This window comes from Strix aluco, chromosome 12, assembly GCF_031877795.1.
Source record: "Strix aluco isolate bStrAlu1 chromosome 12, bStrAlu1.hap1, whole genome shotgun sequence".
In the NCBI taxonomy this organism is placed as follows: Eukaryota; Metazoa; Chordata; class Aves; order Strigiformes; family Strigidae; genus Strix; species Strix aluco.
Genome location: NC_133942.1, coordinates 5,215,814 through 5,328,818, shown reverse-complemented (window position 1 = coordinate 5,328,818; position 113,005 = coordinate 5,215,814). Strand labels below are relative to the sequence as shown.

Below are 113,005 nucleotides of genomic sequence, written 5' to 3'. Positions count from 1 at the left end.
GTCAGGGATTGGGGTGCGTGGAGTTGGGGAGCACAGAGTCAGGGATTGGGGTGTGTGGAGCAGGGAGTTGGGGAGCACAGAGTCAGGGATTGGGGTGCGTGGAGCAGGGAGTTGGGGAGCACAGTCAGGGATTGGGGTGTGTGGAGCAGGGAGTTGGGGAGCACAGAGTCAGGGATTGGGGTGGACCGAGGTGGGGAGATTGGGGTACACACTGAGCCTCAGGACTAGTGTCCACAGAGCCAGGGGACCGGGGAGCACAGTGCTGGGGGACTGGGGTGCACTGAGCCAGGGGAGTGGGGTGCATGGAGTCTGGGGGCTTGGGGGTACAGAGCCAGGGTGTGAAGCCCTCAAAGCTTGGAGCTGGAGACTTGCAGAGCCAAGGGAATGGGGTGCATGGAGTCAGGGATTTTGGAGACCTCAAAGCAGGGGGACTGGGTGCCCAGAGCCAGGGGATTGGAGCACTTGTACCTGGGGTGCTTGGGGTGCACAGAGCTGGGGCTTTGGAGCCCTCAACTTCAGGGGACTGGGGTGCACAGAGCCAGGCTGTGGCGAGGCAGGGGGACTGAGCTATCTCCTCCTGGAGAACAAAAGGCAGCTGGAATTTCCCATGTGGAGACAGACTGCTTCCTGGGGAAAAACCTGGCTGATGATTTACCCACACGAGCTGCCCAGCGGCATCAGCAACCCCACATCACACTCAGTGGAAAATGCTGCTGGGGGCTAGAGGGGGACCCCCAAATTGTTGGGAGCTGCAGTGCTGGAAGGGTACAGCCAGGATGGTGCCCCATCTAGAAGACGACGACTTCAGACACATGAGGCATCGGGGCAAGCTCCCTCCTGCATCCACCACCCACAGGGACGGCAGTTTCCTTGGAAAAATCCATCTCACTGCCTTTTGGAGTTCGCTTTTCTGGGGGTGCAGCCCAGCTGGGCTCTGGGGGGATGCTGCCATCACTCCCACAACCCATTGGGTCACTTTTGGTCGGGGCAGGGCCGCAGCACTGATCTTCCTCCCACGCTCCCACACACAATGTCTCCTTTTATATGGCCTGGGGCAGGCGGGCACCCAGCACCACTCCCCAGCACGCACAGGGGTGTATCGGGATAGAGACTGGGGAAGGGAGCACAGCAGGAAAAGAAGAGGAGGAGGAGGAGGAAGAGCTGGGGTCTGCAAGGGTGATTTTTCAGCAGCACACACACACCGGATGTTTCCCCAAAGGAAGCAGCTTTTTATCTTTAACCTGTTTTTCAGAGAGGGCCCCTCGGCAGGGCCAGCTCTCGCTGTGTCTCCGAGGCTCTGGTGACTGCAGACTGTGCCCCAGAGCCAGGTGCTGGCGTGGGAAGTCTGGGTCTTTCATCACCCCAGAGCAAAGGAAGCTCCTCACCCTTTTGATTACAGAGGGAAAGCTGGAACAACCAAACCTGGAGAGCTTAAAATTAAAAGGCAAATAAAAATAACCTGAAACACTATATTTAAAACCATTTGATTTTTTTTTCCCCTTGCAGGCAAAGTATGATTTTGCAGTGATGGAGCTGGTAATAAGGCTGCACGCCTTGACCCAGGCACCATGGGTGACAGCAGCAAGAACAAGAAAGGATGAAGTCAATACGCTTCAAAAAGCCTGTGACTAAATCAGGAGCCCTGTGCTCGATTTGCAGATGTGCCCTGCAAGTCAAGAGGATTTCTCTTTCCATGCCCAGCCTAGCATGGGTACTGGATGTGCATAGCAGCTGCATGATCCCAGCCTGTGCCGGCTCTGGCTGAGGAGCTCCTGCAGACCAGACATGAGCCATGTCAACCCTGTTGGCACATCATCCCCATCCTAATTTTGGGGGCTGATGGAGAAGATCCAGCCATAAGCCCCCTGATGCTGCAGCAGGGAGACAGGAGTGGGTTGGAGGGACCCTTCTGCATGAGATGATTCCCTCTCCCAGGAGCAGTAGGTCCATGGGCATCTCCAGCGTCAAAGCTCAGCAATGCAAAAAAGCAGGTGGAACCCAAGGGTTTCACAAAGACTCCCCCCCCCCCCCAAAAAAAGAGACACAAACTCCCAGCACTGCCCAGGGCAGGGCTTCACACCAACACAGCTTCATCACTTTGTCCCTTCTCCTAACAGTTCACATGATAAAAGCAGCATCACAGCTTTGATATCTTAACTGCAAGTGCAACTCCACTCCTGTTAGTCTTTGAAGATACAAAGTGAGCATCTGAGCACCAGGAGCCTTCTTAGTGTTAAATAGAAACACACAAAAAAAAAGTAAAAACTAAGGAGCTTGGAAACAAAGGCAGATTTTTCAACATCAAAACTAGCTAAAAATGAAAATACCTGCTGCTTGCAAGTCTGCTCATAATTAACAATGAAAGGGCTTCCAGGAAGGAATTTAAATAGGAGACGTTCTCCATCCCAAATGATTATTTTTGGCTAATTTTCCTTCCTCACACCCTGCAGTACCCAAGGTATGTATATAAGAAATGTGCATAATAATGACCAAAAAAATACAAAAAGGCAACGAAAAGGGCTGCAATTTGCAAGTTCAATTTCATGCTCAGCCAGAATTTGATCAAGGGGAGGAGGGATAGGCGGAGAGGCTGGGTGGAGGTGCTGGGGCCAATCCAGAGCCTTCTGACAAGGTGTCTGGAGCACACGGGTCAACTCTGCACATCCCCAGGAGGTTTGCATGGCTGCTTCTTCCCATCAACAGCAAGGAAATACTGCACAGCACCAGCAGTTACCAGCTGCTAACAGTGTAGAAATCAAATATGCAATGCCCAGGAGGATCTCCTGGTAATTCCTTCCAGCACTGGGCACCTGGCACACATCATCTTCATGATCAATTCAGTACAAGGCAGGGGGTGGAGGGTAAATCCCACCTTGGCTACATGCAGATTTTCATCCCCCAAAAGCTGTCAGGATCATCCGTTTTGGAGCACTTCGGAACGGAACATCAGCTGGATCCATGTGGTGGCAACTGTGTCATCTCTATGGGTGAGTGGCTGTAGCTACTCCACTGCAGGATCCTTGGACACAGGGAAAACAGCTCTGGCTCCTCTCGCTGCAGGCTCAAACGAGTGCAAGGAACAACACAGTGGCAAAAAGCAAAGGATCTGGAGGAGCAGGAAGGGGGTTTTGAGGCTGCTTTGAACCAAGAAGCATAGCAGCGAGCCAGTCCCAAGAGAAAACAATCACCACAACGCTAACCTGGGACTGCCGAGCCTTTTTTTGATGAGGCTGCATCTGGATAACTTCAATCCTGCTCATTCAGGAGGAATAGAACTGAAACACTTTGGATGTGGCCATCCCAAGATGCAGGGTCAGGGCTGGGGACTGTGAGTCACTCGCCACCGCCCAAGCGCATATGTTTTAGGTCTGTGCGTGTGGTAGGAGGCTGCTTTGGAGAGAGCTCAGCATTTTTGCAGCACACAAGGGTCATTCAAAAGCAAAGAGCCCAGCAATGGACTCCAGATGCAGAACCACCCCAGTGGGATGCCAGCAAAAATGGGATGAGTTCCCAGACACGGGTGTATGCCTGGCCAAGCCCTGATCCTTGCACATGGGTGGCACCCAGGTATGCACCAGCCCTTTCCCCTCCTCCTTCCCATGCACAGACCTAGCAAGTCCCCACCACCAGGAGATGCTCAAAATCCAGAGCCTTCATCTGTCCTTCAGTTCAGCTACCACAAATGGTTCCCCTCTAAATTCAGGGGGGCTTTATCTGTCTTAAAATCTGGATGGAACATAGCTAAAAGTGCTAGAGGGCTGGGTTGCCAGTGTGGTGCTCCCACAACTGCAGATGAACCAATCTTGCTGACTTTTATGTGAAAAGTTAACAATTTATTAGGATCAGCACTCCAAATTCTCACTGGGGAACCCCGGTGCAAGGGAAGGGGTGGGAGCATGCACTGGGGAGTAGGTTTGCCAACACTGCAAAAACTTTTACTTGGTTTTGCCCAAACGGTTATGAAATTGCCCTGAGGGGTCTTCAAGGGGTCACGAGGGAGGGTGAGCACAGGGTTTCCCCATGACATGGGGGTCTGCAACCCCCCTGGAAAATCTTACAAAAGCCTGTGTCAGGAGAGCTCTTCCAGCATGCCAAGGGCAGGTATCTGCCTGCTGTGCCCGGCAGTCAGCCAAGCTCATATAGCCTTCCCAGTCACAGACCCAAGGGTATTTATTTTTTAAAACGGTATTAAATTTGCAACGGTGTCAGAAGCAATCTTTGCACTGGATCCCTTCACTAGACCCTATCTCTGCTCTGCTGGGCACAGCTCAGGCAAGATCCTCGGTGGGGCTGGCCACTCCCCAGTGCAGAGCTGGAGCACATTGAGGGGTTTTTGCCCAGATCTGGGCTCCGGGGGTGTCTGTCTTCCATTGATACCCCAAAACCATGTCACTCCCTGCCTCCTCACTTAACACAGGGGCTCTCAGGAGCAGGAAGATGGAGCTGCCCTGTTTGCAGAGGTTTTTCTGCAGCCTCTTTGGAGCAGACACGGCAGGATGAAAAGGGTCCTCTTTGTTTCAGCTGCATTGTCTTTGAGGCACATAGGGACAAGGAGCAAGCTCTTAGGCTGAGCTGTGTACCAGGCCCTTGGAGAGGACTTCCCCTCCCCCAGACACAGAAAATTAGGCTTTTCTCCTCCTCCTTTCCTCCCCCTTTGTTTCCACATCCCTTTCAGGCATCCCCCAGTCCTTCCACCCAGCCTTGCAGCCATCAGCATCTACAGCATGAAGCATCTCTCCTGCAGCCACCACCTCTGCTCTCCAGCAACCCCACTGGACTAAGGGAGGCTGGGACTCACCAAACCACCAGCAAGGACAGTATGAAGAAGGAAAAAAAGTTTTTTCTCCCAAATCTAAGAAATGTGAGAACTACTCCCCTAAAAGGCATCCCCCCTCTGTGCTCCGCTCCAGAGCCCTCATCTGTCCCCGCAGCATCATCTGCTGTCCCAGAGCCACCCTCATAGTCTGAGAAATACCCTGAGTCTGGCACTGACAGCTTTGCAAAAAGCATCTCCCTGTCCTGCAAGTGTCTGGGACCACTGAACACCACAGCTCTGGTCCTGCCATGTGTCCTCTTTAATTTAAGCTGGAGGCGGGGGAAGCCGCAGAGTCCACCCTAGCATGGGGTGCAGGTCCCATAGCGCTGGCAGCTCCCTCTCAAATTTCACAGTGCAGAGGTAGGAGGAATTTCACAGAGTGGTGTCCCAAAGGTCACATTCATGCATTTCTCCCCTTACCTGATGGATACTCCCACTATCCCCCACAGCTTTCATTGCTTTCCAACGACTAAAACCAGATGCAGCTTTCCAAACACTTCCCCGTGGCCACCTGCTTGCCATCAGCCCTAGCAGGCACATTGACCTGGTGTCCCTGTACCCCTCATCACTGTCTCGTGGGCTCCGTCTCCCGACCACACCAGACAGATCGCCTGTTCACAGAAAAGCAGACAGGAACGCAGGGTTTCCTGGTTCAGTTACAAAGCATGTACTGCATTTTGATCTCCCAGGAAATTAATTCAGTTCAGAGCAGGCTAGCTATCTGTAAATATTAGTAAGGTATTTTCTTATCAGAGAAAAGTCACAAGGCTTTTCTTTTCCCCAGTAACACCTCTGCAAGATTACTTTCACTATGGCTTTCATCAATTCATGATTTGGGGAAAAAAAGTTTTATCTCTAAAGCCTTTCCTTAAGGTGTTTTCTTCAATAAACTCAAAAAACCACATTGCAACAATAAGCAAACTCCACGTCGGCAGCACAGCAGCAACAGCACAGCCAACCTCAAGTGCCCACACAAGAGAAATCAGGCAGAATAAATACCTGGGCAGTGCCAAAGTGGAGCCGCAGCACGGGATCACCACGTCCCAGGGAAAGTGGTGACACCACAGTCCAGCCATGCAGAACTCCAAAAGATCTCGCACTGGTAAAGAACAAACCATGCCCAGGCCATTAGCTACTGAACCTGCTTACAGGCAAGATAAGCTGCAAAGGATACGTGGTGCTCCCAATTTGTGCACGCACAAACACCAGGTTTGCCTGAAAGCTGCACAGACTCTTAAAGCAAACTCTTAGCAGTTGACTCAACACTTCTGTTTACAATTACGAGGTATGTGAAGTTGGCTAAACCTTGCAGCAGGGCATGACTGAGCTAATGCAAAGCTTTATGCTATTCCCCCACAAAATATAACCTTAATCATTCATGGGGCTGACTTGTGTAAGCAGTGGGGAGTCTGTGGCTGCATTACATTCTAATACTCTTTGGACCTCAGCTCCTGCCCTGGGAGATGTCCACCAGAGACCATGCAGGACCTGGCAGAGCCATGGTCTCGCTCAACAGCCTCCACCACCCACTTGTTGCTCACCATCCACTGTGCGAGCTCCTAAGCAGAGCCTGCTGTCAGCCTGCAGATGGACACACAGCCCAGACCTCTCCTGCGCAGCATCCCCACTGCTCCAGCAAAAGCCTCCACAGCACAGCAGCATCCCTAAAGTCGAGGGACCACGATGCCATTAGTGTCCCTGCTGTTAGACACACCAAATATCCCTTTTAAGCCCAGTTTCCTAGTTTAAGCTAAGTGCTGATCACATTACTGGCTGTCCCTCTTCTCCCCAAGAATGCACTAGCAAACTTTACCTAAGTCTGAAACGAGGCCAAAGCCTAAGGGTGGTTTGGTTTCTACCAGCTTGGGTAGAATTTCAGCAGAAGGAGCCAGAGGAGCACACACAGCCTGGGGTGGCAGCCAGCTGGCGTTGCAGCACATGTCCTGGCTGCCCATCAGCTGCTCCATCCTAGCCATAATCCGTGCCATAGCTGTCCTGAGAGGTCACAGTGGGGGAAGGAGTTATTACAGCAATGGGAAAGGGATGATCTGAAAGAAATTGAAGCCTTAAGAAGGAATAACCCTCACACTGCTGCTCCTGGAGCAGCTGATTTCAGGAAGCCGAACACTAGTGCACCACATTTCCAGACGCACCCACAGATTTTTGGAGCCCACCCTGTGCTGCACAGAACAGAGCCTTTTCCAAGAAAAGCCCTTCCCAAAGCAGCTCCATCTCAGCACCATCCTCCTCCTCCTCCTCATTCTCCTCTTCCTCCAAGACAGCTGCCAGCAAGGAAGGGAGTACAGCAACTGCAGAAGTCACCACGAAGCTTGTCTGCAGCTGATGCTTTAGGCTTATAAATTGCAGCTGTCCCATGGCAACGTGTCAAATGCATCACACACAAGATGCTGCGTTCGCACCATTATCCCCATCGCCATCTGTTTGGAGCTGGGCCCCCTCGACAGGTGGCTGGTGGGACGGCAAGAGGGACCATCAGCTTTTTAGGGGATCTTGCAGCACGGGATACACCGACTTTCTCCCAAATATCCTGCCGCCTGCTTAGGAGCAGTCCCACAAGGAGATTCCCACTCGCAAAGCCAGGCAAAGACGTTGTCACGACAAACTGAAAATCAGCTGCTCGTTCCCCCACGCTTTTGCAGCAGCTTGATGGGCCTCAGCGGAGGTTTGCAGCACAGACTCCCTTGACCCACAGCAGGACCCACCTGGGGATGTGGCTACAGGTCCTACCTGCCCTGCCTGACCAGAGCAAACTGCCCAGGCAAAGCCCCATCAGGAATACAGGTAGCTTCAGGGCAGTTATTTGAGCTCATGCAAACACACTCCTCTAGCAGTGTTATTTTTTCTTTTTTAACCTTTAGCCTGTGGTTTGTTTGCACTGTGCTCCAATCTAGCCCAAAGAAGACCAGATGTCAGCAGAAACCTGAAATAACTGCATACCTCTGTACCCTCCTCATCTGCTTTTTCTGGAGACCACGTGGCCTCAGGACTGAGGTTTAACCGAAGTTCAGGAAACATTCCCAAAGCCTACCAGCATCATGGTGTACAATTCCACGTGCTGGAGCCTGGAGACCCTGGGGAGGGGATAGAGGATGAAGAGAGATGCTCCTGGTCGCAGCTGCACAAGCACCCACCTCTGTCCTAGCACCCCAGCTTTGCCGGAGCACAGCTGTCCTCCACCACCCACCCAACCACAGGCTTTGAGCGGCAAACCAGCCAGGACTGCTGGCAAGGACCTCTGAAGATGAGATTTCCAGCCTTCCTGCCACTCTTCAGCCTTTCCCAGACTTGCCTCTTGCTCCCCACAAGCTCCGAGCTGGTTCCCTTTCCACACATACATCCCCCAGGCTCAGCATCTCTAAGGTCCCTTCTAACACATCCTTTGTTCTTCTTATGGGTTGCCCTGCCCAGTTTATAATCTTTTTTTCCAAAACTAGCTCTGCTTTCTAAAAGCGCATGGGAAGGAGGTTTCAGACTTTCCACTGAAACAGGCTTTTTCTTCCACCCGTGCTTCCCTAAAACTGCAATTCAAACAACTTTAATTGTACGTTATTTTCTATCTGAATTGCCCCTATGGACAATTTATCTTCTTTTAGTGTAGCTGTAGGGAGTACAATCTTATCTTTCAGCTCCAGCAATGACGACAATTTCCTATCTTCTGATGCCTTCTGGTCTTCACTATGTTGGGGCTTTGTTATATAGTTGATTAAAGCAAAATTGCTTTTTGCTGCAATTTTACTGCAGTCTAACCCAGAAATGCCCAAAGAATCATAGTCATCTTTCACAATGCTCATCTGTTCACTGCTATAAAAGTCCTCCCTGCTCAGTCTGGAGCATCTCTACTTCTGTACCAGACATAATGTTTGCCATCAATTAAACCTCCCCTATTGACACTCCTCAGAGCTTTTGTAGGTGAGATACTGAAGATATTTAACTGAGCCCATGGTCACTGCTATCCCCCATTGTTAATTTTCTCCTATTGATAAAAAATTCTTCTGCTCAGAAATTACTTTCCTTTTTGCATTTGCATCCAGAAACCTTTCGCAAGCCCTCTCCACCACAGCTTCCTCAGTAGCTTTTGTTTCTCAAAAGCGCAAAAAGCTCTGAAGTCCAAACATTGTCCCCAACACACACAGAGCCCAAACCCTCCATGAGAAACCCCTAATTCTCCCAATCTAGCTCATTTCCAGGCCTTAGCGGGGCATGGCACTGCCCAACACAGCCCCAGCCCTGAATCCAGTTCTTGAGGGTTATACTTTTTGGTTACTCTAGGTGACTCAAGGACTTTGGCTATCCCCAGCCTCCTGGGAGAAGGGTTCTCAGCTGGATACTTGGTACACTTGAGTTTCTGGAAGGTTTTCAGCTGCCCCATGCTCCATCCCTGCTCTTCCAGCTCCCAAGGTGGGGCAGCCAAACACATCATGAAAATGGCCTTTTTCATTACCCTGACAATGCCTTGGAATCTCACTGAGTGAACCTATGCTTGCTATGATGGGGAGCCCAAGCTCCCACCTCCAGGGAAGGGGTACAATGAGCCCCTTGCAGCTATACTGGGGGGCACAGCTTGCAGACCAAGAAACAGAGTTGACAGTGCCCCAGGGCAGGATCCTAGCAAGGCCCTACCTGCTAGGAGGAGACATCCAAAGCCCTATTTCAGTCACCAGCATGTTCCTCCTCATTGACCAGGCAAAGAGTCAGGTTCAAGGAATAGCTCCTGTCTCAGACATGAGGGTTGAGACTACTGACAGCCTCCCAGGCCCCACACTAAGGGGTGCCCATGCAGAAGGAAAGTTGGCCTTTGAATGACAACAGACTCACTGCCTTCCCCAAACACCAGTGAGGAACCAAGAGACAAAGGTAACCTCACCAACAGGGAACATCCTGCAGGATCCAAGCAGCCCCAATATACCTGCATTGGGTGTCCAGGCAGCAGCAGCAAGACAGAAAAGAGAGCTATGTACAACAGACATCTAGATCTCACCCCAGAAAGGCCAGCCCAGGAGCCTGAGCTAGGACAGACTCACCTACACTGCATCTCAAACCAAGAACAAGTACCTGGCTCTGAGGTTATATGGAGCAATGGGCAGAAGGTGTGTGGGTGGGGGTCCCAGGTGAAGCTGTGCAAGGTCATTAAAGCCAATTAGTGCCTGCATGGCTGGACCCAATGCTTTCTCATGACTGTTATTTATTTTAGGTGTTGTACTCTCAAGGGAGAAGGGAGCCTCAGGTTTCCTCAAATCACTTATTAAACCCTTGCAACATTGGCTAAAATAAATGTGCCCCAGGCCAGCACAGAGAGCCCCATCTCAGAGAGCCTGACCAGAGACAGCCAAGAGAGCCACTGAGGCTAGAAAAACCCACGTCTAATCTGACCTGCCTCACACAGGATTAGGAAAATTGTATCTAGTTGTATCATTTACAAAGGCCAGCTAACACCTTTAATTTTGATTTAGCTAGTAAAAGATGACCCGCAGGGGATGCTGAAAATAAGCATCATGTACAATAGATACAATAACCAGCACACGTGACACGTGTGGTTCCCCACTGCCCCCCATCACCAGCAACCTGTGCTGCCACAGGCTGTTGTTCATCAGCTCAGTAATGAACTCCTGGCTGGGCTGCTCCCTCTGTTGTCCCCTAAAGATCCAAGCCTGATTGTCTTCATTTCGTTTTAATCAGCAGCATTTAATCAAATGTATTGGTGTTTCTGCCTGGTTGGCTGTGCATGGCTGGGACCCAGGGGGAGGCAGCGAGAGGGCTGTGGTCGATGCAAAGCCATGATAGCACAGCTGTCATCGACGTGTGTGTCACATGGCTGCCTCCAGCCCCCTGAAACCAGGCTTGAGCACCCCCACAGTGACACCCGTATGTGGGTGCTCCTTTAGGAAGAGAGACACATCATAGGGGAGCTGGGACCGGGAACCACAAGTCCAGGAAGGAAGAGCAGAGAAGCAGGGTGGCACAGTCAAATACAGCCCTGAGGAGGAGACGAGGGACCACGTGGCTCACTGAGGTGTCCCTTGATGCAGAAACTACTGTGCAGTGATTTGGGGATGGCACAAGCTCTTCTACCTCTTGAGCAACCTATGCCTGCAGGCTGGGTGACAAGTCTTAGGGGCACTAACAGTCCTGAGCAGCCCCACCTGGGACTCCCACCAACCTCTGCCCATGGGCTTGGGAGCCCATTTAAGCTCAGCCCAGGGTCCTCAGTCCTTGTTTGAGCTGTGCCCCTGGGGTGCTGGTCTCTAGTTCAGCCTTAGCTATACTTGTACCTGTTGATCTGAATCCTGATCCAGACTGATTTGTCACCTTAGATCTCTGTGGGGATCACGTGGCTGTGTCTGACCCTGGTTTGATCCTGATAACAGGATTGATCTTGACCTGCGGGTTGATTTCCCAGCTTGATCTCAAGCCTACGTTATTGCTGTGAACATACCTGATGATTGGGAACCTTGGCTGACCCTGGCTGCCTCCTGCTCTCCTTACTCAGGTACTTTGGGGCTGGTCCTTCCTGGCCAGCCATGGTGTCCCCCTTGCTTCCCCATCCCTTAGGGAGCACAACACCCCTGCTTGCTGTGGGCACCCCTTGAACAAAGCCAAGCCTGATCCCTAGACTAACAAAATGCGATGGGAATAGCTTGGGTGATAAAATGTTTTAGGCCACCCCACAGAGGACGCAGAGATGTCCCTGCATGCAATAAAAGAGCCCATTTCCCTGCTCTTCTACCTCTTCAGTGAGATGAAGCTAAACCCTAGCCGCAGGTGTTGCCCAGCGTGGCTTGAGCTCACCCCGAGCAAGCCCTGCACTAATCCATGGGTGCCACCTGCCGTCTACTTCTGATGGCATCATCCACAACTCCACCTCTGCATCATGCAAATTGCTCCAGATGTTCAAATTTTCCCCTGTGCCTTCTCAGAGGCCTCTTGCTGGGACCCACAGCGTGTGAGAGCGAGCTGGGGTGCAGCGTGGCTGTCCCTGTGCATCCTGCCCGCAGCAGGATGGAGCTGCTCCCAAAGACAGCAGGAGGATAACGTTATCCCTTTCCTCGGGATAACGAGGTCAGGGAATAGCTCTTGTGTATCTGCAACTAAGATATTGGACCCGGTTCCCTAAAAACACTGGGTGGAGAAAAACATTACCGCATGGCTGAGCTGGATGAAAATTTTGCAATTGAGAGAAATAACTTCAGGGTTGGGTCACAGAGAGAGGAACAAAAGCGTGTCCCTTTCTTTTTGTCTTTCTCGCTCCTTTTCTGCAGAAAATAAGGTTAGACAAACTTCAGATTTTTGTCATAACAAAGATGAAATCAAATATGCCGATATTTCTCATGGGACTATTTGTTTACATTGCAAATATTTCTGACCACAATTACCCTTTCTGTCACAATGTTTGTTTTGCGTGAAAAGGCATTTCTTCTCAGAAAAAAAAAAAAAATCAGTTAAAACATTTTGACCACTTCTGACAAGAACACTTGAATGTGTAGGAGGATGGGAGATTGCTCAAAATAACCAAACTACCATTACCCAGCAGGGTTGAGATGTGTAAAGCCAGCTTTCTGCAAAATAAGAGAGAATATCTATATTCTCTTCTCATCACTACCCTAGGGTCTTTCCTCTTTTTTCAGAAAGCCTGTTTCTCTATTTTATGAGCTTTTCCTCTGCCTCTCATTCCTCAGAGTGCTACTTCTTTTTCAGTACAATCTTTCTCTGGCTATTTAGGATGAAAGCTTGTAAGGAGTCCCATGTGCAGCACACCCCTGTCTGCAAGAAGAGCCAGAGAGCCTTTCTGGTGACTCACTGGGATGGGTGTCACCTCTGTCAGGTGGTTTCATTCTGTTATCTGATTAGGTTAATGGTGTTTCCCACCTGCCCTTGTGCCTTTGGGGAGATTTATAGACATTAATCGTATGTATAACCCAAAGGCCAGAGCTACCTCTTGGGGTGCTGTACCTCTCACTGCAGAGCTGCACACCTCTGGCACACTGCAGGGCCGGCAAGGACTACCAAGGGCCGGCAGCTGGAGTTTAAGTCTGGCCTTATATAACGTATATACATGCACACACGTATTGCATTGTGTTTGCTCATTCATCTCTTCCCCCGAACGCACGAAACAAACACAGCGCGTTATCTTGATCGTGCACTTAACAATGCAGCCTTACAGTGCCGAGGCATTCTAGTTTGCAAAGACATCGCGTGCGTGTCTGTCTACAAGCTGATTTGAGCCTGTTGGATATGGATCTGTGTTTTCCCTAGCATGTCACCCTCAAAGTATTAACCGCTGTTATTCAGCATTTCTCAGCCCCGAGAACAGCTGCAATAGCTGAGTTTCACTGCTAGACGTCAGCAAGCGTTTCATGCTCCACCCTACGTTTTCAACTTGCCAATAATAGATTCAAAAGAAGGTGCCTGCAAGTGAGACTTCTAGAGGCAAAGCCTTCTTCAAGTGCCAAAGCATATCAATACATACATTGAAATAACAGGGATCTCTTAAAACACTTCCAGTCACAAGAAGAGAGGCTCAAAGATCATGCAGAAAAAAAGGATGATGCCTCTTTGCTACTCTGCAATGTGAGAACTGAAACACTTTCCTAAATTTGCTGATTATGTTTGGGGTTTTTTCTTCCTCTTTGCTTGTTTTGAATCCAAGCTCTTCTGTCCTGCTTTTGTTGAAGTCCTAAAGAATAATCAGAGAATAATCAAAATTAAGACATCCCAGGTTGAAGGTGGGTCTTGATTGAAGGGAAAATGCAGGGATTTTGAGCTACTGTATTTGGAAACTTTGACATGTCTGAGTTCCCCCTGCCACTCATGAGGTGAGGAATCACCATACCCACACAAGCAAAACACATCACCCATAAGCCTGTGAAGACTCAGTCTGGTGGAATACCAGCCTTTGTCAGAAACCTCTCTCCTCACTACCAAGCCACTACATTGAATCCACTGCTGGCAAATTCTCTTTTTCTCCACAACTCCTCCAGTGTTAGTGCAACCTGTTGCAAGAGGATGCACTTGTGCATGGTTGAGCAGGTTGATACCTGAATACAGCAGGAATGGATCTCACTATATATATTAGGGATCTGTAGGAACCCTGTTTATGTCTGCCAAAAGACTCTTGAAGGCAACAGCAAGCCTCAGATCTGGTCTATCAGCGCACTCCTCTTCTGGCCACAGCGATCTTCTGCTTTGGTTTCTTGTGTTGTATGTTCACAGCACCTCTGCGCCAACCACAAACCCACAGGTTAGCTCAGTCTGTGCAGTGTGTTCGTTAACCACTCTGGGTAACCATCTCTGATGAGAGTCTTCGAGGGAAACCCTGGCAGCCGCAGATCCGCCCTCCTGCAGAGCAAAGCTCCCAGCGAGGGCATGCACCAGGGTGAAACCAGCGGTGGTAACAGGGCAACGTGTCCCAGGGTTGTCCCCAGGACGGAGCCAGAGGAATGCGAACGTGACGGGTGAGTTATGCAATTGTGGGGAGAAGATCTAGCAAAACAACAGTGTGCTGAGCTGGTTACAGAGGGAAAAAAATAAGCCTTCTGCTAACTTCGGCCCAGGCCTCTGGCAGCGTGAGTCACTGTGAGCTGCCATGGTTACGAAACAAGTATTACTGTGCAGATACCAACCATGCTCAGAGGCAAGTACATCACTAACTAGTTCCAAACTTGGAAAACAGTTGAGTGTAGGTAAGGCCTAATACCGAGTGGGTGTTTGCAAAAAGGAGAGTTACAGCAAAATCCTCTGGAGCTAATATTCAGCAGGCAAAACAGCATGCAAAGAGCAGAAAGCACACCACCATGTGAAATCTTGATTTCTGGATCTTTTTGCCTATTCCCTCTGGTTTGCAAGGGCTACTGTCAGAACTGTTCCACAGAGAGCGGAAAAAGGATGTTTCTGCACCATGGCAAGAAAACAAATAGTAGTGTCAGAGATGATTCAGCTGGCATGAATAGTGAGTCATGGAAATGCACCATGGAAATTCTCCAGCGCAGGATCCACGGCACAGTGGAATATCTGAAGCGCATCAAATCTAGCACCACGGCATCCTTGGAGAGTTAGGGGCAGCCAGGATTAGTACAGCACTAGCACATGCCCAGAGGTTTCTCATGTGTGACCTCAGCCCTGCTGTTAAGCCCACGATCATCATCAAAGTCCTGAAGTGCTCAAGCAGTGATTTCACTGGCTTCGAGCCAGTAGGAGGGTTTTCATGGAAAAGGTGTGTCCGATGCTCCTTTTCGGTCTTTGAGTCACACCAACAATAAAAGGATTTTTATAGTTTGCTAGCGATCAGCTGAGAATAACCAGGCCAGGGTAAAGGTTAAGGGATGCAAAGTCAAGTGGTTGCTTCAAGGGATGAGGGGGAGTGAGGGCATGATCTGTGCAGTCGCTGCAGGCCGTGCCCTTGTCAAACAAGCTTCTGCTGCCACCGTCGAGCGGCGTGAGGGCTTAGTTTTGGATGTTACCACCATGAGGCAAGCAGGTGCTGCGCCCACTCCCCGGTCCATCACATTGTGGGTTCACTGATGCCTGCAGATTGGCAACAGAAGACTTGGCAGAAAGCAGAAAATCTGGTTTTGAAGTGATTTTCTGCCTTTTTTTCCCCAGCACCCTCCTCTGATGATCTGTCCCACTGTCTCCTGCAACTCTTGTATCTCCCCACTTTGAGTGAACAAGGAGTTCAGGCTGCAGCCGCTTGTGCCATCCCACGAGGGAGAGCAGTCAGAAATCCGGCCTCAGTAGCCACACTGGGCTTACCAGCAGCTGGGGTCACCAGCGCCAAAGCAACCACAGCGCAAGGAGTAACTCTGTGTTTTACAGACAGGAAAATAAAGAGAAAACCTGCCCAAAGCTCATCAGCGGTCATTTTTCAGCACACTTGGCAAATCGGGTGAAGCGGGAGTGAGCTTCTGTGCTTTTGGCCCCCAACTCCCCCACCAACCTGGGCAAACACCTTCGCTTTTTGTGGCCTTGGTTTCCTACCCGTGCAAAAAACGGCAGTGCCCTCAGAAAAGCACATTATTTGCTTTTTATATATAAAACAGTAGCGCGGATTGATAGAAAGTTTTTAAATAATTTCGGTCCTTCATGAGCTGAGCACTTCGGGGTGGATTTTGCATTCCTGACACCCTCTGACCCCCGCGGAATGGCACATAAAACTCCCGAATTACCCTTGTGACTACGACCGGAGCCAAAGCATCAGCTCTCGGCCTGCTTATCTCCACCTGCCGGTATTTGAAGGGCCTGAAGAGCAGACGCGAGGTGCAGCGCGGCGCTCCTCAGACCACAGCCTTCCCGCCAGGAGGGGCTCTCCCTTCCCGCCCGCAGCGCCCCTGAGGGGTCCGCAGCCTCAAGGCGGGCCGTGAGGGGCCCTGAGGGCCGGTGCGACGCCCTGAGGGCCGGTGCGGGGCCCTGAGGGCCGGTGAGGGGCCCGGGAGCTCGGCGCCTCAGGAGCGGAGACCGCGGGCTGGCGGCCGGGCCCACCCGCCGTGGGCCCGGGGGTAACGGCGGCAACATGGCGGCTGAGGGGGGCGGGCAGCGTGACGCGTGACACAGCCCCCCCCCATACACACACACACCGCGTCGCCCCCCTCCCCGCACGGTGCCGCCTCCCCCCTTCCGCCCCCGTCAAATCTCGCGAGAGGCAGCGGCGGCGTCGCGAGAGCGGGCGCTGCGCTGCGGTAGGAGGTCGGCGGAGAAGGACGGAGCCGGAGCCGCTTCGCTCCCGCCGCCGCCGCCCGCCTCACCCCGCCACCCCCTTCCTCCTCCTGCTCCCCCTCCCCGGCCGCGGACAGGAGGATGCCGCGCTCCGGGCCGCTCCCCGCCGCCCTCTCGCTGCTGCTGGTGACGGCCGCGCTCCTACCGGGACCCGCCGCGGCGCAGAACGGTGAGGGCGGCGGGGCGGGGCGGGGGGGGGGGGGGGGCGGCGTGTTGCTACGGGGGCGGCTGGTTGCTGCGGGGGACGGGGGTCAAATGGGGGGTGGACTCTGGGCTCCGCGGCCGTGCCCGGAGCCTGGGGGTGGGGGGGGGCAGGCGCTGGTTTTGGGGGGGACACCCCCCGTGTTTTGGATCTCTCAGGGAAGGGGGGGGGCTGACAGGGCCGCGCCGCGGCGGTTTCTCCCCCGCCGCTTCTCCTGAGGCGTCTCGTGCTGCCGGTAAAATGGAACATCTCCTCCCGCCTACTAAACCCGCATCTGCCGGGCTCCCTTAAATCATTTATAATGCAATAAAACCGTAGTTCCTTAGCAACTAAAGAGGTCCTCTGATAGGAGCGTAAAAGAAGGGAAAAAAAAAAAAGCCACCCTTCTCTCTTCCTTGTAGGATAGCATGAGCTAAATCTAGCGCGGCATGCCTCCTCCCTGATGAGTTTGCAGCCAAGTGCATGACAATTAGTGGCAGAACGAAGCGGGGCCAAGAGGCTGGCCTAACAGACTGCGAGCCTCCTGCTCGAAGGAAGGTCCTGCAGCGCGTATGAAAACGCGTGTCTTGTCGTGCCATCCGAAGGCGAGTGCGAGCTCTGAAGGCAGGTTTTGTCTGCTCCAGGAGTCCCCGAGCGCAGCCCTTCTGGGGCGGCTTCTTATGCAGCATCATGGTGAAACTAATGTCAGGGATGCTTTGGCCCGTAAATGCTGCAAAGGGCAGGGATCTTGGCTCACAAGAGCCTCCGATCTATGTGTGTTGGGAATATTTACCTAGAAAGGGAGGGATGTCTTACTAATATACCAATCCCACACAAGTTTTCATCGTCTCATCCTTCTTTCTCTCTCCTTCCTTTCTGCTCTGCAGATATTAGCATCTACCTTCTAGTGAGGTGAATTTTGCCTTGCGGCATGAGGTCAGCTTTGTTGGCTGTTTACTCTAGAAGAAACATTGAGGTTTTTCAGCATATTTGACAATGATAGGGAAGTTGTAGATGAAAGAAATAATGTCCCAAAGATCCCAGATCAGAATTATTGCCTTAGTATATGCAGATTTTGCAGTCTGAAACCAGAACTGAGCCTCATGTCTGACTCTGTTAACCAAACAGAGGCAGCTTTTGGCATCCACACTCTATGAAGGAAAACTCTAGGCTTTCTGCAATGTGACGGACTTTTTGTGGTGCCTGAAAGAGTCTGGGAAAATTCCACTGGAGTTCAGTGGGAATTAGGGACCTGACTTCCTTGAGCTCACAAGAACGTGCTGGATTGTGGATAAAGTCTGGTTTTCTGTTGCAGAGGTGCTGTCTGCTTCCTGTGATAGCTGTGCCACCTGAGCATCACCATGGCAGGGCTAATCTGCCTGTGCTGAGTTTTCCCCTTGTATTTGGGTGGAGCGAGGTGAGCAGTCTTCTGACAAGCAAGTTAAATGGGTCATGTGCCTGAAGCTGTTCCTGGGCAGAGTTAGCAGGCAGGGTGTCAAATGCCTGCGGCTGGTATAACAATTCCAAATAGCTGGTAGGCAGTGCAAACATTTGGTGTTTGACAGTAGTTATATGTCTGGAGGTCAACAATGAAATAAATCTTTGCGATAGATGGAAGGCTTTAGCCTCGTGACTTCCATTCCAGACATGAAGCTAACCAAGCAGTAGCAGATATTGGTATGAGGACTGTGGACCCCAGGTGTATCCTGAAAGCTCATTAATCTTTATGTGGTTAACTAGGGTCACCCAAGCAGTTAAACGGTAGGGGAGACTCTGAGTATTTGTACTGCTGTAGAAGTTTACATAGGTGAGTGAAAATCTTCTTGGAAAGGAGTAGAGCACTTTCAAGCCAAGTGAAAGGTGGAGATCCTTCTGAAGAAGGTTTGTTGCTGCTGTTGAATTTTTACCCCAATTTGAATGCTGTTGTAACAGAGGGAAATAAATTTAAAGATTGTAGGCCCCGCTGCAGAGCAACTGCTTTCTTTCAGCAAATAATGGCCTATGAGACGCTTCATGAAACAGAACAATTCCTCTCTTGCTTTGCCATGAAGAATACAGCCATTTCCTGAATTGTCTATACTCCTTGTAAGTCTTAAGAAAAATGGTGTTGTGGTTTGAACAGGCATGTGCAAGTATGTCAGTGACAACTCCTTTAAAAAGAAAACATATCTAACACACAGGTGTGTGCTTTGAAAGGTATATGGAAGAATGCCAAAGTGTATATGCAAGAATCACATTATCTATTATTGATACGGAGCTGCCAGTGTAGCGAAAGGTGATAGTCCAAGTAACACCACGTGAGTTTAGGGTGATAAAGGAATGGTAATTGTTGAAACTGCAGGACTCACCTGGCACAGAAAATGCTCAGTGGCATCCTGAGTGTCTGTGGGAAGCAGCCTTTTTTTCTGCTTCTGACAGGAGATCACTGTTGAATTACCAGTGATTTCTCCAGAGTTAATGTAATGCAGAATATTTTGAATCAGACTCACCTATAGATTTAAGCTTACTAAAACTGGAAGTAGGTTTTTGACACTTGTATGGATTATTTTTAAAGCTCTTGCATAAATACCTAAGATCACAGAAAAATTTGCATGTCAGAAATTTAACTTTTCCTGAACATTCTTCTGAGAAACTTGTCAGGTACTGCGAGGCTGCATTTCTGAGGCACGCTAGCTTGTCGCTTGTATCCAGAGCATAGTTTAGACGAAGTGACAGAAAGGAGGGTTAGAAGAGAGATGAGGAAGCATGAGGAGGAACAGCTGGAAAAAGTCAGTCTGTCAGGAAGATCTGTGTTAAACCTGTAATTTCCAACTGGTATTTGTTGGGAAATCACTGTAGCGCTTCAAAACTGACAGCATCCTCCTTATGGAATGGTGCTTGACTTGCTGTTTGGTGATGAATAACATGCCTTTTCCAGTTGCTGTTTTTTAACCTTTGCAATATCTTTGTTTCTCCACCTACTTGTTTAAGAATAAAGGCTTCAGTGTACTAATACTTTCACCTTAAAGTGTTTGGATTTAAAGAAACATGGCTGTATTTTTACTGTTGTCTAAAACAGACGCTTGGACTGCCCCGGTGAAAGCCACAGTGTTTCTTCAGCACACCAACATGTGAGTTGAATTGCTAGCAGTTCTTCAAGTTCTTCCCTTTTCAGAGCTTTGGTCTGGCAAAGTGTGCTTAAACCCAGACTTTATCATGTATTGTGTAGAGGAGGGAGTTTTTAAACATCATTGCTTTTTTAAAACTGAAAGCTGACTTAATAAAATTGCTTGGGTTATTCAAAGCTAGACATAAGTGGAAATAAAACCAAATTAAGTTAGGTGGCACTTGTTTAGCTCTGCTCTCTTCGTTTTCTGTTTGGATGAATGAGAAGGAAATAACTAGCTGGCTAAAAATAGAACGTGGCTTTTCTGTTGGCAGAAACCAGTATAGAAATGACCGTAAAATCAGGGAAGAGTAGCTTCTTAAAATGAGTTGTTTCTTAAAAGAGTAAGTGAAAAACCATCCTTTTATCCTTGTAATGCTGTTTCTGACTAGTGATTCTCATCTATTTGCACTGATTGTATTCTGACAGGATTTTAATGTTCCCCAGATAAAACTAAGAAACAGTTTCATACAGCATTTATGGAGCTGAGTGAGTGTGGGCTGAGGATCAAGGAAAATATTCAAAGTTCTGTTCTGTTTCCCGCCGTTGCTATTTTCCCTCCCACAACTGCATAGGAAACTTAAATACAAGCAATATGACTAACCTGTATACACTCGAAAATTGCACCGAATTCTGAGAGATCTCAGCTAACAGGTAAAGAGGCGATAACTGCTAGTACTGACATTTCAAACAATAGTTTTAATTACGTGAAGAGACAGTTCAAAGCAAGGGCCTCAGTGGAACTGCTTTTCAGTGATGAAATACACTGGGAGTGTTAACTGTCCTTACAACGTCCTACTGTATGAAGACGACTTCTTGTTAAATTCATGAATGAGGTGCATTCTCTCCTTCACAATGAGCTGTTTCTTTTGCTGTAAGTACTACTTTAGAGGAGGCAATTGTAAAAACTTGCATTGTAAAGGACAATGCTAGCCTGTGATTCATCCTTGGGTTGTAAAGCTGGAGTGTTCAAACTCTTCTTAACTTCAAGTGCTGGAGGTGCTGCAGCTCCCTGTTAAGACTGAAAGTCTGATAAACAGTTTCTGCTTATCTATTAGCTGGAAGGTTTTTCTGTAAATCTAACCTAAACCTGCTTTCCTATCGTTTTAGGCTTTTTGTACCTTTTATCCATGCAATTTAGAGTGGGGTGGAAGGTGTTACATTCCCATCAGCAATTCCTTTCTGTGCTTCTCCAGGTTAATTGTCATGGTGGTTCTTGGTAAGTTGTAGTTTCCTGGCTGTTCCTGGTGCTTTTTGGTGGATTTTCTTAAGTCACGTTTTCTGGAGTGTGATGTGTAAAACTGGACACGCTTCCAGTGGGGACCAGACCAAGATTAAGTGGAGTGGAAGGATCACTCAGTGTGTCTTGCGTACGGCATTCCCATTTGCATCACAAGACAGATGGTTTCTTACAGCAGAAGATTTTTAACTCATGTCCAGTGGGATCCTTTATGGTGGTCAGGACTGCTACTTTGTATTCCTTTATGGCCTAAATCAAGTAGGTCTTCAATGTTCTTATTTAGTGGCATCTCACCTAATCCTGATGTCTTCTCCCAGTTGTCAGAAGTCCTGTCTTCTCAAGCATGCCAGCCCTGCTTTAGCTTGCTTTGGGTTTATCAGCTTAAGAGACCCTCTAGCCCATCATCAGTCTTACTTCATTCTGTTTTCCATCTACTTGCTCATCTACTGTATCTCATAAAAACACGCACGTGGTACACCAAGCTACATTAATGAGATTTTATTTTTGGTTATGAGGCTCTTGTATAGGGCAGTATTAAAAGCTTTACTAAAATTAGGAAAACTGCGTCTGCTCTTTCTCCTCTAGAGTCACCTTTGGTTTTTATTAACTTTAGTAGGAGGTCAGATTGTCACAGGCATACTGGATCAAACCACACATAGGCAATACAGCTTGGTTCTTCCCTCCCCCAAGCTTTTCTCTGTTTTTGAGCACTTACAAGCAGATTTCTTCTGTTCCTTCTGGAGACTGAAATTGGATTGTCTGGTCTGCGATTCCCCAGTCTCTCCATTTTAATGTTTTAAACATGGGCACTGTCTGCCCCTTTCCATTCACCTATATTCCACAAGTACTGCAGAAGGAGTTGAATTAAACTCGGCAGCGTGATGCCTCCAGACTTTCCAAAGCAACCTGTAATCTGGTTTTAGAGCTCTTCCCTGAGACTGTTTCTCACTATGATCATACTTTGTGTTGAATGATGGTGGGATCTTCTTCCAGTCTTTTCTGTGCCACCTGAGCTTTCTGCCCACGCCAAAGTTGTGCTGAGGTTGTTCGCAGAAACCCACCAGTGCTTAAGGTGCTGCTCCTGCCAGAGCCGGGGGCTGAATATGCAGATTTAGTATCTGATCCTGCATGCAGTTCACTAGATGCTTGAGGACAGCCTGTATATGTTCAGTCAAACTTCTTAAAACAAGCTGTTTATGAGTATTTCATAACGATTTTAGTGGCTTGTCATTTTTCCCAGTTAATTCTAGAATATGAAACCTGACTTCCATAAAGTTGGAGGAGTGAGAGTGGCTGTTGAAACATAACTTGGGAGTTACCAAAGCTCCATATCAAATATAATACCTAGTTGTTGAAATAAGGATAATTATCTGAAATGTTATTTGCATGCCTTTAAAAATCTTACTTGATATGTTAAATCTATTTTCACTCTAAGTTAAACACTTTTCTGATGTCTTATACTGCATCGTCTTTTTTTGGTGTTGAAGGAGACTGAGTCTAAACTAAAATATAATTTCAACCTGGATTGAATGTCTGTAACTTTGTCAAAATTTGCAAGTATTTATCCCCTAGTGAGATAACTACTGTAGACTTTTAAAAACTCGTGCCCTGTTGGTAAGGTTGAAGCTTATTTGGGTCATCCGTGTGGTTGAAGTCACCACTTTGGCACTGACGCAAGCTCATTCAAGGAGAAAGACAATAACTTTTGAAGCTGTGAAGGGTTCTTCATCATATGGTGTCAGAAGCTGTAGATCTCTGCTATAATTAAGAATGAGAAGTTTTTTGAGAGCAAGATCGGATTTTTTTTTTTTTTCTTCACCATCCCTGTTCAGAATGCACCATCATGACAGAGTAGTATTTCAGCTGCTGGAAGGTGTGTATGCGTGGGGGAAAGCGTGAACAGTGGGCTCTGATCCTGGGAAGCAGATGTTGAGTAAATGTGACCCCAAATGGTACACTGTTGAAGAGCTGTAGGATAGGAGAGCCTTTATCCTTTTCTTAATGGCTTTGATGTTGAAACAGGGTAGGATAGTAGAGATTTTTGCTTTGTAGCTGCTTTTGAAGGAGGGAAGAAGAGGCATCGTGTCTGTCTTCTGCTCTTCGGAGGTGTAGTTGTAACTTCGGTATGTAAGATGGAGTCTCAGGGACACTTTTTATCAGCTGCGTTAGCTTTTGATATCAGGTTGGAAGTCTTTTGATACATCAAAAGGAAAGCAGGGGCAGGGATGTTCTGAAAGAACAAATTTTCCAAGTGAGGAGGAAAGTGCCCAAGACAGTAGGTGACTAGCTAAATGGATTTGCATTGTGAGACCTTTTTGTAGAGGAAAATTAGATCATAATGTCCTGTTCTGGTTTGAATAAAGCATAAAAGAAGGTCTTAGATTGCTCTAATTTGTACAGGCTTGTTTTACATTACATGTTTTAAAATGCCGCATTAACGAATCTATTGAGCCAAAGTGCTACTTAGTGTAGCTAAGTAGTGTAGCTACTTCCCACATTTTGTGAATTATTGTTAGCTTTGAGTACACATAGGGATCATGGTAGCTTTCCCTATAGCTTGTGTGTTTGTTTGGAAACCTAAACTAAATGTATTCTCTAACAGGCATATTGAAGACATGAGAAAATAAGAGGAAGGGGAATATAATGGACTAGAAAAGGGAAGGCGTGAATAGATGCAGTCAGTCCAAAATGTCAGCAGTAGAAGTGGGTGGAAAAAGAATTTCATTCTGGGAGGTTGGTAAAACTGACAAAGAATATATTTTAAATTTAAAAAGAGAAAATTGAACTTAAATGCCTAGAAAAGAGCTTGACAAGGATTTTGGCAATGCAGTAGGCTCCCAACAGACATCATGGCAGACCAAAGGCAGACTGAAATAATTCAGTGAAGGCATACAGCAGGAGTTTGAAAAAACAGATGCTTCAGTGCATTTTTAAAAACTGAGTAGATACCATATTGACTGATCACTCTTGAATTTTTTTTTTTTTTCTGGCCTAGTTAGAAAAGCTTTGTGGTGGTTAACTAGGATAATCTACCTTAGCAGGTTCAAGTTGTAAATGTAGACGTATTTTAATTCCTCTCATATTAATTCAAAACTCCTAATTAATGCTAAACTGGTTTAAATGCAGTTATAAATTGGAGTTCAGCTGCACTGTTTCTGTTTGTTTTGTTAAACTCATGCAAGTGTTGTAATGTTAAGAAGCTCTTGTCTTTCCTTGATGCTAAAAATATGTTGGAATGACTGACATAAGCGTTCAAAATATTACGTGATACCTTCTTGCTTGAGGAAAATCTGAAATTAATATTACAGTCCAGATCTTAAAAGAACAATGAAGGTTGCTCCAGAGTTGGTTTGGTAAATTAGGGTTGCTTGAGTTGGAAAGGAAAGGAAGGTAGGTGCCTTGATACAGGATCTGAGATTGTGAAAGACATCATGAGACTTGGAAATGGATGGGTTTGGTTTTGGTTTGTTTGGGCTTTTTTTTAAATTGTCATTACAGTAAAGGATAATCAATAGAACTGTAGTCGAGAAGGGCAAAATAAATGCTATGTAGGGATTACTTTGATCTGTGATACATAGCTTTTCGTGACACCGTGAAAGCTGGTCTCTTCTCTTGGGCACAGGACTGACAAGATTAGCTGGTCTGCTGTGTGTGCGAGGATTATCTTTTTCCCCTGAATTATTGGTGGGATGAGGGTAGCCTGGTGCTAAAAGTCCATAGTGTTACAGAAGATGGACAGATTTTAATTCCCTGTTTGAGCAGGTTAGAATCATTGTTACTGGGAGGCAATGCAGGCTGACGGAGCAAAGAATTAGAATATCCATAACATACGGTTTTGCAGTATGTTGTTAATCTTGTCTTCTGTGTTTCTTCAAGCAAGGGTGACAGATTTCTGTTTGTTGTACTTGGATTGTTGATTTCTGCTTGAGGTTTTTTAACTTGTCTATACAGATAGTTTACCTAAAGCAGCCTTTTGCAGGGAACTTGGTATTATTTTGTCCTCTCTCCTTTGCTTTCAGCATCCAAGGTTGCAAGCAGCTGACTCCCACTCTCACATTTTATAGTATTACATATGCGTATGATTTTTATAGAAGCGTGATGGCATTAATTGACATTTTGGGGGTCTAGTTTGAAATGCGAAGAACTTATATTACAGTACATAACTTGAAATGTTTCTTAGTTCTGGACTGATTCTTACGCTGTGCAGTCCGATGTAATCTTTATTTAGAAAGGGGAGGGTATAGCAGAAAAGGATTGAAAACTATTCCAGGGAGGTTTGAGGAGAGTTAAGAGGTTGAGATCAAACAAAGCCAGGAATAAATGACACTGAGAAAAAAAAATACGTATATAAAGCAAGTCTGCTGGATTTAGCATAGTAAGAAATGTGGTAACAGGATGTACAAATTGCAGTTTTAAGCCAGATAGTCACCAAATAAGCAAACTTTTATTCTGAGTGTGGGGCATTATCCTGTTTCTCAAGTTTGTAGCTCAAGACTCGCAGTGTAGGTTCTATCAGGCAGCTTAGTTTATGCTTGTGATTCCCTTAATGACTCTAGGAAATAAATAGGAAGCTCATTATTTGGAGATGTCTTGCCATATGCAAACACTGAATAAAATGACAAGTTCCGCAGCTAACTTCTTCCTCTTGGTATGACTGCCAGCCTACATAAACAGTGAGTTCAGCAGTTAGTTGCTGTTGAGGCTTACCACTTCACTAGAAGAGAGTTGCCTTGGGGGAGTGTTTTCAAACTCCTGAAGCAGCTGAACATCTTGGTTTTGTGACTCAGCCAGTTTGCACCTGGTGTTTGGAAGTCTCCTCTGGATGGACTCTTCCCTATTTCTGTATGTTTGGAAAGCTAAGGCTTGCCTGGTCAGGCTTCCCCCCACCTCTCTGCATTATCCTGCTGAGGGGAAGGAAAAAAAAACCCAACAAAGTGACAAAGTGAGCAGAGCGGTTACTGTTTGCTACACTGTATATGACCCATCCCATTAGAAACAAGTGATTTTTATTTAACCTAATGGTAAAATCTGAGTGTATCTCAGACATACTGGATGACTTGGTGCAAATATAGCCAAATGGCAGGTAAAAGGATTGTCTTTGGCAGTTACTTGAACAAATAGACATTTTGGTTATACTTGAAGAGCTTTTCTTTTGTACAATTGCTCTAAATCTGCTCTAAAACACCTTCAGGTTGCCATTCTCTTTGTGCTTCATTTTACTTTTAAGAACTGTTTGGTGCCTGTTTGGTCTCCATAATCTAGAAACTAACACTGCCAGTTATCTCTATCTGGTTCCATTTGGGGTGCTTGCCCTTCTGCACTTACAAGCTCCACCGCTTTGCACAGGCCTGGGGATGACCACTGGTCTCTGCTCTGACACCAGTGTTTTCAGAACTGCCCCAAAAAAGTTGCATTTCACAAAATTGTCTTCTCTCCCTTCTACTACATTTGGGTTTGTGTTTCTGTTGATGACTAGCACCCACCATACAATGCTTTAGATTTCATTCACCTTCTGGATTTCTTCTTCTAGTGTAAGTGCTATCACTTCTGATTCTTGTATTTTTGGAAGTATTTGAGTTTTATCCTATTTGTGTCAATTCTTTCTTTGTGGAAAATGGTTGGGAATGATGCTTGAGTACCTGGCTATAACCATTTGGTACTGGGGAACCTTTTCTGCTTGTTGTCAAACGTGACGGTAGTATGAATGTTTTAATTTCCTTCTGTTTTGTTTTGTGTGTTCAGATTTGCTATGGTGCAACTCTCCGCGTTTTTTTTTTGACCCTGTAACTTTGGAAGAGGGGGCAGCATGTGGTAATGCAGCATTCCCTTCCTGGCTCTTTGCTTCCAGAAAAAAAACTGCTTGATATAGACAGGACAGTTTGCATCTCTCCCCAGTTTTGAGGGTTTACTTTCAGACTGACTTGTTTAATTCTTAACTGACAGGTTTTTCAACACTTTACTGCAAGTTCTGTGGTGCTCAGTAGCAACTTACAGTCTCACTTAAGGATATAAGATAGTTTTAAGCAAAGCTGCGTGTTTTGGGTCTCAGACTCCCAAAGCTTCTATTTTTATCAATACGAGGATCAATTTAGTGACCCAAATCTTGAGCTATATGGAGTAAGAAAAAAAAAAAGTAGTTTTTGTTTCTAGGAGGGAAATTAGTTGGGAGAATGGAGCAAAAATGACAGGACAGAGCAAAATAGCTTTTAAGGAGCTATAAATAATGGCCAAGGCAGGACTGGTAAAAGGGCGTGGGTGAATACAGTACTGTTCAGAGTATTCTCTTTCCCTGAACCTTCATCTTCTCAAATCTTGCTTTAAGTAGCTACAATAAGGTATGTGGCTTCTTAGTACACTGTTAAGCGTCTGGAAGTTATAGTTGTTTGTCAGTAGCCTATGTTCCTGGCTTTCAGCAAAGCATTATCACATTCTCTTTTTTTTTGTCCCATTATTTATGCCTCTTCTAGGCAGCAAATTAACTGTAGAGATGATTTATCCTTTTGACAGCACCTACCAAATGTTAGCCTGACATCAGCTGCCCAGTCAGTACCAGTATGAGCGTGCCTTGCTCTGCATTGCTGTTCTCCTGTTTTGGGGCCTCAGTGTGACAAAATGAGGTGGATTTATAATTCCCAAAGGGTTTACTAAATATTATGTTGTCGTCCTCTTTTTGCAAACTGAAACAGAGCTCTTGCCTCTCAGAGATAGATGGAAAACTACTAAATAAAACTTTTTTATTTCTTTGTGGAAATGTAAACTTGCTTTAAGATGGCAATGAAAACATCACTTTTGGTTTAGGAAAACCCTCAGCAGCAAGCTCTTGAAGGCTGGCAGATCACTACGTGTTTGCCCTGTTCTTACGTTCTTGCCATGACCACCACTGTTAAAGGCCTGCTGCAGGATAAATTCTTCCAGGGCTATTGTCTGGTCTCTAGTAAGGTGTTTTAAAAATATCTTTCAATGCTGTTGAAAAATGACTGCACAATTGAGTGTGGTCTTTGGTTCATGAGCATGTGAAAGACTTCTTAGTGTTGTCATCATGTTAAGTGTGACAGCTCTTTAACAATGCTGATATAAAATAGAAGGTAGTACCTTTTCACTGAGTTCAGGTAGATAATTCAGATCAGATTTTAACCAAATTGTTTAGGTCACCATTTATACTCTTCTCAAACACACACAAAAAAATCCCTAAAATGTAATTAAACACTTTTAAATAAATCTCGTGTGTGGGTCTGGATTGCCTGGTATCTTGAGTAGGCTGGACTGAGTTCTAATGATTCAGGCATGCCTGATCTTGCCACTGACTTCTGTGTAGTACTTCTTTTCTTTTACATCTCGTCAGTTTTATAGCGAAGTCATCTCAAACCTTTGCCTTTCAAGCTTCTAGCTTTCACTCCCATCAAGCTATCTGCGTAAATGTATTGTATCAGTGATGTGGTGGTACTGCTGCTGAGTTCAAAAAATCAGAAGAAATTCTGAATTAATGTTTAAAGTCTGCTTAGTGACCTGTTAGGGGGCTTCACTTGTTTCATTCTTGCAGGAGCCTTATAGCAGATACAGTTTTTGTTGTTTGTTTTTTTTTTTTTTTTTCCCCCCTATAATTAGTATTGGTAGCATGGTGGTGGTGTTTTGTAAATTTTCTTTATACTGAACAAAGGAACGGGTTTCTCGCAGTATTTTATGTCAGCTCCTTTTTATGCTGCCTGCTTGAAGAGTCCAAATATGCTTGGCCCTTAATTGGATTGCTTCTTTTGCTGCAAAAGAACTAGGAGTAGGGCAGCCTACTCAAGAGGTCTCTAGGCTGTGATTAGAGCTGTAAGGCTGACTCCCTTAGCTCTAAAACCCAGAAGCTCAGAAATGGACCCTTTAACCACAACTGGCATTTCTGGAGGTTTTGTTGCCCTTCAGCACGTAATTTGTGAGGCGTGAGGGCAAAGTCAGGAGATCTGAGTGGCTCAGTTCCCTGTGATGAGCAGCCTTTGGCTGCAGGAAGGTGATTTCTGTGTGGGGGTTAGGATGCACAGTGTGGGTTGCGTTAATCTTAGCTGATACTGAACTTGAATTTCATGTTATAAATAGCTATATTTGATGCTGTAGAGGAGCTGCCCTCAGAAGTGTGTTTTTGTACTAATAATCTAAGCAGTGTCAGTAGGCCATCAAAGAAATCAAACCCCGAGTCCAGGGAAGGATCTGATTTATGATGTAACCCTGATGCAGCTGCGTGTACTGGCACAAAGCGGTGGGAAGGGCAAGGCTATTTCTGTTGGCATGTCCTATATACAAGTGGTAAGTGCTAGTAGACAGCTTGATGTGGATGTCCGAGCTAGCAAAGCTTTCCTGTGGTCAAAGGCATGCTTTAGAGTAACAGACGTGTCAAAACAGGGAGAAGCTGACCTGTGTTGTAGAAATGGCTTGGGAAAAAGTGTTATTCAAAAATGCAACGTGGAACAAGCATCTCTCAATTTGCAAAGGGGTGTAAAACTGGCAAACAAATTGTGGCATCTCTGCTGCTTGTTAATATATTTCCTTCCTGCCTTCCTCTTCCCTGGAACTGGAATGCTATAACGGTGCTCTCCTGGAGAAGAACAGGCTGTCTTTGGGCTGTCTGTGGCTGCGTGTGTGCACTGCATAGCTTGTCTGACCAGGCAGATCAAGACCTGACCTGCTAGAGATGTGTTACTCTGAAGTTAGCCATTAGTAGGCAGTAATTCTCTCCAGTCACAGAGAGCGTAACCTTTTGAAATAAAGCATCTCTCCTCTAACCCCATCTCCTGCAGCGAGGCCAGTATTTTACATATTGTTATTAGGCAGATCTTGCGCTGTTAAAAGTTGAACTCTGATTTATATTTAAAATTGTATTGTACCTAAAACATATTACACCTTCTGCAAATAGCATTTCTTGTGCACATGGAGGAATTTTTTTTTTTTTCCCCTGAATGACTTGTTCTCAGCCCTGCCTGAGATTGCGTGACCTGTTACATAATCCAACAATTCTGCAAAGGGCATTTCTTTTAAAAGGTCATTGTATTAAAATGCTGCTTCATCACGAATGAGATGGAGCAGCTCGTACCTGCAGAATGCATAAAAGGGAAAAAAGAGGCTTGCCATTCAGTATGTGCTTCCTTCATGCTAGAGAGAAATCTAATCAGTCTCCTTTCAAACACACGTTTGTTGGATCAGGAAAGGTCAAAGCAAAATTGAGGAATACTTTAAACCTTTAGCGCTCTCTCTAATGGCAGAGGCTGAGGATTTTAAATAACTAATCTGAACACCAGATATTTTTTGTTATCCTCACCAACATTTTATAGTGCTTTCAGTATTTTTAAGATGCAAATGTAGTGGTCTTAAATTTTTTGACATCTCTAGCATGTAGGCTTCAGTTGCTGTGTTGTATGTGAACACTGGACACATTTAAATTCCTGTCTATTGTAACTCTGCATTTCTGTGTTGGGAAGCTGAATTACTTCCCGCTTATTTCCAGGGAGTGGGTTCCTAGTTATTAACAATTTATTTTTTGGCAATATATGAGAGCCTCTTCTGCTCCTGTGTCTTTCTCCTTTAGAGAGATTCTTATATATTCCTTAGCTGCAACAATAATATTTCTGTAGTGACTTTAAAAAAGTAATTAAAACTAATAAATGCTGTCTTATTTAGTTTTTTTTTCTCCCTGCATGGATGACTGTAAGTCTTTTTGTCCCTCAGTTGTGCCAGGGAGAAGCAAAAATGGAAAGAACAGGATAATAATGCTTGCCTTTTCTGAGGATGATGCCAATTTAATTTTTGGAAAAACGCTTGAGAAAGTAGTCTACAAATTCTCCATGGAAGGAAATCTCTTGCCATAAATGCTTCTTGATGTGCTCAAACTGGCTTCCTGACAGCATGTGCTCTTCAGAACAACCAGGCATGCAAAAGCAGCATTTGCCACACAATTACATAGATTTGAAAAGGCTTGGTGTAGCATCCTGCGCTACACCAGTGTCAGGCAAGCAGCAGTCCCAGCTCCTTCGGGTGATTAGGTTGGGTGCCTGATACCAACAGCCAGTTTGAGTGTTTGTTCTGTAAGTGTCTGTAGATAAGGGGATTTTTGCCTTTGGATTAGAATAGTTTATAGCTCAAGGTCTTACTAGAGGGAGAGCATGGATGCTTAATGAACCTGATTACCACTTGCATGTCTGCTCTGAATCCCTAATCGGTTGACTAGGGAATGAAAACTGCCTTAAGTCACTTGACTCTTGCAGCAGTCCTCCAACGCCCAGCCCTTCAGTTCATAGTCAGCCCAGGGCAACGTTTTCTAGTCATGCATGTAGCACTCAGGAACCTGATGATGACAAGCCTCTTTGGGTTTTAAGATATTTTAATATTAAGACTGGTGTGTCTTCTGCTGGAATTGCCCTCAATTGAGATGCGTGTCCTCTGTGAGGAACAACTTGCTGTTTTCCTGGAATCACTCAAATGGCTTTGTCATCCACATTTAATTGCTGTTATGTAAGTTGTTGGTCTACATGAACTGCCAAGTGACGTTACCCAGACTTGCCTTTTTTAAAGCACGTGATTGAAATGGTACCTAGCTAAACATAATTCTGTTTAGGATGTTGTCTTCTGTGCTACTTGCAGTGCATGTGAGCTACTTCAAAGGTGGCTAGGAGTAGTTCTTGACTGATGTCCTTTAATATTTTCTTTGAAACATGAAGAAATGTGCTTTTTTTAAGGCACTGAACAACTGCACAGACTTGCTGTTGATCCAGATACCATTAGCTGTTTCACAGGCAAGTTAACACATGCTTCAGATTGATCAGAGCTGGCTTCATAATGACTGTGCCAATCTATTGTTTGTTTGGAGAGTGTTAGTCCAGGCGTTATAAGTGAATGAGGGACTTTTCTATACCTCCTATAGAAGTGAATGCTTTGATACCATGTCTGCAATGATATGTAAAAATGTCTCTCCAACCAGGATGTCTGAAGCAGAGAGAATCACTTTAATACATAAACTCACAGGGCAGAGAGGCTTGGAGCATCCTAGTTTATGCTCCTTCAACTCCTCTAAGTGGATGGGCTTAAAACAAAAAGCAGACTTTGATAAGGAAGAAGCTATAAGTTGAAGATAAATCTTGCACTCAGTAGAAAATGAGCTATGATAGAGACTGCAGAACATGCTTTAGGGACAAGCTCGTGCAAAAATAGCATCTTTTTACCCCATGTCTGCTCCTCACATGTCATCTGAATAGTTTATACATGCAAACCACTGCTTTAGTTACCAGCATGTTTATGTCCTTTGCAGGAAGATACAGGAATTGGCAAGTTAGAGATCTTTAACAAAGAGAGCGATTTGATATCAAGCTTTGCTTACTGTTTTAAAGTGGAATGTATTTCAGTTTTGTTTCGTTTTTCCAGTAACTAAGTGAAATACCAAGTTTCCCAGCTGTTTGTAAAAGACCTAAGTCAGTGTTCCAGTTACTTCTTCAGACTGCGCTCTTTTATAGCACCAGAGAACTAGAAGAACTTTGTTCTTTCCAGCTAAAAAATTAGGAAGAAAGATCTGCGAATTCCTACAATTCAAAATGTGGCTATAGCCAGCAGGCTGACATCAATATGGAGCTAAAATGAGGGAATAGATATTAATTTCTTGTTCTGACTATTCTTCTCTTGCTGATATTCCAGACTCAAATCTATTTGCATGTCTTCTGCCATATGGTATCAAACATACAGGTATGGGTTTGTTGCAAGAGTAGAAGAATTGTAAACACTGTCCACAGCTCATGAAATTGTGTGTGAATAGGAGAGAGATGTCTGGAGAAGGTTTCTGAACCAAAACAGTTTATATAATGAGAATGTATTTGGGGTGAAAGTAATTTCCTGAAATTGGAAGTACGTAGCTGTAATTGCTATGACACGCCAATGTCTTTTCTATCCAGTAATATTTCTATGAACCATGGATTGATGCATTTTTTCAGTGAATTATGGTTACTGAGGTCAGTTTTTGCACAATAAAAGCGACCATAAAATGATAGTTACACTTGAAAGTCATTGCGGTGTGAAGTTGAGCATTGCTTTTTTTATTCCAAGGAAACTCTTGAATAAAAGCATCCATGGTGTGAATGTACGTGGGAGAAGATGAATGGATAGCTTTAGGGCCTTAACCTGATCTAAGGGTTTACGTTTTGGGGAGGCAGTTGTACCAGAGGACCTTCAGAAATCCTTTCCAGTCTGAATTCTCTGATTTATAACCCAGAAGCTGATCCTGTGTCCTTTGTCCATCCGTCTGTGCCGGTAAGTCACATGGGGCATATTTCCCCAGTGAAAGCTATGAAACTATTTATTTAAGGACTCTCTGAATTTTACTTCAAACGAATGAAATTAGTTTGTCCATAAATCTTTTTGCATGTCAAACTAAGCAAGGTTTTCTAAATGCGCAGAGAAATGAGGAATGTTGGCCTGAATCCAGAAAACGTTAATCCTCATGTCTTCGGACCTGGAGAAAGTAATCCTCAGGTTTCCCTCTCTGTGAAATGAATTGAATGCTACATCATGGGCTCATGCATTTTATATGATGCTCTCTGGGTAATGTTTTCTGCTGTAGCAAGTCATAACCTACCTTCAGCTATATATAAAGCTGCAAGATGAGATTGCAGGAATTATTCATGTATTCGTCCAGTTTTCAGTATGCTTATAGACTCATCTGGATATCTGAATCACATGTCAAAGTGCTCTTTTTAAAGCTGCTTCTGTAGTTGGCTAAAGAATAGGGCAAAACAGACCAAGAAAATTAATGTCAGTTTTTAGTTTATGGAACTGGTGCGGTGCATTTTGGGGACTATAGCCAAAGGTTGTGTGATGTGGCATGTGATGGTTCTGGGCACTGTGGCAGTGGGTGAATCATAACCCAGCAAAGAGGACAGGGAGGTGCTGCAAAATTTAAACCCAGCTCTTATCAGTGAAGTGATTTCTTATCAGTGGTATTAAAAATCATGCTCTCTAGTGAGAAAAGAATGGGAAACCATCAAACCTACTAGCTCATAGGTGAAAACAGGCAGGATGCTTTAGTGCTTTCCATGGAATTGAGGTATCTTCACCCTTCTCCAGCTGTGTGCCAGCTGTCACCTTTTTTGTAGATTTGACTAATTTCAGATACTTTGGTTTAGAAAAGGTGAGCATTGGAAAAAAACTAAACATTAATTAGGTTGCCTTTTTTCCCCTCTTAAATGAAGTAAAAATGCAATACTTTGACAACGTGATGGTGGGTTTTTTTCTGCCCTCAAAAAATTTATCACTTAATTAACACCCTTCGGTGAAGAAGATAAAGGTGTTAATTAGAGTACCAGTTTAAGTAGCAGACACCTGGTACTCAGGTTTTCAAAGCCCCGATGATGGGTGCAGTAGGAAAATGGAGAGGGGAGAGGAGGGCAGCTTCTTACTGTAGTTTTCTTTGATATTCTGATGAAAGTTATAAGTGAGACTGTTGCCATGTAATAAAGGTGAAAATAAGCTAAAGTGAGGGCAGAGCAAAGCCAGCGGAGGAGCGCAGCGTGGACTGCCCAAGATCGTCTGTGCTTTCATATTTTAATGAAGTCTTTACAGCTAGCACTTAGTTTCATCCCCTTTCCTGAAACTGCAATAGGTCTGGTCATTCCCTTGAGCTTCAGCCACACTTTGAAACCCCTGAGTCCCTGGTATCAGGACCAGACTTCCCTTGGAAGAAGGTGGTTGTCTCTGAGATGGTACAAATGCAGCCTTTCAGGAGAAGTGTTTGCATCTGGTTAGATTATATTCTTCCCTTTTGTATCCTCATAACTGCAGTTTTTTTTCTTAATTCCACTACAGAAGATCAAGCAATTTATCTAGTTGCTCTGAAGCATGTGCCAGTGGTTTTATTTTACCTGTGCAGACCTTAGGGTACTTGGAAAAGATGGAAGATTATTTTTTTTTTAATTAAAAAAAATCAGACTGCATAATCCGGAATACCAATTAAGAAAAAGGTGTGAAAACAGTCTAATGAAGAGACCTCACTGAAAGCTTCAACCCTAATGCCTATTTTTGGTGGCAGAACTTCAATACCAAGGGTGATGACATTCAGTATCTCACCTGGAGCATTTTGCATAACACTGATCTATAGAACGTATAAAACTTCACTTTGGCAAAGATATTTGACTTTTTGCTATTCCATTTAGGAAAGGCATCCCTGAAGGCATGTATTTACAAAAACAAATAACTATATTAATAAGGAAATTTTTAATGGGTTTTCAGAGGCAAAGAAAAACAAAAAAAAGGGCTATCTTAGCTCTATTTTATTCAGTCTATAAATAAGTGGAATTGCAGGCAAAGCTCTCAATCAGTGGACAGAAATAAATTCTCCAGAACTGTGCTAAAGGCCTGAGAGCAGTGGAGAAGCAGTGACATGCAGACAGGTGGTGGGCTAATAGGACAAATAGGAAACAGCCTCCTGCTGTGTATGTGATGGTTTTCATTGTAAATATAGACAATCTGTAAAGCGTTCAGTCCCTAAGCAGCCTACGCTTAACCTGTGTTTTGTGGATTCATACTGAAAATCGGGTTTATTTTTGCACTGGCTTTGCAAACTCTATTTTGAGCTTTGAACTGTGTTTTCTTCATATAAGTGTAATTGACCACAAGATAAAGATGGATCGGGATAGGATAGGAGAGTTATCTCGCTTGATGGAGATGTGCACTGCTTTGCCCCCCGACTATAAAATTGCTTTGTTACAGCTATATTCCTTGTGGTTGAAAATGTCCTTGGAAATACACTGCGTTTCCTTCATTTGGGACACCTCTGTATGTTCTTGGGCGTGTGTCCTGCTTTGAACCTCTCCGAACAGCCCCTTGTGCACTTGGGCTTCATAGCTTCTTGTTTCCTGATCTTTGCAGGCTTTTTTCAAGAGAGTCTCCTCTTGCTATTTGATGTTGATGGTCTTGTGCTTGTTTTCAGCTTTAATCTTCATGCTTGATATACATAAAGCCAAGATAAATTAGTTTGTTCTATGTTATTACAGCTTTTTGCAGTACCTGCATTTCATTTAAACCTGGTTGTTTCTGTCTTTGCTGGGACTGGTTTAACACTTCCTTTCCTCAGCTAGCATTACCTATGTTTTCTTAAGGCAAAATGCAGCTTTATTTTTTTAAACCCCTTTCTTTAGACCAGACTTTAACTTGAGGAGATCGATATTCTCCCTGCTTTGCTTCTCCAGTGCCATTGTCATTGATTCCTTTGCAAGCTGCTGCATCTTGTGTTAAATTTCAGTAACAAAAGGATATTTAAATCAATAGCGCAATCATTTCTGCAGGTCAGGGATGATTTTTTTCATGTACTGCTTTCTATATATTCTTAGACTGGTAGATCGCTGCTAGCCTATTTTATAATAACTGTTCATCTCTCTATCAAGATCCTATTTTGTGTGTTGATTCTAGCAGGCGAGGAAATTGGGAAGTTCTTTGGTCATTGCAGTAGTGGTTTTAAGCTATTTGGGGGGCGGGGGGCGGTCCAGCCAAGGTGGAACACAAGCTGCTCTACAGGCTTCAGAAGTTGGTCAAAATTACAGTTAAATATTTCCCACATGCTTCTAATATGTATAAATTTCTAGTTGTATGCTGTATTTAATCCTACAGTTACATGATCACGTCAGCAAGAGGGGAAGCCTTGTTCTGTCTCCCACCCGCACTTCTTCCAGAGGTACTTGGTTACGGACTTCTCTGGCTTTGGTCAGTGAGGGAAATAGCTGCAGTTGGAAAGGGTGCTGCTGCCGTGTGAGGTTGGAAGAGGTATTACTAGTATGTAAAGCTGTGATTCATTTATATGCCAAAGCTGGAATGTAGCTTGGCTTGGCCTTGCTTGCTTTTGGCCAACAGGTAGCTCATAAATACCGACAAAAGAAAAATTAATCTGAAAAGGTGTCTTTCATGGATAAAGCCTCATTAATGAAAACAGATTGCTCAAGAGCAGTAAAGCTAGGCTTTTGCACTCATTTGAACTCACCATCTTTAGGCTTCTTGTCCACTCTCCTCTTCTGAACTCTACATTTGTCTAATATGGAGCTTTTCCAGCTTTCTGGCTCTGGGAGTCTGCTGTACGCGTTTCTCTTGCTGCATATGGAAATTTTTGGTTGCCCTTTTGAATAGCTCTTAGCTTCTTCCCCACTCCCAGTTCAAGTGCACCTGTCTTTCAAAATGCATTTTGTTCTTAAACTGGATTTAGTGGTTCTTCACTACAATACAAATTTTAACATACAGAGTTTGCAAACGTGAAGAGCTCTGCTGCACACTGGATTTCATCAGTCTTCAGCAGAATTGTATGTGGAGACTAATTTGTTTTCCTAATTCTAGAGCATTAATCAACTGCTTTCCATACCTTTATCCTCACAATTGGTGGATGAGATCAAATCTTCAATAAACAAACATCACTCCAGAAGTGATTTAATGTTATTGCTGCTTGTTCTTCAGTCTGTCCTTCAGGTAGATAACCATCTAATAACAAAAAAAAAAAAAAAATTGGTTGGAAACATAATCATGTACTTAAATAGTTACACTTTCTAGACAATTGTGTGTTATCTTTCTTGCATTCTGGTATATCGTGAAAGTTTGTAAATACCTTGAGAGGGATATTTAACAGTAGGTTTTCCCTTGTTCTTTTATGCATGATAGCAGTTAGCATTAAAAATATCCAAAACCTGAACAACTCTCTACCTCAAACACCTTTTTCTTTTAATGTGGGGAAACTCACTGTGTAACAGAATAACTCATGACTGTAATGAAATAAATACAACTGTCAATATAATGAAAATTTACTTGTATCAAAGCTTCATAAGAATATTTTCTTGTAAGCACTTGAAGGTGCTTATTCCTATTGTATTTGACATTAGGGATTCACTTAAGATTTGGGCTATTCTGCTACTTCCCATGGGTCTGTATGATCTTAAGGTATGATCTATGGATTATTGCCTCCTTCCTCCACACTCCCAAGAGCCCTGACCTTTGCAAGAGTTTTTAAATGTTGGCTGCAGTTTTGCTCTGCTGTTCTGTACAGGGCTGACACTTGTAAACTGAAGCTGAAAATTATTATTGCAACCAGTGCTTCCTACGGTTTACACATTGGAAAATAAGACAGCTATAAATTACAAATAAGGGCAGGTTTTCAGTTTTAAACAGATAATCACTTTAACAAAACCTTGACCTCTTGGCTTGATCTGTTTGTATTTTGGTACGTATTTGTTCTTTTGATGCTCCAGTCTCTAGAATTGTGCAGAACACAGTAATAACAAGGCAGCAAGTACTGTGCTTGGAAAAGACCAAGTAAGGAAACTGTTGGGTTCCAAAAGCCTCTTATGTAAGCAATGAAATCTGTATAGTGTCATTTTCTGTTTGGTTTTGAACAATTATGGAAATCACTGACAATTGCCAAAAAGCAGGAGTACTTCGGTTTCCAGACTCCTGTTGTGTTACAAAGAGCATTCTCTGTAATATTTAGCCTCTTTTTTCCTTTAAACATGTCGTCTTGGTACTGGCAGAATTCAGCTCTTTCTGCAGCTTCTGGCTAGATATTGGAAATGACCCCCTGGCAGATGTACAGTGGCTGGAAGCATCGCCTCAACTTACCGATGCTGTTTGATGTATTGCCTTTGCTATTTCTGAACAACTGAAAAAACCTGAGACTTGTGTAGAGTTTTCAATGGCACTGCCAGTCCTTTATAATGCAGTTTTTATTAAATTTGTATATGGAAGCTCTTCTACCATCTTCATTCCCGTTTGCCCTTCCAGGAATTTATTCTAACCTGGAATGCCTTTCTAAAGAGCACTTTTCATCTCTTGGTGGGGTGGGGAGGGCCACCAAATCCAGTTTGTGTTTTTTTCTTTGCCATCATGATGGAGTTATATGTGCTGCTGACATGATTACTCGGATGAAGATAGAGTGTTGCATTGAAATATGTCATAATTTGAGACGTCGTTTTCCAAGAGGTTTTGAAACTGATGGAAACATAGGGTTTTTAAAACTTAAAACCTGGAGAATATTTACTAAAGAGACCTTTTGATGCAGTTGTCCAGTTTAATCTTTTTAAATTATTTTTAGGCTTTGTGCAAAAGTTATAATACTTTTAACAGCTTAGTGAATGCTGAATCAGATTGAAAACTGAAAGCTTTTGACAGTTTGTTTTAATCAAATTACTGATACTCCTTTTAATAAGAGGATTTACTGTATTCTTTCATACCACATATGTCTATTGTGTAGCCTGAGCAGCAGTGCAGCTCATGGTTATTTGAAAACAATTACACCCCTTCATCCCTGCCACAAAGGCTAGGTAAGAAGCCTTTCTTGCAGAAATGGTTGCTTAGTAGCCAGAACAGCTGGAGAAGTAGGATTGAATTGCAGCTTTAGGGTTTTGGGTCACTTGGCCTTTGACTTCAGGGATGCATTTCGTGGTAGGGGAGTTAGTTCATCATCTTTGTGCATCAGTGTTTAGTGGAAACTGGGAACCTGTAGAAGGGGGATTGTTTTCTGAGCAGTCTTCCCTGAGCTACTGTCATCTCTTCGGTTGTGAATGGTGTTTCAATATTATGATGGAAGGTATGGAGAAAAAGGCTGTAGTATAGGAGAGAGGACCACTAAGATTTGGAAAGAAGCTAGCCTATGCCATATGCTACTGCTTTAGCCTATTGTGTCTAGTAAACCACGCTGAGCTATATGCCAGTCTCGCTCTCTGATTTATGCCTCTATGGGAATACAAAGTCTTCCTCGTTCAGCGTCCCTTGGAATGGGGACAGTCCAGCAGAGCAAGATCATAACCCGGTCTCCTGTGTTACCTCAAGCAGCAGTGTGAAAACAGTGTGATCCTTGTTAACCTCAAGAAAAAACAACGGTGGTCTTAGTGCAGTTTGTAACTGTAATTAGGGCACTTCTAGTGCTTTTTCCTCTCTCTCCCTGCAGCAATGGATTATTTGCTGTGGTATTTCTACTGAGCGTAGAGCTCACCTCCTTTAGTGCTGGAGTACGAGGCTGGAGAATCCTTGTCAAATGAGTTTGTAATTGAAACCATTTCTGAGGTTAGTATTTTTTTACTTCTGTTTGTTCTTGTAGCTGTTACTTGCAGCTATGGCACAGTTACTCTTCAAACAGGACTATGCCATCAAGGAACAGTTTCTCTGTGTGCTCTAGAGACTCTTGGTCTTGTTTTCTTGCCCAAGTGATTATTTAGAGATGCATCTATAGTGGAGACTTCCCATGTAATTGTCTGTCAAACAGTGAAAGAAACAGTTATATATACATTCATGAGTGTGGTCAAATGATGCAGGGAAGGGGGAAGAATTGCATCAGAAATTTTTCCAAGGCTTTTAAGTCCACCTTTCCATTTTCTAAAATCCGTCGAATTCTTTCAATCCTCTTCCTGAAAATAAGCCGTGAATTTGAGGAGAGGGATGAAACAATCTGAGTTTTATCAGTCGTGTGGCCCTATTAACTGTGCTTGCTGATGAGAAGTCCTGCTGCCCAGGGAACACAGCAATATGACGGGTTTTGCTGCATAATCTGTCTGGCCAGCTGTATTCTAATCTTTTAGTTTTGGGGGGGCCTGGCGGGGGAAGAGACCAGTTTAAAGGCAACACTGTTCTCAATAGATACCTTTGAAAATAGGATTGAAGGACAATTTAGTATGTCTGTGCTTTTAACACAGCTCTGAAGCTGGTAAGTATTGAAGGATTTCGTGCCATAATAAGGATATTTTGGCCTGATCACAAATGTCAGCATGGCATCTCGTTTCAGAAGGCAAAAATCGTGTGGTTTGTTGAAGTACCTTTGATGCTGTCCGTTTCCGAACTAACAAAATGATCTTTTGGCCTGTGTGTGTATATACCACTGAAATTCCCTTTACCTTAGAAGGTTGTGAGACTGGAGCTGTGGTGATCCAGCTACTTCAGGAAAGTAGGTCACTTGTATCTTGGGGGAATTCCCTGCCTCTGAAGGCCAAAATAGATGGAAGAAAAGGTCAAATCAGAGTTCACAGTTGCAAGCTGCGTAGGGCAGAAGGTTAGGGTTTTACCCTTTTTTTTCCCCTGTAGATAGGTCATATAAAGCAAGAAAACTCTTCAGAGAAAAGACGTCTGGCCATGAACACTTAATACTTGCCAATTACAAGGTCCACACAACCAAAAAAGGCTTGAACACCCGTCAGTCCGCTCAACGGCGTGGAGGTACCTCCTCGCTGGTGTGCGTTGCAGCCTATGGCTTCCCAAGTACAGCTGCCACGGGTGGATCCCCTGGAGCGACGAGGAAAAGCACCTCGTGCCGTGAAGCAGTGCCTCCTGTGAATACTCTGAGCAGAGTGTGCTGCTCTCAAACTGTCGACCTCCACCCGCAAGTGCTCCGTGTTGTCTTTTCTCAATGAAAGTTCTGTTATTGTAGATGCTAATGTCTTAATCTAATTCTTTGTTTTCTGCACCTCATTGCTTTGTTCTTGATAAGATCTTTTGTTTTCTGCTGCTCTGTCACTGCATTTCTGCTGCCCCTCCCTCTAGCTGGGTTTGTCAAGTCGCCCATGTCAGAAACTAAACTCACGGGGGACGCCTTTGAACTGTACTGTGATGTGGTTGGGAACCCCACTCCAGAGATCCAGTGGTGGTATGCTGAAGTCAACCGGGCTGAGTCTTTCAAACAGCTTTGGGATGGCGCTCGGAAGCGCCGTGTCACCATTAACACTGCCTACGGGGCGAATGGGGTGAGTGTGCTGAGAATAACCCGCCTTACCTTGGAAGACTCTGGGACTTACGAGTGCAGGGCCAGCAACGATCCCAGGAGGAATGACTTGAGGCAAAATCCCTCCATAACGTGGATTCGAGCCCAGGCTACTATAAGCATCCTTCAGAGTGAGTCCGGCACCCTACAGTAGTGGTACTGTAGTATCTAGAGGCAGTCTAGTGACCCTTTCCCTCCTGTTACCCTGATAAAACCCTCCGCTACCTTGCCCTGATGTCTTGAACCCCCTAGACTGCTCCTCCGCCTGTAGTGCTGACGTTGTCTGCCATCTGTGTCTCTTCTCCTTAGGATCAAAGGACTTGGGAAAATCTGTGCATCTGTTTTATAGCTTCTGTGTGAAAACAAGCCCAGTGTGGAATTTGTGTTTCTTCCCTACCCCCTTTAGTTTTGTAGTAGGTTTCCAGTCACCCTAATGCTATCTCCTCCATGAGTGCCTTTACATTTGATTTCTGTGTTCTTCCCAGGTCTAACCGTTTTGTTTTTATTTCTCCTGTTCTCTTGAAATTTCTCTGAATGCCTTCTTACATGGTTTTGCTTGCATATATGCTTCTGTACAAATCCTTCCCTTTCAGTTATGTGTGACCTTTAAATGTTTAGATTTTTCCATGAAGTCGTGGTGTTTATTTTCCTTTCTGAACAGCACCGTTTTCCTAATGAGTTCTCTGATGCAGCAGCACTGAGCCGATGCAGCTGCTATTAATCCAGCCTATGAAGGGAGGGAGGGGAATATCCTCCCCCCGGTGTTGAACTAATAACTTTAGCTAAATGACTTTTGGCTGAGAATTCAACTTTTGGCAGCAGAAAAGCTTTCAATAGCAGAGAATATGGTTGTCCCAAAATCGCTTTTTGTTCTTTATTATTACAAGATAATAAAGTGTTCAGCTCGCTTCTAAAGCAGTCCCAGCCAAGTTTAGAAGTTTGTATCGTCAGAGTCAGTAGAGGAAAAAACCCTGTTTTATTTTGTGTGAGATGCAAAACTCCTGCATTTGCTAACCAGATGAAGCGAATCTCTAATGAATTATAGGTAGGGTGAATTAAATCTGCAACGTGAGCCTGGTGCGTGGAGGTACAGGAGAACTTGCGTTCTCTGTGATTTTTCAATGTCCTAAGGTGACAAAGAGCAGAGAATAGGTGTTGCCTTGCTATTGTGCTCTGTGCATAAATAAACCTTCTTTGTACCACTTTGAGTGTTGTCTGAGTACAAAAATGTCAAACTCTGTAATTATGTCTCGGTTATGTTTTTGGATGCCTTTAAAAAAAACCCAAAAAACAAACCACACAAAACCCCAAACTCTCCCTAAAGAGTGGTGCTGCAGTCGGCACTGCTGGATCAGAGAACTTCCCTCTGGAAAATGGAAACAACATTGATGTATGTGGAAAAATAGCCAGTGAACCCCAATGATGTGGATTGACTTGAAAATTTAAGTGGCATTGGGTGGTTCAGCTGAAACCTGCTCACCTTGCAGTCCTCATGCTTGATTTCTCCTTTGTCCTTTGAGGTCCCAAAGGACTCAGATGGGTAGATAGCTTGCATGACCTACAACAGCAAGAGCTGTGTAATTTTAGGAAACAACACTACCTTAAGACAAAGCTAAAAAATTTGTCTTCTAGGGAGTAATGTTTCCTGGAAATCCCCTCTGCCCCTGTTCAGACCTTTAGTTTTTCTTGAGTGTGGCAAGTCTGTGTTCTTGTGCTTCTCTCTTTGTGTCCAACCAATTTTAATAACCTACTGAGGGAGAAAATCCTTTTCATGTGAAAAGTCGTCATTGGGGAATGAATTACTGTGAAGATGTCTCCATATGGAAAGCGGGTTTTTCCTCTCTCAAGCCATTGATACTAACCTGATCCAGGGATTGAAGTTTAACCTCTCATCTTCCTCCCCAGTTAACATCATCTTGTTGCATCTGGTGCTACTAATTCTGGAGTGTGTATCGTGACTTCATTGCTAAGTGCCTTGTGCCCGGGGTAATTCTTCTGCTTTTGTGTTTTACTCATGGAGGGGGAAATGTTGAACCAAATACTTTAATGCTTTTATTCTGTAATATTGTGTATGTTAAGAGATCTGACCAGCTACTGCTTGGGGAACAGACCACTTGGACATCAAACTCCTGTGTGACCATGCTGGAAACAGAGATAAGGGTGGGAATCAGGTTTCCAAGCTGTCCCTGGAAGGTGGAGACAATCTTCTCTGAAGCTGCCCAAAATGTCTCAGCTGCTGTGTTGTGCGCATGAGCGCAATTTGTCTTTGAAATAGGAATTTTCTGACAACAGTGTTGGGAGTTTCCAGCTAATGGTGGCCATTCTGCTGCTGGCCTTATTTGACATCAACATCACTGAAAGGGAACATCAAATGTATCAAAAGAGCACAACCTCTTCGCTGTCCTTTAAATCACAGCTTGTTTCAAATACTGGAACTTGAATGCAGAGAGGTCAAGTACAACTTGATTTTTACAAGTTAGCACCCAAGAACTAACATCTGGCTTCTGTCTCATTCCTAATTTGGATAAACAATTTCATTTATTAATGGTTGGGGATTTTTTTGGTTGGTTGATTTGTTTAACTTTAAAATGTGATCTTGCATAAAATAAGCAGTTTAAATGATGTGTGAAAGAGCAAGATGCTGAAGAGTCTCTTTTTTTAAGTGGACATGTTTCTTTGGATGTTGCTGTCCCAGTAGTATTGCATTTGAAGTTTGTCTTCTAGAACTAAATCAGGCTAGGACTGCCTGATTGATTTTTTTTTTCTTTTTTTTAAAACAAACAAACAAAAACAAAAAAAACCCAAATTGAAGTAACATAAATGCAGGTAAAATATGTAAACGAGACTGCAGTTGCCTTTCATTTTCTCAACCTAAAACTTAAAAGGTTGCAAGTCAGACACAAATGACCCCAGCAAACTCCAGCAAAGCAAGCTTGAGACAGCTGTAAATATTTTCTGGACACCGCAGCTTAGCAGAAACATAGGTAAGAATAGGTATGAATTAGCAGAAGTAATCATTTGAGCTCCAGGCAGGCTTTTTTTGATTGTTGAGGTTCATCAGTGTTAGAGGCTGAAGACTCCGTTATCAACAGAATATGAAAGCCAGAAGATTACGACTGTCAAAACCCTTCTGGATTAAGTCTTTAATGTTCTGGTTTCTGTAGGGACTAGATTAATATTTTTTTTTTGTGACTTTTTCCTGTTGCTGGCACTTGTGTAGTGCTTCCTGATGACAGCATGTATGCTTTCCATTTCCAGGATCGCTGCAGGCTGATCACCGCTTCAGGTTGCGTCTCTGCACAGCACAGGGAGCATCGGCGTCTGTTAAAACAGCGCTCGCTAGATGCGTTGCAGTCTCTGTTACAGCACCCTGAAGCCTGTCCTGCCAGCGTCCTCCTTCTAAAAGGAAAACACTGCATTTATTTCGCAGGCTACAGAGTTGAAGACACTGCTTTCATCAAAGAAAAATGTTTAAAACAAACCGCAGTATGATCAGTGAATCCTAGCAAAAGTTAGTTCTCTAGATAAGTGTTCTAACACTGAATTATTATTTCAAACACGATACTAAAAATATTTCCAGAGCTCTGTTAGTGCTTTTCTGAGAATGCACACAAGCTTTTTCTTGGGCATGGAGATGCCTGTAGGCCTGTCCAGTAATGGTATGGCTTTAACAAAACAATTTTGTACCTCATAAGACCCAAACAGATCCCTGCGTGGTTAAAATTCCCAGCATGGGAACAATGAGGCAGAAACACAGTTGAAAATGTGTGATAATAGCAAAGTGTCTGTGAGAAGTGTCAAAAAACCCCTCCATTACTACAGTACCTGCCAGTTTTTCTGCAGTTAAATGATAGTCCTAGTTTTAAATAGCTGTGAAAAGAAGCTATGTAGCCAGCCTGCTGAAGAAAGGGGGAAAGGATATACAGGAGTCAAATGGCTTTGTCAGGTCATTAGTGGGTAGATATTTTTTGTCCCTACCTCTCTGGGCAGTAATTTAAATACTGCACTATTGGATAGGTTAATGTTTTATCTAGTGAAAAATGCAACGTTTCTGATGGTATTTTCCACTTCTTCTCTTCTGTTTCATAATTTGTGTCCAAGTGCTTTGCAGATAAATATCCAAAAGACTGCATGGATATGACTATATTGCAAATATGTTACCACAGAGCATAACAAAATATAGAGGATTAAAAAAATCCTTCGCTGACTTGGCAAAAATCACAAAAGACATTCATTACTGAGTGACTTCCTCACCCTCCTGCCCTTTGCCACCGACCAGAATGCAGAGGAGGCAGCCCTTGTGCTCAGAGGTTGGTGCTGTAGGAGCGTGGTTGGTGAAATGAGCAGCTGGCAACAGCTGCTTTGGAATTCATTTCACCCTTTAAAGGAAGGGAATGCATCAAAGACAGAGGACACAGAGCAGCATTTACTGCTATAGTAGTGGCCTTTAGTTCAAGCTGTAACTATAGCCAATACTAAATGAGGATATTTTTGGAAGACTAAGAGCAAGATTTCTTAAATTTCCTTTAAGCTCTGTCATCCTGTGTTAGGGTTTGTTGGGTTTTGTTTTGGTGGGGTTTTTTTTCTTTTTTTGTTGGTGTTTTTTTTGTTTTGTTTTTTTTTTTTTTTCAGAACACTTGAAACCAGCTGTGAGCCATGAGACCTTCAATAGAAAGGTCTCTTTTTCCAAGTTTGGGAAGAAACTTGTCTCTGACTATTCTAAAAATTCATCAGCCTTTTTTGTTAGAGAGTAATAGCTGTCTGCACGATCTTAAGAATACATGGTTATCAAATGTAAGGACAGTGCCCTCATACTAATCTTATGACTTCTGAAGGGCTTTCCCCGAAAAAATGTGAATCTGATATTACCAGGTAAGATTGTAAAGTGAAACAGCCTTGGTTTAGTTCCTAATGCAACCAGCAAAGTATGTAACTCTTGTGGTCTGTTTATGCAATGAGGCTCACTTTTTTTTTTCTTCATAAATGTTTATGTTTAAGGTTACTTTAGAAACAAAATAGTTCCTGACTCTAATTTTAACTTGGTGTATATTCTTACTTCTTATCGTTAAGCATTAAGGACTCCTTTCAGCCATTCTTCATCAGATTTGTGCCTTATTCACACTGGGTGCTTGCTTGAATTTCAGACATCAGAAAAGTTGTGTTATTTGGAATATCTTGTGTGCACAGGGTATTTTCCTTAGGTAGACATTAGTCTTTTTGTAGGGGGAAGTCCACAGATTCTATTCAGAAGACTGTCTAACTTTGAGGGCTGTTTTATATAGAAAAATGGGTTTGTTTTAAACCTCAATGTAAGTAGAGGAACCAAGTAATAGCCAGAAAGAAGTTGCTTCTGAAGGACCAGCTGATCTCTTATGTATAGTCACAGGACGAGCGTTTTCCCATATTATGGTCAGTAGTGTGTAAAAGATGATTAATGGTGTTACACAGAAATCTGTAGTGATGTTAAATATTAAAGTGAACAATCTAAACTAAATCTCTTTTTTCCATATAGGGGTGTTGATCCATAAGGTGTTGCCTTCACTAGTGGTCAGCTGTTTTACTGTGACTTTCTTGATGTATCCCAAATTAGTGCGGTGACATTCCTTGTGTAGTCTTTTTCCCTTCCCGATTCCCCTTTGAATTTTAGACTAGCGTGGCAAAATTGCCAGTGAAGATTTGTTGCTATTTAATGCGTCCTTCGTTTCAGAGCCCAGGATCAATGCCAGTGAGGATGTAGTCATTCATCTGTACAGTCCTGCTGTCACATTGCAGTGTAACCTCACCACAAGTCCCAGCCCCCTTTCTGCCAGCTACTGGGTGAAGAACGGAGAGGAGATCCCTGGCACTAGAAAATCTTCAAACACTACAGAATACAAGTAAGTTTCTTCGGAATAATCTTCATGTTACACTGGAGAATGACAAACTTGGTAGGCACACTACTTTGGAATAGATGGGATGTTGGGACTCCAGGGTCCCTGGTTCAGCTTCACAGTGGTCAGACAAAGTGAGTTAATCTGCGTTAGTGTACAAAAAGTACACTTATAATAATGTTAGAAGAACAATTCTGGAAAAATTGTTGTCTACATTTGTCCCAGCTAGCTCATGTAAACATAATGTCAACAAAAACATACTGTAAACTTCTCTTTTCAATCTAAACTCATTTAGTTCTTCTCTAGAGTATGCATGATGTATGGACATAGGCACAGGCACATAGTCTAGTCTTCTTTTCCTCTGAGTATATTGTGCAGTCTCTGTCTTGCTTATGTCTACATAAGGATGGATCTGCAGCTGTGCATTTTTATTGTGCAAGGAAATGCAGAACATAAATCACTGAAATCACTTGGTTTAGTCATTTTCTGGCCTTGGGAGATGAAAGACAGTGTTGTCTGAGTTGTTACCGATGAGTTGTCAGACCACTACTATGAAATTACACCAAATCTTGATTAAGCCAGTACAGCTGTATCACTTGTGCTTCTTATTTGTCAGTACATCCACATGTTCAGCATTAATCTGTTCCACGTACGCATGCTCTGGCTTGTTTCTACCTTCCATCTAAGGGTGTGAAGGAGAACAGAACGTATACAGCCACCTCTTTTGTTTCACTGTAGCTTGCATTGAACAGAAATCCTTTGAGGGTTTCTGTATTCCTGAAATGGGGCTTTCTTGCCATGGAGTTGATGAGAGCATATGAAGATCTGTTTTGTATGTGTAATTTTCTTGTTTCGTTTTTTTCCCCCTTCCATTTTCTTCTCTTGATGCCAGCATGGATAGCAAATACAACTTTCCTTTCAGTGTTAAGCTAAGATAAAGATCACTTAAGGAATGTCTTTAACAACACCAGTGAGAACTTACTCTTTGGAGACATTAGACCACTTCTAACCCTCTTACTCAGCTGTTATGTCAAAAAGAGGTGCTTATGCCTGGGCAAGGCCCACTATATTATAGTGCATCTGGTTTACTGTGCCTTGTCTCTGCTCTAAAGCAAGGAAACACACCTACACACTCAACTGCCTTTTTTCTGTCTCTAGCAGAGCACCGTGGGCTCTTTACCGCACTAATGTTGCTTACTGGCACAGGGTTAAGAAATACTGAAGGTTTTCGTTTCCTTAGCAAAGCATCCTTTTATTCGCAGGACTATGGAAGTTGTGTTTGATTCTGATAAAGAGGTGTTCAAGTTTTTCCTTTTTGTTTTCCACTTTAGCTCGCTTTGTTTTATCTGTTCAGTTTTGCAGTTAAAAATAATAGTCTAAATTAGTTCCATAATTACATCCTGTTATTTCCTCAGTACAATGTTTCATGCTGGATCTGTGTTTTAAGGCTCTGCTTTCTTATCTAGCAATTAACTTGATGAGCACTCTTATCCAAAATCACCAGCTTGAGTGGTACAGAAGGTATCTCGCATCAAGATTACCGTATTGAGGCTGACTTCTCTATAACATGTTCCAAGCTAGGTTAGATTTTTCCTTTCAGATTCCTCAGTAAAGGAAGAATTAAATTTGCTTTCAGTTTTAACATCCTGGAGAAGGAAGAAGTAAGGTGGGCAGACTGTAAGACCATCACTTTGTTCCCAGGGAATGAAGGATTGATAGAGCATGGTGCAATCACAGGACAGCTTGAGAATTTGGGAAAACTTGTATTTGCAATGTAGACCTCAAATTCCTGCTCATTTATAATCTGCTTTGTTGTATCTTGTGGTTTCAGACTTCCTGTGGCATTTCTTTGTTGCATGTGGTCACGCTGCATTTGATCTGTTCATTAACTTCTAGCTTGATTTGGTTATTTTATTTTATTTTATTTTTTAGATCCAGAAATACCAAATTCGTGAAAGCAATGTCAGCATAGTTGTAGCTAAAAGAGGTTATTTAAGTTCAGCATTTTTTTACATGATTGATTAATCTTTTGCATTCTACTGATTTTTCTTAAATAAAAAATATTTCAAGATGTCGTGTTTTGCTAGTGAAATGTAGTTAGTTCGCTAAAGTTCAGTGTTGTTTACCATTCAGAAAACTTCAGAATTTGTAAGTTAAACTACATACCTTAAAAATCCTGCTTCAGACAACATTAGAAATTTAACATATCTTTCCTAATTCTTCATTAAGACTTGATGTAGCTGCTCTTGCTGGAAGGCAGCTATAGTCAGAAAGCTCAGAGTTAAGTATAGGTCTTTAGTTCACCATTTTAATTAAAAATAGGCAAGAATTATTTGTAGTTTATTCTTTTACAAGCAGAAAGTGCCTGGAAGTGGTTCTGGCCATCCTGTGCTTTCATTCTGGAGACCTGTCCCCTGATCTACATTCATAGTTTGGAAGAGAAAAGTAGTGATTTCTTCCTGAATTCTTCATCAGTTAATTCAGAGTTGAGTAGCAGGTTACTGAGCTAAATTGAAGAAAATGGGGTTTTGGGTGGTTTTGCATCTGCTGAAAAGTCTGCATCCTCAAAGTGTTGGGCTCTTCCTAAAACCACAGGACTGAGGGAACTTGTTGGCTGAGCAAACTTGTTTTGGGTGCTTGTTTGTCTATAAAACTGCAGCTGTATCAACTTACACTTGCTTTAATGATTTATAGTAATAATACTCTAGTAGAGGCTGCCATAGTTTCACACTTTTAAAAGCAGCTTACGTAGAACTGAAAGAATACAATGTCTGTCTTTCCCCCCTCTCTTTTAAGCATTGACTGTAGTGGGTAAAAAGCAGTGATCAGAGTATGATTATTTAACTGTCAAGGTCCTAAATACTGTGAACTGAGATTTGGGTATTCTCTGCCTTCCCTCACTATTGCAGGGTCTTAGGACAGCTTAGTAATGCTAAGTAATGCTTAGTTAGGTGGGGCTGGCCCATTGCAGCTAGGCCAGGACTGCACCTTTGCCAGCAGTGTCGGCAGGCTTCAGGGTTGCTGAGTTACTCCTGAGGATACTTTACCTGCCTACAGCTTAAACACAGTTATCGCTTTGCTGTTTGATACTAAATGATCATTCTTTCTGTCATTAGGATAATCTTTAATTTTAACTCTGAAAAGTGGGTATATTATCTGACAGACATTAACTTTATAACTAACTTTGGACTTTCACCAGCGACTCTGGAAAGTAAGTGCTGTAAACACACTGAAGACTTGACTCAAAGTATAGTGCTAAACAGCAGCTTTTTCCACGTGTCTAAGCAGTTTCCATGTGTAATTAAATTATTTTATTACAGTGCTCTTCTGCAGGCTTTCTGTTCATCTGCATGCTGTTTACTTTATGTGTTTAAAAAAATAAAGAAGCCAAGAAGCCTTTCAGTAAAGGGAGGGGGGAATGGGGAGAACTCTACCTTATTCTGTGCTGTGTGGAGACCTAAATTCTGCGTCACATCATCCTATGCTTCTCTAGTCTAAGATGTCTTTTGTAGGTGAATATCTGAAGAACTTGTGTGTAGAGCTTTTAAGTCATTTGTATCCAAAAGCTTTTCAAAGTACAGCAAAAGCTGGTGGACTTGAAGTTAGCACCATCTCAAATGTAAATTCGTTTTGGTGCTGGGTTTTTGTTTTGTGTGGGTTTTGTTGTTTCTGTTTTGGGGTTTTTTTGCATTTGTTGCAGCTCTGATTTTCTTCTGGCTGGCTTGCATCTGTTTTTCCCTTTACTGGTTGTTAATGCATTAGTCTTTGCTAATTTTAAGTAGCAGCAGTTTCCTATGTGGTGTCTTCCTTCATGAGTTGACCAGCTTTTGCAGATTTTCCACATCCAGTCTGAATCGGAGAAGACTGTTAATGGACCAGTCTCCTATTTGTTATGAAAAAAAGAAAACGGCTTATGAGATGACAGTGTCAGCCTTGATTGTATTTGTAGTCTGTCTTTCCAATTGGCCATGTATGGTTTTTCCAATGCGGTTAGTACATACAAATCCCCTTCCTCCCTCAATGGGAGGGGATATCTGCCTAATAGGCTAGTGGATGATTTACACCAAACTAACGGTAGTGCCTAATTAACAGGTGTCAGGCTCCTTCTTTGCTTTTAAACTAAATGCAGCTTCCTCAGCTAAATTGGTACTGACTTTCCAGGGTAGAGCTCACCCTTCTTCTAGGCAAACAACATCCTTTATTTCAAGTAGGTACGTCTGTACAACATACCTTGAATTAACAAGTAATAGCTGCAAATTCAGTTAAAAGATTAAAGTATGGGGGGGAAAAATAAATTCCTAGCCTGCTCATTTTTGGTTGTTAACACAGTACTTAACACGGCTCATGTGTTCTCTCCCTGTCTGCAGGATTTTGAAGCCCAGAGCAGAAGAGTCAGGGGAATACTTGTGCGTGTTTGTGTTTTCAAACTCTCCTATAGCCAACGCCACTATAGAAGTGAGAGGTACTCTTTTTTTGTTTTGTTTTTGTTTCCTCTCCCTGAAAGTGAAGTGCTTTCACTGCCTCTGCCATCTCGCTCAGTGTCTGTACAAGAGAGTTAACTCAAGAGGCCTTTCCTCATGAAATAGAGCCTGTGTCCAATCCTTGGTTATAATTTCAGGGGAAGTCTTGCACCCAGTTGAGGGGAAAGATCTCACAGATACAGGAGTATGACCTTTGCACTTGTGATCTGTACAGAGGGTGCTAAAACACCTTCTAGCACATGCTTCTGCGCTCCTTTGGTAAATCTGTCTGCCACGAGAGAACATGCCTGTCCAGCAGGATGAAGATTGCTGTAGAATATGTCTGTGCTCATGCAAAGACAGCTGTGGTTTCCTCCCTGTTTCACAGCAGATGAGGCCATCTGAATGTATTCAGTGTACGTTGAATTTGTATGTTCTGAACAGGAAAAAAGTAAGAACCAGTATCTCAAGCATGGCAGCTTGGAACTGTGTTTTGTCTGCAGAGACTATTTCAGTTGTCAGGAAAGCCTGGGTTATGGTTAGGACAGATGCTCTGCACCAGATTGGGGTTTTCTACACTTTTCAGGTTTTCATGCACTTTTTTTATGTATTGTGCATGTTGGTAGCCTTCTGACATCTTTTGGACCCTAAAATCATGGGTAGAAGCTGCAAAATGTGAAAGATGTGCACCGAGTTTTACTGTAGTTGTTGAACAAAAGAACATTATTTCAGTTAGATGTACAACATAGAGGTAAAGTGAGGATGATGGGGTTTTATACGGTGTCAAACTGCTCCTACAGTACAGTTTTTTTTGTTCATTGAATAACTGTGGAAATCACTGACCCACTGCTCTGCAGTAGCCGTGGTTTGCCCCTTATGTGCTGCAGTAAGACAGAATTGATGCGTTCTAGCAGCTTTGCTAGTCGAAGGCAAGTGAGTTCACACGCAAAAAAAGCATTAGAAAGTCTTACAAGCATGGGAAGGAGGATGCTTCACACTATTTCTTAGCATCCCTGCACAGTGATGCAGCCTAAGCTGATCTATATTGTGATCATTACTGTTTAAATTAAGAACCACAGATGTTTAGCAAAAGCTGAAAGCTGACCTCTTCCCGGGGGATTTCTGGTGCCTCACTGAACACTGCATGGTCAGGTTCCTGAATCCGAAGTGAGGAAGTGGGAGTAATTCAGCAGTCTGTGTGAAATGGCAAATGCACAGTATTATCCTGAATGCCATCTTCCCTCTCTGGAAAGCAGCATCTTTTGAACCTTACAAAGAGTTTCCTGGGGAAGAGAAATTTTGCCGTATAAATAATCATCCTGACTGATTTTGTACCAAGAAAAGCTTGCTGATTTCCTGTGCCGATTTAAAAGGTTTGTTCAATGATCTTGCATAAAACAACCGATCAAAATATATCCAGTATTTAACCAGATCTGGTGCAGAAGCTATCTCTGCAAGGAAAAAGGAAATCTAAAATATGTGCTCATGCAAATGCACCACAAGTTCCTGTTGGCCTAGGATAAAAAAAATCTGACTGCACCTCTAAAAATAATTACTGCCTTGCTTACAGCAAATTGAATTCAAACTTGGGTTGTACTTCTGGTGAGATTGTCTTCTGCGTGTTCAAGGCACATAGGTGCGGGTTTTTTCCTGGTTTGAAGGGCTTTTTTTGCATCCTGCTCTTATGCTGTATCTGCTAAATCTTCTAATATTATCTTAATGAAGATTTTAAGTACTTTCTACCTTCTCTAGGCTGCTTCGGGTGACAAACCACTTCCAGAGACAGGAAATTTAACTTTGGTAATAGATTAAGACCTTTTCCAGCGCTGTATAATCTCTCAAAAAGCCTTTTAGAAAAGTCTGGTTTAGGGCTTCTCTGCTGTCTGGTGCCGGGCGGGACACCAAGAGAACTTGGCAGAGAGATTTACAGAGACCTGGGATTTAACATTGTAGAAAGAAAAGCCAATACATCTGAAGTACTGGCACAAAGGGCGGAGGGAGAACAATAACTAATTCTACTAACAACTTTTCACAGGTATTTTACATATAAATACAAAGGAGTAGTCATCAGTTAAAAGTTAATGACTCCAGCACCACTCTTGGGAGGTGTTAGACCCGCAGCTTGCTCAGCAGCAGTCGCAGTTCCAGGGCTCAGTAACCCTGGAGTAATTCTCCAGCTCCTCCTTACAGCATCACCGGAGTGGCTGATGGGCCTCGGATTCCTCCTCGGCAGAGAGGAGTACCAGGGGTTGTCTAGAGTGGGAAGTACCTTGTCAAGTCTTCTGCAAAGCAAATTGGAACTGAAAAGAGGCTTTCCTATCTAACTCCTGTTACTTGGAAACTTATGTAGTAATAACTTGGGACTGCATTTAAAGCACAAGTTAGAACTTTGCGGTCTCCTTGCAGTCCTAGTGCTGTACATAAATCCATTCTGATCAAACTATTCATTTGAGTTACTGCTCCTGGAAGAGCCATATAGCTAAACTTGTGTTGGTATCGCATATATTTTCTTGGATGTAAATGTCTGAATAATATCCATACTAGTTGCAAAGACTACACATGCTTTTTTTTTTACTTTGCAAAGGAAGGCATTCTCTGCGATTCCTGCAGTTTGGTGTAAATACCCAACACGTTCTGCCAAAGCAGTTCTAGTTCTCAAAGCAAACAGATTTTTTGATACTACTTCATGCGTAGAGATGTTACCTAGTTGTTAATCAAGGAATATGTGATGTATCGGTGATGCATGAATCTTGTCTGACCATGCAGCTGCCCTAATTTAATGTTTACCTGCACATGTGGCCTGTCACACTATTTGTGGTTAAGCAATTGTGCACAAATGTAACTGCTTAATTCCTAATTGTAATTATATTGCAATTTTTAACTGCTGATGCACATAGAAAAGATGGTTCTGAATATGAAAATGCTTGTGGACCAAAATAGTGACTTTCTGACAACTTGTGAACAACTTTAACAAATGCCTCGCAGCAGATGTAATCCAGGATATACCAGTGCCATTTGCCTTTTATGTAATGTTGCCTATTTCTCTACATGTGCTATGTAAGAAGATAAAAATGCAGAAACATGAGCATCGCTGTTAGAATTGCTAGGTGTGCTTGCATATTTAAAGCAGATTTTATTGGTAAAAAAATTACTAGCGTGGCAGTAGTATGACAGCAGTTGAAAATACTGGGGTTTTAATGTCAGTCTCGGGGAATTCCCAGGAATGGCATAAGTCTGGCTTCCCTCATACAGTCGGCTTTTGGATGAAGTGTCTGGTGGAGACTTCGAATATTCTTGCTCAAATTCTCAGAGCTGTTAGGGGCACTGTGTGAGTGCAGCTCTAAGCCTGAAACAACAGGCTGAGCAAATGCTGATATTGGGAAGATTCAGCCTTGAAATAGGGACCTTCTCCCACCCTTTGCTTTCGCAGTGAAGTCAGTCAGCTGAGAGCATTGCAGGTAACCAGCTCGTGATGTACGATGTGGTTATTTTCAGCAGAACAGTGGTGATGATCCTGCCAGGCACTAGCCAAGATGCAGTGCGCTATCTGCTCCCTGTCTGGAAGCAGGCTTTGTTTTAATTGCTCTGTTGCCACACGGTGGAAATACCTGCAGTGCTTTTGCTGTGTTGTGATACTGGAGCTCTGAAAACTTGAAGATTAAAAGGGGGTGGGGGGGGGGGAGCGACTCTGAAGAATTCTGCCTCTGCAGCCTTTCTACTCTTATCAAGATCTTGGGAGGAGGAGGAGGAGGAAACAAGTTTGTCTTTTTGTCTTCTGATACTCCACAAACTATTGTCTGGTGCAGAGCAGCAGCAGTGAGAACCAGATGGGGAAGAACATGCTTACAGTTCCCTCTGGCTGCCTGGAAGTAGTGCAAGAATTGTGACTGATGGAGGGCGTCTGTTCCCTCTGCCCTGCCTTCCCATCAAAGGCTCCCTTCTTTCCATGCACCTGGACAGTAGAGCTTTGTAACGCCTCTTCCTATAAGGCCTTTCTGCCATTATGTCATCAAGGGGATTCTTCTGACTTCCTTCCCTCTTCATCCCTGGCTCATTTTGCACCTTCCTCTTCTATCCTCCCCAGTTGCTATTGATTTTCCAATAGTAAGTGCTCAGACCAGTCCCATTTGCTGCTTCTGAGAGACGTAAAACTTACCACTTTTGAAAAATGCTTATTATACCCCCTAACTTCAGCTGAGCCAGAGGCTCTTGTTTCACATGCAATACCTGCACTCAGAATGTTACTCTTCCGCTTTCACTCTGGCTCCAGCCCAAGCAGCATGCTGGAAAACGAGTGGTTATTTCAGCAGCCTCAGAAGATACTGGTTTCTTGACTCCTGGCTGTTTTAAGAAACCTCTGCTGCAGTTTCACAACGATGTACCAGAAATTAATTACGAAATCAGGCATTCTCTTAGTACAACTGCAGCTGAGATTGATCCAAAGCGTTACACAGAAAATGCATGTCACATTCTCCCTTTTCACGGTACCTTTGGTGACTTAGCTCTGTGCGCAGGCTATAAAGGTAGACATGGATTAGAATTACAATGCAGAAAAATAAATCTTCCAGAGCCTTTTTACTAGGTCACCCATAAGACATAATAGTTTTTATGTTCAAGAATATTTTTAGGTGCTTTTGCCCTTGCTTTAATTTTGTCTGTTAATGGGAAAACTTGAAGGGTTTTTGTTAACTGGGACATGGTTTAGAGGTGTCGTGCATATTAGTTTCTGCTCCTTTTTAGTAATGCTAGTAAAATATCTTGAAAACACCTGGAAATTAAGGGCTGAATACCTCCTGTATATCAAGAAATGACATTGCATGCCCTGTAACAAGAACAAAACCCCCTCTCTTCAGGGCTGTATTAAAAGCACACCATTCAGAAAGTTGCTGCACAGTGTATTTTGTGCCTGTTGGGTACCTGAAGCATGGAGGTCCAGTGTTTACTCTGGCACAAACTCCCTTTCTGTTGTGATTCAGTTTAAAGCTACCAAAAGAATGATGCTTATCAGAAGTTTACTTAGGTCAAGAATGGCTAAATCTGTATGTATTTTGATTATTTTTTTGGTAGCAATTAATTTAAACTAGTCCTGCCTCTTTTTGCTCTCCCATATGCTGTTCCAAACAAACCTTCAATATTTAGTTTTCCTGTTTCATAATGTAAGAATAAAGAACTTGCTTTCTTTTATCAGGGACGTTATCTTGATTTTGCTGATGTAGGAGCTGACGTAGCATGTTGTGCCCATGTCTCCACAGCCAACTGTATCTGAACAGAGATGTGGATTCTGCTGCTTGAAAGCTGAAGTGAAATCCTAATCCTTTCTGAACAAAACCTGCTTCATTCTGTGCTTTATCTGTTACTGGCAGTGGAGCAGAATGGTGTAAGAAAAATCTTGACTTGAAAAGCTTCACAGGAAAACATCGCTCTGTTGCTAAATCTGTGACTGAGGTCAGTTACAGTGATATTTTAATTGTAGTCTGTACAGCTGAACACAACTCGTCAAACAGTTTGGTAGAATAAGTACTGGATTAATGTCTCAGCTATAGCTTGAAACTGGCTAGCATCATGCCCTGAAATATTAATATTCCATGTAGTGCTCCCCTCAGACTGCATATAAAAATAGTCCCTGTCCTAGTAGAGCTGGAAATGGCTGCTGCATAACTGCCCAGCAAGGAAAGAGCAGAATGTATTCTTGTCACTTACACTCTCATTTGGATAACCCGGCGAACATGTCCTCTTCTTAAAGAAATATAATTATCTCTTGGCTGTAGGAGAACACTAGGTCACCCTGCAGTAGAAGTTAAGGTGTCCTAGAAAGCTTTCCCTCTTTCTTTCTTTCTTTCTACATATCAGCAACCTTCTAGAAAAAGTGGGCCAGCTGCAGAGTGCTGACTTACTGTACCCTTTTCCCCTGCAAAGTTCTACTTTGACTCGCTGTCTGCTGGGTAGATGGCAATGAAAAACGAAGTGCTGACAGATGGAGACTGTGTGGGACTTCAACTTTAAGGTGATGAATCCTATTTCTTCTTTTCCTAATGGGGGTAATTTGCAATTGCTTTTGACAGCCTGTCAGTGCCAGTTTTGGGACGGTCGCCTTGCCACCTTAAGTCTGTCTCTTGTGCTCTGCTTCTGCTGGCCTTTCGTTTTCCTTAGATTGGCTGAGATCTCTGCGTGTCATCCTCGAGCAAAAACCACAGTGAAGTCACTGGGCTTACTAACTCCTGCCTAAAAGAGAACTTTCCGGGCCTAGCAAGGAAGAGATGACACCTTTCAGTAGTTCACAGGATTAAATTAAATTCTTGTTGAACAACCATCTTTTGGAATAAAAATTATATTCCTCTTTGAGGCTGCAGACAATCGTTTGAAAGGACATTGCAGGTGCATGTTGGTGCTTAGTATCCTGAAGATGTGATGCAGCACACTCAACCTTAAAGTGGATTTATTTTCTGCTTGGAGACCTTCAGCTTGAAAATGTAATTTCCTCCAAGTATTATTGCCCCTTGTAGGCACAGGTAGTATGTGATCACTTAGCCAGCATGGAATGTTCTTTCCTTTCCAGCTTGCTTCAGTTTCTATACCTGACAGCTTCTTTTTGCACAAGACCAGTGAATTGTTATGATCTGGCGCCTTCATTCAGTTCATGTTTTATGTCTCGAAGTATTTTCATGTTTGATGTGTAAAGATATAGTTTAGGTGTCAGTTTTCTTAAAGATAAATAAAACCTCTAGTGCCTTGTTCTTATATATCACGCTTATGGTTAGCATCATCTTGTAATTAGCTGGCATTTGTCTAGCTTCATCCATCGGTCTTACTATATGATCATGTATATTGAATATTGTTAGAAAAGCCATTATTTGCCTGTTTGCATACTTACAGACTTTGATCAAGTACTTCCTTCACCTTCTTCCTTATGGGATAATACAATTAGAGTATTTTTCTTAGGTAATGAGCTCTTTTTCAGCTCCTTGCTGAAAAGATGTTTATTTAAAAATCAGGAGAGAAAAAAAAGAGAACATGCTTAACATACTACAATTTTAAAACGTCATCACTTCCTTAAGTGTTCTACCAGAAGTCCTGGAGTTAGTTTTCATTTCTGGCAGGCAGTATCTCTGCTAAAGAACTGGCCTCTGCCACAGCGTCCAGCGTGGAGGATCTGTTCAGCTTGTCAGTGAGTACTGACAGCTCTGGTGCTTCCGGAGTTGGAGCAAATCGTGCCTCAGAAAATGCAACTTAAGAGTTAATAATTCTGTAAGCAGCAAGCGCATGTTTCTTGACACAGCAAATGGTCAGAACTTCTGCAAAGCTCACGCGTGTGTTGGAAATCCTGTTTGAATTTACACAGGCATTTTGAGAAAAGCCTGGGTTGATCAGCCTCTCCTGATGGTGTCTTTTCAGGTGAATGCGCACATACTCTAAGGAACACTGTACCTTAAGTATTCTTACAACCATGACTTTTGTGTTGTACAGAAGTTTATTTTAATTCCGCCTCTTAACAACATTATCAATCAGCTGCTTTACTGTCCAAAAAGAATCTTGCAGGGGTAAGGCGTGGGATGCTTTCTGTATTTGAAAAGCCCTTGCCTTTGAAATATGATAATTCCTTTAGCACTTAAACTTGCCGAACATTTTCCCAAAGAGTTGTGATGTAATTTTGGGGAAGAACAGGTTCAGCTGATGCTGTCTGGTTGCACAAGATGTTTTGCTTGGTTTTGTTCACTGCGACTGATCAGAACTGTGAAATTTGCTTAATTCTTCTAGCTTGCAGCTGCAGATAAGCTGTCACAAACCTGTGTTCCCTCTTTATATCTGTATGTAGGGGTTACTAATGATGAAGGGAACTCTCCTTCAATAGACCCTTCTAATAAATTCCAGTGCCTGGGGGTCTCTTCCTGGAGCACTCAGATTGGATTTTGGATTAACAGATCAGCGTGCTGCGATCACACAGCAGGCCATGTGTGACATAATTAGCAAGCTAGAAAGCGAATGGGCTTTAAAGGTGGTCACTGCGGCACCAAAGCCATCTGCTTAAGTGAAGGTTCAGCTCAGATAGTCCATTGATCCATCGTAATCTCTCATGAAGTATTAGGCTGCAATGGGCTCCTGTGACAAACGTGGCAAACAGCAGTGATGTTATTTATAGATAAATTGATTCAGAAGATCTCTGCTGATATTCAGGGCTGTGTTTTGCTTGTGGTTGCCCAGCTTCACCTGCAAACCTCCTTAGAATCTATGTATTTGTGTACGGGCTAAACGAAACGATTCTTCTGCACTACAGATACCCAGGAGTAGTGTCACTGTAAGGCGTAAGTAACGAACATAAAGAGTAACAAGTCACAGCATGTCTGTGGACCAAATCTAACATCTTGCTGCAAGGAAGAATATCTTGATTCAGCTCTCAAAAATTCATGTTAAGACAGCATCAGTTCAGAGTCCTGACGCGATGGGCAAGTCGTAACCAGGCTCTCTGACAGCTTTGTTTCAAAGCGGGGAGGGTGCTGCAGGGGCCTCCTGAGCGGTGGGGAGGGAGATGTGGATGTTTCTCAGCTTCCTGCACTGGGGAATGGCTGGGCCATCTTAGTTTTGTGGGTTTTTGGTAGATGACTCAAGTCTGATGTTGAGACTTCTTGTCCGTCAGTTTATCTGGCAAACCAAGCCTGAAGGACATTCTTGCAGATCTTCAGCTGAGATGCCGTTTGGAGAGACGTGGGCATCACAATTTTTCCTCTGTAAGATAGGCTCAGTGTGGGAAAGGAGCAGTTTCCAGGGAACTTGTCACTTATTTTCTGTTCAAATTCTCAGAGCTTGAAATGACTCTCTCTTTTAATGAGCAGCTTGTAATCATGGAATTTTTTCTTTTGTTTCGTAGCTACTCCTGACATCACTGGCCACAAGCGAAGTGAAAATAAAAATGAGGGGCAGGAGGCACTCATGTACTGCAAGTCTGTGGGCTTCCCACATCCTGAGTGGGTGTGGCGCAAGAAGGTCAATGGAGTATTTGAGGTAAGAAAACTGGGTTGTCAGGCATGTATTAACCTGCCAAAACCCCCAGTAAGGAAGGAAACGAGCCCCTTGGTTTTAGGGATGTATTATTTAGGGTGCCTTATAACATTGTGAAATGCAGTTCCTCAGAAGTTTGATACATTAGTGAGTGGAGCTGCAGTGAGTATAAAATGGATATTTATATTGTCGTGTGAACAGGGTTGCTCACTGCATTGCTGCTGGGCAAAGTTACAAACTGTCCAGAAAGATGATGTTCACAGTATCTGCTACAAATTGCAAGACGTGAGTTATGAAATGTGATTTTTTAAAAATGCATTTAGTTATAAATTTCTTAAATTGTTTTCCAGTTTTACTGGTTGAGCTCACAACTTAATATGAGGATGTGGCAGTGATACCTATTAGTGTTTAAGTGATCGTGTTTTTTTCATGTAGCAACTGATGTAGTGAGCAAGAAAATTTGACCAGCAGTTGGAATAGCAGAAGACAAGCTGGAAGCTGCTAAATCCTTCAGCCCACCTATTTTTTATGTTGCTGTATGATCTGCCAGAGAGGTATCAGTTTGATTGATAGATAAAGAAAAAACGTTAAGCAAATAACAGTATGGGTTGATTGTTCAGTTAAGCGTGAGCTTAAATTTTTATAGGACAGTGCTATAGGAGTGACTTACCAAGTGCTGCGAGTCATCAGAATCCTCTGTGGTGTGTGCAGATTCCCCTTCACACTGTCTTTTCTGGTGAAGTTACTTGATAAACTGATCCAAGATTAACTTTCATGACGATCAGTTTTGCTCCTTTTTTAATTCTTTAAACCTAAGCAACTCTGGAAGTCTGTTTTTCAAACACAGAAAGAATACAGTGCCTTCAATTCCAGCTTCTCTAAATATTCCCGAAGTCAGTGGCTTAGGCTGCCCTGACCACAAATCTGTGAGCAGTGCATGTTTCTTTTAAAAACATAGCAAAGGAAAATTTTATTAGAGCCATCATACCTTAAATAGTTAGAAAATTATATCTAATACTGTGTAGAATAATCTTAACCGGTACTGCTTTTCCTTTTCCTCCCCTTCTACCTTGAAATTTTTTCCCCCCTCTATGTTTTGTGCCCTTCTAGGGAATGTATCCTCTTTCTTGTTACTTGTTTCATCCTAGTGCTGTTAACTGGTGAGTGGAGCATCACAGTTTCTCTTGAAGCAAAAGGCCGAGAACATAATGTGGTAGCTTACCTGATCACAACCACTGGCATTCCATGGCCGATACTGTTAAAAGAGGATGAAAATACAGGTTGTCAGTTAAGCTGATGTTTTTTGTTGGTGTTTTGAAGCACAGCTCACTTTAGTGAGAGACACAGAATAAACACTAGTAGTGGGCTTTTCTGTTGCATTAAGGAAGCAGCCTCTTTGCAGGAATCCCTCAAATCTTTTCTAGTTTCCATGACATAGAAACACAAAGGTACCAGAACTTACTAAAGCTCTTGCTCTTTTCCTCTTCCACCTTTCTCTTTTTATCAGGACATCAACAACTCCTCCGGCAGATTCTTTATTTCAAATAAAGACAACTACACTGAGCTCAGCATCACAAACCTACAGATAAACGAGGATCCTGGCGAGTACCAATGCAACGCAACCAACCAGGTCGGCTCTGTCTCGGTCACAACCATCCTCCGTGTCCGCAGCCACTTGGCTCCCCTCTGGCCCTTTTTGGGGATCTTGGCAGAAATCGTTATCCTCGTTGTCATCATAGTTGTTTATGAGAAAAGGAAGCGGCCGGATGAAGTCCCAGACGGTAAGTGTGCTCAAAGCCACTTATGAGGAGAAAAAAAAAAAAAAAAGGCGAAACGAACTTGTGGAAGCAGAACGGAGTGGGGCTTTGTGGCAGAAGGATCAGTAGCCCAGTTCGTTCAGCTCTGAGCTCTTTGCTTTTCTCATCTGTTCCCTCTACGAACATTAAGCCCAAGCAAGTGCAGAGGGTCCAAGTGCTGTGCAAAGTCCTTACACTGGATTTCTCAAAGATCTCAGACTCTGGGGTGAGAGGGCGGTTATTTCAATATCCTTAAAGCTTTTGTTGCACAAGGGCTCTAGTGCTCCCATCTCTCTTTCCTGCTGTGGCAGCCCTGAGAAATCCTGCCCATCAGCCTGAAGGAGGGTAGGGCAGCACAGGGGGAGAGCTGGAAACACTGTAATCAGCAACGGCACCCCCTCCTCCATGTGGCATCTGGATTGGACATGGGCAGGTTTTGTAAGGAAACATTACACTTAAAGGGATTGAGACCACAGAGATGCTTCAAAAATAAAACGTTTTCAATGTTAAAAGAGTGGGGGTAGGGCTCTTCTTTTGGTGTGCAGCTGAATTTGTATTTAAGGAATGCTTTGGAAACTATATCTAATTGTAATAGCCACTGACTGACATTTTCTAAAGTTTAGGTTTTTATTATCAGGTTTGATGGTAGCACTAATTAGTTAAACTGTGTTTGGTACACAAAAAAAAGTAGTAACTGGTTGATCTTTGAGCTTCTGCATACCTTCCTCTTTAAAAGATGGGGGAAGGAGCAGGTTGAGACTAAAATGAGTATTTGAAAGAACCACATTGAGAACCAGGCTTTAATGTGGCACCTGGCTGCTTACTACAGTGTTTATCAAGAAAACCTATTTGAGGAATCCTGGAGAAGTGGCTGGTATGCCATCGTGCTGTAGGAACACGACGTGTCTGAGTAATGGAGCAGCTGCTTTAGAGTACATGGAGGGCAACATGCTGACTCAGGACGGGAAGCACTGAGTCATTAGTGTCGTCCTGGGTTGGACAAGCCCTCTAGCATGGTAGGTGACTTCCCAAGGCAGCTGTGTTGTAGCTTGTGCAGCAAGGACTAGTTGTTGTCGAGCTGCGCAAGGGATTGATAACAACACAGCATGATGTTTGCCTTTTGGGATGAAAATGTAGGTGCTGAAATGGTGATCTGCTTGTGAAGCTTGGGCAAACCAACTTCGTGGTTTCTGAGCTGTGTTTCAGAGAATGGGAAAAAAAATAATCTTACGAAACAGATAATAAATGTTAATACTTGGAGAATGGCTGAGGCTTGGATCACTTCTCTAGCAGATCAAAACTGTCTTAAATAGTGCATACCTAGAGGAAACTAGCTTTTGATCTCAACCACTTGAGTAGCATTTACTAACTGCTTATAGAGCATGCATTGAGACTGGTCTAGGTGTGTATCCAACAAAATCTAAACTGTGTAGTGCATGTTCCTCTGCATAACTAACAGCTTCACAGTTGCTAAGGGGTTTATACTGCCAGCAGTTTGTCCTCAAAGTGGCTCTCAACCAGCCCAGAAAACTTTGAAAAATAATTTAAATGTTCTCTTGCACGTCTCCCATATCGCTATGCCATGTTGGCCTAACTTTGATGTTGGGATGGCGAGGGAGAATCTCATCTCTGGTGGCTGTTCAGAGTTCTCTGCATTTCAGAATTTCATTTGGTGAAGTTTCACAAGGACCTAAACAAGATATCAGATTATAATCTGATACGTACTCATTGCAAGCAGTCTCAAATGGACTTAATCTAATAAAAATTGGCTTTGACTTGACCAGATTGCAACACAACCACCGTTAGTGCAGTTAAGCACACGCTGGAGGTGAAGAGTTCACTACCTGGTTGTTTCAAAGGCTGAAGTTTTCCTGGCTGGTCTGGCTGCTCATCAGATGCCTGAGGGATCCAGGCTCATCATCTCTGATGGAGGTGTCCAAGATGATGAGCCAAGTAACTGAGGTTACTAAATTTGCTTGCTCGGTCTGCTATTATTTTGAAGGCAGCTAAGCTTGAGTCCTGGAGCGATGCACCTCTGTGGTGGGCAAATGTTTTCTCTGTTCACTTTTTTTGGAGAACAAAATCCAACACAGTCAACAGCTGTGTATTAGGTTTGCCGGGATGAAGAGACACAATCGGCATAACACCTTCTGAGCCAAAGGCCGACTTGAGTCCTACATTCCCTTGGGTACTCTTGCATTTCATTATGGCATTTGAAGCTTTCTGTGATGTCGTGGTGGGAAACGCCCTATAAGCAGGGACATTTTACAAATGCGTATGTGAGAAATCGTTGATAGTCTGCTGATTTCCACACTTAGATGTTTTACTTAGGTTATTCTTAATTTTATTATTTTAAATACGTTGTTACGAAATGCCAAAGTTAATGTAATGCAATGGCGTACTTATAATTTGGAATTTAAACTCTGCTTCCAAAATCACACATCCGCCTCTGCATGCTGCAGTGAGCTGTAGCGGGTAACATCAGCGAGCCTATAGCTGAGACAGCAGCTCATGCAGATATTAGTCTGCATATTACCATATTACTTAATATAAATATTATTTGGCAACAGCCGCAATCTCTCAACTATCAGCTGGTTTTCTGATTATTTTTAAGTATTGGTTTTGATGTGTTAAGATTTAAGGACAAGAGCTGTGGCTGCCAGATCTTCCTGTGAAGCTGCTGCAGCAATGATGATTGAGCTGTTAGTGCCTCCTTGCTAGCAGGGGAAGAAACTGGTAGCCTTGTCTGCAGAGTAACTTCACTGATGGCCCTTCTTGCTGGGATGTGAATTTTGTCCCTGGAGCACTCCACATTTTTCCTCAGACACCGAGATTCCTTCATGTTCCCCACCATCACCCCGCTCCCCGTCTTCCCATGGCGGAATAACTCTGGACCTTCCTTAAGTCACCAGATTCTCTGCTGTTCTTCCTTTGCTCTGGAGTAGCAGGTAGAAGCAGCCAGAAAACCCCAGCCACATTTGAGGATGGATGGCTATTTTGCATCTTCCTTTGGACAGCTGCCCAGTGGATTGTTACCGTTGGGCTTGGCACATCCTCCTGCCGCAGCCTAAATGTTGGGGTGCAAGCTTTGTACCTGTAGTCTCACCCCTCTGCAGTGCTCCAGGGTGGCCCGTGGGGTGCCATAGATCCCACCTGAGGGAGAGGTGTCTCCCACGTTCAGTCAGGCTTTCTTTCCCCTTGAGAATCCTCTGACATACTGGCTAATGTCTGTCCTGTTGAAAGGATCTCAGGCGTGGGGATTTCTGCATAGACGTAGTGTATAGACCTAAGATGAATTTTTCCAAACAATTCAAGGTTTTCTTAAAAAGTTTTGGGGAAAAATTGTGATGCTAAACGTGGTAACTTCCCCTGTATACAGAAAAATCAAAGCCTTTGTGGAGCTGAAGGAACTGTTAATCGACAGTCTAGAAGCACACCTGCAGCCCGTGCCAGAGCCTGACTGATCACACTGTAGGATGAAATGCAGTTGAGCTGCATTTATCTTGGGTCTTGCTGGGAGGTGCTGGTGTCCATGCTGAGCTCTCACCTTGTGCAGTACCCAGGTGACATCATTTCTAGGCCTGGCTTAGTTAAGCCTGCACGAGTTAGAGGCAGCCCTTTGGGGTGTGCTGTGTTCATCCCCTTGGACAAAACCAGCCCAAGCTGAAAGGTGGAGCAGGATTGCTCCAGACCCCACTAATACCAGGCACAACTAGTTTTGAGTCCTTTTGCCTTTCCCAGCTGTACTAGCCCTGCCCTCACTGAGGTGCCACCTTCCAGAAACTGCTCATCTTCCTGCTCTTTTTCCAGAAATGTATTGAACGATTTAGCATTCCCACATCTCCAAAGAACCCTCCAATTCAATGTAGCGTAAGGTAGTGAGATGGCAAACCCTGAGGGTCCCCCACTCCACCCTGGCTGATGAACTGTTTTTAATGGAATATGATGTTTCTCAGGCAAACCTCAGAAGTATATACCCCTTTGACAAATCAGGTCAGTAATTGTAGTGTTCGTATTTGCAGTGCACTTGTATACACACAAGAAGATATTTGCAAGAATTTCATAGAGAAGTGAGTGGTCTTACAGTTGCATCAGCCTAAAAAACCAAACCAAACAAAAAAAACACCAAAAAAACAAAACAAGCAAGGCTTGGGGGCTGTGCCTTTTTTTTGGTGAGTCTAAACAAAGAAATGCCAGAAAACTTTTGGTAACTGATGCTGAACAGAAGCACCCAGTTGCTAGTGGGGAATGTGACTGGAAAGAAACTTATCCCTGTCCTGAAAGGTGTCTGGGATGCTTTCCAGAAGGCTTGGGAACTCTACCTGGCCAGCCAAAATAAAGCCAATTGAATTAATTCCCTTTCTCTTTCTCTCATCTCCATGTTCCACAGGCTAAAAATTACCTGTCTTAGCATGCCAGCTACCTCATCTCTTGGCAGATGGGTAGAGTGACAGATACCTAGTTAAATTTGGAGCAGTTCTTCTCAATTTACTGTTTAGCTGCAGAGTGAGGCTGCTTAGGTTTCAGAGTTTGGGGGATAAAGGGCTGTGTGTTACAAGACACTTTCCCAATGTATTCGCTGGCCTTAGGAAAGGTGTTACCTTTGCCTGGAAGTGCTGCCATGCTGAAGAACAAGGACACTCTTTTAACTTTGGCATTTCCTGACTGCAGGGTTGGTTGTGGTTTTTTTTTTTTTTTTTTTTTTTGCATGGACTTTGCTTTTTGTGTTTAGTCAAATTGCTTTTTACGCCATGGAACAGGGCTGCTCAGTAGCTCCTTTGCTAATAATTCCTCCTTCACATAATTCAGATTTGTGAGTCTATTCTTTGGTGTTTTTTTTTTTTTTTCTTTCTCCTGCTGCTGTAGAGCAGAAAAAGGAACTTTGCACCCGTGAAATCTGTATTTCCACCAGAAATGGTGCAAGGAAGGCATTAGTGGATGCCTGGTGCAGGTTCGTGCTGTTGTGCCTGTGGACTAGGGGCATTCTTGCCCCCCTGGGCAGGGCGGTGACTGCAGCCAGTACCTCCAGTAACCTGCCTGCAGGTGCGAGCCCCCTTGCACCCAAATTATGTGCTGGAAGGAGGAAGGGAGGGCAGATTGCGCTTGAACTTCTGCATCCTTTCAAAATGAGAGTTTTGACTTGCTTTACGTGTGGTGAAGCAACACACAGATCACATACCTTTTCCAGAGAGCGGCTAGGTTTTGTAAAATCAAGAGTGGGTGAAGAACGTGCAGCTTCCAGTGGCTTTTGGTGATGAAAGCTGCATGAACGTGGCATGTCAAGGCCAGAGACGCTGGCACATCACTGCATGTACGATGGGAAGCGGTTTCAGCAGGGGACTGCTGATGCATTTTGCTCAGAATGCAAGTTGCTTGGACTTCCCTTGACAAAAAAAGGAAGCAAATAGCTTTTTTTATTCCTCTGTGGTATAGCTTAAGCTGCTTATTTTTGATAGACTTAGTGATCAGCCATTGTGACCTGAATATAGTATATCAAAGATTCCTAAAGAAAGTGTTTTTTCTGTTGTTGTTGGATCAAATAGCCTAAAACTAGCAAAGCCGCTGTTTTAAAGGGTGTGTTCTGGGGTAAGTAGAAAGTAAAAACTTCTTGGCTACATTCCCCTGTAGGAATGTAAACAGTTTTTACTTTAAAATCCATATTCTATGTGATCTTTAGTTCAAAGCCATGAGGTGACTGGGTTATAACATGTCCTTTTTCATTCTTCCCTTCTCATTTCTCAGCTTAATACAAAGACTTTCCATAAATGTTTTTCTGCTCCGGCTCTGTAGAAGCTCCATCCATATCCCCACATTCTTTCTAATACTCATTTTTTTTTTCTTGACTTTCCCTGTTCCTGCTATTACTGTAAGTAATTTAAAGAACAAAATGTTTTCGCTGATATGGTTTACCTTGTAACAAATTAATTTTTTTTGTGGGTGTTTTGGTTTTTTTTTCCCCTATTACCTGCACCTTTCTCTCCTATGCTTAAAACTCATCAAGGGGAGAAAATTGTCAGACAGGCTCATTGCGAGACTGTAGCTATCAGCTGTACCTAACAGCAAGCATCGTTGTAGCACAGTGGTAATCGAATAGCTGGGCTCCTCCGGGCCTTTATGTACTGATTTGTTAGATGCTGTTATAGGATCAGAATTCCTCCAGGCTGATGTAAGCGGTCTTGGCCAGAGAGTCTCTGTTACTACGCTTGTGCCTTCATTCCATTTCAGAGGAACTGCTTTATTTTTATTGGTTTGCTTTATGGAGCGAGGCAAGCGTCTCCATTCACCTCTTCTTCCCTCCTCCCTCCAAAATATTCCTGTTAATGGAGCCAAAGAGAAGAGCGTTGCTCCGAACCCGACGTGCATCGTGGGGGTAAATGCTGCCCTTGAATCTTTGCGTGCAGCCACAGCCCTGAATGGTTAACGCAGGTTGTAATGCTGTCCCTGCCAACAGCTACCTTCTGAGAGCGTCACAGTCCTGCGTGGCAGAGGACTGCTTTGGGTGCTCCATGTGGAGCCTTCGCAATGTTTTACAAGTTAAGAACTGAAAAATTTATAAAAAAATTTAATTTTTCCAACTTGGCCCAAATCTAAATTCTTACAAATGTTCTTCTCAAAAGTTTTCAAGCCACTGTCAAATTTTATCGTCCCAGAAAGCAAAATCTTTAACTAGCTTTTAAATACAAAAATTCCCCAGCAGTCTCTGTAATAGTTCCAACAGATTGCTTTGCAGACTGTGGAAGTGGTGTTGTAACAGGACCCCAAAGCTGCTACAGACACTGGCTTTTCCTTTTGAGCATCTGGACAGAAATTGAACTTAAGTTTCACTTTAAGAATGCTCCAGTTCACTATTGGTCTGTAGAGGCAGGTCTGAGGGTTGCCACATGCCAGTGTAAGAACTGTGGCTGAAGCTGCTGGTGTTGGCTCCTCTCTGGGTAGATTTTTTTGCAAGTTTTAAAGCACAACCAGAAATGGAGAGTCCCTTTGGATGCAAACATTTGAATCTTAGTGCTGGAAGTACCTGTTAGTGTTTCATTTTTAACTTCCACCATAGTCATAAAAGGCTACGCAAGATTAATTTGATATTAAAAATAAATAGCTTTCCAAAGGAGGTAAAAGAAACTGAGTAACATCTAAAATGCCTTATAAAATTAAGGCTGAGGGGGGGGGGGGGGGGCACAAAACACAGCCCCCTTCTCAGACTGCTGAAGCATGACTTACATTCCCAGACAGTTAATAAAGCAGAGGAGCTAAAACAAATCCATTTGTCATCATCTTGCAATCTTAATGTCCCGATATTTTTGCATGGAAGGATTGATTACATGTGTTACACGATGCGTTAGACAGCAGCAGTTCTAACCTTTCTGTTCAGAAATGTGCTATTTCAGGGCACCACTAAGCAGACAATCACTATACCCACAAGAAAGGCTTGGCTGGTTGGGTTTTTTAAATCTTGTATTATATAAACAATGGGGGTTTTGGAGTCTGCAGATCCCCTCCAAATTCTAAAGGAAATTCCTGCAAAAGGAGGGGTTTAGCGTGGTCAATTATAAAATTACAGCTCACCGGGCAGCGTTTCGGGAGCCCCGCGGGTACAGAATGGAATGAAGCAGCATACGGGGAGGATGTTCTCTGTGGCCGTAGGTTTTACATCCTATTAGAGACAATCGGTTACTAGAGCAGGTCTTCTGGCATAAAGGTTTTGAGTTATATTGATATTTGTCGGTTACTATGACTTCTTTTTTTTTTTTTTCCCCCCTTCAATTGCATCATACCCTTAAAAAAATGGTGGTAAGTGAGAGATCTGCATGCTTTGGAGTTTGTTTAATCTCCGCTTCAGTCTATACAATGCACAAGTCATAATGTTAACACTTTTTCTTAAAACTTCTTCATTCACGTTCACAACTAATTTGGATTTCAGTTTGCTGTTTTTAATCTTTATTTAGTCTAATTTTGTACTTATTTTTCTGTTGTTCTGTTGCCCCCTGATTTCGCTGAGGTTTCGGTCTTTGTCTGTACTGTACTGGGGATGCTTTTCCAGCAGTTAAATGGCTGACCAGGATAGTAACGCAGAGAAATTTTCCTTGGTCTATTTTTTTCTCTGTTTAGGTTATAGATGGGAAAGAGACGAGTGGTGGTGATCCACTGTATAATCTTAAGTATTAGGTATTTTTTGATGGATCTTTGTTAGGAAAACACCTGATGGCAGCCTTTATAAATGTGAAGCTTGCTTTTGTTAAACGCACAAACCTACTTATCCGAAATAGGCATCTTAAGTATTTTAACAGAGAAGGAAAAAAAAGGGTATTTTATAGTGAGACAGCTTGTATCTGAACAGTGCAGTTTGCTCTTTCTGAAGTCCAGCCAAACAAACTCTCAAAGATGTCGATTATGCTTGTTAGAAAGCGGAGATAACTGAGTCTCAAAGCAGAGTGGCATCGGTAGCAGTGCTGGTCCGGGGGTGGGGGGAGCTGGGGGCTTGCTGTCTGTCCGGGGCTCGTCCCAGCCAGCGTGCGGAGCGCGTAGCGCAGCCTGCTTTAAGATCTTTTGTGAATCAAAAGATGCTTGTGGAAGGAAGTTCTAGATTTACTCTACTGTGCTTTGTGTTTCAGTACCTGATGTGTCTCTGTATATCGCCACTGTATATACAACAGCACATTGATGTCTGGTTGTCCTTACTAGTCCTAGTTCTCTCTGTATCTTGTCCGATAGTGTTACTGTTGCTGGTAATGGACTTCTGTGGACACTGGTGTGTCGCTAGTGTGTTATTTTGGCTGTAAAGCTCTTGGTTTGTGGTTAGTTCTTTATTTTTTTGAAATATTTTTTTGTTCCGGTCACTGTCTGTGCTAGCGGTGGCTTTGCCTATCCGTTGCCTTGAAGGTACAGGTGGAGTAATGTCCCCTTTGACCGACATTACTCCCAGCGTGTGCTCATGCGGATGCCTACACTGTTAAGATCGTAATTTCCATAACTGCTTCATGTGCACTAAGCACCCTTGTGGAATCCTGCTGAGAGTTTCTTAAAGACTTCAGTGAAAAATCCCTCTAGCACGAGGTGGGAACGGCAACTGTCGAGTGCCAAAAACAGCAGGTCCTGAATTGGTCCCCCCAAAATACTTCTACAGGAGCGTTAACTTGCTGGATTGATTTCTGTGCTGCTGTTTAAATGCACTTCTGTCTTCTGTACTGCAGCTTGGGAGCAAAATAAGGTGTTTTACAATTCAAAAAAATGTTCAATTGGTCATGAAAGAGCTAATGCGAAACATTACTCATTGGCAGATTTTTTTTTTTTCCCCAATTCTTAAAAGAGAATAGTTTTGCCAAGAGACACAGGCAGAACAATGCTGTCAGTCTTCTGTAGCTGAAGTCTGTTGTGTCTGAAGGTATTACAACACCCCCAACTTTTCCTGGTGTTTTGGGCCCTGTGCTCTGTCGGACGCACGCACAATGCCTGCTGCTATCCAAGGACTACGTTTGGGTACTTGAATCAAGTATTGCAGCTTCAACCTCCTCCTGACCTGGTCCGTTTTAATTAGACATTGAGAAAAATGGATTATGTAGAGGTTGTATCATCCATGGGGGAAGATGAGCATGTGGTGTATATACCCTGTTGTGTATATACCTGTAATTACCCATCAGCAGTTGAAGAATGGCTTTAAAAAAAAAAAAAAAGTATATTAAAAAAAAAATAATGCAAGAAAACCACCAGCAGGATTTTACAACTGAAACGTTGGTTTGTCTTCTCATCTATTTTTTATGAGATTGAACCACTGGAACTTGGGGACAAGATGAGTCTGACCATATTGCAACAATCTGTCCGCTACAGTTGCAGTTCTTCATGACAAGCATTCAAAGTGTTAACTAAAACCATTGAAGCAACATACCTGCCATTAAAACTTGAATCCAGAAAAATAACTCCATGAACCTTTGCACTACCAAGTGGAATGGCCTTTAATGCTGTAGATACGATTGGTTTGCTGTTTGCAACTCAGCTGGTGTATGGGGCAAACACTGACTCTCTTCTTCTTTCCTTCCCTTGTCTTTCCCTGGATCGTGTTGGAATTCTTGCTGCAGATGATGAACCAGCTGGGCCAATGTAAGTGTGTTTTAAGAAAAAAATATTACTGAGCTTAATCGGAGGGTTTATGGGAGTTTACATTGGACTGATATTACGCGTGACATGACTAATGATAATGGGCCCTTTGGTTTGTTGCTTGTTAGCATTGGAGTAAAGAAAAGTGGCACCTGCAAGGCCCCTCCTAGAAAATCAAATATTGCTGAAGTGACGTGTGGACTGCCTGGCGTAGTCCATTTGATGTATTTTTACAAATATCATAAGCAAAAAAATAAAAAGCTTCTTCAGTTGTGAAAAGGAAGCAGTAAAACTAGGAAGCAAATGACAGGTTATAGGAGGTGGGTTGCACTGGGCAAGAGGTGGCAAGATCCAAAGTCTAGAAGCTGTGTTGTCCTTAGCTGCTTGAGGTAGGAGGAGGAAGAATGAAATGCTGTTTAACTTACTGTGTACAAAGACTTTTTTTTCTATGCCTGCGATTGATTTTGGTGCATTTTTAAAATTATTTTTCTCCAGGAAAACCAATTCTACAAACAATCATAAAGATAAAAACTTACGCCAGAGAAACACAAATTAAAAATGCTTATCATGTAAGTATGACTCGCACACGTCTCGGAAACGGTCAGGCTAAAGTCCTCCTTTTTCTGTAGTGGTTGGGGTGCGTAAACGTAACCTGTTCCACCTATTCAAAAGTTCCCAGCTGCTCGGAGGAGGGCACGAGCCTTCCTGCCACGCTTCGAAGAGCACTGGGGGTTATCAAAAGATCTTTGTCGTAAAATATGCAGGTAGCTTAATGATGCAGTAGCTGTCGAACTCTATGTAATAATCACTGCTATTGCTGATAAAAAAAAACCCCAAACCCTTCCTCAGTCAGTCTTAAAATCTGGAAGGTGACCTTGGTCGGGAAGCCTGTGTCTTCGTTTAAGACCGAGATGGATGTTAAGCGCTTTGATTGCACGCTGTTATGGCACATGATGTTGAAAATGCTGCCAGGCATTGACTAGCACCTTTTCTCATTTCTTTTTTAGAGCTTTAAGTTTCTGAGAGACTGATGGCAATATGACCTGCTAAATTTAAGGGTTGGAACTCTTGGTTCTAGAACTCCAGTTCTGTCTGATCTTTTTTTTTTTCTTTTCTTTTTTTTTTTTTTCTTTTCAAGTGAGCAACAATATGACTGTCTAAAGCATGCCTTATTTAGCCTCTCCTGTAAGGATGACCTAGCCAGATAAATTTTAATAATGCTTCAGTGTAGAAGGTGTAAACTATTTTGGGCTTGATGTGCTGTGAATGTTGCTTTTTTTTTTTTTCCTTAATCTATTTAAACATTAGTAGTAGTAAGTCAGATCACGCATGCGCCATTTTTTACTTCCTGTAGCTGTTAAAATTGGCAACGCTCTAAAACGCACTGCTGCCATCTAGTGATACTTTTTGTAAAGTACAGCAAAACTTAAAAATATATACAGTATATATTTATATTTGGGGGGAGGGGGAAAACCAAACTACAGTAATTGTGTTTCATTTTTAAGCTGCTGATATTCATTCCTTACTGTATGTCTGAAAGATGAGAGAATTATACTGTTCTGGTACTTAGAGAAGTAATATAAATTGAAATTATCTTAAGGGCTTAACCTATATAGAGAGACTTGGGTGTCCTATAATCAGACTTCAAAAGCTGGAACGCTTCGACGTGGTGGTGGAATGCAGTTGAAAACAAAAACAAAACTTCAGTTTATAAATATATATATATATGATTGCTTTTTAAGTGATTTTTTTTTTTTGTTAACTCATGTAAATTCTCAAATCCTTTTGCACTGATGTGTTCAACATATTCTTGTACATTCAATTCAGGCAAACTTTTATAATTTTCTTTTTTTTTTTTTGTTTAAATGATGAAATGTTACAGCATGGTGATATTCTATGCAACTAGTTATACTCTTTAGTTTGACACTGTAATTTCTCATGATTTAAAGATTGTAGAAATAGACCTAACAGGGTTCTCATGATGTGCGTAACTGTAGATGCATGAACTTGTGTTCTGTGTATTTGTTGAAGTGCAATGATGTATAAAAAGTGGATTCACCTGTTTTTAAAAATAAAACACTGACAAAAAAAAATCGTGTGAGACTTTCTCAAGTATTTAATCACAGGTAAGCTTGTGAATCCCAAGTGCTGGGTATCCTGGAGTGCGTATTCCAGTGGCAATAAGCTGGTATTTCTCAACCTTCTGTGAGTTTTTTCAATTCCTTCTCCACATCTTCCACAAAAGCTGGGAAATTCTGATCCATGAGACATAAGCGAATGAAGGGCCCCAGCTCCTGTGCACGCCACGCTGCATGCCGATACACAAGGGGGAGCTCAGACTTCTTTTTCAGCACAGACTGTGAAAGTTAAACACAAAGGTGTTGCACTGATCTTGGCACCCTTACATTGTTTTTGTAACAATGCAGCTACGTCAAACTTTTCCTTCAGTATTTAATAAAGATGCATCTGCCTTGTTATTAATGCTGTTTGAATACTTTCAATTGGGTATGATTTCTATATGTAACTTTTTCTCTGATACCTGGCTCCAATTCCAGTATAGCTTTTATGCAACTTTGAATTCCTCTGCAGTTATTTAAGTCAGAAATGCCAATTTCCTGGGTAACATCCATTTTGTGTAAGAGAAGAAAATCCTGTACGAAGCATATGGTTATGCTTACACATTTCAGGTGGCAGTACACTACACAGTTCTAAGCTCTTAATTTCGCAAGAGGTCTTATAGCAGTAAATTATGGGGCTTTTTAAGAGTGAAAACATCCTTTTCAGGCCCATTTAACCCTAATGTTTTCCCTTAGTGGTGGGTGCACTGCACCATCATGTCTCTTTTCAGTATAAAACTGGTGGCAGCAGTTTAAGACTAACAAGGCCCGTGTGGAGGCTGAGGAAGCCCTGACCATTCCCACTGCCACTCAGCATCCCCAGGCGCTGCTGGCTCATCCCCTGGGCACACTGGAGGAACATGCCCGTAGCTTATTAGGCACCTCTCGAGCACCTTCTGTGCTGCTGTTCCTATGACAACGAGCTGAAGTAGCTCGACTAAAACTTCATGGTGGTGGCTGCCAGCGGTCCTGCTGGACGTGAGCCACCCTACAGATACAGTGACTTCACAGTTCCGAGGCCCTCCTGCAGCCAGGCCGTTGTAAACCGCGTTATTCACAGAACATATTAATCGCTGAGCGCTTATACCAACATTTTTCCATTGTTCAGGCTGCAACTGTTCTATAGACCTCACCACCCACTTGGCCTTTAACTTTCTTTACCTGTCTGTGCTGAAGTCGTTAAAACTGCAGCATCAGTTACAGATGCTTTTTTAGATACTTTGCATGAAAGAGCAGAAGCAAAGAAAATCACTGAAGTTACTTTCATGGTGAGGTAAGTGTGATGTGCAGCTGGTAATCAAGGTGAATGGTTCTGTTCCTGGGGGGAAATGCCAAATGCCACCTAGTCTGTATCTGGCTTTATAAAACTCCAAATGTTTGGCCTCTTTTTTTTTTTTTTTTTTTTTGAAATGCTGATAGGAGCAGCACAGGCTAAACCAAACCTCTCCATCTGGGAAAGGCAGAATTGCTGTTCCCTTCAGTCAGGCCCCAGCTTCTGCTGCTCGAACGCGAGATGGTGTAAGCCAGCTGGCAGATGGGCCAGGCATGCCGACAGCTGGAGCGTAGCTGTGTCTGACTTGTGGGAAGGAAAACAACCACCTTAATATTTTTGATAATCTTATTGTTGGTTCACATTGCACTGTTGCTCTTTTCCTGGTGGAGAAAAATATCTTTAAAGATTGTTGAGTGTCTTTTTTAAAAAAAAAAAATCTGCAAGAGAAGGCTTAAAACTAACGCTTCCTGAAGTGGTGGAAATGGAGAAATTTAACTCCAGAGTGTTCTAGAGCGCTGGCTGAAAAGGTGTTTCTAAAGTTGAAGCAGGGAAAAGAAGTTCAGCTCTGAGCAAACTTTGTAGGGCAAGCCTGTGGGCCAGGGCCTAGGAGATCCCAGCTCAGAGCACAGTTGTGTTAAGCTGAGTAAGAAGTAGAAGGGCAAGTAGAGGAGGATGTAGGAAACTACTACATCAAGAAGTTTTCTTTGTGCTGGGGAATTTTAGTAATTCAAGCAAGAGATGGATGAATGTGTACAGCAAACATAGGCCTCACTGGCAGAAAGCTTTGTTCGAAGCAGGTATTGTGCTTCCCCCTGACACAGGGACCACCGAATGGCAGTTTTTAGAAGCTAAGTTGTTCATAATGTGGGTGATAATTTACATTTGCTAGTGTTACCTCTTAAAGCAGAGACTGGTCATGAAAAATACAGTTGCTAAAGGCAAAGGGCCTTGTTTGATTGCTCTTGCTTGTTGATGCACTCCCGCTGCATTGTACAAGGACGGTAACAAAAGTGTTGGGAATCAAACAGCAGGGCATGTAATACAGCTCTTGCCACCCAAGGAGAGTATGGGGAGCTCTGCTTTCTGAAAATAGAGGTGTTTAAAAAAGGCTTTTTTGGGTTTAAGAGATGGCAGCATAGGAATTGTCCCTTAAACCATTGATGTGAATAAACATTGACTTGATCATCCTGTGAATACGGAAAAAGGGTAAAACAAACCCACAGAAGCAACAGCACAGAAACAGAAGTTGGAAAGTTTTCTCCTCAGTCATCTCATCCAGCACTGCCCCAGATTCACAGTAAACAAGCAACAGTTAACTTCCAGGGATTTTTAAAGACGGCTTTCCCCCGGACTGCACAGTGAGGCTGCCAATTGGATTGGGGGATCTTTTGCAGTGGGTCAAGGATGGTTGGTATTTTCAGACTTGAGCTATGACTCTGCTTTCTGCACAGCTAAAAGAGCACAAAACCATTTATTTGGATGTGACCTCAGGGTATTTGTTTGCTCTCAGTATGTGGTTTGTTCTTATGCAGATGGAGTAATTACACTGAAATACCTGGTTTTGCAGCTTATTTCCTAGCTGCAGATCATTACACAAGATCCTGTGTTTTTGCTGGTATAGATGATGGCATCCTGATGTTCAGTGAAGACATTTACCAGATGTTTACAGAATATGAGATAGCTTGTTCTCTCTCCATGCCCGAGAGATTCAGTTACAGGATCTAAATATTAGATTTTTAAATTTTTTTTTTTTTTTTTTTTTTACCTGTGCTAGCTGCGTTACAGATCTTCTTTCTCCAAGGCTTGTACAGGAATCTGGTAGAGGCTCATCTGGCTAGAAAATACCAAATGCAAATAAGGGCTTGTTACCAAGCAGAGTGTGGGTATGTGCAAGAAGGGAAGTAGTTCCATTTTTAGAGATAACGGGAAGAGAATGTGCTTAGCTACCTTATGCAGTAAAAAGGCATCTTTTTATGGAACCTGAATGCACATCTGCTCAAGTCTTTAAAAATGAAAGACGTGAAATAATGGGCCTGTAGTTAAACTGTCACGTCTGAACCAAGGTAACTTTTAAACTACTTACTGGAAGTAACTTTAAAAAATGCTGTGTATGAATGCTCACCAGGAGCATGCTTTTTGCCTTCCCATGGGTCACATCACTGAAAATCTTTTCCATCTTTTCTTTAGACCATCTGGTCTAATTTGTCAGTTCTATTTTCTGAGTGAAGCTTTCAGTCTAACTTCTGGAGCAAGAGCATTATTAAGACCAACAGCATGACTGTTGGTGTTCAGTAGCAGTCTGTCCTGAAATGCTTTCTTTACCTTTCATTCTTTGCTTTAACTTACCGGGAACTGAGCAAAGCCCAAAGTATAGGTAATCTGCTTAGAGAACAAACAGTAACTCCTGAATATCAGCTCTTGAAGGTCTCCCATATGCTGCCTTGGAAATGGTGTGAGTCAAATCAGCAATATATTTTTTCCCCTGCACTTTCGCTACCAAATATGATTTCATTGTCCAGCAGAGTAGGACCTTCCTAGATTATGCCATGAAAATGATGCAGCTGAAAGCTTTGACATTCCTTTTTCAGGGCTCAGTCTTGGTCTTGATACTTTTATCACGTACCCAAGAGGCTTCCTGGCTAAGTTAGCTGCAGGGATGTTTTCTAGAGCTGGTAAATGTGATCCTCTGGATACCCAAGAGAGCATATATTTAAGGATTAGTCACCCTCAGCAACACTATCTGCCCTTGCGTTTTCCATTTACCTTCAGTCTTTGTCTTGGAGGAGGTAAACATTCTGTTCCTACCCTGAAATCACTTAAATGTGTCAGGTTAACACAAATTGATACAACTGCATATCTACAATTATTAATACTGCAAAACAGGAGTGGGTAAACACAAAAAGGAGAACACAATTCACAGTTACTTAAATGGCTCTGATAATTTTTCTTAGCCTGTGTAATTTTTTTGAAAGTCTGCCAGATGGTTCCCAGCAGTCTTAGCTGAAATTCACACTAATGAAACTGTAGATGTGTTTTTGGTAACTATTCAGCTCTCATCTGCCCCCTATTCTTGTTTGTTAACCCCTCAGCAAAAACCGTTTAAGCCTTCCACCAAACCATGCCACCATCTGATTGGGAATTGGGCAATGATACTTGGTGGCAGCATTTGCTGCTGTTTCTTTTAATGGTTAGTAACTTCATGTGTTTGCCTGAGCCCTTCATTTCCAGGCTCCCTAGCTAAGGAAAAGTTGAAACCCCAGAGCAAAGCTTTTTTCCCACCTATAAATCTCATTCCATATGCTTGCTAATACTCTTCCTATGATCACGTGCAATGTGTATATTAATTTTGGTTATTAGTGATGTCTTGGAGGCCAAAATGAAGGCATCTGCTTGCTCTGAGGTGTGTTACAACAAGTGTGAGGAGCTAGAACCACTTTTTTGAGATATGCTAAGAAAATGGGAAGGTGATAGCCAGGTTCAGCACCTGACTTCCTGAGTAACTCTAGCCCTGTTCACTAGCCAGGTTTCCCTGCATGTAAACTGAATTTTGGGTTTCCCAAATTGTTATTTCATATAGATAATCTCACAGTTGCAAAAAACTTTCTTCAGAAGTAAAATTTGTCATTTACAGATCTAACACTAATAGTTGATTATTCTTCTGTTTTTCAGTCTGTATGTTCTTGCTTACTTACCATATATAGTACTGATGCATTTTGTTCAGTGTCCTTCACTTGATTTTCACCGTTAGGCAGCTGACTGAGATTGTGATAGAGCTTCTGGCTTTGTTCATCAGTTACTTGAACCGGTACGTACTCTGCAAGTTTCTGAACGCAATTGCAGCAGTGTTCCAGCATCTGGGCTTTTGAATCTCCACCAAACTGAACACGAAACATGCGGCATTCATTCTGCTCAAAAACCAAAGAGAAATTAAATTAACTGTGAATCCCCTCAAACTATTTTGATTTAATTAAATTCCTACTTGTTAAAGTTAGGAAGAAGGTGATAAATTTTTGGATGACTGCACCAACTTAAAGACAAAGAAGCAAGTTTTCCCTGCTGTATCTTTATTTTGCCCAGCAGCTAAAGCAAACTATGAATCCCAGTTCAAAAATCAGTTAAAAAACCCCAAGAAAATGGTGAGTAGGGCCACTTGTGAACTAAAGGTCTAGTCAAGTGAATAAACCTCACCAGGATGACAGTTTTTAGACACAGAGCAGGGGAATTAAGTTCTTATTGTTGCTGCAAGTAGTATCCCATATATGCCAACTCTGAACAGTTATTTGTGACAAAAAATGAAATCACACTGAAGTAAGTAGAAGTTAACTTTAGAATCTAACCTCAAAGTTCTGGGAACTGTATGTTCCATTTAAGATTTATGTTGCTATCTGCATCAAACCCAGCCTTCCCTACCTACCTGGTCTGCCTGTGTGTAGCTAAACATACAAATTCAGTTTGGCACCCCAACTGGGAACGCTGCTGTTCCTTGAATAGAAGCTCACACAGTCAATCAGGAGTGCAGGAAACTCGAACGCATTACTTTAAATAGTGAAATACTAAAAATAAAAAAACCTGGATAGCTCTGACCCCCCAGTATAGGTTGTCAGGCTGTACCATAATAGATATTTTAAGTACGTGAGGTCCAGCAAGCTGCACTGAAAAGGGAGGACTGAAGAGTCCATTGTGCATGATGAGCTTGTCCTAAGCACATTCAAACTGAATGCTTTTGTTCAGGGAGTGAATTGATGGGACTTTCTGTTTGATCTTGAAATTTCAAATTTAAACCACGTTAAAGAAGTAAGTTTTCTTTGGACTGACCTAGCTTATTTGAGTCTTCATCTTTCTGAGATTCCAACGTCAAACCCATTTTTTAAATGACTAGACACGCTGCTAGACTGCTGATCACAGGAATACAAGGACATCTTTCACTTTAAAGATTTTTGTCTCCAAGATGAGCCAGCTTTTCACGACAGCCTGCATGTTTACATGCATGTTATTTTAAGATGCTTGTATTGCATAAAATAATTTTTAAGGCACCATAAGCATAAAAGCTTGTCTCAGTACCTTTTAAGGGGAAAAATGTCAAAATAATTCAAGCTGTAGCACTCATTTTACCAGTGCCCAGTTACATTTCTTCTAATTAACTAAAATGTCAACTGAACTGGGTCAGCTTCACATAACTGAGAACTGACTTGTGGGTATGCCAGACAGGTGAGTTCTCATTAAAATGACAGAAAGGTAACTTGCATCTTAATTTGAATTCCTTTTGCAGACTTTGAAAGAACACTTGTTTTAGTTACCCCTGCAATCCCTACATCCTTTTTAGTCTGAGCTATTTGTGTCACCCTCTGTTTTTTCATAAGGAATGTTAAATACTTAAGATTGCAGTTTATAAACAACGATAGACTGTTTTCCTTTATGTAAAGAGAGCGAGCACTCAAATTCAGCTAAGATGATGTCAAGTTTAGCATAAATGGAGTACTGGACAGTAACACCTGAACCATGCAAGAGCTGAAGTATTAAAGAACATTGAGGTCAGTTGGGTCATTCATCAGATTTGCACCTCTTCCCATGCTGGGCCACGGGGGTGAGCTCAGTGAAAACAGTATGAAGGGAAAGGACTTACTAAGAATATTAAGAACATTTGTTTTGCTATTGTTTACAGATTGTTTCATATAAAAATTTTTATCCATAGAGGCACATCAAAGACTAATGCGAGAGAAGCAATTCCTAGAGATGGAGCTGTCTAAGGGGCAGTCACAGCCACGCAGCTGTTTCTTTCAGCTCAGTGTAAGGCACCAGCGTGCACCTGACAGGTACGGCTTCAGAATCACACACTCCTGTGCTTCACTGAGTAAAATTTCCACTAGTACAGCTGAGTTTCAATAGTGATCCGTGACAGGCATCTTCTCTATGTGCCTTGTTCCTTTAAGTATATTAACGGTAAGCTTCTCAAAATATAGTTTAGAAACTCATTGTGCTAGCTAAGAGTCCACAGTGCCCTATTAAAATCATATTTCTTAAGAAATGAGTAAGTTTCACTAGAAATGCAATATTAATGATTCCTTACAAAAAACAAGGAATACAAGATAAATCAGAAATGATAGTGCAATATTTAGTTGCCCGTGCTCCTTAGCTGCCCTGGGCAGTCAGATACATAGGACCTGGCTTTTGAAAACCTAGCTTGCTTTCCTCAGCTTAAATGGTTTCTGCTTGACTCTTTCCTTACTTAGGTGTAACAGGGTTGAGACATAACCCCTTACACAGTGTGGCTGGCTTCCTGAATTTTTTAAAATATTTTTGAAGATCGGCACGGAAGCTATATACACTGATAACATTTAAAAAATCACTTCAGCTACAATTTAGGATATAGAGAAATCCTATGACAGGACCACTAAATCCAGTTTAAGTTGTGTGAATTTATGGTAAATAAACATTTAGATGCACCAAATGCATTTAAGACTATGCTAATATTCCTCCTTTTCTGAACTGTCCCCCAGAGCTTTGTTTCAGCCTTACAGTGACTGTGATGATGATTTTGTGTTTCTTGTGAGATGCAGCAGAATCCCTCAACACTGTGCTGGGGAACTGGTTCTATTAATAAATGCAAAGGAAACTGATGATCATCTGATTCATCAGAATTAATTACTGCAACAGTTCGATAGTTGTCTTCAGTGATACTCCACATTTTATAAGAATCTGACAAAAATCAGAGAGCAAAGGTGTTTTGGTTTCAGGCAAGCATCACCCATGAATTTAAAACAGTTTAAGATACTTATTTATGCAGTTCCTAGTGCCACCATTAGACTAGGCTTATTCTGAAACAAGATGAGTGCTTATGTTTAAACAATGTTTATTATGCCTCACATCTGCGTTTATCTTGCAATTAACAAGGCATTCTCCCCTCTGCAAACTATATTGTTTGGTTTATAACATCCTATAATGAAATATTTATGAGTCTTTCATAAAGTAAATCAGATAAAAGATCGAAATACAACTAAACAAGAATTTTTACAGTTTTCAGCTATTCTGGATATTGCTATTATCTGCAGTTACAATAACCCAGTCTGTACCACAGTTCCTGTCAGGGCAGAATGCCAGAAAATTTCAGAATACTTGAGACATTTTTATGCCTTAATAGTTCTGTGAACAGGGCAAAGAGTTAAAACTGATCTCTAGCAGCTACTGAACAAGGGGCTCATCATCTTTTTCCAGAATTCCTGTTTCTAACAGAAATGACTTCTCTTGTCAAGTAGAGATAGTTAAAGTAGAGGCAGCTGTTTCTGCTGAAACAAAGCCTAGAAACTATCAGGGGAGAAGGGAGAGCTATGCTCATTTTGAAACAGGCTTTGTTTCTGAAAAACCTGGTGAGTGCTCAGTGTAGATGAATCAGAAACTTCTCAGAGTTCATCTAAGAACCAAGAAAACTGAGATTTATAAAGAAGTTGGTAACAAGCAAGTGCCATTTAATTATTTAAAGGCTAATCAACCATTTCTCATGAGATCTGAGGGGAAGACCAGAACCCTAGGTCCCTTTCATTGCCTTGAACCCCAAATGCCTGGGTCACCAGCCTGCCACTACTGTGCCAGGTGTCAGGGGCCACAAAATGGCTAAGTAATTGTTTCTTTAGATATTTTGTTTGCTGAAGTGAAGTATGACTCATAGGTAGCATGCTTCTGTACACCTAAGAGAATCACTTCATCTTTTTAACTGTTAGCCATGGCAGATAGATGCTAAAATAAATACCAGGCTAGCTGTTTGAGTAGCTAACTCTCAGAAAGCAGTCTAAAAGACCTGTTTGCAGTTACAAAAGACACTAAGATGATTCAATCCATTCTTGTTTCATATCTAGAGTAAAAAAAATATATATAGCTAGTTTACAGTATCTCAGAACTTCTGGTTTAATTTATCCAGTATTAAGAAATTTAATAGAGAACTGTGTTAGATATCAGAAATATTAAAAGCAATTCACCTTTGACTGCGCACGAAGCAGCAGGCAGTCTGCTCTTCTTACTATCTTTAGCCACTTGTGGGAATCAATTAGTGAAAAGCCCTCCTGAAATAAAGCAGAACACAAACTACTTGCACAGCAAACATGCAACACTCAGAAGTACACACTTACATGATGTAATTTAATCCCTAACGAAGATTACATACCCACAACTTTTGCATCTGTCAAACAATTGCCAATATGTAATTTTTACCACACTAAGAATTAAACCTGAATCTGTAGCTCCAGTAGCAACACTATGTCAAGGTACATTCTAATTTCCATATATATTTTACATTTTTATTTGTGCAGGTTATGAAAGTCTCAATGAAACGCATAAAAAACAGCGTCACGGAGAGCTTTAAATTCTTCCGCATCCCATGAAGTTGCCCGAGAGGGCAGCAGAGGGCAGGCAAACCTGAAGAATGGGACAGCAGTTGTTTTATCTAAGGCCCAGAGAGGTATTTTTTCCAGATGGAATTCGGGTAAACAAGAAGCAGCTTTGATAACTTGATAAAGATGTTTTTATAATCCAGTTGCATCACCTGTCAGTCTCTTCAAACAAGATGGACTGCTCAGCATTCTGTAAAAATACCCCAGGAAGCTGAAAACATCATATAAAAATTGGCAGTGGACTGTGTCTCCCAAGGTACTTTCCACAGACTGCCACATAGTCATTAGTTAGCAAAGTCTCAGGGAGGGGGGGAACCAAAGAAATTTAAGGGCAGGGAGGAAATTACCTATCTGTTTTATCTGAACTCGTAATGCCTTCAATGACCATGGCTTTTCACATAGGCTGCTTTTCATAGGTGTCCTAAGGGTCAAGAACCACAAGTCATGTCCATCCTGGACCACCAGCAGAGTGTTTTTGCAAGTTACTCTCCATCTTATGCAGGTCCAGGCTGGAAGCCATCTGCCATTCTATTTTGGTTCAAGAAGTCAGCCTGGTAAGACACTGCTCTTTTAATGTGCTGGCACTGGCTTTATAGCCTCGTGGAGCAATTGCATGTAGATTTTTAACTGAACTTTTATGAGAGGAATGTCTAGAAAGCATTGAAGAGCTGAACCAAAGGCAAACTGGATCACAGACACAGACGCATAGCTGATTGTACACCTGCTCTGATAACTTGGGAATGGTCAGACAGCATGAAAGCATCATTCCCAAAAGATCTGAGGTCAGAGGGAGAAAATAATTTCCCTCTTCAGTGTAAAACCAGGTGCTGACAGCAGGTAAGACAGGCCTGTCACTTGCAGCATGTGTGTTTGCACTGAGGACATTCAGGATGCCAAGGAGGACTTGCTAAGGTGTGAAAGGCCTCAAGGTCAAAAGAACAGGAAGACCTCACTTTGTGACTGATGGGAAGTACCAAACTATCCTATGCTCTCACAGAAATCAGTAAAGGAATCTGGATCCTAAGTGGGACGAACTGCAAATGATAGACCTCGCAAGAGAAAAGAGCTTCTTATTTGGTAAATTGGTGGTTTTTATATATATATATAAAACATATATATATGTCCAGCCATACTTCATGGTGCAATTAGGCTGCTGAAGCAGCGCAGGAGGAAGCTGTGTCCAGCATGCTGAGGGCACCCTCCTTCCACATACAGACAAACCCCTCTCTGATGTCAAATAGGAGGAGTCTCTGAAGAAGGTCAGTCTGTCACGTAGTCTGAATTTATGCCTGACACAGCAAAGGAAGCCTGTGAAATGCTCTTACTCCTCTGTACCCCTGGCATTTTAGCACCCCTGCCTTTGGGGTGTGCAGTTTCAGCCTCTTTCACCCAACAAGTTTGGTATGCAGGTGTTAAAGTTGGGGTGGGGCAGGGGGGAGAAGATACTGAGCAGAATGCCTGAGGAATGAGATGGGATTAGTAGGCTAAGAAAGAGTGCACCACTGGTAGAACACTTCTAGAATAATCAGTAAGTAGCATTTCACATGCCATGTTTTCAATAGCATTGTAGAATATATTACATTGTAGAATATATTACTTTGAAATTTGGCTAAGGACACCAATGGCTGTGCAGTTTGGTCCCAAAACATTGTTTGATGCTGAAAATGTAAAAGCATCAGCAAGTTGTGCTAGCGATTGTGCACAGCAGAAAGTTATGTCAAAAGTCAAGAATTTCAGTCATGCCAACAAGATGGAAATAGCAGCATCTGCAACAGCCAAAAACCAGCATTAATTGTGCATCTGCATTGCAAAGAGGTCTTAGTACATGGCTGTACAAAATACAAAAATGCAGATTTGTTTTGTGTACATGAGCAGTACTTTAGAGGAGACATGGAGTGACATCCACCTACAATGCTTATCAGCTTGTGCAGTGCTCGTGCAGCCATAGTTGCCAGAAGGGATCTACTAAGGAAGCAAGCAAGGAAAACAGAGCTGAAGTCAGAGGAGTAAGGTACAGCTGACAGTGCACTCAAGGAGGGAAACAACTGGTTGCCGAAAACGTACGTAGTGCAGGAGAGTTTGAATGGGCAGGGGATAGGCTCTCAAGTTGGAACAATTAAAGATGGGATATGTAGAACTGAAATATAAAGCAGAAAAAATATTTTAAATTATCTGAAAGTAAATGTTCTCACTGTTTGGAATGCAATAGACCAAGTGCATTTACATTTATCTTTGTGAAACAAACTCTAACATAAGGTGAATTTCATCTCAGCACAAGGACTTCTTTCTCTCTTTAATGCAGTAAATGTTGAACACCTTTTAACTTACTTAGATTGAGGGGAATGTCCATACCTTCTCAAAACACACGGGCCAGTTCAAAACTGCTCACTCTGGATAAGCAGCGATGCTGAGTCCTGGGCAACCAGCCAGCCCAGATGATGATTTTGTGTTGGAGTATAACAGCTGCTCGTGCTTGCACACTTAGTGCTTCCTGCCATAGGGAATTTCTCCACTGCCACTTGGTCTTCCCCTGATTCCACTACCAAGCCCCAAAATGTTAGTGAAGCAATTTAATATTGTATTCTTTCACTAGGCCACTTTCACTTGTGGCCACTTGTGCTTACTCTGTTTATTTCAAATAGTTCCTGGTTTTGATACACACCAACTGTGTTTATGTTCCCATGTTAAGTGTATTTTTATAGTGTTTTTCCTTTCACTGTAAGATGTAGGTCGAACAATGTTGTCTCTTTAAAATAATAACTGTTTTCAAAGAAATCATAAAAGGCAGCCAATGTTTAACTTTTCTACCAACTATTTTGACATTCCCCAGGTTGTCATCCTTTTATATATTCTGTTTCTGAGGTAAAGCAAGCTGGGAAAAAACAGCATTTGGAATTTTTATTTATGTACTCCTAATTATTCAACGCCAACCCCAAAATTTGCTTAACTGAAATTTAATTTACTTTAAGTTTAATTAACTGAAGAACAAAGCAGAAGGCATTTCCTTTCCTCTGGCACATTCGGTTGATTGTATATTGCCAAGCAGAAATGAATAACTAAGAATAGCTAAAGCAAACAGCAAAAGTCAGGGCAGTACTTGAGCAATACAACAGACCTGATTTGGCACAACCAAGCTACCTGAAAAAGGAGAGGGAATGGTTTAGACAAACTGGGGTCTGCAGAACTACTCAGACTGAACTCCATCATTAAATTGTTTACATCAGTAATTATCATTACAGTCAGGATCCTCTAGATTTTCCTCAGTTCTAAGCAGAAAATGATTTTGCACCATGTTGAGGGCTATTCTGTTCCTCATGGCTTTTCCATGTTACCTCAATCAGCTTAGACTGTATTTGAGGCTGCCTGAATAAAACAAAATAAGATTATTAACAGTGACAGGCCACTTAACAGTAAGAATCCTCTCTTTTGTCAACAATGAAATAGTTATGAATCTGCATATGAAGTTAGGTCAATGAATTCAGAGCAATAGGAAGACCACAATAAATCTGTCCCTTGTTTCATCACTCGAAGTCAAGAGGATCTCTGCCAACACCCAGGAACTAGGCGTGGGGTGGATCCTGGAAACTGCATGGCAATATATTTGAGATTGTAGTCCATTTGTGCCTTGCGAGAGCTAATGAATTGACTCTAAACCTGCTCTGGACATATGCACTGATAAAGAGAAAAGTAGCACTCCCTCCTGCTGCTGCCACCATGCTGACAGAAATACAGAGAACAAAACAGCTGTGGTCACTGTTCCCCTTCAGCAGGCAACATCCATAGCTGCTTTACATTCGGAGTTGGGCATTGCTGAGCAGTACTGGGCACGAGCAAAGACAGATGACAGTGTAAGATTAATCAGGAATATAGAAAAAAAGGCAACCTAGAACTGGTTAGGAACATAAGACCTCAAATGTTTACAATTTGAAGAGATAAATGACAGCGCTTTTCTAGGTTTGATCATTAATGTTCAGTCATGCATATACTCCTTATGTTATTCTCTAGGATCATACTTGTAAGAACACTGTATTAAAGGAAAACAGTTTCATGCATCTCTGACAAAAATCTGAGTCTCTCAGAGAGAGGACCCTGAGCGGAATTAAGCTGAAGCAGAAAACAAAGCAAGACATTTCCCAAATATTTTGGAAGCAGGCAAGATGTGACCACACCTTACAGGAGGCAGAGAAGCCAACAATGCTGGTCTAGCCTTACAGCCATCTAGGCAGTCATTAATTGGGAAATACTTTTGTTCTGATTTTACATTTCAGCATTCAAAAAGCTGCTGGATAATGAGGCCTGTGAGCTATGTTGGAATGTACTGCATTTAAAAAAAAATAATTTATGAATATTTTTATTATTGTATCATCTAGAAACCCTGTGGTGCTAAGCAACATAGGAACACAGGAACAGATTATATATTTTATGTTAGATTGCAAGGAGTTTAGGCAACCCTATCTTAACTAAAAATTAATATATATTTAAGAAATGTTATTTGTGTAACAGTTCAGCTATGCTGGCTTGCATCAATTAGTTTGGATTCACTCATTCCTAAGACATATGTTTTCAAATGAAACTTAACTGTGTAAACAATAGCTTAGGAAGAAAAACATTCTTTTTGCCACAAACATTATATACTCTGCCCTTAAATTACAACCAATATTAAAAAAGACAAACAAAAACCCAGAATGCCACACACAAAGCCACGCATTCTCCAGCTTTGGCTGCCTCTTATAATAGGCTCATGAAATGCAAATAAAACAGTTTGTTCACAGTTCAGAATGAACGTATGCGTTGTATAATGTAGTGGATTAAGGAGTCAGCTGGGTGTCCCACAGACTGGGAATGTGCATTTGCAAGAAATGATGAGTTCAGCATGAGATCAAAGGAATTTTATTGTAATAATGAATATCCCAGTGCACAGCTGCCAGAGTGGTCCTGTCTGGTAACTGAAGCAAGATGGCAGAAGAGAGAAGCTAAAGGCCTTGGACAACACTGCCTGCCTGCACTAGTCTGATTCAGGCTGGGCAGCACCATGTACACAATTCCCCAGAAAACAGAGCAATCTTCTACTTGCAACAGCCACGCTCAGTTTCCAGGGAGGCACCTATGACAGTTCCTTAATGCGTTCATTTCCCAAGGTAAGTACCAAGACACAATTAGAGAGCAAAACTAGCACAGCACGCTGCATGGTGCCTTTGCAAGGCAAAAGAAGAGCTTTGGGAAAGCACTCTTCTGGGGAAGGGTAAGATGCTCTGCTGCTCTGAGCACCCCACCTGCAAGCTCGTGCAACACTGCACAAAACCCATAGGGATGGCTTAAATAACCTGCCATTTTCCCCAGATGGAGAGAGGCACTGCCCAGTTACTGTGTTGTCCCGTCCAGAACTCCACACCATGGCTCTACTCACCATGCTGAGGATATAAGGGACGGTGAGAAATCTCTTCAGAAATATCATTCACTGTCTAGCTTTAAAGTGTGACTTGTAAAGTTAGAAATACCAACATTTTTGACCTCTAATATTCTAGGTACTATTATTATTTAACAATTACACAGATTAACACCTTGCTTATTCTCAGAAATGACTAATTTGGCAACAAAGGAACGGTAATATTATTTCTAGCTATCTACACAGTGTGGTAAATACATCTGGTAGAAGTTGGCAACAGAATAGAAATATCATAGTTGAGAACACTGTTATTAAGCCTTATGTTATCTGAAAAAGCTTGTAAATTATGTTCAAGGATTATACTGAGCACTAAAGTAGAGGCAAACTGTGATGTTTTCAGAAAACAAGTAAAACTGAAAACATGTTCACAAATGTTTGCTTGAAACCTGACATAGAGATTATAAATCAAATCTTGCATATATCTGAAAAATATTGATTTTTAACTCATTGCCTTCCCAAAAGAGAATGTGAGTTGCCATTTTACACTTTTAAAATTAGAAAACTGCTTATTCTATTAAAAAATTGAGCATTCTTCCTTTCATTAATGACTGTAGAATAAAAATGTACTTCCAGCTTAAAAGTTAGAAGTTGTGAAAATTAAACTTTGAACATAATTCCAATCAAATCTTCATTATTACCTTATACCACACCCAAAAGTAGAAATTTTCCTTACTTGAATCTTTTTCCAAGATCTAAATAAGGCCAAATATATTAGTGTTAATTCCTGCAGTATGAGTGGTCTTGAAAACTGAGTCAAGAGTAGGAGTGTCAACATGACAAAAAAAATATCCCCAAACATGACAGCTTGTACAGTGGAGGAAGCAGAAAGTTGTCCCTGCAAAAATTTCCAAGCTATATGTCAGTATCCAAATGAGTCCTGTATAGCATCATTAGGAAGACAGAAGCATGCGCTTCACAGGCTGTATGTAACTTAGACTTTAGTGTAAGCATTAGCTGTCTCAAACAGATCTGCAGAATATAGAATAGGAAGTGGAGAGAGGTGAAAGGCCAAAAGCAACCCAACCAACCAAGGCTGACAGACAGCAAGCTAACTGGAATAAGGAATAAGTGGATGTTAAGCTCTGCATTATCTTTTTCCATGCATTTTTTTATAAAATCCCCAATCTCTTAGAAGCCAGATCTTAAATCTTGCTGTTAAGCTTGTTTGATTGTGGAAAATAACACATCAGGGCTGAACTCATTAAACAGAGTGCTCTGTCTCTACAGAGGCAGGAAAGCTAAATGAAGTAGCAAATACAGGACACACGCAGCCACCCTTGAGACAACCATGCCCAGGGGACTCAGCAACCGCTATCTTTTGCCAAAGTGCAGCATGTTGGGTGCAGGAACATGTGCTGCCAGGTGTCAGCTTTCTAGAAAGAGTTCCCCCAGATGGGTACAAACTACAGCCCCTTGAAGGAGTGAATAGCAAAGATAAGCCTCTAACTCAGGACAAACCTTGACATTTCATAGTGAGAACCTGACTTTCTTTTTTTTTTCCTAAACTACACTTTAGAGCAGTGACACTCAACCAGGGACCTGGATGCTCATGGGTTTAACTGGCTAAAACTCTTCAAGGCATCCCATTAATAAGTCAAGTTAAGCAATTTCTTTTTTAATTCATGATACAAAATATATACTTCCCTAGATCAATACCATATGTTAAACTCTACCTTTAGGGTAAATACATTTCATTAATAGATATCACTACACTTTAAAAACTATTCTAATCGTTGGGTTTAGAAAAATTGGGGCAAGAGAAAAGTAAAGATCAGAACCCCTTAAAACGGTTTACTGCTGCCAATACTCGATACATAATCCTTATACAACAGGAATGTATCATATCAAACATGAATGGGGAAGCTAATGCAGAAAGATACTCAGCTTGTCCAAAACAATCACGTCAACGGCACACGTTGAAATAAACTAAAATAGAAATTTTTGAACTACAATTGTGGCACTGAAAAAGGCAATAAAACTAAGATCCCTTCTATTCTTTCAAATAGCAATCACAGGACTTTTATTAAGAAACCAACCTTCCTCTAGCTTTGCAATGTACTACCACTAAGCAGCATTAGCAACCTGCTCACTTCCCTAGGTTTCTGTCAGATGCCCTCATTTATTGCACAGGGAACTTCATCTACTGAAGGCACTGTTGTGAATATCATCTCAAAAACTTGGTGCCTAAGTTTCAGGCACTGTAAAGAGAGCATCAAGAACATCAGAACGTCTGCTGAATGCTTGCCTAATTAATGAGGTCAGGATCTGCTGTATCCTAAGCACTGCTCACTTAGAAGTCATGAGGGGACCAGGAGGGCACTAAGGACATTTATGCTTTAAAAGATCAGGTCACAAATCAATTACTCTGGATTAATTTTATCCTATTAAATAAGTCCTCTTCACAATTTCAATTTGTTTAATTTGTAGGATATTAAGAATTCTAGCACTGGAATTAATTGCATTGAATAAAACACCAAAATATAATTTTCATGATGTGTTAATTCGAAGGCGGGAAAGGAAATAAGAGTTGTGGTAAACAGAACATGATGATCCTGAGAGTATGACCAGAAATTGACAGATGCTGTTGAGATATTCCTGTTAAAATTTCATTATCTACAGTACGCAAGAATGAGATTCTTCTGCCGTAAAATATACAGTCTGTTAGGCAACACTGCAGCAAAAACAGGTCCTAAAAATATGTTATGTAATTTATTTCCAAATGAAGAACTTTGTTTAAAAGAAACCAAATCAAAACACCCTTTGACTTGCACTACACATCAGGGATTTTTATGTTCCACTCTCTGAAGTTCCATTTACCCTCCTCTTCATTCCATTTGGCTGATCACTGGAAGTAGATTGTATTTTTAAAGAAAAGTAGTTAAGATAGTTTCAAATGTGTGCCTGGCAGTGTCATTAAAGAATGTTTAAAGTGATCTTGAATGCATACCCATTCCCCAAAAGTTTACCTAATAAAATAAACAATTTATTTTCTTTGAGCAACTGATAGAAACACTGAACATGTCCACGATTATTTGTTACAGTAGTATGGAAGTACTTTAATGACCAGTTCTGGAGCATCCTCAGATAGCATAATCAATTGTTTCAAACCTCTGGCACCTCACCACACAGCAGTGTGCCCAGCACAAAGTATTTACTAATCTGTCTGGTTTAGAAGTGCTGAGGCTTAGTGTGTACATTGTAGCGTTCTTTTTGGCAAAAAAATAGTATTTCAGCTTCCAGTAGTGAAAAGACTGCTAGAAGGGTATTCATTAAATATTCTAAAATTTTATTGCTCATGAAAATAATTCTGTAGTCTTCTGCTAAAAAAAAGTATTTTTTGTATTAAAATATTTTTGTATTAAAAAAATAGTTTTTAGGATATGTGAATATTTTATTGCTATTTTATAAATGCTGATCTTAGAAATGGATGATAGAAGAGCCATAGTCTCACTTCGTTCTAGATATGACCATTCCTTAAGGAAAAGCTTTCTTAACACTCCTCCTTTAAGAAAATAAAAAGGACTAAGAGAATACAAAAATAAATCCATTATAGAGAAAATATTTTGATATCAAGTCAGGAACACTTGAACATTCTTCCTAGAATGCATCATGTTAATCCAACCATCAATGAAATAAAATTTCCATTTCTATACAACTTTCGCCTTAGTTTTGTGCAAACAGAGTTGTAGGGAATGTTGTACGTAGATGAAAGGTAGACACCAAAGAAGAGGATTTGCTAAGTAAATAGCTCACACAAACGCTATCTTCACACTGAGTTTTCATACTGGCAGGAGAGTACGTTACAGAAAATAGTTTATGTATTTTAGTATTTCATAAATCATTACTTGACATGAAAAAGTTTGATGAAAGAATCACTAAGCAACAGAACAAAATATGCCTTCATCCAACAAAGGTATTTGTAGGGCCTGTGCTCCCTAGAGAGCCAACATTGGGAGCTATCACTAGCACGTTGGCCAGCCGAGATTCGTTTAGCAGAAAACTATGAAGCTGATCAGCACTGAGTTAAGGCAAGCATTAGTTCAGTTAACATCACTGTAAGACTGAACAAAGAAAAGTTCTATGTGAAATACAAAACAGCCGAAGTCTGGAAGTTCACACTTTTCAGTATGTGACTTTGATTTTTTGCTGGACTTTTAAAAGCATCCACCCACAGTATTATCAGCATAATGCAGAGCTTGCTGGCAGCTGAAAAGGTTCATTTTGGCTTTTGTAAAATGTACACGCCACTGAAGAACAGATGCACTCTTTTATCTTCCTGAAGAAAATAGAAGATACAAACCAAGATAGTTTGCATCTATTAATGCACTGATTTTACTACATTCCTTGCCAATTTTAAACCAGAAGAGATAAGAATATATCATACTACAGTACTACTCGCTTTAAAAGCATCCAACTAATAAGTTTTCTTTGTTACAGATATTGGGTGAAAACTTCCCTTTTTTAAAAACTCTTACTTAGGATGGTTCATGTCAAAAGTCTTGGGGTGGGACAGGGGTTCCTGCTCTACTATTACTGCTGCACTAAAAAAAAAAAAAAAAAAAGTTAGGAACATTCATCACTGAATAAATTCTTGAATTTAGTTAGCAGTTCAGTTCATTCTTGGATTACTGTTAGAGAGGAAAAAAATCCCTTTATTATTCATCCATGGAAATTTTACAGAAATACAATATAGTTATTCAAGTTGAGAAGGAAATGGTGTCCCTGTGACAGATTTTGAGCCTCACTTTTGATATACTACAGGCTCCTGGTTTTGAGGGAACTGCATAACAATTATTGTAGCTTTGTACCTTGTACCTCTGCATAGGAACAAGGTACAAAGCTACAATAATTGTTACCCAGTTCCCTCAAAACCAGGAGCCTGTAGTACATCAAAAGGTCTGAAAAGTGGGGATTAGAAGATAGATCAAAAGACTAGACATCAACAACTTAAAGGATGCACTTACTACATAGCAAGAAACAGTTCTGTAAGTACATCAGAGGGAACTTCAATGCAAGCGAGTAAGAGTACCTACGTGTTGGAGAACACCTTGGCAATAAAAAGGAAATATCCAGTAGCCGAGGCCAGAAACTAGAAATGAGCGTACACAGTAAAAACATGAGCTGAATCATTCCAACAGTTGCAGCATTCTATCAAACTTGATACATTCCCTCTGGAGCAGAAACTTGTGCATTATCCTCTGTGACAAAATGTCCATTATAATGGACCCCCAGTGAGAGGATTTGGTCTGTGACAGATTCAAAAGAACTATATGTACTTAGTCGTGCAAAGCCTGTTTAAATATTATGACAGTTTCTGACATCTCCTGAGAGCTGGAGACTAGAGGGAGATAGAACCAGTGAGATTAACCATTTCTGCAGTCTGATTATTCCTACAGCAGTAACATAGACTGCACAGGATTGCAACTTTTTTATTCTATGGCATCTCAGTAAAGAGTCTGCAAAATTTCACCAGTGGCCTGTGCAGTTCTGGCTAGCTTTGAGGCTTGTAAGCTGTTATCAGCTACTGGCCAACAGCACCACTGCCTGTGCTGCCTTCTTCAGCAGTCCCTGTGCAGCACCCTTCTGTTTGACCATAGTGGCTGCTTTACCAAAGAGATCCCACAGACTGTTCTTCAAAGACTGAAAAGATACCTGTAGATTAGCACTGTCCCAGGAAAAAGAATTTTATCATGACATATCAGTCTTACATAGCATTGGGAAAAGGGACACATTTCTGAGAGGGCAGGTGCCTCGGGAACAAGCCTAAGCAGTAAAACTAAGCCAGATGTACTGGACCATCCCTTGTAAAGAGGAAACCTGACATAGTTCTGAAGATGCCCGCTCAGGTTCACAACTAGCGGATTGGGTATTTGCCAGGTTTTCAGCAAGTCAGAACTAGTGTGGCCAGCAGGGACAGGGAAGGGATCTTACCCCTGGACTCGGCACTGGTGAGGCCACACCTCGGTGACTGGGTTCAGTTTTGGGCCCCTCACTCCAAAAAGGCCATTGAATGACTCGAGCGTGTCCAGAGAAGGGCAACGGAGCTGGTGCAGGGTCTGGAGCACAGGTCTGATGGGGAGCGGCTGAGGGAACTGGGGGGGTTTAGTCTGGAGAAGAGGAGGCTGAGGGGAGACCTCATGGCCCTCTACAACTCCCTGAAAGGAGGGTGCAGAGAGGGGGGATGAGTCTCTTGAACCAAGGAACAAGCGCCAGGCCAAGAGGGAATGGCCTCAGGCTGCGCCAGGGCAGGGTCAGACTGGCTCTTAGGAAGTATTTCTTTACAGAAGGGGTTGTTGGGCGTTGGAATGGGCTGCCCAGGGCAGGGGGCGAGTCCCCATCCCTGGAGGGGTTGAAGAGTCAGGTTGACCCAGCACTGAGGGATCTGGTGGAGTTGAGAACGGTCAGTGTGAAGTTCATCGTTGGACTGGAGGATCTTCAAGGTCTATTCCAACCGAGATGATTCTGTGATTCTGTGAAGTCAAGAACACTTAAGAGGTGGGAGGACTGCAACTGCTCCAATCTCTGAGAAATATAAACAGGCATAGGACATATTATACCAGTGCATTTCACACTAGTTTAGTCCTGTATGCACAGAACACACCTGCAGCATGATCCCAATTACATGTGCTTGAAGAAGGGCACCCAAAGGAATTGGCAGTCAGGTTTTAAAATGCATGACACCAGCTTTGTATAACTTTTCTCTAACACTTAATAAAATGTTGTTAGTGTTGGCCTTAAGGTTGGTATAGAAGCATTGCCAAAATAAATGTTTTTTAAAAAATCCCAAACAACTTTTTTTTTTTCTTTTAAACTCTCAGTAATATATTTCAGTCATGTTTACCAAGCATGTCTGTTCCACCTCTATTCTGCACTATTCTTAGGCTGTGATTGTTACCGCAGTATTTCAGTGTCTCTCAGAAGCTGAAACAGACCTGATAAATCTCAGAAATTCCTCATCTGGCATTTCAAGCAAGGCAGCTGCCTGAAAGCTTCACTAGCCACTAAACCCAAGAGCTGCAAGCAAGTGCTTTTCTCAGCCAAGTCTTTATAAAGCTCTTCTTATACTTCCTGCACTCATCCCTTACGACAGCACACTTTTATCTGCCCATTGTTACTTGCCAGATTCTGTCTTTGCCAGACACGGTCTTTGAAGAGCTACAGCTTTTGTCTGTGCCTTTTTTGCTGTTTAGTTAGTTATTAAAACTTACTTTCAGTTGTGAAATAACAGTTATTTCAAGGACATTCTACAAAGTAACGTAAGTCTACTAGTTACTAAACAGTTGCAGCCACCTCATTGGGATACTGAAAACAGGACCAGCCCCAGGAGAGGTGCATTCTGCACTGATTCATTCTGAGCAGAATTTGGTAAGAGATGGCAGCAAGTCTCATTTCAGTTGCATTTCTTTTAACTATCTTGACTTTCAGCTACTTCATTCCTTTTTCTTATTCAACACAACTGCTAAAATACTCTCCGCATTCCGTTTTTAACTTGTCCAAGAACATTCAACTTGTGCTCACTAAATATGTGAGCCAAATGTCATGTCTTGTATGAGGGGTATCCAGACCAACAGCTGACAGCTCTCTGTTAGCTCATTCATTATCTATTCAATATTCTTAACACACTCACAGAGCAAAAAAAAATTCAAGAGTATCCTTGGTTCTCCCCCTATACTTACAAGACATTTCTGTAAGTTTAAGACCTTTTAAGAGGCACAGTAAAAACTAGTTTATAAGCTTATATATATTTAAAGCTACAGCATACTCTTACATACTCTGCATTTAAAAAAAATAAAGTATTTGTTATCTTAATACTGCAGCATCCTCCAGTGGTTTGTAATAGCTTTGTAATATATTTATCAGCCATTTCCTACTTGTTATCGTCACTGAGTATCGGTGATATGCACTGAACACACTTGATTCTAGTTTCCAGCACAGGCCTTCTGTCAGGAGTATCAAACCAACTCCTTCTAGATGGAGTGTTGCTTTTAACCTCTCTGGTGTCATTGTGAAATCTTTAGTAGCTGCTTAGTACGGGTTACAGGAAAATCAGCTGACACAACTCTGAAGTTGTTATTTTCTCTCCATGAATGTAAATTGCATGTTACATCATATTACCCAATGTAGAAAAAAACACACCCTTTGATAAGCCAAATTATTAAAACCAAATACTAACAGGTCATTAGCAAGAAGCTAGATGGATCATATAGGAAAATATAATTACATTTTAACTATTTAACAGTATATTTTCTCTGTTTTCTTAGGCAGAAGAATTGTGAAAAAATCCCACGTATCTTTCAACATCAGCAGCACTTAGTATTACATCTTAATCTAGATTTTTAGAACCACAAAAATAACACTCTTCCTCAGTATGGAATAATACATTTATTATTATTCTGATAAATGTAGCAAGAAAGCAGCACATGAGAATTACCACGAGCAAAATAAAATTGGCAGTTTCCTTTCAGTGGGACAGAGCTTGAAGCTGAAAAGGGATATGAAGTTAATACTGATGCTAATATGAAAGGAGAAATGTTCTTTATATATGAGACACTTACCAGTACTGTTCGCCCTTGGGAAATAAAGAAATGGCCAGATACAACAATGGTAAGGGTAAGATGGCCTGAGTCTTCATTTGATTCAAAAACCTTCAAAAAGATAGACAAAAGAAAAATCTAGCCCTGTAAGTGCAGAATCTACATTTTCCATTTCTAGTGCAAAAGAAAAGGTTTCAAAGGTCAGTGCTAATAGTCAGGTGTATAATTTGCCTCTCAGTAATGCAACTTGCCCTCCACTCCCACAGGCAGGAGGCACATTTAAGAATTTTTTGCTAATTATAACTCCATATACAGATTTAACTACTTTAAACAACCATCTAGACTATTTCAACTTGATCTATAGTTTTTAATACCACAGGTCACCGCTGAAGGAAGGAATAAAAAAAAATGGGCCACTACTTATCATATCATTGATGTGTTTACATTAATAATTCATGAAGCAAAATGTCTCCCGATTCCTGCATTAGCTCTGGACTTGCAAAAAGATACCTGTAAAGGCCTCACTTATTACTGCTTGCTACACAGAGGCCTCCTAGACCCCACTGGAGCCAGTTACAGCCAAACCAAGCAGCCAGGCCCCCCACACCGCCCATCACCTTCCATGAGGAGGTGTTTTGTCCTTCATCGTCACCCTCCGTCGGGGGGAGGAAGCGGCCGTAGCGCTTCAAGGGCCACGTCGTGGCGCTGCCGAGGAGGGAGGTATCGCCGGCGCCACCCGGCGCAGAGGAGTGCCCCCGCTCGGAGCTGCGACGCTCGGAGCTGCGACGCCCGGCAGCCGCCGCCATGCCTGTGCTGAGGGGACGGCGGCGCAGAGCGGGGAGAGCAGCACCGCGCCGGCGGCGGGCAAACCGCGGTTGAGCGGGAAGCGGGAGCCAATCGGAGGGAAGAGAGGGCGTGTGGCGGGAACTGTTCACCAATCAGCGGGCGGCAGAGAAACGAGAGCCAATGAGGTAGCGCGCTCGGGCTCGCGCTGCCCTTCTCTAGCGCTCGGTGGCACGAGCCGCGCTCAGCTCGCCTCAGCTCGCCTCAGCGGGGCCGTGCCGTGCCGTGCCGTGCCGTGCCGTCCAAGGTGCTGCTTCTCCCAGGGGGGCGCGGCTACTCCCTCCCCTTTCTCCCAACAGGCTCCAGGTGTACCGATATGGCCGGACCGCCCGGCGGTGCTGAGAGAGAAGCACCGACCCCGGGGTACGCGCGACCGCCATTTTGTGAGGGGTGAGGGAGCGCGATCAGGTCTGAGCAGCGAGAAGGAGGCGGCGGTGTAGGAGCCCGTGGTCCGTTGCTGCGCTGAGTGAAATGCCCGCAGAAGCCGGCCATGATGTCAGCATGCATCTTTCTTCAAATGAAGTATGTCCAAGTTCCTGTAGAAAAGCTGACCTAAACTCTAAAATTGCCTTTTCATTTCTTTGTGCCAGGTGCTGTGCTCACTTCATGGAACCTGAACAGTGCTTTTGTGGTAGATCCCCCCCTGAAGTGGGATCTGTGTTAAATGTCAAAAAGCAGCTCACGTTTCAGCGTGTGTTGTATGGTGTTAGCCAGCCCAGTTTGTACAGCTGGATTAATCAAAATTGCACCCCTTCCCATTTTGCTTCCTCTTATTATTAGGTTGCTCCTAGAATTACGTAATGCTACACTTTCTCTAGATAAAGAGTGATGGTGAAATGACTCATAAGACGACTGCACTTAGGTCTTCCATTTATAGTACGTATCTTGGCCCATTAACAATAAAAAAATGTGCATTAGCCAGGCAAGGTCATTGAGGAGGGAGCATGGAAGAGCCAGTTACCATTCATAAAGATGTGAATGAGAGTCTGCTGATCTGAATGGACTTAGGGACGCTGGTCACCACTAGCCACTGTTAAACCATCTGCATGCTTAAGGGTACTATGCCAGTAGCTTTAATTCCAGTTCTGAGCATTGCCTACTGCCAGCAGCACATATTTGACCAAGATAAAGCTTGGCTAAATAGTCATACTTCTTAAGCAGAACAATTAAGTTTATGCCATTTTTTTTGCTTTTTGTTACCTTTATGACTTGCACTTATGATGCTGGCTTAGCTGATATGAATAAGGTTAAAATGGAATGAGTAATTACTGTCTCACCTGAAATAAAACCTTCAGGTACAACGTTGATCTATTAGTTAAACTGCAATGGTTTAATCTGTTAGAAAAGACTAGATTGACATTTATGACATGTGGCAGTTGTGTTTTTCATCCGATGTTACACCCTGAGAGCCAGATTAATATCTGAGGAACTATTTCCATAATAAACAATTTTACAGTGTTTTCAAAAGGAAGGTGTTTATCTGAACGTTTTGCAAATAGGGAAGCACAGGCAGAAAGGCATTAAATGCCTTGACAAGGTCATCCAGAAAAATGAGTAATGAAACGGGGAATACAGCATGGGCCTCCAAGCTGCCAGTTGCCTTTTCTAATCACTGCTTCCCCAGGAGGATTTCTCAAGTTGCGCTTGTCAAACATTCAGAATTGGCCTGTAGACTTGGGACATTCTTGGAAACTACAGAAGCAGCTAAGTATTATTGTCAGAGAAAGATAGTGTGAGTACATATATCGAATCTATTTTCCCCCAATTCAGCTGAAGTTCTGTGGAAAATGGTTTGTTTGCAGCATCTTCTAGTGTCTAGTTTCCAAGAGTGATTTCTGGCAGACTTTAGGCTGCTGCAGGAGGAAAACAAAAATTTCCAAATGTGGTTTCAAAAGAGGCAGAGGTAAACCTTGCGCATCAGATACTTCCATAAAATACTTTAATAATAATGTATCATTGAAATGGCACGTGAAAAAGAGGAGTTAATAGGGGGACAGGGCACCTCGGTAGTGTGTGCAGTACCTGCAGTTTATTTAGACCAGAAGCTCAGCCAAGGGAGCTCGACCATGATTGGGCAGTATCTCATGCTACTGTCATCTAGATGTACCAATCACAACCATGTTTACTTTGGATGCTGAACGCTAAACATGATTCTAGCACTCTAATTTTCTGATCATAGGGTTTTGTTTGACTAGGGTCTGCTAGTTTGCTTTTAGTTTTTGGACATGGATGCATTATGCTTTTACGTGTGTTTAAAGTAAGGTTTGAACCAGGAAAAATGAGCATTGCGTTAAGACTGATACATAAGCTCTTGCTGATTCTGGTTTCTTTTGGGAATTGCATGATTAGTTCTGTATTCAGAGAGTAGACATGTAGAAAGATGGTTAAAATGTTGGGGTTTTTTTTGTAAAAGGCTACGGGGTTTGCCAATTTTAAAAAATTACAGAATAGAATGTAGAAGGAGGAGACTGGTAGGTGAGCCTGACAGATTAAAATGTGTTTCACCAGAGATGAGATAGCAAATCCCATGTATGTGCCGAGGGTTTATCATTGTGGTGTGCTCCAGATTTGCTTGAGCCTACACAGACTGCAGTGGTAAAAGTTAATTCTCTCACTGCAAAAGTAAGTAGTCCTGTTAATAAGTTAGAGAAACTCTGCCAGAAGCAGAGAGATCCATGCAGGAAGAAAGGTCTGTTCTGTTCCTGCACAATATAGATTTGATCATGTGCTAATAATTGTTATATATATAATAGTTGATTTTGGCACTAGGCATTTTGCTGAGCCATCTACATTACTGATTTTTAATAATAATGTTGGTGATAAAGTAACAATAAAATCATATTACCATAACTTTATTGTGAGTAGATTTGCCACAAGTGCAAACAATGGACTGGAGTAACTTATACAAATTGGACAAATAATGTATTAACAAAATAGAGACTACCAGATGCATGAAATGGATAAAATGAGCAACAAAAGGTACATTTTAGAAATTCTGGAAGTTTCCCTGTGGTACTGACAACATACCATCTGCTTCTACCCAGCTGTGTTAAAGGGATAAACAGGATTACTCACAGTGGCGTAAATAACAGGCTAGTGAAAATGTTCTATTCAGAATACTTGATTTACTGCTTTGAGTTTTATAATAAACAGCATTACCTTATGCTTTAGTTGCTTTGTTAGTAGTTGTGAGACTTCCTCAGTAACTGACAGGTTCATTCATTAATCAGTGTTTCATATAGTTAGTTATACCTGCTTTCATATGAATGTGATCTGACAGTTGGCAACCTCACTGCCCAGATCTCTCAGTGCTAATGAAATTACAGCATCTCAGTATTTGATTATTGCATAGCAGTTCTGTACCCATCACAAAAATATCTTCATCCAGTTCTGTCAACATATGTCAGCACTGAGGGAGATGAGCCTAGTTTTCTTACACAGAAATGCGAGGCCAAGGACCGTGTGGTGTTCTGGGTTCTGGTATGACAGCCTCTGCTGTCCTGGGGAGTGGCAGACATTCACACACCTGTTAGGAGACCTCATTCCCCAGCTCTTGTGAACTGCAGTCACTGGATTTTACTCATTCAGTTTTATCTCATTTCACATTTTTCCTTGCCAAAATCTATCCCTTGCAATGAGCTTTACCTTTTTAAGTCAAAACCAGAAACCAAATCAGTGCATTTTTGACTGAATGTACTTCAGGTATTGTTGTAAGGTAGGAGTGAAGTCTGATGACTTGTGTAAGACATCAGGCTCAAACTGTAATTTGCAGTTACACTTCCTGGTCTCCCTTTTCTCTTCAATGGCCATATCAAGATTAAGATTGGATTGAGAATCTACCCTTTAAGCACCACAAGAATTAAATGGTCCTTTCATCTCAGTGTCTTCCAGAATCTTAAGCAGCCGATCCTTCTCATTTTCCAAAGTCAAAACATTTTCTCCAATGACATCTTCAATTATCCCTTTTTTCGGAAGTTACTTTTAGTGGTCTCCAGAAATTGATTCCATAAATGCATGTATTTTTTCTGTTTAGCTAATGGTGACATTCCTAACTTGTCAAGTGTTGGATAACTAAATGACACCTTTATCTTACTCCCTAAATTATATAATTTGTGAGGATGCTTGAGATTCACAAAGAAGCTGTGAAAGCTCATGTAGCAGTGTATGTTGATGTGCGCACTTAGTTAAGTGACAAAAAAAGTAGTTATGTAGTTCTGTGGTTTGCATATCTTAATTGTCCCTGCCATGGGATTTGCTGGAGTATTTCAAATTGAGTCAGAAGCTTTGAACAAGTAGGTGGATACAGATGTCAGCAAAGGTCTGTGCCGCTGGTGTGCAACAAGTGGAAGAGCCCTGTGCCAGTTGTTTTGTGAACAGCCACTGTAATAGAAAGCAGAACTTGTCCACAGTCAGCAGGGACAACCAAAAGACTGTTCCATAAAGCCTTAGACTTTTTCTAGGGAAGGTCATATTTATTCAAAGCATAATTTATTTGCATTCCCTTTATTTCCTTTTAAGTTTTCTAACTTTAGCACTCATGGCACAGATGAAGGAGCTTCTGCCTCATAGATTTTCCATTTACATAAAAAAAACCCCACCCACAAACACCCTTCACTGTCAGTGCATCCATTTTGCTGAGTGCTTTTCATTTTCCATGACCTTGAAAACATAAGGGCATTAATTAATTCAAATTTACAGATGGGTGGAGGAGAGAATTGCAGATTGGAGATAAGCAATTTGTTGCATGCCCCTTATTTGATGAGGATTATAGAAGGGGAAATAGTCCTCGTCATTGCCAGGATTTCCTATCCAAATCAACTGTGTTTTTCATTTAACCACTGGTTAAATAGTGACCCTAGCAGGAAGAGAAGAGTCTGGATTTAGAGTAATTATTCTAAACTGAATTCCTGACAGTGTTGGGTATGGACAGGAGCTGTAATTATCTCTGCTTTTTTAACTCTTTCACTGATGTCGCAGTTTGAGCCCAGAGGGCAGCTGAGCACCACAAAGTTGCTTGCTCACTCCTTCCCCCTCAGGAATAGGAAGCAGAAAATAAAGCAGAAGGATCAGGATCAAGATAAGGACAGGGAGGGATGACTCATCCATTACGGCCACGGGCAAAAGGCAGACTTGTTAGGGGGAGGAAAAAGAACATGAATTTATTTCAAACACCACCACCACCACTTAACAGACAGTAGGACAGTGACAAGCACAACCACATCTTATAAACACCTTCCCCCTCCCTGCCAGCAGCACAGGGGATGGGGGTTGCGGTCAGTCCATCACCTGTTGTCTCTGCCGCTGTTTCCTCCTCAGGGGGAGGAGTCCTCACACTCTTCCCTTTCTCCAGCGTGGGGTCCCTCTCACAGGAGACAGTCCTCAACAAACTTCTCAGACATGAGTCCTTCCCACGGACTGCAGCTCTTCCCAACCTGCTCCAGCGTGGCTCCCTCCCATGGGCTGCAGCCCTCTCAGCAGCAGACTGCTCCAGCACAGGCTGCCCTCAGAGTCCCGCTTTGGGCTCAGCCCCTGCTCCAGCGTGGGGTCCTCCATGGGCTGCAGGAGGGCATCTGCTCCCCTGGTGACCTCCATAGGCACAGGGCACAGCCGGCCCTCTCCCCACAGGCTGAGGGGGTCTCTGCTCTGGCACATCCACGCACCTTTCTTCCACCAACCTCAGTGTTTGCAGAGGTGTCTCCCTCACAACTCCAGCTCCCCCTCCCAGGTTCCCCTTTTCAAATCCGTTATCACAGAGGCTCAGCCACCATCGCTAATTTGCTCAACCTGGGCCAGAGGTGGGTCCAACCTGGAGCCAGGGGAGCTTTGACAAGCTTCTCACAGTGGCCACCGCTGTAGCCCCTTTCCCCGTGACCAAAACCCCCCACCACACACACAAACCCAGCACAGCTGATTAACTTTGGACATTTCCTAATACAAGCCTGTATATACTGCTATAAACACAGCAATAATGGAAGGGACTTCTGACTTGTACACAACTCTTGTCAAAGTTTGTTTCTGCCCAAACGTATACCAGACCATTAAGAGAATTTGTAAAGAAAAAATTAGATTTTTTTTTTTTCCCCTTCAGGCTGCATTTAGCAGTTCTTGGCAGTGAACTTGTAGGGGAAAATACCTCTTTGATTCTTTTAAGTCTCAGCCCCAAAGCTGATATCAGTGAAAGTTATGTGTGCATAGAGAAGGAAGAAAATACATCTTGAACTTTCGTGCATTCTCAGAAAAGGATATTCTCTTCCCACCACCCACCTTAATTCTGAATTCTCTTCATAGTCTAGTCTGCTGGATTATCATGTGTTCAACCTAGGATTTAGTGGAGCAGGTGAATAGAGCACTCTAAATATGTCTAGCTAGTGTAATATATCTGTGCCTCTTTCTGTGTGACAGAATAGAATAGAATAGCATATTTCAGAATAGAGTATTTCAGAATAGAATAGAATATTTCAGTTGGAACAACCCACATTAGAGCCACTTAGAGTTGATAGGTCCAAGACTCAAAGCATCCTGTTGCAAATATACAGCCATTTAAAGTAGAGAAAAATCTTTTCTAGCTATTAATGACATGAGATTTTGACATGCAACTGAAGAGTTGCTGTGCTTTGCAATAAAAAGTATACCATGTGGTACACTTAAACCCACCTTGCCCCGTTCAGCTGTGCCTGTGACATATAGCCTGGAATATGTGTCACATGAGAAGGAGCCTCTAGTCCCCTGAATCCCACACTGTTTAAGAAGCAAGCAGCAGAATGCTAATAAATTTAATTTACTTGTTTAATCTCCCCTGTGTTTTGTATTAATATGAATAGCATTATAGGAGCAGGGATGTGCTTATATAACAAAATGTTCTCCTTCAGTTTAAGGTTAATGTAGTTACTCATATTTACCACACATAAAATGGAGGTCTTAATCTCCTGCAGCAGGATACAAGTAACTTCCATGACAGTTAGTTATATTCTATGCCAGGAGTCTCTGAGCCAGGGAGTGGGATATCAAGTATTTGTAGTTTCCTCAAATCATGTAATATTAGATACTGGAGACATTCCTGTTTCACCAAAGATGACAGAATCAGTATGAGTAGAAGAAGAATATTGATCAGAAGCATGCAGTGTTAGACAGGAAATCTTTGTTTGCTCTAATAGCCTAAAACAAAAGTTGAAGAGCTGTTCTTTCTCCAGCCCTCAAAGACCTCTGCTTTGGTATTGGATTGCATATGGTGCAGTGTAGAAATTATGCTATACTGCAATGTACACTATTGTTTTCTTGTTAATTAAAATATGTGAGATTCATCATTTCTTCCTCTCAGCCCTTTGGGTCAGGTTCTGTTTAGCCTACATTCATGCAATCTCACTGATAATAGTAGACTGAAACAGTGTTACAGTCTCTCAGCATCTGACTGACTCAAAGACATTGAACATAAGGGAATATTCTATGAGATTATTTTTTCTGTATCAGTATCAGGTATATGATATCTCCCTGTTCTTGAGTGCTATCTTCCTGTATATCGTAAAAAATGAATCTGTTAAATTGTGATAAGTGCAAATATCAATCTCTTATGCTCCCATATGATACAGGTGGCCAAACATAACTCTCCTCCATTATCCCCGATTTCACTGGGGACATTTGCCAAATAGGCAAGCATGATTAAGCTTCAGATGTTTCTTCAAGATACAGTTTTATAATAACCCATTTTCATCTCTGATCCTGCTTTAGTACCTCTTGGACAAGAACTGGTTTTGTTTTCCCATGTTTTTATAGAGCCAAGCATGGTATCACAATTTCATAAATATGTAATGTCTTCTCTGTACCCTTAAATTACATTTTCGTTATTTTAAAACAGTAGGCAGCTGCTTAGTTCAGTCTAATTTAGTTGCTGCATGAAAACTGAGAGATATCTATTGTCATTCTTTGCAGAACCTGCGTATGATTCTGATCATCCAGAAAGTTCACAGCAGAACAGTTTTGCCAGCTTCAGCTGATTTCTGTTTGATATTTTTTGACAGAAGGTAAAAATGAGAGCCTCTCTCAGTCTTATTTGTTGTTGTTACACAAGACCTGAATAGACAAATGAACGCAATCTTAGTTGTTATTCTCAGCAAAAAAATCAAGTGTGATAGATGGAATGCCATTTGTGTTAGAAGATATTTTGTTTTCCTATCTTAGCATTCCAGAGATAGATAGGGTATTTGCTAACATTTAACAACGGCCTGATGTCAGTGGAAAACTCAGATGTCACTTGACATAAGCTCGCACATTAATCAAGAAAAATGTAATTTTTAAGAGACATTTCTTCTACCTGAACAGAAGTGAGGCTTAGGGTCACAATGAAAGGTTGGAGATCATTCTCAAGCTCCTTTTTCTCCTCACATGCTGCAAAGCAATGTTTTTCAAAACCACCCCTTTTCCAAAAAACATTTTCATGGCTCCACTACATTCATTTTAAAGGTAGATGTAAAAATGTCTTAATTACAACAGTGCTAATATCAAATAATTGGTTTGTGTCTGTGCTTTAAGAGACTGACAGACAATATTTTAACTGGAAGGGAATGATTTTATATTGTGCAAACATTTCCAGTGCCTCAGAGTCTGTTTCATACTATGTGTGGTGCGACTCTCTGATTGAGAGCCACTGCTGTAGAGAATCTACAGATCACCCGAGCTTTCTACCACTCTGGCATTTCTTCCCCAAAAAAGATGATTTTGGTGTGATTTCCACATACCCTTCACCATGGATTTCTTCATGCTGCCTGGGTGGTCAGGCAAATCTGTTAGAAGTAAGGTACCATAAAGGCTACTGCATTAAATTACCTTCAAAACAGAATGAAGCTTGCTGGCATGCTGGTGAGCTTGCCCTATTTGTCTTGGCAGTAACAGCCTGAAAGTTGTTTTTAGGGTTTGTGCTTCTGGCCATGAAAGTCCAGTCTAGCTGTATGTATTAAGGATAGTTTAATGCCGTATAGAAGGTACTGGGCAAGATGACCCTGCTTTTATCATCATGAGTGCTATTTTTTCCACTTGTAGATATCTCACTAGGGGAGTAAAAGCCATTATACCAAAGAAGCTCAGTACTTAAAATAGTAAAATAGAAGCAATTTGAGAGTATTTGGCAATTTAAAAGGTATTATTGGACAGCGCACAGCAGAGCATACTTAACTTTGCTTTTCAGTACTGCAGACTCATATGCTTGCAAGTAAAGCTAAGCACTCTCCTTATTGAGAAGAGATGATCCTTTAAATCTGTCTGGCCTTTTCATTTACATTCAAAGCAGCATAGCAAGGTGACACAATCTGTAGCTTTTCTTCTCCAGCAGGTGTAAGTTTTGCAAGACTGTTGTTTCTTAAGGTTTTGAAAAGCAGAGTAGGCCTCATTAATTTGAGAGTTTCATGTAAAACAAAGAAAAATGTATTATTTCATATGTTTAAAGGTTTTATTCTTTTTAAGAAAAATGTATAAAAATACAGAACACATACCTGTCTGTACATCAGCACACAATTCATCTATAGGCCTCTTTGCCATAGGGTGTTTTGGATGCCAAAAGTTTACATGGGTCTGAAAAGTATTTAGACAAATGCAAGAGAAAAATATCTGTGATGTGCTGTTAAATACAGAGATAGCCCTTATAACTAGAAAGTCCTTGCGCCATAGCTTGCTAGAAGCTTTGAGCGTACAGCAGAGAAATGTTTTCATAGGATTTTCCTGTTCTTGTACTTTTCCCCAGAGATCCAATATCATTTACTTTTCTCATGATTCCCTCCCTTAAGAACAGTCAGTGGCCTTTCCCTAGGGAAAGTAAGCACCACATTTCTCCCTCCTTGCTTCCAAAAAGCAGGAAGAGAGATACAGGAAACAGAGACCAGGAAGAAGTACAAAATCAAATGAGTTCAGGGGACAACAAATAAACAGAGAGTGGTCAGAGTTAAGGACTGAAAAATACAGAGACAAGAAAACAGATGGGGACAGTGAGCAAAACACTCCTGACAGTGCCCACAGCTCCCTCGAGGTATCCAGCGAGATGATGGATTTTGGGCGAGGTTTCACTCTCACTTCCTGGTGTTACGGAGGGCAAGCTTGGCTAAAATCAAGAGGCTGACAAGGAGGTCTTGCAACTTAGTGCAATTTTGAATAGGGTGAATATAAATAAAAATGTGAGGGTAAAAACAGAACTGAAAGAATGCAGCCTGACACGCTGAATGTATGCATGTGGTCTCCCTCTTTCTCAGAGGAAACATGAGTTGGGAGACCCTGTAAACTGCATCATGAACATGCCTACTGGCTGCTGCTGCAGACTGGACTCTAGCTAAACAAATCTTTAATCTGCACCTCTATGTCTGTTCTTCTACTATATGATCCTTTTCTTAGTTCACAGTTATACTTTTCTAGTTGCTTCTTTGAGTAACAGAAACCATACAGAAATGTATACAGTATTAGCCATGCATAATATGCAGGAAATAATTTCAGGCACAAAATCCAGGAACCAATCTTTATCAATATTACAGTTTTGAAAAATATGCTGTTCTATTCATCCTTTTAAAAGGGATGAGTAAAATCCCTTTATTCATTCTTTAAAAATATCCAGACAACGCAAACTAAAGGAAACTGTCAGCATATCATATACAGCATCTGAGGAACTAGAATTTTATGAGTTTTGCACACATGCACACATATTCATTCCACCAGTGTGCATACATTCATCCTCTGTCTCTTATCTGTTTTCATATAAGCCTTCAAAAAGCAAGAACACATGTCCTGAAACAACTTCTGTCGGTTACTTAATTACTCAGTGACCTTTTCTAGATTTGCCAAATCACTTAAACCCAGGCACCACTCATCAGTATTTAATATATACCATGAAGTGCCACTCATTCTTCAGATACTTAGCTCTGAACTTAACTCATCTCATACAACTTTTTCACGGAGTTGTTATTTCCACAAAGAATGATTTCCAAATTATTCCCTGTTGTCAGAATGCAAACAGACAAAACTGGGTAAATCCTCAGCTGCGTGAAATATGCCGGGAGATGACCATTAGAATCACACTGTCACACACTTTAAACTCATATTTTTGTCTTGCCTTAAAATGGTTGAAAATTTGTGAGAATAACCTTCAGAATTAGAGGGCTAACTAGCGATGCCAGGCATGGGGAGACACCCACCGCTTGCAGTGTTCAGCATGGACAATAGAATGGGGAAAAAGTCTACAACAGATGGCAGTTTTCTGTAGATCAGAAGAGATTCTTTTGCAGTTCTAACTGCTTTTTACTGCCTATCACACTGTAGGCACTAGCTAATCTGATAGTTGCACATCGTGCACAAGCAGTGTTTTAGGTAACCATCCCCCCAGCCTATACCTGTGGGCCAAAGAAGAAATTGGGTAGGAAGTGCATACAATAGGCAACTTTGACCCGATTCAGAATACAGGGTGTCTTTGCCTGTAATATGAAAGGTAACTCCATGTTGCTGAAATAGGAAAGACACGAAGAATAGCCACTTACATTCATAATGGTAACTGAGCAGCCTCATATGCAAACTCATGGACTTAAACTGTCGGGAGTTTTCTCTAAAGCACATATAAAACAATCTTTTCATGACACAATATCTTTGGTCAGTTTTTAAAAGTTCTGTCATCTGCTCATAAAGATGTAAATGAATAATATTTTCTCCCTAACAATCTCTCTGAAAAAGTAATAATCAAGAATTGATAGGTGAGAGTTAAGGGTTCATCCTACTGCAATGAACTATGCAATTTGTAATGCCTGAGCAGAATAGTGTGTTTGCTTATTCCATGAGCACTACAGGATACTTTAGTTATGAAGTAACAATCAGATGAAAAGACTCAGCCTTACCATAAGTTCACATGGAATTAACACCAGCAAGCAGCTACCCCCTTACTCCATTAAGGCCATCCTATCTGCATTGTATAGACACTGATGGACAATTTTTAGCATCAGCATTAGTTCATGAGACAGTTCATCACCTCTTTTGTTCTAGGATGGCAGTAGGCTTAGATACTCATAGTGTGCACATATTTTCCAAGCTCTAGTTTGCAAGTATAAGGGATAGAAATACAACTCTTTTTTTACAAGAAGAGTGGGAGTATCTGTTAATGATGTGACACTAATAACTAAGGACCTCAGCATATGTTATAGCTTCTAAAACTTAATCTGGGTCATGTGCCAGAGGGAACATGATACTTATTATTACTGAAGTGTATGGATGTATTATTGCAAGGGTCTAGAAGAACACTTAAGAAAGAAATGTCCAAAAAGGAGTTAAAGTCAAATAGAAAGCAAAATGCTGCTCTATCTAGGTGCTCCAACTTCTCTGAAACAGTGTGAAGATCCAGAAGACACCGGCAAGTCATTGCTGATTAAAGAGAACAAGTCAGGTTGTTCAGGTTCCAGCTGATGACTTTTCTTATGTGAGAGTTTACAAATTCCATTACACTCGTGTTAACTTCAGAATTGTTCTTGCTGACTTTCTCCATTGAAGTGCATTGCTTGAAACTTGATAGAATAGAAAAAGTAATTATAAATTTGGCTCAGAGACAGACAGGAGCTATGTCTGGTTGGATCTGTGGCTGTTCAATATTCATTTTTCTTCTTCCTTTTGCACAGTGAAAAGACACAATTTATTTTTACAATTGTATTGAGATATTTTGTGGATGTTATCAGATGAGCAATTTAGCTGAAATCTTCTCACTATACTAAGAAGCTGTTCTTGGTCAGTCCTTTTATTCATACACCACAGAATTCAGATCTCAAGGAAAAAGGAGGGAAAAGAGCAAACTTCATGTGGTCATGTTGCTTAGCATACAGCTGGATGACTGTCAGATACAGTGAGGAAAGCAGTATAGGAATCTATATAACCCACCTATGCACTGCACTAAGGAACACTACAGTGCAGTTCAGGATACAGTTTCTTGAGAATCAGAGGCTCCGTTGGGAACGTGTAGCCTAACTGATATACCATAAGCTGTAGAATTTAACCCAGTACTTCTTACTGCAGCCTGTAGATGAACTAGAGCATTTCTCTCAAAAACAGTGATTCAATCTTGTTTTAAAGCCATTAAATGATGCTGTACCTTTTCAATTTAATCAACTCAATTAGGAAGAGAGATCTTTTCAAAAAAATCATCTTATAAAAACAGCAGTACCTCTTCCTATTCACCACTCTGTGAGGAGTAGGCCAGGCATAAGCTGGTGATTATAACACTTTGTATACAAACTCTTGAAGCATACAGCAGAAAGAGGGTGGTCCTGAGTGGGCCTGTTACTGTCACTGGCTGTTCACCTTCTGTTAAGTCACACATTTCCTGCTGTTGCTGTCAGCACTGCTCGGTGCCGTCAGTAGGTG

At 42.3% G+C, this 113,005-nt stretch overlaps 2 protein-coding genes across 4 annotated transcripts; one reads left to right on the top strand and one right to left on the bottom strand.

The window, feature by feature from the left end:
* Window positions 1-16,484: 16,484 nt before the first annotated feature.
* On the top strand, window positions 16,485-75,523 carry NPTN (neuroplastin). Of its 3 annotated transcripts, none has more exons than XM_074838026.1 (9): window positions 16,485-16,712; window positions 41,621-41,968; window positions 47,545-47,713; window positions 52,075-52,169; window positions 61,031-61,164; window positions 62,669-62,942; window positions 73,040-73,049; window positions 73,542-73,615; window positions 74,054-75,523. In XM_074838026.1, exons 1-8 carry the CDS (start codon window positions 16,625-16,627, stop codon window positions 73,600-73,602), a joined length of 1,179 nt encoding a protein of 392 aa, XP_074694127.1. In that variant the 5' UTR covers window positions 16,485-16,624; the 3' UTR covers window positions 73,603-73,615; window positions 74,054-75,523. The 3 variants fall into 3 exon arrangements, with proteins under 3 accessions (XP_074694127.1, XP_074694126.1, XP_074694125.1); XM_074838025.1 differs by having other exon boundaries at window positions 73,028-73,049; window positions 74,185-75,523; XM_074838024.1 differs by having other exon boundaries at window positions 73,028-73,049.
* On the bottom strand, window positions 74,722-99,603 carry REC114 (REC114 meiotic recombination protein). Its single transcript, XM_074837781.1, has 6 exons — window positions 99,415-99,603; window positions 98,819-98,908; window positions 84,407-84,490; window positions 80,129-80,341; window positions 78,202-78,270; window positions 74,722-75,403 (listed from the first exon to the last, which is right to left on the bottom strand). Exons 1-6 carry the CDS (start codon window positions 99,601-99,603, stop codon window positions 75,242-75,244), a joined length of 807 nt encoding a protein of 268 aa, XP_074693882.1. The 3' UTR covers window positions 74,722-75,241.
* Between the last annotated feature and the right edge of the window lie 13,402 nt (window positions 99,604-113,005).

Bases quoted from the DNA above. Each gene is read 5' to 3' on its own strand.
- NPTN (XM_074838025.1), top strand. From the start codon at position 16,625: ATGCCGCGCTCCGGGCCGCTCCCCGCCGCCCTCTCGCTGCTGCTGGTG. The intron at 16,713-41,620 runs GTGAGGGCGGCG...CCCTCCCTCTAG, and splicing joins ACCCGCCGCGGCGCAGAACG to CTGGGTTTGTCAAGTCGCCC. The intron at 47,714-52,074 runs GTAAGTTTCTTC...CCCTGTCTGCAG, and splicing joins TCAAACACTACAGAATACAA to GATTTTGAAGCCCAGAGCAG.
- REC114 (XM_074837781.1), bottom strand. From the start codon at position 99,603: ATGGCGGCGGCTGCCGGGCGTCGCAGCTCCGAGCGTCGCAGCTCCGAG. The intron at 98,909-99,414 runs GTGATGGGCGGT...ATCTTTTTGAAG, and splicing joins AAAACACCTCCTCATGGAAG to GTTTTTGAATCAAATGAAGA. The intron at 84,491-98,818 runs GTAAGTGTCTCA...GCTTTATTTCAG, and splicing joins CCCAAGGGCGAACAGTACTG to GAGGGCTTTTCACTAATTGA.